Here is a 107,174-nt window from a genome sequence, read left to right as displayed (position 1 = left end):
GTTTTTTTGATATTGAGCTGCATGAGCTGCTTGTATATTTTGGAGATTAATCCTTTGTCAGTTGCTTTGTTTGCAAATATTTTCACCCATTCTAAGTGTTGTCTTTTCATCTTGTTTATGGTTTCCTTTGCTGTGCAAAAGCTTTGAAGTTTCATTAGGTCCCATTTGTTTATTTTTGTTTTTATTTCCATTTCTCTAGGAGCTGGGTCAAAAGGATCTTGCTGTGATTTATGTCATGGAGTGTTCTGCCTATGTTTTCCTCTAAGAGTTTTATAGTGTCTGGCCTTACATTTAGGTCTTTAATCCATGTTGAGTTTATTTTTGTGTATGGTGTTAGAGAGTGTTCTAATTTCATTCTTTTACATGTAACTGTCCAGTTTTCCCGGCACAACTTATCGAAGAGGCTGTCTTTTCTCCATTGTATATTCTTGCCTCCTTTGTCAAAGATAAGGTGACATATGTGCGTGGGTTTACCTCTGGGCTTTCTATCCTGTTCCGCTGATCTGTATTTCTGTTTTTGTGCCAGCACCATACTGTCTTGATTACTGTAGCTTTGTATTATAGTCTGAAGTCAGGGAGCCTGATTCCTCCAGCTCCGTTTTTCTTTCTCATGATTGCTTTGGCTATTTGGGGTCTTTTGTGTTTCCATACAACTGTGAAATTTTTTGTTCTAGTTCTGTGAAGAATGCCACTGGTAGTTTGATAGGGATTTCATTGAATCTGTAGATTGCTTTGGGTAGCATAGTCATTTTCACAATATTGATTCTTCCAATCCAAGAACATGGTATATGTCTCCATCTGTTGGTATCATGTTTAATTTCTTTCATCATTATCTTACAGTTTTCTGCATACAGGTCTTTCATCTCCCTAGATAGGTTTATTCCTAGGTATTTTATTCTTTTTTTGTTGCAATGGTAAATGGGTGTGTTACCATAATTTCTCTTTCAGATTTTTCATCATTAGTGTATAGGAATGCCAGAGATTTCTGTGCATTAATTTTGTATCCTGCTACTGTACCAAATTCATTGATTAGCTCTAGTAGTTTTCTGGTAGCATCTTTAGGATTCTCTGTGTATAGTATCATGTCATCTGCAAACAGTGACAGATTTACTTCTTCTTTTCTGATTTGGATTTCTTTTATTTCTTTTTCTTCTGTGACTGCTGTGGCTAAAACTTCCTAAACTATGTTGAATAATAGTGGTGAGAGTGGGCAACCTTGTCTTGTTCCTGATCTTAGTCGAAATGGTTTCAACTTTTCACCATTGAGAATGATGTTGGCTGTGGGTTTGTCATGTATGGCCTTTATTATGTTGAGGTAAGTTCCCTCTTTGCCTACTTTCTGGAGAGTTTTTATCACAAATGGGTGTTGAATTTTGTCAAAAGCTTTTTCTGCATCTATTGAGACGATCATATGTTTTTTCTCCTTCAATTTGTAAATATGGTGTATCACATTGATTGATTTGCATATATTGAAGAATCCTTGCATTCCTGGGATAAACCCCACTTGATCATAGTGTATGACCCTTTTAACGTGCTGTTGGATTCGGTATGCTAGTATTTTGTTGAGGAGTTTTGCATCGATGTTCATCAGTGATATTGGCCTGTAGTTTTCTTTCTTTTCGTGGCATCTTTGTCTGCTTTCAGTATCAGGGTGATGGTGGCCTCGTAGAATGAGTTTGGGGGTGTTCCTCTCTCTGCCATATTTTGGAAGAGTTTGAGAAGGATAGGTGTTAGCTCTTCTCTCAATGTTTGATAGAATTCACCTGTGAAGCCATCTGGTCCTGGGATTTTTTTTGTTGGAAGATTTTTAATCACGGTTTCAATTTCAGTGCTTGTGATTGGTCTGTTTATATTTTCTATTTCTTCTTGGTTCAGTCTCAGAAGGTTGTGCTTTTCTAAGAATTTGTCCATTTCTTCCAGGTTGTCCATTTTATTGGCATATAGTTGTTTGTAGTAATCTCTCATGATCCTTTATGTTTCTGCAGTGTCAGTTGTTACTTCTCCTTTTTATTTTTAATTCTATTGATCTGAGTCTTCTCCCTTTTTTTCTTGATGAGTCTGGCTAATGGTTTATCAATTTTGTTTACCTTCTCAAAGAACCAGCTTTTAGTTTTATTGACCTTTGCTATTGTTTCCTTCATTTCTTTTTCACTTATTTCTGGTCTGATCTTTATGATTTCTTTCCTTCTGCTAACTTTGGGGGATTTTTGTTCTTCTTCCTCTAATTGCTTTAGGCGTAAGGTTAGGTTGTTTATTTGAGATGTTTCTTGTTTCTTGAGGTAGGATTGTATTGCTATAAACTCCCCTCTTAGAACTGCTTTTGCTGCATCCCATAGATTTTAGATTGTCATGTTTTCATTTTCATTTGTTTTTAGGTATTTTTTGATTTCCTCTTTGATTTCTCCAATGATCTCTTGGTTATTTAGTAGTGTATTGCTTAGCCTCCATGTGTTTGTATTTTTTACAGATTTTTTCCTGTAATTGATATCTGGTCTCATAGTGTTGTCAGAAAAGATACTTGATATGATTTCAATTTTCTTAATTTTACCAAGGCTTGATTTGTGACCCAAGATATGATCTATCCTGGAGAATGTTCCTTGAGGACTTGAGAAGAAAGTGTAATCTGCTGTTTTTGGATAGAATGTCTTATAAATATCAATGAAGTCCATCTTGTTTAATATATCATTTAAAGTTTGTGTTTCCTTATTTATTTTCATTTTGGATGATCTTTCCATTGGTGAAAGTGGGGTGTTAAAGTCCCCTACTAGGACTGTGTTACTGTCAGTTTCCCCTTTTATGGCTGTTTGCATTTGCCTTATGTATTGAGGTGATCCTATGTTGGGTGTATAAATACTTAAAATTGCTATATCTTCTTATATTGATCGCTTGATCATTATATAGTATCCTTCTTTGTCTCTTGTAATAGTCTTTATTTTAAAGTTTATTTTGTCTGATATGAGAATTGCTACTCCAGCTTTCTTTTGATTTCCATTTGCATGGATTATCTTTTTCCATGTCCTCACTTTCAGTCTGTATGTGTCCCTAGGTCTGAAGTGGGTCTCTTGTAGACAGCATATGTACAGGTCTTGTTTTTGTATCCATTCAGCCAGTCTATGTCTTTTGCTTGGAGCATTTAATCCATTTACATTTATGGTAGTTATTGATATGTATGTTCCTATTACCATTTTCTTAATTGTTTTGGGTTTGTTATTGTAGAAGGTCTTTTCCTTCTCCTGTGTTTCCTGCCTAGAGAAGTTCCTTTAGCATTTGTCATAGAGCTGGTTTGGTGGTGCTGAATTCTCTTTTCTTTTGCTTGTCTGTAAAGGTTTTAATTTCTCCATCGAATCTGAATGAGATCCTTGCTGGGTACAATAATCTTGGTTGTAGGTTTTTCCCTTTCATCACTTTAAATATGTCCTGCCACTCCCTTCTGTGTTGCAGAGTTTCTGCTGAAAGATCAGCTGTTGACCTTATGGGGATTCCCTGTATGTTAATTGCTGCTTTTCCCTTGCTGCTTTTAATATTTTTTCTTTGTATTTCATTTTTGATAGTTTGATTAATATGGGCCTTGGTATGTTTCTCCTTGGATTTATCCTGTATGGGACTCTCTATGCTTCCTGTACTTGACTGACTATTTCCTTACCCATATTAGGGAAGTTTTCAACTATAATCTCTTCAAATATTTTATCAGTCCCTTTTTTGTTTGTCTTCTTCTTCTGGGACCCCTATAATTCGAATGTTGGTGCATTTTATGTTGTCCCAGATGTCTCTGAGATTGTCCTCAATTCTTTTCATCCTTTTTTCTTTATTCTGCTCTGCCGTAGTTATTTCCAATATTTTGTCTTCCAGGTTACTTATCTGTTCTTCTGCCTCAGTTATTCTGCTATTGATTCCTTCTAGAGAATTTTAAATTTCATTTATTGTGTTGTTCATCATTGTTTGTTTGCTCTTTAGTTCTTCTAGGTCCTTTTTAAACGTTTCTTGTATTTTCTCCATTCTATTTCCAAGATTTTGGATATCTTTACTATCATTACTCTGAATTCTTTTTCAGGTAGACTGCCTATTTCCTCTTCATTTGTTTGGTCTGGTGGGTTTTTACTTTGTTCCTTCATCTGCTGTGTATTTCTCTGTCTTCTTATTTTGCTTAACTTACTGTGTTTGGCGCCTCTGTTTAGCGGGTTGCATGTTCGTAGTTCCTGTTGTTTTTGGTGTCTGTTCCCAGTGGATAAAGTTGGTTCAGTGGGTTGTGTAGGCTTCCTGGTGGAGGAGACTAGTGCCTGTGTTCTGGTGGATGAGGCTGGATCTTGTCTTTCTGGTGGGCAGGTCTGCATCCAGTGATATGTTTTGGGGTGTCTGTGACCTTATTATGATTTTAGTCAGCTTCTCTGCTAATGGGTGGGTTTGTGTTCCTGTCTTGCTAGTTATTTGGCATAGGGTGTCCAGCACTGTAGATTGCTGGTCGTTGAGTGGAGCTGGGTCTTAGCGTTGAGATAGAGATCTCTGGGAGAGCTTTTGCCATTTGATATTACATGGGGCTGGGAGGTCTCTGGTGGACGAGTGGCCTGAACCTGGCTCTCCCACCTCAGAGGCTCAGGCCTGACACCTGGCCAGAGCACCAAGACCCTGTCATCCACATGACTCAGAAAAAAAGGGAGAAAAAGAAAGAAAGAAAAAATAAATAAAATAAAATAATTAAAGTAGAAAAAAATTATTAAAAAAAGTAGTAAGTAAAAAAAAAAAAGAGAAAGAAGAGAGCAAGCAAACCAAAAAACAAATCCACCAACGATAAAAGCACTAAAAATTATACTAACAAACGAACAAACAAACAAAACCAAAATAGACAATCAGAACCCTAGGACAAATGGCAAAAGCAAAGCTATACAGACATAATCACACAAAGAAGCATACACATACACGCTCACAAAAAGAGAAAAAGGAAAAAAAATATATATATGAAATTAGAAAAGAAAGAGAGCAACCAAATCGGTAAACAAATTTACCAATGATAATAAGCTCTAAATAGTAAACTAAGATAAGCATAAAACCAGAAACAAATTAGATGTAGAAAGAAAACCCCAAGTCTACAGTTGCTCCCAAAGTCCACTGCCTCAATTTTGGGATGATTCATTGTCTAATCAGGTATTCCTCAGATGCAGGGTACATCAAGTTGATTGTGGAGATTTAATCTGCTGTTCCTGAGGCTTCTGGGAGAGATTTCCTTTTCTCTTTATTGTTTGCACAGCTCCTGGGGTTCAGCTTTGGATTTGGCCCTGCCTCTACATGTAGGTCGCCTGAGGGCATCTGTTCCCTGCCTGGACAGGATGGGGTTAAAGGAGCGGCTGATTTGGGGGCTCTGGCTCACTCAGGCCGGGGGGAGGGAGGGGTATGGAATGCGGGATGAGCCTGTGGTGGCAAAGGCCGGCGTGACTTTGCACCAGCCTGAGGCACGCCATGTGTTCTCCTGGGGAAGTTGTCCCTGGATCCTGGGACCCTGGCAGTGGTGGGCTGCACAGGCTCCCAGGAGGGGAGGTGTGGATAGTGACCTGTGCCTGCACACAGGCTTCTTGGTGGCTGTAGCAACAGCCTTAGCATTTCATGCCTGTCTCAGGGGTCCATGCTGATAGCTGCGGCTTGTGCCCATCTCTGGAGCTTGTTTAGGTGGTGTTCTGAATCCCCTCTCCTCACGCACCCCAAAGCAATGGTTTCTTGCCTCTTAGGCAGGTCGAGACTTTTTCCCAGACTCCATCCCGGCTAGCTGTGGCACACTAGCCCCCTTCAGGCTGTGCTCACGCAACCAACCCCAGTCCTCTCCCTGGGATCCGACCGAAGCCCGAGCCTCAGCTCCCAGCCCCGCCCACTCCGACGGGTGAGCAGACAAGCCTCTCGGGCTGGTGAATGCTGGTCGGCACCAATCCTCTGTGCAGGAATCTCTCCGCTTTGCCCTCTGCACCCCTGTTGCTGTGCTCTCCTCCGTGCCTCTGAAGCTTCCCCTCCATGCACCCCTCTGTCTCCACCAGTGAAGGGGCTTCCTAGTGTGTGGAAACCTTTCCTCCTTCACAGCTCCCTCCCACTGGTGCGGGTCCCGTCCCTATTCTTTTGTCTGTGTTTTTCCTTTTTTCTTTTGCCCTACCCAGGTACGTGTGGACTTTCTTGCCTTTTGGGAAGTCTGAGGTCTTATGCCAGTGTTCAGTAGGTGTTCTGTAGGAGTTGTTCCACATGTAGATGTATTTCTGATGTATTTGTGGGGAGGCAGGTGATCTCCACGTCTTACTTCTCTGCCATCTTGAAGGCGCCCCCTGTCGTGTGCTTTTGGCTTTGCTTGGTTTCCTCTGGGCTCTGATTGCCTCTCCAGTATTTCCCTCCGAAGCCCTCCTGCCCCCTCTAGTCCTGCTTTCTGGTGGCAATCTAGTCCCGTGCCTGTTTTCTGACACACTGTCCTGGAGATGGGACAGTAAACAGCAAACTTTGCTTTTCAACTGTTCTGGGTCAATTATTAATTATTGTGACAAATCTTTTTATTTTTTTATTGTGACAAATCTTAACGAACAAGTATAATTGTTGGTAGTGTGCTTGCTAAGAATACACGTGACATATAAAATGTGGGTGGTTCTCACACTCAGTGCGGTAACTATGATAAAACAAAACAAAACAAGGGGCTTCTCTGGTGGCTCAGTGGTTGAGAGTCTGCCTGCCGATGCAGGGGACACAGGTTCGTGCCCTGGTCCGGGAGGATCCCACATGCCGCGGAGCGGGTGGGCCCGTGAGCCATGGCCGCTGGGCCTGCGCATCCGGAGCCTGTGCTCTGCAACGGGAGGCGCCACAACGGTGAGAGGCCCGCATAACGCAAAAAAACAAAATAAAACAAAACAAAACAAAAACAGAAAATAACAAGTGTTGACGAAGGTATGGAGAAATTGGAACCCTTCCTTGTGCACTGCTTGTGGGAATGTGAAATGGTGCAGCCTCTGAGGAAAACAGCTTAGCTGTTTTCCTGAAAAAGTTAAACACAGAATTAGCTTATGACCCAGTAATTCCACTCCTAGAATTATTGTTATTGTATACTCCAAAGAATTAAAAGCAGGGACTTGAACAGATACTTGTACACCAATGTTCATAGTAACATTATTCACAATGGCCAAAAGGTGGAAACAACTAAAATGTCCCTCAACTGATGAACAGATAAACAAAATGTGGTATATACATACAATGTAATATTATTCAGTCATAAAAAGGAATGAAATTCTGACACATGCTACAACATAGATAAACCTGGAAAACATTTGCTAAAGTGAAACAAGCTAGACACAAAAGGAAAAATATTGTATGATTCTACTTACTTGAGGTACCTAAAGTAGTTAAATTCATGGAGACAGAAAGTAAAAAAGAGGCTGCCAGGGGCTGGGGGTAAGGAGATATGAAGAGTTAGTGTTTAATGGGTAGAGAGTTTCAGTTTGGGATGATGAAAAGTTCTGGAAATGGATAGTGGTTTTGACTACACAACACTGCTAATGTACTTATCTGATGCCACTGAATTGTATACTTAAAAATGATTACAATGATAAATTTTATGTTATGTAAAAGACTAGTACTTTTTCCCCAATGAACCATCTTTGGGCTTTCTTTTTTTTTTTTTTGCGATACACGGGCCTCTCACTGTTGTGGCCTCTCCCGTTGCGGAACACAGGCTCCGGACGCGCAGGCTCAGCGGCCATGGCTCACGGGCCCAGCCGCTCTGTGGCATGTGGGATCTTCCCAGACCAGGCACGAACCCGTGTCCTCTACATCGGCAGGCGGACTCTCAACCACTGCGCCACTAGGGAAGCCCCATCTTTGGGCTTTCTGACCCAGCTCTGGATCTGCTCTGACTTGAAGGACCTAGAGGAGATTGAATCTGTCTTCTCCAACCTCTGCCTGGAGTCAAATTACCATCATTAAGTGGAGTACTTCCTAGAAAGCACTAATTAATAAGAATCAGAACTTTGGAAAAAGCCCAGAGCTGTGCATGATAACTGGCCTTGATATGGGACCTCTCTAGAGTTATATTGGAGAAGATTAAATTGAAAAAAAACAAAACCTCTTTCATTACCAAAATAACACCTACTTATTATAGAAAATTTTAAAAATAATGGTAACCAGGAAAAAAAAAATCACCTATAATCCCATCTTCCAAAGAGAGAAAACTGTAACATGTAGTATAATATATTTTTTCAGTTACTTGTATTTCATCTATATTATACATATAAAACTGTTTTACAATCTCCTTTTTTAAAAAATTTGACAATTAAAATATCTTTTGATGGGAAACATTTAGATAAAATATTTAATGGTTATTTAACTAAATTGGTTTTATTACGTTTTTTGTTTAACTTTAAAATAAGCTTTTATTTTGGAATAATTTTAGATTTACAGAAAAGTTGCAAAGTACAGGGAGTTCCTGTATACCCTTCATCCAGCTTCCATCTTCCATAACCTTGACACATTTTTAAACATAAATTTATTTATTTATTTATTTTTGGCTGCATTGGGTCTTCATTACCATGTGCGGGCTTTCTCTAGTTGCGGTGAGCATGGACTACTCTTCCTTGCCATGTGAGGGCTTCTCATTGCGGTGTCTTCTCTTGTTGCAGAGCACGGGCTCTAGGTGCATGGGCTTCAGTAGTCGTGGCACGCGGGCTCAGTAGTTGTGGCTGGAGGACTCTAGAGGGCAGGTTCAGTAGTTGCGGTGCACGGGCTTAGTTGCTCGGAAGCATGAGGGATCTTCCCAGATCAGGGCTCAAACATGTGTCCCCTGCATTTGCAGGCAGATTCTTAACCACTGTGCCACGGGAGGTCCCGACACATTTTAAGAAATATTTATTTATTTATTTATATATTTATTTCGCTGCGCCGGGTCTTAGTTGCTGCATGCAGGATCTTTGTTGCTGCGTGCGGGATCTTTAGTGGCAGCATGTGGGATCTTTTAGTTTCGGCATGCAGGATCTAGTTCCCAGACCAGGGACCGAACCCAGGCCCCCTGCACTGGGAGCATGGAGTCTTAATCCCTGGACCACCAGGGAAGTCCCACCTTGACATATTTGTCAGAAATAATGAATTCATCACCATTCATTCACATGGTGAATCCATGTCACCTTTTCTCAGGTCTGACCGTGAATCAAACTCATCTCTACAACTTTATAAAAATTTAGATATCTGAGCCCGATTGCCTCATCTATTGAACCTAAATTTAAGAAGGCAGTGCCAAACATTTTTTGTTTGTTTGAGTCCATGAGTGATTGGAGCGTTAGGAGAGAATCTAGAAGACATGGTTAAAATAATTCAATAATTCACTAAATTGAATTGACTCTATCAGTTTTTTGATAAATTTGAGCACATTCCTTTTAGTAAATTCATCAATAGAGATATAAATAGAGGCAATTTTTCATGAAATCTATTAGATGATCATTATAAAATGACCTGTCACATCTGCATCTCTACTTCTACCTGCTTGAATAAGTCCTGCTGCCTGTCAGTGATCAAATGACTGCAATATTGTCTAGAACTTCTTTACATGAAATTATGCTCCCAGTTCCTCTTCTGTGAAGTGGCAGGGAGCCCTCAGAATACATTGCACTTGTCATTTTATAGCTTAGTGTTGCTTTTAGCATGGCTAAAGCACTGTTACCCTTTCAGTATCCAGGGCCCCTCCCTTTTTTTTTCAGCCACTTTTGAGAGCTCAGTCTGAAGTGTAAAAGATGCACATATCTGTGTGAAAAGCTGAGTTCGCTTTGATTCTCTGCTACATGATCTACTGGGGCATGTCTGCACGCAATAGTGGTCAGAATTTTTATCCTCATGACCTCACTTTTGCTTACAAAGCTCACTTTGTCATAAGGGCCACTTAACCATTTTGGTGGAGCAGTAAACAAATAGGAAAGGCTTCCAGGAATTATATTATATGAGGAAAACAGGACTGAGCTGCTTTATGCAAGTTACTTCCCTAATTTATGTACATGTTTGGGTTGGAACAAGTCAAAGGCAAAGATTACGGCTAAAGAAAAATACTGCAGAAGCTCTGGAGATAAAAGAGCTTCAAAGGTTTTTTCTCCCCCTGGTGGCCATATGGAGTCAGTACAGCAACTTGCAGAATTAAACTCTGCCTTCCCTCCCTGGCCTTTGTTAAAGTTCCTTAAAATAGACATTCCCTACCAAAGAGTTCTTCATGACAAGAGACAATAGAGATTTTTAAAGCTTCTGTTTTTGAGTTTAAGAATTCTGTCCTAAAATGGGAATAATGTCAGCTACAAGGATATATTGTACAACACAGGGAATATAGCCAATATTTTATAATAACTATAAACAGAGTATAACTTTTTTTTTTTTTTTTTTGTGGTACGCGGGCCTCTCACTGTTGTGGCCTCTCCCGTTGCGGAGCACAGGCTCCAGACGCGCAGGCTCAGCGGCCATGGCTCACAGGCCCAGCCGCTCCGCAGCACGTGGAATCTTCCCGGACCGGGGCACGAACCCGTGTCCCCTGCATCGGCAGGCGGACTCTCAACCACTGCGCCACCAGGGAAGCCCTAGAGTATAACTTTTAAAAATTGTGAATCACTATATTGCACACCTGTAACTTATGTAATACTGTACATCAACTATACTTCAATTTAAAAAAGTTTAAAAAGTGGGAATAATATCAATACCTTAATTTGAAAACAGAAAGGACAATAATAAAAGACAAATTAGAGGTTCCAATGAATAAAACGTAGTTAACAGTAGGGGCATTTAGGAACAATGACAGTATTAATCAAACATGAAACATGAAGCAAGACGGAAACAGCAGTTCTGGAAGAAAGAACTACTACGACATTTTCAAATATTCAACAGATAGGTAAAACTGTACCTTTTTTATTCAGTTAAAGTGTATCTGTTTAACAGCGTCAATGTGTGTAACAGATTCGTGGGCAGAGAACATACTAGTTGCTCTTTTAAAATAAAAGCAGTACCTACTTGTCTAGAATGTTATATCCCTCTGAACTAATGCACAAGTCCAATTTCTCCCTCCTACACAGAAAAACAGACTGTTGAAAGACTCTGGCCAAACTCAAGTGCTGCAGCACGGCAAGCTGGACAGGTGAAGAATGAGAGCAAAGGTTATTTTCTAACAGCTTTCTTTGCTAGATGGCTCTAGTCAAAGGGTGTGGCTTGGGCTGTGGCCAGGTGGGGACGGAAGTTGGCCATAGGTGAATACGGCCTCACCATGGTAAGTCCTCTATGGGGAAATAAGTCAGCTTTATTCAGAGAATCTGTACCTCAAGGAAGCAATCTGGGGCTGCCATAGCATTCTCTCTCAGCACTGTCAGTGTTGGTTCCATGAAAGCATTTAGTCCAGCCTCAGAGCTTTCCCACACGGAGGTCCCTCACTGGTAACATCTTTCTCCACTCTTCACAGCACTGGTTCCCAATCCTTCAAGCCTCAGCTTGTTACCTTCTTACACATGGCTTCCCTGACCATCACACCTGCTCTCTATCAGGACCCTGTTTTTTCCCTTACTAGCACTCTTCTTACTATTTTATTGTATTTGTATTTATTGCTTAGTGCCTCTCTTCCCCCATAGACTTTGACCTCCACTAGGGCAGGGTCTACATCCATTTCCATCAACATTTGTCTAGCACAACACATAACTCATAGTAAGATCTTTATACATATATGTTGAATGATTGGACAAATTTAACATTGGCTAAAGATAGGAATATAGGTTTTTATCTCCTGTGCTGACTCAGACCTATTGCTATGAAGTGCTTGTGTTAGGAATCTGAGACCAAGTCTGTACTCAGTAAGAATTGAAAGATTGATCATTAGTGGTGGGCTGAATAATGGCTCCTCAAAAATATCTACAGCTGAATCCCCAGAACCTGTGAATATGTTACCTGACATGGCAAAATGAGGTTTGCAGATGTGATTAAGTTAAGGATTTAGAGATGGAAAGATTATTCTGGATTATCTAGGTGGGCTCCATGTCATCACAGGGAGGAGAAAGAGATATGCCAATAGAAGCAGAGGTCAGAAAAAGAGAGAGTAGAAGATGCTATGCTGCTGGCTTTGAAGATGGATGAAGGTAATTCCTACAGCCAAGGAAAGGAACAGGCAATCAAACAGATTTTCCCTTAGAGTTTCCAGAAGGAATGCAGCCCTGATGACCAATGTCAGACTTGTTACTTCTACAGCTATAAGGTAATAAATTTGGGATGCTTTAAAGCACTGAGTTTGTGGCAGTTTTTATACCAGATACAGGAAATTAATACACTCAGCATTGTCACAATATTTTCACAATATTCCTGAATAATTTACAATAAGCTTTCATGAGCAGGTACAAGCTGACTCCAACATACCACTGCAGCTAAGAATGACCAGTAACTTGGGACTTCCCTGGTGGTCCAGTGGTTAAGAATCCACCTGCCAATACAGGGGACAATGGCAGGGCCCCCTTTAGGTTTCCATATTGGGCAGTGCAGCCCTGCCTCTTGTTGGTCTTCAGATTGCTTCCAAATAGGAAGGATATTTAGAAGCTGGACAACCAAAACAAACAAATGTCCACTACAGAATTTGTCCATTTCTCCTTTGAAATAGTGGTCATATTATATTTATTAAATATATTTGTATTTATTATATGTGTGTCTATTTCTCCACTAAACCATCAATTCCTTGTGGACAGTGACCTTATCTTTTCACCTCTATATTCATAGCTCCTAGCACATTGGTTGGCACAAGATCTATATAAAAGAATATTTATTCAATTTCATAACTGTGGAAAATGTCCATATTTTGTTCTTTGTATGTCCCTCATATTTTCCCTAGTTATTAGTTAAAATTAATTAAATAGTATCAGACCAAAACCTCTGCCATTTGCCCATTTTGTAGGCGTCTATCCCTTGAATAAAACTTTAATATAACTAAAAAAAAAGAATATTTATTCAACAGATCACTTAACGGATATAAACTATACTCTTATTTGACAGTATGTTATATTACCTGCTCAGTGGAGTTTTAGATGTAGCTTTTCTTCTAAGCTAAAGTATATTTATATATTTTAAATATGCATATACTTTCAGTTTTTAAATACTTTGACTCACAAGAAGTTGCAAAAACAGTACTACTGAGAGTTCCTTTATGCATTCACCCAACTTCTCCCAATGATAATCAATGTAAGTTTTTACATCCGTGGTTGAATATTTCTTGACCCTGCTATCTCTTCAGTCACTTCTCATGTTGCCAACTGATGTGAATGCAGGGAACTCACGCTAGTAATCCGCGTTTCCTCCACCATTTATTCCCATCTTCTAATTTCCTCCTTTTTCTTTCTCTCTGCCTCTTTCTGTTTGCTTTCTACGGTTATTCCCTTTAATGCCTCCCCTTTCATTCTTCTTGTACTCACTTTAAACTATATTTAAAATGTCTTAATTCCAAAGATACCTGGAGGCATAATAAAATATGCATTAGTGTGCGTGCACGTGCGCGCGCACACACACACACACACACACACACAAACTGCTCATAAATTGGGGGTGAAAGGAAAGTTGGCGCTCAAGCACAGGAGTTTGTCTCATGTGTCCCTCTTCTCCCTGGAGTCCATCTACCAAGTCCACAGTCATCTCCAGTCTGGGCACTCTAAGGCCCCAAAAGTTCTTCCTCTGCTTGCCATGGATTAAATATCCTCCTTGATGACAGCCGCATCTTCGGCAACTCCTGTCAGAGCAAGGTGGAGTTCACTACATGGAGCAGTGTATTAGTCTGATTGGGTGTCATAACAAAATACCATAGTTGAGGGGCTTCCCTGGTGGCGCAGTGGTTAAGAATCCACCTGCCAATGCAGGGGACACGGGTTCGAGCCCTGGTCCGGGAAGATCCCACATGCCGCAGAGCAACTAAGCCTGTGCGCCACAACTTCTGAGCCTGTGAGCCACAACTACTGAAACCCATGTGCCACAACTACTGAAGCCCGCGTGCCTAGAGCCTGTGCTCCACAACAAGAGAAGCCACCACAATGAGAAGCCTGCGCCCCACAACAAAGAGTAGCCCCCGCTCACTGCAACTAGAGAAAGCCCGCATGCAGCAGCGAAGACCCAATGCAGCCAAAAATTAAATAAATGAATAAATAAATAAATTTTTAAAAATACCATAGTTGAGTGCCTTAAACAACAGAAATTCATTTCTCATAGAGAACTTACTCTTGAAATGAGTGCATATACATGATTCCATGTGTGACAGGAGACAACTATTTAACTGGAAATTCTCCCAATTCACTCCTGTCTGGGAAGCCCAAGATTAAGGTGCCTGCCAATTCGGTCTTGGTGAGACCTCTCTTCCTGGCTTGCAGATGGCTGTCTTGATATGTCCTCACATGGTCCTTCCTCGGTTTGTGCATGCAGAGGCGGGGGGTGGGGGGAGAGAGAGAGAGAGAGAATGTATCTTCCTCTTTTTTTTCTGGCCATGCCACATGGCTTGTGGGATCTCAGTTTCCGAACCTGGGATTGAACCCAGGCTCAGGCAGTGAAATCACCAAGTCTTAACCACTGGACCTTCAGGGAATTCCTTGTGTCTTCCTCTTCTAATAAAGCCACCAATCCTATTAAATTAGGACACCCACCCTTATGACCTCATTTAATCTTTTTTTTTCTTTTCATTTAATCTTAATTAGCTCCTAAAAGCCCTAGCTCCAAATACAGTTACATCGGGAATTAAGGCTTCAACATACAAATTTGTCAGAGGAACACATAGTTCAGCCCATAGCAGGCAGAGTATGAGCTGGATAGTTGTGTGCTGTGCACTCCAGAGATTTTGTAGATCACATTCTCTAGCTGTATTTACTCTTTATTTCCCAATTGTTGTTCTTAAATCTTTGGTAAAGACTTTGTAGTGAATAGCAAACAAGATAAGGATGTCCACTCTCACCGCTATTATTCAACATAGTTTTGGAACTCCTACCCTCGGCAATCAGAGAAGAAAAAGAAGTAAAAGGAATACAAATTGGAAAAGAAGAAGTAAAACTGTCACTGTTTGCAGACGACATGATACTATACATAGAGAACCCTAAAGATGCTACCAGAAACCTACTAGAGCTAATCAATGAATTTGGTAAAGTTGCAGAATACAAAATTAATGCACAGAAATCTCTGGCATTCCTATACACTAATGATGAAAAATCTGAAAGAGAAATTAAGGAAACATTCCCCTTTACCATTGCAACAAAAAGAATAAAATACCTAGGAATAAACCTACCTAGGGAGACAAAAGACCTGTATGCAGAAAACTATAAGACACTGATGAAAGAAATTAAAGATGATACCAACAGATGGAGAGATATACCATGTTCTTGGATTGGAAGAATCAATATTGTGAAAGTGACTATGCTACCCAAAGCAATCTACAGATTCAATGCAATCCCTATCAAATTACCAATGGCATTCTTTACAGAACTAGAACAAAAAATCTTAAAATTTGTATGGAGACACAAAAAGACCCTGAATAGCCACAGCAGTCTTGAGGGAAAAAAACACAGCTGCAACATCATTAACCATTAGAGAAATGCAAATCAAAACTACAATGAGATAACATCTCACACCAGTCAGAATGGCCATCATCAAAAAATCTAGAAACAATAAATGCTGGAGAGGGTGTGGAGAAAAGGGAACACTCTTGCACTGTTGGTGGGAATGTAAACTGATACAGCCACTATGGAGAACAGTATGGAGGTTCCTTAAAAAACTACAAATAGAACTACCATAGGACCCAGCAATCCCACTACTGGGCATATACCCTGAGAAAACCACAATTCAAAAAGACACATGCTCCCCAATGTTCATTGCAGCACTATTTACAATAGCCAGGTCATGGAAGTAACCTAAATGCCCATCGACAGATGAATGGATAAAGAAGATGTGGTACATATATACAGTGGAATATTACTCAGCCATAAAAAGGACCAAAATTGGGTCATTTGTTGAGACGTGGATGGATCTAGAGACTGTCATACAGAGTGAAGTAAGTCAGAAAGAGAAAAACAAATATCGTATATTAACGCATATATGTGGAATGTAGAAAAATGGTACAGATGAACCTGTTTGCAGGGCAGAAATTGAGACACAGATGTAGAGAACAAAAGTATGGACACCAAACAGGGAAAGCCGCGGGGTGGTGGTGGTGGTGGTGTGATGAATTGTGCAATTGGGATTGACATGTATACACTGATGTGTATAAAACTGATGACTAATAAGAACCTGCTGTATAAAAAAAAATAGAAAAAACCTGTTTATTAGGTTTATAGACGTGTGCAATTAAAAAAAAAACAAACACTACTGTTACCTTGGGGGAAAAAAAACCTGGTAGGTACTTTATTACTATAATTACATTATTATTTAATTAATTAATTAATTATTTTTTTAACTGACAGAGACACACATATAAAGTTCAGTAGAAGAAATTTTTCATTGTCTCTATTTCTCTTCTGGTCATTGCTATCATTCATTTAATTTCTTTCTTTGTTTTTTTTCCTTTTTTACTTACAGTAAATGCAGCAGTAAATCAGCAGTTGAATTCCATTACAATTGTTATGTTGGAAGAGGAAGAAGGGGGGAAAAAGTCACAGTTTCTTAGTAGAAAAACACACACATACACACACACACACACACGCCCCCCCCCCCCCAAAAAAAAAAAAAACTGAGCAGAAGGAAAAAAATGAAGAGCTGGGAAGTAAACACTAAGATTCCTCAAGCCCAACAGAGCTCACAGGAAAGCAGAAGAGCTGGTAGGGAGCAGAAGAAAGGCAGCAGATAGGTCCAGAAGCTAAGGCCAATCCTGTTCTTAAGGGGGGTGGGGGAGGGGAGACGAAGCCTGGAGAAATGGTTTCCCAGTCCCAAGGCAATGAAACATCTTCTCTCCTGCTCCACGGAGAAAGCAGCACAGAGAAAAACTTCATTTTTAAGAAACTTGAGGGCTTCCCTGGTGGCGCAGTGGTTAAGAATCTGCCTGCCAATGCGAGGGACACCGGTTCGAGCCGTAGTCTGGGAAGATCCCACATGCCGCGGAGCAACTAAGCCCGTGAGCCACAACTACTGAGCCTGAGCTCTAGAGCCCGCAAGCCACAACTATTGAGCTCACGTGCCACAACTACTGAAGCCTGTGCGCCTAGAACCCGTGCTCCGCAACAAGAGAAGCCACAACAATGAGAAGCCCACTCACTGCAATGAAGAGTAGCTCCCGCTTGCCGCAACTAGAGAAAGCCCGTGCACAGCAACGAAGACCCAACACAGCCAAAAATAAATAAATAAATAAATTTATTTAAAAAAAAAAAAGAAAAAAGAAATTTGAGAGCTATCCTAATTCTTCCACTTGTAAGGATGCACTGTGGGTGCCAGGAAAGGAAGGGGTAAATGTATGCGTGTTTCAGGGCCACGGGCACCAAGGCTGCCCCTGGAAAGGAAAGGAATTGAAGGCCTAAGTGGGGGAACCTAAGCTGGGTCCCTCAGAAGTTCAGCTTTATGGCTTTCTCAGCTGCTCTGGGACAGAAGGCAGTCTGTAGGCCAAGAAGGCAGAAAAGTTCCATCCTAAGTCATTGTGGTCTCTCCTATCTACTTCCCACAATTTTCTCAAAACTCTGGGCTAGAACAAAAGGAGTTCAGAGTTCTCTTTTGCCTTGATGGCTTCCCAAAGACATCCTAAAATACCTGATGAGGGATGTGAAGAGAGGCTAGAGATTTAGAAAGTCCTCTGCTGCTGTGAGACAGCTGTGGGGGACCTTCAGTGCCAGTTGTTCCCTGTCCACAGGAACACGTGTTATGATATAAGGGGCCACAGGTAGGCTTCTGTGGTGCCACCCCCATTGGTACAAGGATTAAACCACTGGTTGCATGGTGGGTGAGTTTGGGCATAAGCCTGGAGAGACCAAACTAAAATTACTAACAAAGGAGAAAAGAAATAGGGCTTATGGGAGGTGGGGGACAGAACAGACTGTACAGTGGAACTGAAGATCATACCTATTTAGAGGGAAGTAGAAAAAGCTTGGTAATCAGTGGATCAAACTGAATGTGAACCCTGGGAAAGGATAGAAAACCCCTCCCTCTTGCCTGACTCCTCTTCATTCCCCTACTGTGGTCTACACTATCCTGAGATCCTTCTCCAGTTTCTCAGTTAATTCCCCAGGAAAGGCAAACCTCTACCCAAGAGCTGGGTTGGCAAGAATATAGGTGAAGTAAGAATCAGAATTGGAGGAAGCTGACAGTGGAGACTGGGTTGGAGTAGCTGCCGCCCATACTGTTTTCTACAGCCCCTCCCCAAACCTCAAATACACCTTGGATTCCATTTAATTAAAAAGGTAAGAAGGCAGGTAAATCAATCAGAACCCTCATAAAACAACTATCACAACTGAACTACCATTAAAGAACAAAGTTGCAGGGGGATTTAGTGGCTGGGGCTAAGGCCATCTGCAGGCCAGAGCGGGAAAAACGCTTATGTATAAATCAGAGTATGGGTATCAGAAACTTGTCCCTCCTCCAATTAGATCACAGCAGCACCCAAGATTCAGGCGACCAGTGAAGATTCTTTGGAGGACTCTGGGGTCCAGAGTCTCCCCCACTATGGGGGAAAAGCTATCTAAGAGGTTGGGTGAGGGGAAACTAGGTCTTGGAAGAGATCCAGAGGCACAGATAACACTGCATCTCCACCTCTTTCACCTCTGCCCAGTTACTAACAACATGACTCCCACCTGGTGCCCAAGATTTTTCTTCCCATTCTCACCTCTACTTAGAAACACCCTCCACATGGCCAACTCATGAATACTGCAGTGTTTTCAAATATGAGAAACTCCAACCAAATAAAAACAAAAACTCCCTCTTGCTCTGAGCTTTACCTTCCCCTTCCTCAGTTCCTGGGTTCACCACCTTCTCCATCCTGGGGAGAGGAGGAAAAGGGGATGCAGATTGACCAAAAGCAGAATGGGAAGGGGCAGGAGACGAAGAATGTTTTCTGAAGACATGGCGAGGAGGAGGAAAGATAAGTAGTTCACTGTCTTGTACCTATAATGCAAAGTAAAGAAAGTTTGTTTTAGAAGGTGAGTCCTGGGGGATCTGACCCCTGACCCCCAAGCCCCAGGGTAGGGGCTGGAGGCCAGTGGCAACAACTGCCTGGTGTTGGTTGCTAGAGAGGTAAAAAGTGCCATGATGGAGCTGTTAGGAGGCAGCCCTTGGGAGCCAGGGCTCAGCGTGCTTCTACGGTAGGCGCTGTGTGCTGAGCGGTGCGGATGGAGGTTATTTCTTAGTTCTCACGCTAGCTCAAAACTTGTCTGCTGCTAGCCACCCGCTCAGTTGCTACAACACTGGCTCTTATTCTGCTGGGACTGTTCTTGGAGATCCATACCCAGGTTTTGGCCCAAGGCACCCCCAGATTCTAGGGTTCATTCTGCAGTTTCTTGGCTGTTGTCAGGAAGGAATAATTCATGTTCATAGCTGTCTTGGCTTAAGTCTCCATAAACAACAAGCTGTTTTCATCTTCATACACCTGGGCCTCTCCATATTCTACCCTGTGCTTGCCGCCTGGGTCAGCTTTGGTCCCTGACAGGGCAATAACCATGCTAGGACTGGCCTGTCACTGTAGTTCCTTTACTCATAGTCTAGTGAAATATAAAGGCAAACGTATGGAGCGGCACTCAATAATTCAGGGACAAATTTGTAATTTGTGGGTTTTATATGCTGGTAAGATAAAAATTTCAGTCTTAGGGAATTCCCTGGCAGTACAGTGGTTAGAACACAACACTTGCACTGCTGGGACCCAGGTTCAATCCCTGGTTGGGGAATTAAGATCCTGCAAGCTGTGTGATGCGACCAAAAACAAAAAACAAAACAAACAAAAAATATACATATATATATTTCAGTCTTAATAACCTTCTCAATTTTAAGACCATTTGTATAGAGATAAATAGTCTGTGAACTTTTCTAGTCAAAATAGCCTGTTATCCTGGTGAAGACACAGCCATATCAGAAAAAAAAAGTAATAATTTAATTTTTTAAAAGTCATGTTCTGGTTTTACTTGTAAATCAAAAAGAAAAAAGACTAGGACATGTTAATACATGTTTTGGAAGATATAGCTACTTTCATTCAGTTTGATAATTTGATCAGTCACTAAAAAATTCTTTAAAATTTATAGTTTTAATCTTTCTTTGGATTTTCTGGGTTTTTTTAAAAACAGTCGGTGAATTTTTTAATTAACCAGAATTAATTATAGTTATTATATAAATGTATGCTTATGACACAAATGATAGTGATTGAGATGTATGCTAAGAGATTGTGTGCTTAAAAAAAACTAAATGAATTAAATAATCAAAATTTTAGTATCTGAAATTGTTCACTAACTGATAAATAAGCCAGTGTTTTTCAAGCCTTTATATGTGTTCAAAATGTCAAATAGGTGGCAGGACTTTCCAAGCGTGTTAAACTTGTGACTGAAGTTATAAAATATTGTTAAAGGTGTTTTGTTTACAGTTATAAAATGTTGCAGTTTGTTCACAGTTATAAAGTATAGAAGATTGGTTGTGTTTATAGTTGTAAAATGTTACATAAAGTTGTTTTGCTTACAGTTATAAAATGCTTTAGAATGTTGTTATGGCTATTAAGTGTAGAAGGTTGGTTGTGTGTACAGTGATAAAATGTTGTAGAAGGTTGTTTTGCTGACTATATCGTTATTAGAAATAGTCTACTTTAAAAATACTCTAGGTTATTATATCAGACAAAACTCTTTGTTGCAAGCCATAGCAACTCAGTTTGATAGCCATTGACCTTCTTAGTTTCATGTGCTTACAGCTTCTCTGTATTACAGGAGTGGGTAGTCATGGGAAGGGCTGTGGCTCTCCCAGGTTGAGTTGTGGACTCAGCTCTGAAGCAGTCACTTTGCCATGTGGACAGGCTAATCCAAAGGTATCCTTTAGGGCCTGGGGTTCTATGATCGCACTCCCACCTGGACCATAAGGAGTGAGGAATTGGTGGTTCCCGAAGGAAGGCATATTGGGCAGATAAGTCACATTTGTCCACTCAAGTTTCCTTTCAAAATGATTGTTATCTGTGAACAGCCTTGTGGGGCCTAAGTTTGGATTGTCCTCATTTGGAAAATGGCAATACTGCTGGATTTACCCATTATTTTTATGAAATCATAAAAAGAATAAAGTTGTAATTTGCATCATTATAGATCTCAGGGTTTGTGGTGAAACTGAAGAGACTTTCTTACAGGATAACATTTATGTTTGGTAGGAAAGGTACCTCCGAAATTAATTATGTTCATTATCTTATTATTTAGAAATAGCATATCTGACTTTTTATTTTTTATTTTATTTTTGGCTGTGTCAGGTCTTAGTTGCGGCATGCAGGATCTTCATTGTGGCATGTGGGATCTTTCATTGTGGCACTCGGCTCAGTAGTTGTGGTGCATGGGCTCCAGAGCATGTGCACTCTGTAGTTGCAGCATGTGGGCTACGTTTCCCCACGGCATGTGGGATCTTAGTTGCCTGACAGGGATCAAACCTGCGTCCCCTGCACCGGAAGGTGGATTCTTAACCATTGGACCACCAGGGAAGCCCCTTAACAGAAGAAAACCATAGTGAATTTATATAATGCTCCACTATTTAAAAATTCTTCTCTAGAGTTTGGTAGGTTGTGTTAGTTTCTATAAAAACTTGCTTGCAAAATTTAATTTCATTTAGCAAATGTAAAATTTAAGATGATCAATTCAGTTCTATTTTATTCAATAAACAATAACTGAGGGTAAACTACAGGCCAGGGACTGTGCTGAAAGCTGGGAGTACAAAGATGAACCAGGGCACAGGGCAGAGCCAGGGCACAGTCTCTGCCATCAAGGAGCCAATTGTGAGAGGGAAGAAACATACACATAATTTTAATATGATATGCAGGATACCATGTTAGAAGATTGCCCAGACATAGGGGAGAACTTAGAGTACCCAGCACATTCAGGAAAGGCTTCATGGAGGAAATGAGCTGAACCTTGAAGAAAGAACAAAATTGAGCTGGAAGAAGACGCTGAGAAACGCAAGGCTGGCAGAGGCTCAGGCCTTGAGCCACAGCTCAGAGGTGTAAATTAATATGGCACATGCACGGAAAGCTCAAGGAGCTGGATACAGTTAGAACATAAATGTCAAGGTGAAGAGTGACGGGAGACAGAGAGAGGAGTGTCTTGACATTCTTGGCTATGATGCTAAAGAATTTGCCCTTAATGCAGGTTAGAGTTACATTTCAGATGGGCCGCTGTGCTGCAGTGTAGCCGATGGCTTAAAGAGGGGTAAGACGGGAGGGAGGGAGTCTAGTCAAAATACTAATGCGACAGTCCGGTGGAAAGATGATGAGGGTTTGAACTGGGTGAGACAAAAAATATTTTTTATTCATCTTTGAATCTCTAGTGCCTGGTATAATTCCTGGTACGTGGAAAGAACTCAAAGAATATTTACAAATTTAGCTACATTTATTTTTTTCTCTTCTGCATTCCAATGAAATCTCCACCTTTGGGCTTTAGAACCACATTTCTAGTGACTATCATAATACAAACTGGAGTTCTAGAAGCTAACTCTACAAATACATCATGCAAGATATAGCAAGAATATATATGCTGCTGAAGAAAATCTGCTTAACGTGACCGTAATTCATTCCACAAACATCACACTTCCCTTTGATTTTCCTGGACCACAGGGTTGTGGATAAGAATATAGATTTAAAAGGATTGTTTAAATGATCATTGCAATAAAAAAAACTAAAGCCAAATGGCCTATCAACTAAGCAATGATTTGTGCAGAAATCAGCAAATTTGCGGCTGTGTTGCCCATAAAAGACCATATACCTTGCTGGGCACTTGATTGATTTGTTGGAATATGTTTTAAAAAGTCTCTGAAACCAGAGTTTAGTCTGAAATTGGGCATTTCATATAAATACATTACCGAAGACTGAGGTATCAAGATGAGGAGAACTAAACAAAGCTAGTGGGTGAGGGCAGGAAAGGAGTAAAGAATCATATGAGGCCCCAAGCAGGTTAGATTATTAACCACTGGGAATCTGACACCATTCAAGCCCTTCACTGGATATCAAAGGGAATTTCATCTGTGCCCACATTTCTTTTACTTTTTGATAAAGAATCACAGTTTTCACATTTCTTTTACATTACTCACTTTTGGACTTTTTTTCTACAATGCCCTCTAAATCCATGAGATATTTTGGGAGAAAATTTACTAATGGTAATGGCATATTTAGCACTGACCTTTTTTTTTTTTAATAAAGGGAACAGTCTCACAAGATGTTTTGCCAAGACATGTGTGAGATCTCTTCACTTTGTGAAATAGGGATGGGAGTAGAGCAAGGACAGTTTTGTTTTTTTAACATCTTTGTGTGTTAGTTTCTGCTTTATAACAAAGTGAATCAGTTACACATATACATATGTTCCCATATCTCTTCCCTCTTGCGTCTCCCTCCCTCCCACCCTCCCTATCCCACCCCTCTAGGTGGTCACAAAGCACAGAGCTGATCTCCCTGTGCTATGCGGCTGCTTCCCACTAGCTATCTATTTTACGTTTGGTAGTGTATATATGTCCATGCCACTCTCTCACTTTGTCACAGCTTACCATTCCCCCTCCCCGTATCCTCAAGTCCATTCTCTAGTAGGTCTGTGTCTTTATTCCCATCTTGCCCCTAGGTTCTTCATGACCATTAAGGGCAGTTTTTAACAGGGAACATTTTCTGGGAATATTGGAAAGTCTGGGTGTCATTTTCCTGTAAAGCTCTTGTGATTTTAGAGTCTACAATTTACCCTGTGACAGTGTCCTTAACAGTCTGCCATTCCCAGAGATAACTATTTAATACTGTTTCATTTCTTTCTAACCATGGTGTCACAAACGAGATAGAAAAGATTAAGCATGGCAACTACTGGCAGACAAAAGGCTCGTGAAATTGACACAATAATCTCATATTGCTAAAAAACTGTAAAACAGCATTAAATCTTCTGGTTGCAAAACCACTCCTGGTTCTGTAATTGTTTGTTTTTATAAATTTATTTACTTTTGGCTGCGTTGGGTCTTTGTTGCTGTGTGCGGGCTTTCTCTAGTTGTGGTGAGCGGGGGCTGCTCTTCGCTGTCATGCATGGGCTTTGCATTGCAGTGCTTGTTGCAGAGCACGGGCTCTAGGTGCACAGGCTTCAGTAGTTGTGGCACACGGGCTCAGTAGTTGTGGCTCACAGGCTCTAGAGCACAGGCTCAGTAATTATGGCGTGTGGGCTTAGTTGCTCCACGGCCTGTGGGATCTTCCCGGACCAGGGCTCGAACCCATGTCCCCTGCATTGGCAGGAGGATTCTTAACCACTGCGCCACCAGGGAAGCCCTCTGTAATTGTTGAGTTGGTGACTAAGTAGAAAGAAGTTGCTGCCACCAAAGACAGAGCCTAGTCTGAAGACGTCAGACTTTTGCAATGACACAGTCTTTTTCAAAACATGTTCCATTGTTCCATGGCTGTTAATAGGTGTTACTCAAAAAGAGGTTTCTTCAGTCAAAGAAGCTTGTGAAACAGTTGACTAAACAAAGTTCATCGGCCTCTCCGCCAAAGCATTCCTCAAAGCCTTCGCTAAACTAGTGAGCAAAGGGAACCTCTAAGAGGGTGTAACAGTATATATGATTTGCCAGTTTTTTCAATCAGAGGACTTTTTCTTTGAGGAGCATCCCACTGGACTAATATTAAGTATAACTGAGTTTGGGCTTTAGACCATAAACGTGAGGTGGATTTTAAAATGTGGCTTTAAGATAGTTTATGTAGCGGACTTTTGTCAGTTGCCTTCCCAGCAATATTCTCATCCTCTCCTTTCCTCCAATCCTCAGTTTCCTTTTTGGAATCCCAAGGTTCTGGGGAGACTGATTCTATCCTGAATCCAGGGATGAAGCATATGACCTAGGCTAAGCCTGGGAGTGTTCCATCCAAAAGGCTACAGTGCTTGGTTGGGGGTAGGCAGTTGACAGAACCAGTCCAATCAGAATTTTTCCTGAAAATGCTGATGGGAGAACTGTGTTGGCTTCCTCCTGCTGGATGTGAGAAAGCAAGCTATCCCAGGAACTTTACAAAAAAGGCAGTGTACAAACAGCAAGAAACTGGTCCTCAGGGTTAGGCTTGGAGTTAGCCCTACCTTTGGGCATTTTGTATATAAATTCCCTTCACTATTAAACCAATTGAGTTTGGTTTTCTATTATTTGTGACAAAATTCCGGCTTCCTGGTAGAGTTTGCTTACCATAGTAAGACATGTACTATAAGGGGTTACCACCTCTTTTAAGAAACCAAATATTGATTTAACCATAAAAAATTTACTCCTTTGTCCCTCCAGTTGAATTTCAGTCTCGCTTTCCTTCGTGATCTGTAATTGTTTACTGTTGCTATGACAAGGATGTCCCAAAAAAAGTGTATTGTTCCCATTTTTACACTCCTACACAAGTGTAATCAAAACCTCCTGCTCTAATTTCATCAAATCAGCATTTCTAGAACCCACTATGTACCAGGCAAAAAGGGTTCAAAGATATGACAGAAACTCACAGCCTAAGATAGTTTTCCAAACTTTACAAATAAATTTACTTGAAATTGTGGGAAATAAATATAGAAACTGGAAGCATTATAAACAGTCTGGTTTACAAAGAAGTTTCCACATTTAGCACAGCTAATCTGTTCCCATTCTGCTTGCCCTTTCGAGATATTTTCAATCCAGCTCCAAAGAGTTGGCCTAAAGTAGACTGCTTTTCTCTCCCTGGAAGAAGCTATCTTCATTTAATACCCAGAAGTAGCTTCCTAGGCATCTTGGTTTTATTTATTTTATTACTTTATTTTTTTGAGGTAAAATTCAAATAACATAAAATTAATCATTTTAAAGTGAACAATTCAGTGACTTTTAGTTCATTTACAATGTTGTACAACCACTACATTTTCATCACCCCAAAACATTTTCATCATCCCCTATCTAGTTCCAAAACATTTTCATCACACCTCAAAAAACTCTGTACCTGGGAATTCCCTGGTGGTCCAGTGGTTAGGACCCCTTTCTTCCACTGCAGGGGGCACAGGTTCGATCCCTGTTCGGGGAACTAAGATCCCACAAGCCACGTGGTGTGGCCAAAAAAAGCAAAAAATCCAGAAAACACTCTGTACCCATTAAGCGGTCATTCCCCTTCCCCCCTCCCCTCAGTCCTTGGCAACTACCAGTCTGCTTTCTAACTCAGTGGATTTACCTACTCTGGATAGTTAATATAAATGCAATCATGTGAGGTCTTTTGTATGTGGCTTCTTTCATTTAGCATAAGGTAGTCAAGATTCATTCATATTGTGGCATATAGTAGTATTTCATTCCTTTTTATGACTGAGTCATATTCCCTTGTATATATATACCATAATATTTTTTTTGGCCATTCTGCGCAGCTTGTGGGATCTCAGTTCCCTGACCAGGGATTGAACCCAGGCCATGGCAGTGAAAGCACTGAATCCTAACCACTAGACCACCAGGGAACTCCCCATAATTTGTTTATCAATACATCAATTGATAGACATTTGGATTGTTTCCACTTTTGAGCTATTGTAAACAGGGCTGCTATGATCATGTGTACACAAGTATTTGAGTCTCTGTTTTCATTTCTTTGGGTATATACCTAGGAGTGGAATTTCTGGGTCATATGGTAATTCAGTGTTTAACTTTTCGAGGAATTGCCAAACTGTTTTCCACAGCAGATGCACCATTTTATATTCTTCCCAGCAAAATATAAAGGTTCTAATTTCTCCACATCCTCACTTCATCTTACACTTATTTTTTTTTGATTATAGACATATTATTGAGTACGAAGTGGTATTTCGTTGTCGTTTTATTTGCATTTCTTAAGAATCAGTGACGTTGAGTATGTTTTCATGTGCCTGTTGACCACTTGCAGATCTCCAAAGAGATGTCTTTGAAGGCTTTTGCTCACATTTTAATTGAACTGTTTGTTTTTTTTTTGTTGTTGAGCTTTAACAGTTCTTTATATATTCTGGATAGTAGACTCATATCAGATATATGATTTGCAAATTACTTTCTCCCATTCTGTAGGCTGCCCTTTCACTTTCTTGATGGTGTCCTTTGGTTTCTAGGCATTTGACCCTTCATTCAGCAAAACCACATCAACTATTTATCTTGGCCTGCCCTCTTTGCTTCAAGCTTCTGACTGAAAAACAGACTTCTTCCTTCAGTATCTGACATCAGAAATGACCTCACCCTTCCTGGGAGACCTGCAAGAATGTAGCTTCAGCCCTACAGTGTAATACTATCTTAATATAAGAGAGCACAATGATCACAACATTCACATAACGGAATTGCACATATATGGTAACAGAGAGGTACTTTTTTTTCTTGCAGACATCCTCAGGGAATAGCCATAGAGGGCTGCGGGAAACTATTGACCTGGAATTCTGTCACCTTAAAGCTAGAAATCTTGTAGTGGGTCATGAGGTGATATTGTAGTAATATAAGTTTTTAATACTTCATGAAGGTTTTAGATAAGGAAAGTTAGAGAAAAATTGGTCATTGTGGACCTAGCCCTGCCTGGGGAATATGGTGTGCTAACCGACTGACAACAATGTTATTACATGTTAAGATGTTTCAGTTTCAAAGAACAGAAAACCTAACTCAGAAGGACTTAAACAAAAAGGATACTGTAGTGTCTTACAAAACAGGAAGTCTGGAAGAATAGCTGTACCAAGGATCATTAATTCAGGGACTTAATCCTATCATCAAGAGCCCAGTTTCTGTCTTTATGCTCTGCTCCCCTCGGAGTATTGTGTAGGCCCCTCATGGTTGCAAGATGGTTACTGAAACTCCAGCAGCTCCAGGCATCACTCCACATTAAAAACTGGAGTTAGAAAAGGAACTGTTTCATTCTTGAGTCTCTCTCTTTTTAAAAATTGTGGCAAAATATATATAACATAAAATTCACCATCTTAACCACTTTTCTGAAGTACACTCACATTTTGTGAAACCATCATTACCATTCAACTCCAGAACTTTTTCATCTTGCAAAACTGAAACTCTGTACCCATTAAACAGTAACTCCTCGCTCCCCACTCCCCCGAGACCCTGGCAACCACCATTCTACTTTCTGTCTCTGTGAATTTTACTATTCTAGGTACCACATGTAAGTGTAATCATACACTACTTGTACTTTTGTAATGGGCTTAGTATAATGTCCTCAGGATTCATCCACATTGTAGCATGTGTCAGAATTTCCTTCTTTTTTTAAGGCTGAATAGTATTCTACTGCATGGATATTTGTTTATCCAGTCATCTATCTGTTAACGAACATTTATGTTGCTTCTACGTTTTGGCTATTGTAATAATCCTGCTGTGAACATGAGTGTATACATTTATATTCGAGTCCCTGCTTTCAGCCTTTTTGGAAGTGGATTTGCTGGATCATATAGTAGTTCTATATTTAATGTTTTGAATTAAATAGGACCCACAATACTGTTTTCCATAGCCTCCGCACCATTTTCATTCCTACAGTGTACAATGGTTCCAGATTTTCTACATCCTTACCAACTCCGTTCTTTCTTCTTTTTTACACTATCCATCCTAATGAATGTGAGGTGATGTCTCACTGTGATTTCAATTTGCATTTCTGTGATGATTAGTGGTATTGAGCATCTTTTGCATGTGCTTATTGGCCATATTGTCTTCGGAGAAATGTCTAAAGCCCTTTCCCCATTTTTTGTTTTGTTTTGTTATTTTTAAAATTGAGATATAGCTGCTGTACAATATTATATAAGTTTCAGGAGGCTTTCCTGGTGGCGCAGTGGTTAAGAACCCGCCTGCCAATGCAGGGGACACGGGTTCAAGCCCTGGTCCAGGAGGATCCCACATGTGGCGGAGCAACTAAGCCTGTGCACCACAACTACAGAGCCTGCGCTCTAGAGCCCGCGAGCCACAACTACTAAAGCCCGTGCGCCTAGAACCCGTACTCCGCAACAAGAGAAGGCACCGCAATAAGTCCGCACTCCGCAACAAAGAGTAGCCCCCGCTCTCCGCAACTGGAGAAAGCCCGCGTGCAGGAACAAAGACCCAACACAGCATAAATAAATAAATAAATTTACAAACAACAACAAAAAAGTTTCAGGTATACAACAGTTATAATTTTTACAGGCTATACTCCATTTAGTTATTATAAAATATTGGCTATATTCCCTGTACTGTACAATATATCCTTGTAGCTTATTTATTTTATACGTAGTAGTTTGGACTTCTTGATCCCCTACCCCTATATTGCCCTTCCCCTCTTCCCACTAGATTATTCTCCTATATGTGTATCCTTTTTGTTGTTGTTATACTCACTAGTTTATTTTTATTTTTTATATATAAATTTATTTATTTATTTGTTTGTTTATTTAATTTTGGCTGCGTTGGGTCTTCGTTGCTGCGCGTGGACTTTCTCTAGTTGTGGCAAGACGGGGCTACTCTTCGTTAGGGTGCGCAGGCTTCTCACTGTCGTGGCTTCTCTTGTTGTGGAGCATGGGCTCTAGGTGCACGGGCTTCACTAGTTGTGGCATGTGGGCTCAGTAGTTGTGGCTCGTGGGCTCAAGAGCGCAGGCTCAGCAGTTGTGGCGCACGGGCTTAGTTGCTCCGCAGCACGTGGAATCTTCCCGGACCAGGGTTCGAACCCGTGTCCCCTGAATTTGCAGGCGGATTCTTAACCACTTTGCCACCAGGGAAGCCCATGGTGAGCATCTTTTCATGTGCCTTTTGCCAATTTTTTTAAAAATTTATTTATTTTAGTTATTTATTTTTCGCTGCATTGGGTCTTCGTTGCTGCTCGCGGGCTTTCTCTAGTTGTGGCGAGCGTGGGCTACTCTTCGTTGCAGTGTGCAGGCTTCTCATTGCGGTGGCTTCTCTTGTTGTGGAGCATGGGCTCTAGGCGTGAGGGCTTCAATAGTTGTGGCTCGTGGGCTCTAGAGCACAGACTCAGTAGTTGTGGTGCACGGGCTTAGTTGCTCCACAGCATGTGGGATCTTCCCAGACCAGGGCTCAAACACCTGTCCCCTGCATTGGCAGGCGGATTCTTAACCACTGTGCCACCAGGGAAGCCCTGCCTATTTTTAAATTGTGGTTTTGGTGTTGTTGTTGTTGTTCTTGAATTATATGTAGCTCCTTGTATATTCTGGATATTAACTCCCTATCAGATATATTGATACACAGAAATTTTAAATTTTGATAGTCCAATTTATCTGGTTTTTTTCTTTTGTTGCTTCTGCTTTGGTGTTTTACCTAGAAATTATTGCCAAATTCAACATCATGAAGCTTTCCCCCATGTCTTCTTCTAAGAGTTTTATAATTTTAGATTTAATCTCTCAGGCTAGAACTGATGCCAGCTTTCCTAAAATTCATGGTTTTAGGGGAATGAGGAATGTGTATCCTAAACAAATTAGGATTCTCGGCGTAAGAAGAAGCAATCATGGGAATTCCCTGGCGGTCCAGTGGTTAGGACTCTGTGATTCCACTGCACAGGTCATGGGTTCGATCCCTGATTGAGGAACTAAGATCCCGAAAGCCACAAAGCATGATCAAAAAGAAAAAAAAAGAAGAAGCAATCATCTATTTCTACTACAGTTGTCATCTCCCTTATTAGATATATCCCAACAGAGGGAAAGGGCATTTGGAGCTAGCTCATTCTTACTGGACTTTGGAGTTTCCTGAGTCCATTAATCACCCCTACAACTGTGATTCCATAAGGTCTATCACAGTGAGTTAACATATGTTCTGGGATTTCAATGAAAATTAAAAAATTGAAATTTGTTTATAAGTTTATTTGTGTGATTTTTTTTAACTTAAATTAAAAATTTTTTTTTAATTTATTTTTTTGTCTGCGTTGGGTCTTCGTTGCTGCACGAGGGCTTTCTCTAGTTGCGGCAAGCAGGGGCTACTCTTTGTTGCAGTGCGTGGGCTTCTCATTGCTGTGGCCTTCTCTTGTTGCAGAGCTCAGGCTCTAGGTGCGCAGGCTTCAGTAGTTGCAGCACGCGGGCTCAGTAGTTGTGGCTCTCAGGCTCTAGAGCACAGGCTCAGTAGTTGTGGTGCACAGGCTTAGTTGCTCCATGGCATGTGGGGTTGAACCCATGTCCCCTGCATTGGCAGGAGGATTCTTAACCACTGGGCCACCAGGGAAGTCCCCTGTGAGTGTGATTAAAATGGCTCTATTCTGATCACTCCTGAGGAAACCAGTTAACAAGAGTTTCTAATCCTATGGGGTCAAAGACAACCTCCTAACTGCAGATCAAGTACCTAGACAATGATCATGCTAAGATGCTGCACCTCACCATGACTCTTGCCTCAGTCCGTCAGCCACACCTATTTACATTCTTATGGATTCATGGCTAATATTCTGACACAGATTCAGAATACGTGGTCTCATTTGGGAATATAAAATAATGAAAAGATGAAAAGATTCCATAAATTAGTAAGAATAAAAATGTAAAGCAATACACGTAATCTCTCGCCATTCCCAGGAGTGCTTAGGTAGAAGAAAGAAATGAATACTTATTGAATACATAATATTTGTTAGGCACGCATATGGGATTTTAGTAATTCACCACGGAGAATGGTGGATTAGAATATAATAATAATTTTTTTAATGTTACGTGTATTTTGAGACTTCCCTGGTGGTCCAGTGGTAAAGAATCTGCATTACAATGCAGGGGACAAGGGTTCCATCCCTGGTAGGAGAACTAAGATCCCACATGCCTCGGGGCAGCGTGCCACAACTACTGAGCTCATGTGCCTCAAAGAGAGCCCACGTGCAGCAACAACAGAGCCCCCGTGCCCTGGAGCCCTCGCACCACAACTAGAGAGGGAAAACCCACATGCCACAGCTAGAGAGAAAGCTGAGCACTGCAACGAAAGATCCCACACGCCTCAACAACCTGACGCTGCCAAAAAAAAAAAGTTATGTGTATTTTAACACAATAAAAAAAAGAAAAGAAAATGATATTCATAGTCAAATAACTCTGACCCTTAGTATATTGCTTTCTAGTTTTTTATATGCATGAATTCTTAAAATTTTATTTTGTTTTATATACAATATTTGCAATCATAACACTTATGCATTTTTCCAAATAAAATAATTTTCCCATGTAATTCTAATTTTTTTATGAGTATCATTTTGATGGCTGTAAAATATTTTGTTTTATGATTATAGCACTGTTTACAGTTACTATTTTATTAAACATTTACATTATTTCCAATTTCTTTTTATTACAAATGATGCAGTACAAATTTTGTAAATAAAGCTATTTCACCGTTTTGTGATTACTTTTTTTTTTTTTTTTTTTCAGTACGCAGGCCTCTCACTGTTGTGGCCTCTCCCGTTGCAGAACACAGGCTCCAGATGTGCAGGTCCAGCGGCCACGGCTAACGGGCCCAACCGCTCCATGGCATGTGGGATCCTCCCGGACCGGGGCACGAACCCGTGTCCCCTGCATCGGCAGGCAGACTCTCAACCACTGCGCCACCAGGGAAGCCCTGTGATAACTTTCTTAAGTTTCCAAAATGAAAAGTATTGGATCGAAGGGCATGACAATTTTAAGGATACGTGTATGGGTCCAGCATTATCAACACTAACTTACCAATATTCATTTAAATGTAGTATCACTCTACTAGATTTTAAAACATATTACTACAACATGGCGAAAATAAAAATGTTATGGTATTGAACAAAAATTTTTTAAAAATCAATTTGTAGAACAAAACTGATGCCTGGTACAAACAAGAGTATCTTTACCTTTCAATCTGTTTTTTCTCCATTCTTTCTTTTAATAACCTTGTAAAAGCAACCAGAAAAGCTTCACCATTTCAAATCTTAGAAGTGAGGAAACTGTAAACCTAAGTAAATCCTAAACACAACATTGTAAATCAACTATACTCCAATAAAAATTAATTAAAAAAAAAACAACTAAGGAAATCCTACAACCACTCGGTAATAGGGGTAAAATTAAAATGGGATAAGACACCAAGCTTGATCAGCCACTAGCAGCTTCCCAGGGTCCCTTGATCTGGTAGTGATACAGCAATTAGAGTATACAATAAAGAATAGAAACCCCTATTACCATCTAGCTGCTTGACATTCCGAGGACTGTATAACGTTAACCGTGGCTTAAGTTTGTAGGTTTGCAATTAGGAGATTATAGTCACTTCTCCTCTGCCAGCAGGTAGCAGTAGATATTGTAACAGGGACTTGGAGTCCAAAATGTAAAACCTTTGCCTGAAATTTAAATTTTCGACATGGCTTTTTAAGTTTAATAAACTTTATTAAAACAGCTGAATTTATTAACTCATTGTTTTGTACCCTCTTTATTTCTGTTGTTAGTACTGACCAGAATTTTAGTGTCGAATAATCAGTAAACATTGAGTTCCGTGCATTTATGCTACTCATTAAGGACCATTATTTTAACAAATTTTTATAATTATTTATTTATTTATGTTTTGGCTGCGTCGCGTCCTAGTTGAGGCACGTGGGATTTTTGTTGCAGCGTGAGGCTCTTCTTTGCGGTGCGCAGGCTCCAGAGCTCATGGGCTCTGTAGCTGTGGCACGCGGGCTTAGTTACCCCGCGACATATGGCATCTTAGTTCCCTGACCAGGGATCAAAGCCCCGTCCCCTGCATTGCAGGATCAATTCTTAACCACTGGACCACCATGGAAGTCCCTATAACTTCTTTCTTTTTAATGTCTCTTCTCATTCGTTTCCTTTCCATATCCACTGCAAACAATCCAAATCCAGACTTTTAACCCCCTCACATGAATTATTTTAAGAATTTTCTTAATGACCATTTTGCTTCTAGTCTTTTATTTCAATTCATTGTAAACATCCCAGGAAGAGTAATCTTCCTGACACATTATTATATAATTTCATTCTTCTTTCAAAAACGTCAAGGCTCAACCTCAACTCCTCAGTTCACTCCCAGTTTACAAAACAAATTCCAGTGTGGAATTCACGGCAATCCTCCATTGGACCTCAGCTGACCTCTCCCATCTTTAGCTCCTACATTCAAACTCATCTACTCACTAATCACACGGGTCTTTCTGCCTCTGCTCAATTTGTTAAACCAACCAGAAACTGTCTCCCCTCCTCTTTGGCCATCTCAATTTTATCTATCCTTCAGAGACCATTTGGCTCAAATTCCATTTCCATAAAGACTTAGCTGACCATCCCAATTCTCATTTATTCAACAACTCATTCAACTATATATAGAGGGTATATATATATATGTGTGTGTGTATATATGTATATATAGTACTAATTGTGTTCAGGTACTATTAGACAAGGAAATACAACCATAAAAATTGTGTAGTTCCTTCCTTCACGGGGTTTGCAGTTTCTAAAAGGAAGTTTAATTACAATTGCAGCAATAAGTGATGTAATAAAGTGTACAGCAAGAGCATTTAGGAGCCCCCTGCTTGTAGTGGGTGTGGTGGTCAGACAAATTTCCCCAAGTTCTAAAAAGTGAGTAGGGAGTTAACTGGCAGAGAAGGGGCATGGGCACTTCAAACAGAGGAAAAGAGCATGATTAGAAGCATAAGAAAACATTTATAACCTGAGGACCAAAACCAAAACAAAACGAAAGCACTCGAGCATTGTAAACACTTAAGTAGTTTTAAATGCTCACTCTCAAATTCTGTACTTAAGCTAGGAACTTAGTTGGCCAAATCTGTATTTTAAAAAATCCCTCAGGGGACTTCTCTGGCGGTCCAGTGCTTAAGACTTCGCCTTCCAATACAGGGGGTGTGGGTTCATTCCCTGTTCGGGTAGCTAAGATCCCACATGCCTTAGGGGGCCAAAAAACCAAAACGTAAAAAAAAAAGCAATATTGTAACAAATTCAATAGAGACTTTAAAAATGGTCCACATCAAAAAAAAAAATCTTAAAAAAAAAAAAGATCCCTCAGGTGTCATTCTGGAGGACGCATTGGAGGAGAGCAAGACCAAGTCAGAAGGCTGCTGCAGTCCAACACACAAAGGCAGAGGAGCTCAGCTCAGGGAGGGCAGTAAGGACGGAGAGGAGGGGCCACGTGTGAATGTCATTATGGAGGTGAGATGCTCAGGACTGACTGGATGAGACCTGAATGACTGCCAGGTCTCTGGCTTAAGCAAGTTAATGAAGAGTGATGGAATAAGTGGATGGTGGTCTAAGGATCCCCATTTTATGGGATGAGGGTAACTGAAGATCACTGAGACTAAGTAACTGTCCCAAGATCACACAGCGAATAAGTGTCACAGCCAAGAGCACAGCTAATTCTCTGTTTGCTCCACCAGATCCATTTCCTGTCCTTCTCTGTCCTGCTCCATGACCTGGTTGACTGTACACTGTATCACCTGGGCCTTTCTGCTGTCTGGCTTCTAAGTGGGTTTGGCCCAAAGGAGAAACAGAGGTCAGAGTGTGGGAGGAAAGAGAGACTGAGGAATGCATTTTCCCTCGCTCTCTCCTGAAGCGAGGTAAAGCTGAAGTTTTATCAGAGGTTAGATTCCTCCAGACCGGTGTTTCTGAAACTATCAGTTGTGAATGATCTTTTTTAAAAATTACCACCCACTCGGTGGTTAAGAATCCGCCTGCCAATGCAGGGAACACGGGTTCGAGCCCTGGTCTGAGAAGATCCCACATGCCACAGAGCAACTAAGCCCGTGCACCACAACTACGGAGCCTGTGCTCTAGAGCCCGCAAGCCACAACTACTGAGCCTGCACACCACAACTACTAAAGCCCGCGCGCTTAAAGCCTGTGCTCTGCAACAAGAAAAGCCACCGCATTGAGAAGCCCGTGCACCACAACAAAGAGTAGTCCCCGCTCGCTGCAACTAGAGAAAGCCTGCTCAGAGCAACGAAGACCCAACACAGCCAAATAAATAAAATAAAATAGACAGGATCCCAGAGTGTTATGCCTTTATGAGGTTGGAAAAGAGTTGGAAAATAGCTAGGGTCATTGAAACTTTCTGATCAACTGGCACTGATGGGTGTGCTTATTTCGAGATAGTTTGTGTAGATAATAGTTTACAATCTATGCTTCTCAAATCTTTGGGTAATCTCCAGACTACATTCTGAAGAATGATGTGGAAGTTTCACAGCAAGCCCTTGGCTTGTAGGGAATTATCATAATAAAGTCTCATGGATAAAGGGGACAGCTGTTACTTTTAATCAGTGTGCTCAGAGAGAGAGGAAAATGAAGGCCCTTTGTGTTCCCACTGGTGGATGGGTGTCGTGCAGTTGGCAGTTTGCCAGACTCCCAACTCAGTTGTTCTTGATGTACTTGCTCTCTGGAGAGGCTGAAATGCTTGGCAGTTCACTCCAACCCTCCTCCCGCTCTGTGTACTGATGTGCATGTCAGTCACCTTGGAAAAGAGGTCATCTGTTATCAAACGAATGCAGCATGGACTTATTGTGGGCTGCTTAGCTCTCTCCCACCATCTCTGCCTTTTTGTCACATGCAGCATGGACTTATTGTGGGCTGCTTAGCTCTCTCCCACCATCTCTGCCTTTTTGTCACGTTGCCCCTGGCAAGTGTTCAGATTTGCGTAAGTTGCTTTTCACATTAGAGGCAATTCTTGTTTTTCTTCAAATGGCTCTTTTCACTGCAGGGTGGTGAAAATCAAAGAAGGAAAGACACTGTAGCTGGTAAAACAGCAACAGCTACTATGGGCTGTTTACAGAGCACTGTTCCGGGGGAGTTTCTAATCTGATGAGCAAAAGAGACAGAAATGAAAGAAAAAGAATAGTACAATCCAAGCATTTGATATATAAAACATGCATAATACATAATTTGATATCTGATTTGAAATAGTGAAAAAGAAATCAATTCATTCAATAAACATTTTTGAGTATTTAGTGTGTGCCAGGAACAGGGTATTATCACTAGTTTGGAAGAAGCTCATAGGCTAGAAGGGGGACACTAACCTATGAAGAAATGGCAAAAGCTAGTTGGAAAAAAAAGAAAAAAAAAAAAAAGCTAGTTGGGCACTAGACCTTAATCTGTTGAATATACTCCAAAGTACAGATAAAAAAATATCAAATCTGAGGAGTCAGGGAACTGTGTGGTGCAGGAAGTATGTATACACCACATTTTGTTTATCCATTTATTCATGGATGGATATTTGGCTTCTTTCCACTTTTTGGCCATTGTGAATAGTGCTGCTATGAGCATTCATGTGCAAGTATTTGAGTACTTTTTTCAGATCTTTTGGACTATGCCTAGCAGTGGTAATATGGTAATTCTCTGTCATATGGTAATTCTATATTTTTTTCCAGAAACTGCCACACTGCTTTCCACAGTGACTGTACCAGTATATATTCCTAATGTACAAGGGTTCCAATTTCTCTACATCCTCACCAACTCTGATTTAAAAACAAAAAAACTGTAGCCATTCTAATAGGTGTGAAGTATCTTACTGTGGTTTTGAGTTGTCTTTCCCTAATGACTTAAGACGTTGAGCAACTTTTCATGTATGTATTGGTCATTTGAACTTCTTTGGAGAAATGTCTATTCAAGTTCTCTGCCCATTTTTTCATTGGGTGGTTTGTCTTTTTGTTGTTGAGTTGCAGAGTTTGTTATATATTCTGGAGAATAGACCATTATTATACATATAATTTGCAAATATTTTCTCACATTTCATAGATTGTCTTTTCAGTCTCTTGATAGTGTCATTTGATGCACAAAAGTTTTTAATTTTGATTAAGTCCTATTTATTTTTTCTTCTGCTCAAGTTTTTTGTGTCCTAAGAACCCATTGTCAAATCCCAGGTAATACAGATTTACTGATACGTTTTCTTCTAAGACTTTTATTCTTTTTTTTTTTTTTTTTTTTTGGTACGCGGGCCTCTCACTGTTGTGGCCTCTCCCATTGTGGAGAACAGGCTCCGGACGCACAGGCTCAGCGGCCATGGCTCATGGGCCCAGCCTCTCCGCGGCATGTGGGATCTTCCCGGATCGCGGCACGAACCCGTGTCCCCTGCATCGGCAGGCGGACTCTCAACCACTGCGCCACCAGGGAAGCCCTCTTCTAAGACTTTTATGGTTTCAGTTTTTATATTCAGGTTCTTGATCCATTTTGAGTTCATTTTTGTATACGGTATGAGTTAAGGGTCCAATTTCATTTTTTTTCATATAGACATCCAGTTATCCCAGCACCATTTATTGCAGAGATTATTCTTTCCTCCATTGAATGGCCTTGGTACCCTTGTTGAAAATCAATTTACCATATATGTAAAGGTTTATTTCTGACTCATTTAAAAAATTTTATTGAAGTATAGCTGATTAACAATGTTGTGTTCATTTCTGCTGCACAACAAAGCAACTCAGTTATACATACTTACATTCTTTTTCATATTCTTTTCCATTATGGTTTGTCACAGCATATTGAATATAGTTCCTCGTGCTATAGAGTAGGACCTTGTTGTTTATCCATACTATATATAAAAGTTTGGGAATTCCCTCGTGGTCTAGTGGTTAGGACTCCGCAATCTCACTGCCGATGGCCCGGGTTCAATCCCTAGTTGGGGAACTAAGATCCCACAAGCTGCATGGCGTGGCCAAAAAAAAGTACATTATTTAAAAAAATACAAGTTTGCCTCTGGTAATCCCAAACTCCCAATCCTTTCCTCCCCTACCTCCTCCTTGGCAACCACAAGTCTTTTCTCTATATCAGTGAGTATGTTTTTGTTTTGTAGATATGTTGATTTGTGTTGTATTTTAGATTCCACATATAAGTGATATCATATGATATTTTTCTCTTTCTGACTTACCTCACTTAGTATGATAATCTCTAAGTCCATCCATGTTGCTGCAAATGGCATAATTCATTCCTTTTTATGGCTGAGTAATATTCCATTGTATATATGTACCACATCTTCTTTATCCATTTATTTGTCGATGGACATTCAGGTTGTTTCCATGTCTTGGCTATTGTAAATAGTGCTGCTATGAACATAGGGGTGCATGCATCTTTTTGCATTATAGTTTTGTCTGGGTATATGCCCAGGAGTGGGATTGCTGGATCATATGGCAACTCTATTTTTACTTTTTTGAGGAACCTCCATACTGTTTTCTATAGCGGCTGCACCAATTTACATTCCCACAAACAGTGTAAGAGGGTTACCTTATCTCCACACCCTCTCCAACATTTGTTATTTGTAGACTTTTTTTTTAAGCATCTTGATTGGGGTATAATTGCTTTACAATGGTGTGTTAGTTTCTGCTTTATAACAAAGTGAATCAGTTATACATATACATATGTTCCCTGTAGACTTTTTAATCATGGCCATTCTGACCAGTGTGAGGTGGTACCTCATAGTAGTTTTGATTTGCATTTCTTTAATAATTAGTGATGTTGAGAATCTTTTTATTTCTGACTCACTTCTATTCCATTGGTCTATATGTTTATCCTTATGCCATTACCACAGTTTTAATTAATGTAGTTTTGTAGTAAGTTTTGAAATAAGGAAGTGTGTATCCTCCAAATTTGTTCTTTTTTCAAGACTGTTTTGGCTATTTGTGGCCCCTTGCCCATATGTGGCCCATATGAATTTGAGGAGCAGATTTTCCATTTCAGGAAAAAACTAAAGGCTGTTAGACTTTTGATAGGGATTGCATTGAATTAGTAGATTGCTTTGGATAATACTGTCATCTTAACAATATTAAGTCTTCCAATTCATGAACATGGAATGTCTTCCCATTTATTTAAGACTTCTTTAACTTTTTTTAGCAATATTTTGTAGTTTTCCGTGTATAAGCTATTCACCTCATTGGTTAAGCTCATTCTTTAGGTATTTCATTCTTTTGGATACTATTGTAACTGTATGTAGGTTTTTGAAAGCCATACTGAGGGAGTCATATTCAAAGTAGAGGAAAACATGTAAGCAAGGGCACAGAGATGTGAAATACCTCTGGATTAAGGGAGCCATATCTAGATGGGAATCGCTGAATCATCAGAGTGGGACGAGGTGAAAGAGTGAGCAAGGAGAAGTGAATTTGGGGCCCTACACACTGTGAGAGGTGATGGGTAGCCAATCAGGGATTCTGAGCTCTCCCAGAAGTCTGGCTAATACATCACTCTTTCTTGACCTCCTCTACATCTTTCTGCCCTCTCAATCATAGCTGATGATTGCACGGAGACAATAGAAACCATCAAAAAGGAACTCCCTTATTTCCACATACTAAATCATTACTCCCATCTGCTGTGTATCCATGGACTCCTTCTTGCCCCTGGTTACCAGGCAGCAGGTGTTCTTTTTAGCAAAGGTCACTTTCTACTTGTCTACCAGATACCATCCCTCCCTCCACTCAATACATTGCTTCTTGAAATATCCCCCCTCTTTATTCATCATCACTGTTTCTCCATTGCTTTATTCCCAGCAGTCTACATGCTCTATTATCTTCCATCTTAAAAATACTCTTTGATTCCATTTCCCCTCCAACAATTACCTCATTTCTTTCTTTTTTTAAAAAACATCTTTATTGGAGTATAATTGTTTTACAATGGTGTGTTAGTTTCTGCTTTATAACAAAGTGAATCAGTTATACATATGTCCCCATATCTCTTTCCTCTTGCGTCTCCCTCCCTCCCACCCTCCCTCTCCCACCCCTCTAGGTGGTCACAAAGTACCGAGCTGATCTCCCTGTGCTATGCAGCTGCTTCCCACTAGCTATTTTACGTTTGGTAGTGTATATATGTCCATGCCACTCTCTCACTTTGTCACAGCTTACCATTCCCCCTCCCCATATCCTCAAGTCCATTCTCTAGTAGGCCTGTGTCTTTATTCCCGTCTTGCCCCTAGGTTCTTCATGACCATTTTTTTTTTTTTTTAGATTCCACATATATGTGTTAGCATACGGTATTCGTTTTTATCTTTCTGACTTACTTCACTCTGTATGACAGATTCTAGGTCCATCCACCTAACTACAAATAACTCAATTTCGTTTCTTTTTATGGCTGAGTAATATTCCGTTGTATATATGTGCCATGTCTTCTTTATCTGTTCATCTGTTGATGGACACTTAAGTTGCTTCCATGTCCTGGCTATTGTAAATAGAGCTGCAATGAACATTTTGGTACATGACTCTTTTTGAATTATAGTTTTCTCAGGGTATATGCTCAGTAGTGGGATTGCTGGGTCGTATGGTAGCTCTATTTTTAGTTTTTTAAGGAACCTCCATACTATTCTCCATAGTGGCTGTATCAATTTACATTCCACCAACAGTGCAAGAGGGTTCCCTTTTCTCCACACCCTCTCCAGCATTTATTGTTTGTAGATTTTTTGATGATGGCCATTCTGACTGATGTGATGTGATAACTCATCGTAGTTTTTTTTTTTTTTTTTTTTTTTTGCTGTACGCGGGCCTCTCACCGTTGTGGCCTCTCCCGTTGTGGAGCGCAGGCTCCGGATGCGCAGGCTCAGCGGCCATGGCTCACGGGCCCAGCTGCTTCGCGGCATGTGGGATCTTCCCGAACCGGGGCACGAACCCGCGTCCCCTGCATCAGCAGGCGGACTCTCAACCACTGCGCCACCAGGGAAGCCCTCATCGTAGTTTTGATTTGCATTTCTCTAATGATTAATGATGTTGAGCATTCTTTCAAGACTCCCTAACACCATACACAAAAATAAACTCAAAATGGATTAAAGACCTAAATGTAAGGCCAGAAACTATCAAACTCTTAGAGGAAAACATAGGCAGAACACTCTATGACATAAATCACAGCAAGATCCTTTTGACCCACCTCCTAGAGAAATGGAAATAAAAACAAAAACAAACAAATGGGACCTAATGAAACTTCAAAGCTTTTGCACAGCAAAGGAAACCATAAACAAGATGAGAAGACAACCCTCAGAATGGGAGAAAATATTTGCAAATGAAGCAACTGACAAAGGATTAATCTCCAAAATATACAAGCAGCTCATGCAGCTCAAAAAAAAAAAACAACACAACCCAATCCACAAATGGGCAGAAGACCTATATAGACATTTCTCCAAAGAAGATATACAGATTGCCAACAAACACATGAAAGAATACTTCATTTCTTTGTTCTATGCAAGAAAGGTTCTCGAAAGAGTTTACACACGTTTTTTATACTCAATTCTTATTCATCTTAAAAAGTTTTATTTTTTATTAGGTAATACATGTACATGGAAATAAATTCTATTTCTGTACCTTAGCCATCAAGCTCCCGTCCCTGGAGGCAAAAATAACGATCAGTTTCTTGCATAATTATTTTAGAGATAGTCTATAAATTCAAATACACACATGGTACGTATGTGCAACACAAAGAGTGAAGCCTAATGTAATATATGGACTTTAATTAATAATAATGTATCGGGGCTTCCCTGGTGGCGCAGTGGTTGAGCGTCTGCCTGGCGATGCAGGGGACACAGGTTCGTGCCGCGACCCGGGAAGATCCCACATGCCGCGGAGAGGCTGGGCCCGTGAGCCATGGCCACTGAGCGTGCGCGTCCGGAGCCTGTGCTTTGCAACGGGAGAGGCCACAACAGTGAGAGGCCCGCGTACAGAAAAAAAAAAAAAAAAATACTGGCTCATCAATTGTAATAAATGTACCATCCTGGGAATTCCCTGGCAGTCCAGTGGTTAGGAATTGGCACTTTCACTGCTGTGGCAGCCCAAGTTCAACCCCTGGTCGGAAAACTAAGAGCAGCACAGTGCAGCCAAAAAATAAATAAATAAATAGATAAAATAAATGTGCCCCCCTAAATAACGCAAAATAATAGGGGAATCCTTGATAGAAAAAATGGGATATATAGATAGGAACTCTGTACTATCTGCTCAATTTCCCATAAAACTAAAGCTGCTCTAAATAATAGTTTATTATTACTATTATTAGGCCATGCCTCTTGTGGGATCTTAGTTGCCCCACCAGGGATTGAACCCGCACCTTCATCAGTGAAAGCCTGGAGTCCTAATCACTGGACTGCCAGGGAATTCCCCCAATATTATTAGTTTTTAAAATCTACCTCACACTACACTTAGGCCAAAAAGAAAATCAAAGATAAGAAAATGAGACTATGTAAAAAAATACCAATAATAAACGCACTACATGGTATACTAGTTACAGTTAAGCAGAGCTTATGGAAGAGTTGGTAGACATAAATATACAGTAATAAATAAGAATATAAGTAACTTAAGTATCACCATAGAAATTAAAGAACAGCATATAAGCCTAGAGAGCAGAAGGAATTAGCAAATACAAAAGCAGAAACTAAAGAATCAAAAAACAGAAAAATGATACAAATAATAAATATAAATGCAAGAAGTGGTTCTCTGAAAAAAACAAATAGTAAAAGAGATAAACTGTTAGCTAAAAAGAGGAAAGTGGATGGCTGAGGAAGGAGGTGGATGGGAGATTTACTTTAAAAATTAATTTATTATTAAATATTTCAGACATATCAAAAGGTACAAACAATAATGTTAGGCACACCTGTGAAACAACCACCAACCTAAAAAATAAAACATTAACAAAGCATTTGAAGCCCATGTGCACTTCTCAATTACATCTCCCTCTGGTTCACCAGTATCTTGAAATTTCAGTGTTTATCATTCCAGTGCATTTTAAAATTTTATAACATATATGCTCCTAAAAATTTGTTATTTTATATCTTTTGAACTATTTAAATTCTATATACTCTTCAATGTGTGAAGAATAAGTGTTTGCTTAACCATTTGTTAGATTATCCATGTTAGTAGATATAGCACTGGTTCATTCTTTCTACGTGTTTTATACTAGTGCATTGCATAAATATACCAGAGTTTACTGATTATTTCTTATTAATGACAATTAAGTTTACAGCTTTTTAAAACTATAAAGTTTTGCCATGAGTATTCTTGTATCTGTAGGTATTTCTTTGGGCACACGTTCAAGAATTTTCCTAGAAGTGGGATAGGCACATGTAATTTTACTAGATAATTCCTAATTGCTCTCCCAAGCACTTGTGCCAATGTAGACTACTAAATAATTCCAGTTGCTGCAATGTTCATCAACAGGGAGCCAGGGAGGCTTACTTTTCACTCGACATTTTAACTGTTCATGGCATTTCACGTTTTACAATTTTTTTGAATTTTATTTAAATAAATTTTCACAATAAGCCTGTGGATTAAGTATTATTATTGACAATGCAGTTTCCAGATGAGGAAAAAAAAAAACCTCTTCGTTTTGAGTCAGCTTCCTATCTTTTTTTAAAAGAAGTCTTACTTTCCAACCTCGCTGACTGCACCTTTTTCCCGCCAGCCCTGTAAAGATTTCTTGCTGGCTGGTTCACTGGGCCAGGAGTCCTGGGTTGGCTGCGTTCCCCACCCCTCCTCCGCCTCTCCTAAGCCAGCTTCACACTCCGCCCCCGTCCCGAAGCTCTCGTGGCTCTAAAACGCGGTAGTACGACGCGGTTTGGACCACTGGAGACGCCGTAGTCCCTCCCCTTCTGCCTCTTCCCCTCTCGGCGCTCTGAGGGCGCCCTCCCGCCGCGCTGGAGAAGGCGACTTCCGGAAGCGCGACGCGTCGCGATAGGTTCAGGCTTGCGGCGCCAGCGCTTTGGTCACAGGAAGTACCGACGTCTCTCCCTCTCCTGAGCCGCTGTCGCCGAGCTTGGAGGGCTGCCCCGGAAGTCCTCCCCTTTCCCCCGCCCGCGGCAAACATGGCGGTGGACTCGGCGATGGAGCTGCTATTTTTAGACACTTTTAAACACCCGAGCGCTGAGGTAAGCCTTCGCGGCTTGATTCCGACCCTGTTTCTCGAATTGGGGACTCTTACAAAAAATCGTTAGGTGTGTCTCGACTGTTCCTCGTGCCGATTGCCGCTTTAATTCCTCACACACATCTTTCCTCCTCCTAGCTTGGGTGTGGGCGCCGCGTCTCGGGGGTGGGTGGGGGTGGCGGTAGCCACCTCCACCCCCTACATTTCCTTGCGGTAGTTTCGGCCCCGCGTCGTCTTTGGTTGAGTTGGCTGCTCTACTTGCTTTGGTCCCCCACCCACCTCCTCAACCCCCTGGGTCCGCTTTGGGCCTTGAAGAGGATCATGGTTCTCAGGTTTACCTCAGGTGATGTTTTAGAAGGGGTCTCGGACACCTTGTGTTTGACAGTAGTGTTAGTGACCGAGCGGGTCACGTTGGCTTCCTGGTTCCCAAATCCCTTTTGCTAGGTCTCTTTTCTAACGGGAGTTATGCCACCCAGATGTGACACTCATTCGGTTTAGGATTGCGGTGTTCTCCAGTTTGTCCTGAAACTTTAATACAACTTATCTCTTGGAAAGATTTCACACATTAGGACAAGAAGAACTTACACAGAACGTCCTTTGTCTGCAGCATACTTGTGAAGAGAGAATTGTAGTCAAACTGTAAAGGACAATTGTGTTGTCGTTTTGAGGGGGAGAGTGGGCTCTTGTAGGGTAATCGTTCTGTATGAACTTGAGCGCCCCTGAATGCATGACTGTTTCTGCCACATGTAAATTGAATATTCAACCGGCCAAGAACGTACAGAAATGAAGTTCATAGAGAAATTCAAAGAAACCCCAGAGCTCACATTTCTCTTTCAGTGTAAAGTTAATTTAGAGAACTTTTTTTTAATTTGGCTGCCCCGAGTCCGGGATCTTCGTTGCCGCGTGCAGGGTCCGTTTTCAGTTGCGGCATGCGGGATCTAGTTCCCTGACCGGGGATCGAACCTGGGCCCCCCGCACTGGGAGCGCAGAGCCTCAACCACTGTACCACCAGGGAAGTCCTCTAGAGAACTTTTTTTAAAAAATTGAGGTATAGTTGATTTACAGTATTAGTTTCAAGTGTACAACATGGTGATTCACAACTTTTATAGATTATACTCCATTTTAGGTTATTATAAAGTATTGGCTGCATTCCCTGTGCTGTACGATATATCCTTGTAGCTTATTTGTTCTATACATACAGTAGTTTGTACCTTAAGAGAGAACTTTTCTGTCTTCAGAGGTAGGGATGATAGTGGGTAGCAGTTGTACTTTGGTACTTGTTAAATAAAAAGTTTGACAACCTTGGTCTTCTGATTATTTTAATGAATGGTTTATAGGTCTATAAAAATCAAATATTTGGAAACTTTAGCATATCTTACTAACAATGAATTTTCTTGTGGTCTCTCATTTCATGTGGTTCAATTAGCTCTGTTCAATGACCATACTTTTCTGACTGCAGTTCCAGCTAGGCTTTAGAAAACTCACAGTGGAGGCAGTAGTTGGATAAGAACAAACCTATCATGCGTACAGAAATAGGGAACAGTTAAAAATGAAAGAAAAGCATATGATGAATTAGTTTAGTAGTTTACTAGTTTAGGAAAGTTAGCATTCATTCACTTACCATATATTTAGAAATCTAGTATTCATTCATTCTTAAGCAAGCATTGAGGACCATGGAGAGGATAGGACCGGTAGTAAATACCTTCTGGCATTGATTGAGGAAGGCTTAGTAGAGATCTTATTTGAACTGAGTCTTGAAGTAGGAGTCGGGGTTTTTTGGGGATATGGAATATTGGGATGTTTGTTCTCAAGGAGTTTATAACTAGTATTGGACATGAGGTCCACAGAATTATGATTCAAGTTAGATTATGATGAGTGCATAGAGACAGAGTAGAAATTTCTTGAGGTTTGTCTCCTTTATTTCCAAAATGCTTATCAGTGTCTGATATATTAGGACCCCAGTCAATATTTATTTAGCTACCTTTGGTGGTACAAAAAAAGGCTCCGTGATTTCAGAGGAGGGACAGATCACTTTTCATTTGAGAGTATCAGGGAAGACTTCATCAAGGCAGGTAACATATGAACTTGGTCTTTGGTGGAAAGAATATGTTCCACAGTTATATATAGGAAAGGAGGGCATTCTCCTGGAGTAGTCAGTCCTTTGGAAGGTATGCTGAAGCAGTGGTTTGAAGTGGTACCTGATAGGCAGTTTGAAGCCAAATCACAGAGTTCCATAAATGGTCAGCAAAGGAGTGTGGGCTTTATTTTGTAAGAAATAAGTAGTTTTTGAGCAGGCAAATGATATGATTAGTAAAATTAAGGTAGGTTAGTACACCAGTACATTGGTGCATCAGTAATGCCTAAAATGGTTCAGAATAATTAGAGGTGGCAAATTGAGAAGAAAAGGTGAGACATAATGAAAACTTGAGTTAGCAGATGGGCAGTAATCATTGATAGCGTTTATTGAATGCTTATTTTGTGCAAGACGCAGTGCTTTGGTAATTTAAATACATTATCTCTAATTCATGAATCAATTTTGAAAGTTAGTTATCCCCATTTGATAGATAAGGAACTGAGCATGAGAAGTTAGGTGACTTTCCTAAAGTGGCATAGCTGAATTAAGACATACCAATGCACATTTCCTGGCTCTAAAGCTGTGCAGTGCTGTGTCCCAGTGGGATTAAGGAGGAGGGAATAGGTACAATATAAATTTTGGTTGTAGAATTGACCAGTTGCAACCAGGATGGCAACTGATAGTGTGAGAGTAGTTGAAAATGATAGAATTCTAATTATAGAGAACTGGTGGAACTAGAGAACTGGTGGGGCCATTGTTAGTCATAGAAGAGTCTGGAAGTGGGTTTGAAGTGACTTTGACGGGAACAAGATATTTTAGTTTTTGATTTGTTTAGTCAGACACCAGATAGATTCGCACAGTAGGAAGTTGGGAATCTGTTTAACAATTATTTATGAAAAACACTTTTGAAGGTGAGGCATAGCTCTAGGAGGGACAATACAGGTAGAAAACCAAAAAACCAAAATTTACTGCACTTGTTTTCAAAGGAATTTGTAACCTGGTAGGGAAAACAGGCATTTATTCAAGTTTCACAAGGGGAATATGTGAAGGGGTTTGAGTAGTGCTAAATGAATTACAAATTGTGTTGTGGTTTGTATGCCACTTTTTAAAAAATAAAAAAATGTTATTTTAGTAAATTTTAATTTTATTATAGAATAATTAGAAGTTACAGAAAAGCAAAGGCTTTCATAGTTCCACCTTTCGTAGTCTCATCTATCATTAACAACTTTCTTAAATTTTTCACAAGTCCTCTAGTAATTAAAAAAATATATATACATAAACAAATACACATAAATGTATACACCCACCACACACATTAAGGTACTGATAACTATAATACTGTTTTCTGGTTTCTTTTCTCACCTAACAATGTGTCGTGCATCATTATAAATGAAGAAGTACACCTATACAACATTTTAAAAGTAAGCTTCATTTTCAAACATTCTCTCTCTTTTTTGACTAGGTAACACACGTACGAGGTACCAATTCAAAAGTGTGTACAGTAAAAAGTAAATCTTTTATCCCTGTCCCAAGCCATCCTGTATAACAGCATTTTTATTGGTTGTGTAATAGTTCTTTAAGTGGTAATGCTATTATTTATATATTAAATTCTCATACATCTAGGCTTCTGACTTTTTACAGTGATACGATATTCTTGAGGCTAAATTGTTTTATATGTTTTATATTTAATTAGTTAATATAATTAACATTATATTTATATGTTTTATATTTAATTAGTTCTTTATTACTTTCCAGAGTGGAATTGCTGGCTTAAAATTCAGTCTTACGAGGGTGATTGATGTTAGAAAGTCCTACTTCATTTTAGAGTTTAGGAAGTCAATTTGGAACTCATGCAAGCAGCAGTGATAATGGAAGTGGCAGGAATAGATGACATAGCCTTAGTTTACCCTTAGGAGAGGATAGGGAAGAGAAGATAGTTGCAGGAATAGGAAAGTATAGGAGACAGCTATACTGTGACCTTTAAACACACAATGACTTCTTCCTTAGATGTGGCTGAGTCATGGAACCTGACCAGTCTGTTCTTCACTTTTCAGGTACCTCTCTAATCATAAAACTTCCATTCCATGATTTCCCACTGTCAACCTGTCTTCCTAGGTTTAGGTACTCCTCTAGATATTTTAAGCCCCTACTTCATTGTAATATTTTTAACTTTGAAAACACAATTCAGTCAACTCTTATCAAGCACCTGTTAAAAGTCTTTCATTCATTAAATGAATATGCTCAGCACTATGAATACAACAGTAAACTGAGACTTGGTTCTTGTCTTCTTGAAATACCACTCCAACAGGAGAGTTAAAAGAAGCAATTAGAATTTAGTTTGATAAGCACTCATCTAGACTTGATCTGGCTTAGCTTTTAAGAGAAAGTTGACATCTGAAAGGAGTTGGGAGAGGAGCGTGGAAGGGTTCTAAGCAGAGACAGTAGCATGAGTGATGGCATAAAGATGAGGAAAACCAGGGTATGTTGGGGCTATAAATTTGGATTGGTGAGACGAGACCATACTTGTTTATAAGACTGAGGAATTTGGCCTAGTCTCTAGAACTAGAGGAGTGACAGCAGAAATGGAGGGAAATGCACAGATTTGAGAGCTGTTTAGAGGTTTAATCAATAGGACTTGATGTTTGGATGAAGGAATTATTTAGGTGAGAGAGAATGAGAAAGAATCCAAGGATGATAATGTTTTCTGTCTTGGCCATTGTCTGGATGGTGGTGCCATCACTGATGTAGGACACTTTAGTTTTGGACTTGTTGAGTTTTTGGTGCCAGAGGGACATTCAAATGGAGATGTCCAGTTGACAGTTGGATATAGTGGTCTGGGGCTCAGGAGAGAGGTCCTAAATGGTGATACAGATTTTTGGAGTTGACTTCTGGCAGTGAATGAAAAACTTATTTCTTGTAATTCTATTGATTGTGTTTAGCTACTCTGCCCTATTTTCCTCCCACATTTTGCCCTCTAGCCTTGGTGAACTATGCTTGTAATTTGTTGAACCTTCCAAGTTCTTGTTTGCATTCCTTTTGCACATGCCTCTCCCTTTGCCTAGAAAGCTCTTTATCCCTCTGCTACACTGATTCATGTTTTCCTTAAACACTTACTTAGATCAGGTGCTACTTCTTTTGGGAAGCCTTCCCTGACACTCTTCTTTTCCCCCCACAAATGTTTGCCCACAGTCTGATTTAGGTAAGTACGCTTCTGAGTTTTCATAGTTTCCTGTGTGTGTCTGTATCATAGCAATTTATTTATTCATTTACTACCGTAGATTGTACCTTAATGGCAGGGATTATGTCTTGTCTTTATATTCTCAGGACCTAGCATACCTTGGAACATTATAGACATTTAGTAAATGTTTCAAAATAAATATTGAATAAAAGTGGTAGCAACTAATATAGAAACTCTTCTACTTACAAACAAAATAGATTTTGAAAGGCTATTTGTAAAACCTCAAGTTGATCTTTTTAGGTCCACAGTGACGACACCCTAACTACTACTAATACCATTCATTAATTAGCAGGGGGCAGGGTGGAAGGAGGTTAGAATAAATAAAGTTTTGTTCTAAGTTTCCTTTGTAAATATTAATGAGAATTTTTAACCATATAAGCAAAGGAGCTTCTGTATAGTAGACTTTTTAAGTAGAGGAGCTCTTTACAGGACAGAAACATAGAGCCAAAGTTTGAGGCAGAATGCTTTTTCTTTTATATAAATCTACTGTAGTACTTATTGAATACCTACAGTATATTTGTAATAATTAGGATATAATTTCAGCTGCTCTCATAAAGTCAGGATAACGGTGGGTTAGATAAAATAAGATTTTCTCTTTCAATCTGGTTTTAAGTATTCTAGGGCTAATGTGACAGCTCTGCATTGTCAGAGACAGGTTCCTCTCCCATTCTTAGGGAATTGCCTGCATTTTCCAAGAGAGCTTACCATAACATGTGTTCTAGAAAGGCAGCAGAGTATAGAAGAAGAGGTGGCAGGAGTTTCTGAAGTCTGAATTTTCCCTTTAAGGACATGACCCAGAGTTGCCTACGTCATTTCCATTTACATCCCATTGATCAGAATCTAGCAACCACATGTTCACACTGGCTTCCCAGGACATGGGAAATTCAGTTTTTAGTTCGCTTTTGCCCAACTCAGTCTTCTCTAGAAGAAGAGTTGTATTGGAAAACAACCAGCAATCAGCCACACTTTGCATTCATCCTGCTTCTTTTATATCTTTGAGAGTATAAAGTACACTTGAATAGTTAACATTATGTTAAGATTTCTATACCTATATATTTAATTATATTTAATCTCTGAGCTTAAAATGCAAAATTGGAAAGTCATCCTCTGTCACATTTTAGGAAAGACTCATTTGACTAGTCTTTTGGTCTGTTGATAGGCACAGTATTCTTTGCAGCTTCAAGAGGCACTTAGGACTCAGTCTTTCTGGATGCAAATAATATGAACCATTCTTATTATAAGCTTTGACCACTAGGTAATGATGTTTGGCTGAACTGCTAGGAAAAGTTGATGTAAAACAATCGTCCAGGGCTTCCCTGGTGGCGCACTGGTTGAGAGTCCGCCTGCCGATGCAGGGGACACGGGTTCGTGCCCCGGTCCGGGAGGATCCTACATGCCGCGGAGCGGCTGGGCCTGTGAGCCATGGCCGCTGAGCCTGTGCATCCGGAGCCTCCGCTCCGCAACGGGAGAGGCCACAATAGTGAGAGGCCTGCGTACCACAAAAAACCAAAAACAAACAAACAAAAACACAATCGTCCAAAAACAATGTGAAAAATTTCTTTTTAAATTATTGATCTCAAGAGCTACATTTGTCTGGTCTTGTGTCAAATGATACATAGAAATAAATGTACACTAAATTATGCTATCGATTTATGTTATTATAATAAATTCTTAGTTTGTGGATTTTTTTCCTTTTTTAAATTTGAGAGGGTTTACCTTAACTGTTTGGTGCCTAAATGGCTTCCTTGGATCTCTTGATACTAGTATGTAAGTTTGGTAAATTAAGCTAATTTAAATAGAGATTCACCATCTCTCATCTATAATTCAGAAATTCAAAAATGGCAGAAAAATCTGCCCTAAATACATGTGGCCACGTGCTCTGATTTGAACTGATATGATGCTAGTTATAATCTTTATTTAGTGTGACTGTTTATACATGTTGCTGCAGAAGTATTAATGTTTTGGTTACAAGGTACTGCCCCAGAAGCCACTGGGGGTGTTAAGTAATATGTAGTGTTTGTATCATTTGCTTTCTAAAAATCTAAAAAGTCAGGATTCTGTTTTGTCTTTGGCCGGCACTGCCTGGTGTGCGGGATCTTAGTGCCCTGACCAGGGATCAAGCCCGTGCCCCCTGCAGTGGAAGCGTGTAGTACTAATCACTGGACCGCCAAGGAATTCCAAAAGTCAGGATTCTGAAGGGTGTCTGGCTCCAGAGGTTTCCAGTAAAGGATTGTAGGTCTCTATTGGCCTAAGCAAAACATCAGCAGGGAAGCAGATGCAGGAAATGTTGTTATACAAATGGAGAGGTTTAACTAGGTACATTTTATCATCAGCTGTTTTTAAGAGTGGTTTTAATACCATTATAAAAAATGTAATAGCACTGTTTTAATGATGTGGTGTTTATTTTAAAATTGTTTGTGGTATTCTGAATGAAACAAATTGAAGTGAATAAATTTTGAATAGACAAAGTGTTTTGCTTACAGTATATTCCTCTCACCCCTTTTCTTAAAGCAAAGTTCTCATATAGACGTCGTTCGTTTTCCATGTGTGGTTTATATCAATGAAGTCCGAGTCATACCCCCCGGAGTAAGAGCCCATAGCAGCTTGCCTGACAGTAGAGCATATGGGTAAGTCAGTTTTCTTTTTTAAAAGTACTTTTGACTAAAGTTGATCTAGAAACATACTCTTAAATGCAAAAATTTAAGGTAATATTTTGTAAGTAAAAAACAAAAAACCTAAAACTTTATTCAGTTATGGTTATGTTATGTTGCATTGTAATTGACTCTAGGTTTTCTCTATAATCTATATATTATTATAAACTTGAAAAGAGTCATTATTTGACCTGAGTACTAGATTAAGTTTTTCTTTCTTCATTTCTTTTTTTTAATTGGTGGAAATAGGTTTATATTTTCCGAACGATTCTAGGGTGACACAGTATAGTAGATGAAGTATTTTTAATGTGACTTTTTCCTTGAAAATAAGAATGAGTCTGAATATTTAGAAATATATCTTTTATTATGTTGCTACATTTTTTATTATATTATTTTATAGTATCAGTTTTCATGACTTATTGGTGATCTCCTTAGCCTGATACATGTGTCTTTTTATAAATATGTAGCTTCACATTACCATTAGTTGTACTGAGCAAGTAGTTATTTGAGCATCATTTCTCTTTCTTAGGCTCTTTGTGAAATAAACCAAATATAAGACATGGTTCCTGATGTAGAGTTTTGGTTTTTTTAAATCTTTTTATAATTTTTATTTTTTGGCCATGCAGTGCGGCTTGTGGGATCTTAGTTCCCAGGATTGAACCTGGGCCATGGCAGAGAAAGCACCAAGTCCTAACCACTGGACCTCCAGGGAATTTGCTGCTGTGGAGTTGTTCATAATTTTAACAACTGACATAAAACAGAGGAATTTGATCTTTGTTGTAACATGAATAATCATCTTCTTCTGATTTTAATTACATGAACTGGAGATGAAAGCTAAATTTTGGTTATAGAAACATGAATATGTATAATAAATATATCTGTGGGTTTTTAGCTTATAGCCTAGGTGTTACTCTTACGTATCAATGCCACATTTTGTTATGTCCATGCTGTGATAGCTCAGTTTCTATTACCTGAAAGAGTTAAGCCAGCTACAGGGGTGACTGTTAATGGTACAGATTCAAAGTTAAGGGCTCATTTCTTCATAATTGTGAAAAGTAGTTGGTTATTCCTAGAGGTAGATATAAAAATCTTCAAATGTTTTCAGGTCATTTAAAGGTAAAACAAATACAAAACAAAACAGTAAGAATGATTAGTATTTATAATGACAAATCATTGTAATTGACTTCATATCTTTTTTGCCATGTGTAAGGAAATAAAATCTCCTGTTTTCCTGTATTTCTTTCTACTTTTCCTATGTGTGTAGAATGAGAAAGATGGAGTAATGATAGTGTATCCAGCAGTCTTCTCTAATTGTACTGCTTTTGGTCAAGAAAGGTCTATTAGTTATCTGTTGCTGTATAACAAACTGTAGAAAATTTAGCAACCTAATCCCCTACTATTTCTGAGGGTCAGGAGCCTGGGAGCTGCTTGATTGGCTCAAGTTCCCTCATAAGGTTATAACTAAGATATAGGCTTTGGGTTGCAGTCTCAGAAGATTTGACTGAGGCTAGGGAATTTTAGAAGCCTGTTCACATGACTGTTGGCAGATCTTCAGTTCTTTGCCAGGAGATCCTTTCTATGGGTTGCTTATGTCACAGCATGTATTTTTGCAGGGTGAGTGATCCAAGAATGAAAGTGAGAGAGCATGCCCGAGAAGGAAGCCACAGTCGCTGTATTTTATAACTTAATATCAGAAATGGCATACTGTGACATACTTCAATATACTGCTTTTACTATATTCTGTTGATTACATATTCTACTGGTACAGTGTGGGAGGGAACTACACAGGGGTGTGAATACCAGGAAGCAGGGGTCTTTGGGGGCCATTTTGGAGGCTGGCTACCACAGCAGGCAATATGAATCTCTGCCATTAGCTGCAGTGGGTAAGAGTATTTGTTACATTTCCCCCTTCTTATCTCTCTCCTTTTTCTTAGCTGGGCGTGAATGGCTGTTCATGTTTTAATAGTTCCAAATATGAAATTATTATCAGAAACAACTTTATGCACAGTATGTTATAGAACAGTAAAATAAAGTATTGATTCAGTAATACAAATATGTAAGATGTTGGGAAGCCTGAAATCTCAAGGTTGAAAGTAATGTTAGAGATGATATATTTGTGCAGCACACTTTATGATAGTATTTTTTCTCATTATGAAATTCAGAACTATGTCAGGTAAAATTAAAACCCCTGTTATCCCTCCATTCTGAGAGAATCTTAACATTTGAGGCCATGTGTTTTTAAATTTATATGTGTGCGTTTATATATATATACTGTTTTTTGTTTTTTGTAAATGTGGTATCTTATGTGAGGTTAGGTTTTAGAGTCAACAAGTTTTAAGATGAAAGTCTAGTGGAGTCAAATTACCATTGATTCTTTAAATCGCTTTTCGGTGCCCAGGACCTGAGTCTTTGGTGCCTCCAGAGGAAAGAATTTGCATTTCAGTCCTTTTTCCTTTCCTTGAGATATTGGAGGCCAGGGTCTGGTTTGAAGAGGAAGGCTAGGAGAGAGAGACTAGAGTTGTTGAGCACATATAGTTGAATTTGGGTAAGATAAAATGTATGATGCTGCTCTGATCCCACTGCGTGCTATTCTGTGTATTCCTTTATTTCATTTAACATTATGTCAGGAGTACTTCACATCATTTAAATTTATTTGAAAATATGATTTCTAATGACTGCATAATCTAACAAATCAATGTACTCTTATTTATTCGGCTAGTTCTTAAAGTGGAGACCATTAGATGGTTTTTAGTTTTCACATTATTAGTATAATGCACCTCCTCTTGAAAAAAGTCTTTGTATATTAGTGTTTCCATAGAAACACTTTGTAGAGAAAAGTATTTCTGGAACAAATGGTGTGAACATTTTCTCAGTCTCCTGAATTTTATTGCCATATTGTCTTTCAGAATGATTGTACCTGTTTGTACTTCTACCAGAAATACATAAAGGAATCTCTTTCAGAGTACTCCGGGCATTACACTTTTTACCATATGGATTTTTTGTAAATAAACAACAAAGCATGCATTGTTTAAAAATCAAGATTTTAGTTGAGCCGAAGGAATTTCAGCAAGGGTGTAGCAGGGTTTCATTCTAGTGCAAATTAAATAGGCTTTAATCTTGATTATAGAAGTCTATAGAAAAATCAAAATATTTATGTAAATTAGTGCTATACAAATTTCAATCTGGGCTTTAAGTCACAATTTAGGGCTCTGATGCTCAAAGTATTATTACAGTCCTGTATGAATGTGGGTTAAATTGAAATTAAATGGTAATTATTATTTACAACTTAAAGTTAGTTAACTCCTGATTCTTTTTGCTAATAGAATAATGATATAAGGAATTATAAAACTAGATACCATGATTAATTAGCATTTGCCATTAAAATACATTAAAAAATTTAAATATCTGTGTGTTTTAAAATGGTCCAAGTAGCAGGCGAAAGTTATTTGATGGCTAAAAATTTTTCAGTAGTACTCAAAGTGAATACTTGACTTCTTGAGAATTGGATATGAATAAAATTACAGGAAATATTGCAGTTAACTCCGTGTTTTTGTTATTTACATATTAGGAATAATTTATCTTAATTCTAGAATTGCTCTTAAATTTGTACTTACTTTGTTTTTTGTTTTAATTTAGGAACTGATTATTGTAAAGGCTGACCTTTCAACTTTGTTTCATTCACAGGGAGACATCACCGCACACATTTCAATTAGACTTATTCTTTAACAATGTAAGCAAACCAAGTGCCCCAGTTTTCGATAGGTTGGGAAGGTATGTACTTACTAGGTAATTTCACCAGCAACTCATAAGTTAGTAAGCAAAACCTTTTTATTCTTTAGATAGAAGAAAAGGCTGTGTATGGTGGTAGATCCAAGAACTCAGGGTTTAATTTTCTCAATTGACAATATTAAGGAAATGTCAAGCTCCTAAGAACATGTTGAGTTTATTTATAAAATAAAATTTTAAATGTGTGAAACATTAACCATCTTTTGTTTGCTTTTTATTGGTGTATGCATTATACATATCACATGATTTGATAGTAACCTAATTTGGAAAAGATTACTTTTTGATTCTTAAAAGAACCTATATAAACACATTGAGATTTTGTCTATGTTTTTTACGTCACACTACTACATAATTTAAAATTCCATAGTCACATTTTTGTAAAATGAGAATTTTGTTATAGTTACTCCTATTTTGAATTATATAATACATGCTAGGTATGACTAACACTAGTTGTTTTGATGTCTGCAAATTAATTAACCGTTAGATGGGTTTACTCATTTATGAAAATTCATTTATAAAATAACAATTTTTTAAAGGCAGCTTAAAAATGGAAAATTTTCTGTCCCTGTCAGGAATTAAGTTTTGCTTATTCTTTTATTGATTCTCCACTCATTTATTATTAAATTATATTGGTAATTTAACTTCTTTTTAAATGAAGGGAACCTAGGTAATCTGAAACAGCTAATTTTTTATATTATAGAATGTTATTCTTATGTCAGTACCTGATGAAAATAGGTGCTTTTTAAAAATTTTGGTCCCAGTATACATTTTTTTTGAAGACTATAATGCTATGGATCTCTCCTCTGGCTGTACATTAGAATTACCTGGGGTGCTTTTAAACAAACATTGATTCTCACACACACCTCAAAGCAATTGAACCAGAATCTCAGGGGGGTTTGTTTTATACTTTTTCTTGATATCATTTTGTGGAGCGTAAATTAAACCCAAACTTTGTAGTTCATTAAAACACAAATCTAGCACTTGATTGAAATATATGAATCTAGAAAAACTTCTTCATGAACTGTGATGTTCAGTGTTTGAGCCTATATATTTATTCCTACTCTTTTGGCAGCCTGGAATATGATGAGAATACTTCTATCATCTTTAGACCCAACTCAAAGGTAATTGTAGAAGTCAGTTTTCAACTTGTTACTACTGTTGTTCTCACCTCCATTCAGAGTTTTTGATCCAGATAAACCAGTGATGCAGAATGTCAACTTACTTGGTTCTAGTTCTGCAGAATATCGTCATTTCTTGTCTGATTCCTCTTGTATTCCAGAAGCTATTTTAAAATGGAGCAAAGACACTGTAATGCTATTATCTACCCATATAGCTCTTTATTCTAATTTTATACTTGGGTCAGGAAGAAGCCAGCATCTGTGCTTTTCCTTCTTTTCATTTAGGTGGGCAAATTCAGAAGATGACAGGCAGGTAAATTATTATTAAACACCATTGTACCTTAATTAAGTTTTCTTTAAAAATTCATATTTCATACTTCTTCCTTGTGTATCAGAAGTGTCTTTTTCTTGATACCAAATGCCATTCTGAAAGCATCTAAAAGATCTGAATCATGGAAGAGCCGAAATCCAAAAATAATGGTGATCTAATATGGGACTACTCAGCCTGCTGTTTGTTTTTGGTGGGGGATGGGTATTTAATCCTCTGCACCTTGTTTAGACTAAAAATTGTATTCTTTATCTATTTATCTTCCTTCCAGTGGTATTTCTGTTTAGAGTCTATTAATCTGTGGGCATAGTCTTTGAGCCTTTCTTCTGGTCCCTGATTTCCCTTTGCTAGAGTTTGCTAAGGTTAGCAAGGAGAATAATAATTTTTTTCTTCCTCTAGAACCCTTTCTCTAGGGTTCCATTACCACTTATTATTTCATCTTTATCCAACACTGTAGAGTGGGAGGAGAACTCAGAAGTCAGGGGCTTTGGTTTCTAGCCAAATTTTTCTACTGACACTCTCATTTTCTTATTTGTTGATAATATTTGCTCTGATTACCTCTCATAGTTATTGTGAAGATAGAGTGATTAATAGATAAGCTCTGAAAAACGTAAAGTTATTTTATAAGGAAATATTGAGGGTTAATGGCATTGATAAAGTCTTTGATCTTTTTAGGATAAAGTTTCTTTGCAAAAACAATTTGTTTAATGCCTCTGGTTACCCTTACTTTTTAAGTACAGTATAGATACACTGAATATACCTGCATGTCATGTAAAAAGAATGCTGTATAATTTTATAGGCTTTATAATTCTTGAGACTGGGCACAATTTGTACTCTTGTGTATCTCCATGACCCCTGTAACTATTTGGGTTTAATTTATGAATTGGCAGTAGCTCCCCCTTAATTTCCTTCTCATTTCTCTTCTCTTGGTTGGGAATCTGGTTATGCTTTTTGAATAGGATTGGCCTAAAGTATAGAACTGGGGAGATGTAGTCCTGAGACAGTTTTAGGTATGGTAACTCTGGAGGGCCATGCAAAAGTTGTGCCTCTGGGTGAATTTCCACCAATATTGACCTTTGCATTTTCAGCATACTTTTATACTTTAGTTGACCCACAAAGTAATTTGATACCAGTTTACTTCTGACATAGTAAAACATTCATTTGAAAGATATCTCTTCCCCTCCCCCTCCCCCCAAATCAGGTGAATACTGATGGTTTGGTGCTAAGAGGCTGGTACAACTGTCTGACACTGGCAATATATGGATCAGTGGATAGAGTCATAAGTCATGACAGAGACTCTCCACCACCTCCACCTCCACCTCCACCACCTCCCCAGCCACAGCCAAGTTTGAAAAGGAATCCAAAACATGGTGAGAATTTAATTTAATTTAATTTTATTTTATTACTTACTTTTGGCTGTTTTGGGTCTTCATTGCTGCGCACGGGCTTTCTTTAGTTGTGGCGAGCAGGGGCTACTCTTCGTTGCAGTGTGTGGGCTTCTCATTGCGATGGCTTCTCTTGTTGCAGAGCATGGGCTCTAGGCACGTGGGCTTCAGTAGTTGTGGTGCATGGGCTCTAGGGCACGTGGGTTTCGGTAGTTGTGGCTCATGGGCTTAGTTGCTCCACGGCATGTGGGATCTTCCAGGACTGGGGATCGAACCCATGTCCCCTGCCTTGGCAGGTGGACTCTTAACCACTGCGCCACCAGGGATGTCCCCATGGTGAGAATTTTAAATTTGCTTTTATCAGTGACACTTATGTTCATTATAGTAGGAAAAGGTAACTCAAAGAACTCTTCTACTTTTTGAACCTTGTTTAAGGTTTGACAAGTTATCTGCCAATCTCCCATTCTTTCCTATAAGAGTGTCTTTTATGTTGAAGTGGTTGCATTTTATTTTCCTCCACTACTTTGCAAAAATGCTTTTTTAATTGACGCAAGGTTTTTTTTTTTTCATTTAAAATATGTATATGATAATATAATCCATGGTTATTCATGGTTTACTATGAAAATTGTCTTTCAAAGAATTGAAGAATAGGCAGTAAATATGGTATGTGTTTTTGGAATACTTGTGTTAATGGCATTTGTTTTATCAGGACTGCATTTCAGATTTCCTTAGATGTCCAAATCTTAGCTAAGGCAGATTTTCCTGCTTTTGAGAACCTTTTGCTTATTAATTCAAGACAAGAAAAATAAAAACTCTAGGGACTTCCCTGGCGGTCCAGTGGTTAAGACTCCCCGCTTCCAATGCAGGGGGCGTGGGTTCAATCCCTGGTCGGTGAACTAAGATCCCACGTGCCTCATGACAGGGCGAAAAAAAATAAAACAAACAGGGACTTCCCTGGTGGTTCAGGGGTAAGACTCTGCGCTCCAATGCAGGGGGCCTGGGTTCAATCCCTGGTCGGGAAACTGATCCCTCATGCATGCTGCAACTGAGGGTTCGTGTGCTGCAACTGAGAGTCTGCATGCCACAACTAAGTGTCCACGTACTGCAGCTAAGACCTGGTGCAGCCCAAATAAATAAATAAATATAAAAAAAATAAAAATAAATCACAAGCAACTTTATAAAAAAACAAACAAAAAACCTCTAATGAACTTTAGTGACTTTCATTTTATAGAGCAGACAGCTGGACTCATGTTTTCCAGGGTCTCTTTTCCTCACTCTAGTATTACTCATAAGCTGTTGAGCTAAGGAGATTTGGGAATAAATTTTGAAATTATAATTGAGGTCATAGGGAAAAATATTTTGCTTTACAATTAGCATTTTATGAGCACAAATAAAATGACCATTGTTTCTCTTAAATCCTTATATAATAGTGTGGTGTGAGATCTTTGCTCTGATGGTGGTCACACACTGTAGTTTAATCTTTTTTCTTTTATAGTACCTGCTAAGCACAGGTAAATTAATTGACCATATATGCATGGATTTATTTCTGGGCTCTCTGTTCTGTTCCATTGACCTTTGTGTCTCTTTTTATGTCAATACCATACTGTTTAAAATACTATTGCTCTGTAACATTGTAACGTTGTGTGATACCTCCAGCTTTATTCTTTCTCAAGATTGCTTTGGCTTTTTGGGGTCTTTGATGGTTCTATACAAGTTTTAGGATTGTTGTTCTATTTCTGTGAAAAATGCCATTGGAATTTTGGTAGGGATTGCATTGAATTTGTATATTGCTTTAGGGGAGTGTGGGCTTTTTTTTTTTTGGCCATGCTGTGCGGCTTGTGGGATCTTGGTTCCCTGACCAGGGATTGAACCCAGGCCCCCTGCAGTGGAAGTGTGGAATTCTAACCACTGGACCGCCAGGGAATTCCCCCTAGTATGGACATTTTAACAGTATTAATTCTTCCCGTCCATGGGCACAGAATATCTTTTCATTTATTTGTGTCCCCTTCAGTCTCTTTCATCAATGTCTTGTAGTTTTCAACATACATGTATTTCATGTCCTTGTTTAAATTTATTCCTAAGTGTTTTATACTTTTGGATACAATTGTAAATGGGATTTTCTTAATTTCTCTTTCTCGTAGTTCATTATTAGTGTATAGAAACGCAACCTATTTTTGGGTATTGATCTTGTGTCCTACAGATTTACTGTATTTGTTTATTCTAATAGGTTTAAAAAAAATTTTTATCTATTTTTATTTTTGGCTGCATCGGGTCTTTGTTTTGGCATGCGGGATCTTCATTGCAGCATGAGGGATCTTTCGTTGCAGCATGTGGGCTCTTTGTTGCAGTGCGTGGGCTTCTCTCTAGTTGTGGCAGGTGGGTTTTCTCTCTCTAGTTGTGGTGCGTGGGCTCCACAGCACGTGGGTTCTGTAGTTTGTAGCACGTGGCTCTCTAGTTGAGGCGCACAGGCTCAGTAGTTGTGGTGCGTGGGCCTAGTTGCCCCGTGGCATGTGGGATCTTAGTTCACCAACCAGGGAATCAAACCCACGTCCCCTGCGTTAGAAGGTGGATTCTTTACCACTGGACCACCAGGGAAGTCCCTCTAATAGGTTTTTAATGGAGTCTTTAGGGTTTTCTTTATATTATACAGGTTTCCCCTGCTGTCTGAAATAGAGTGTTCCTATGAAACCTTTCATACACCAAAATGGTATAAAACGAAGAAACAATTACCTTAGGACACATCTTGCTAATGGACGCACAAAATAAATTGAGATAAAGCCCAGATGCTCACAGACATAGTTCAAAGCTATGGTGGCTAAATGCTGAGATGCTGAGTGTAGTTGCCAGAGAAGGAGCTTGGCAGTGCCACTCTCACTCTTTGGGGTTATGTTGCCTCTGTAACAGCTCAGTGCAAAACAAATGCTTAACACTTACTTTCTCTTTTCACATTTTTTTGTAGAAGTGAAAATCCACTTTGGATTTCTTTTGGTTAGTGAAAACACGTACTAAGATAGGTCTTTTGTAAAAGTGAAGTGGCATAAAATGAACTTCCAAAAAGCAGGGTATACCTGTATCAGGTTATCTGCAAAGAGCTACGGTTTTACTTCTTCCTTTCCAATTTGGATGCCTTTTATTTCTTTTTCTTGCCTAACTGCACTGGCTAGGACTTCCAACACTGTGTTGAATAAAAGTGGCAAGAGGTGGGTATCCTTGTTCTGTTCTTGATCTTAGAGGAAAAGCTTTCAGCTTTTTACCATTGAGAATGATGTTAAAGCTATGGGCTTGTCACATATGGCCTGTTATGGTGTGGTACATTCCCTCTATACCTGTTTTGTTGAGAGTGTTTATCATAAATGAATTTGAATTTTGAAAAATGATTTTACTGTATCTGTCGAGATGATCATATGATTTTTAGCCTTCATTTTGTTAATGTATCACATTGACTAATGTGCAGATGCAGAGCCACCCTTGCATCCCTGGAATACATCCCACTTGATCATGATGTATGATCCTTTTAATGTATTATAGAATTCGGCTTGCTAATATTTTGTTGAGGATTTTTGCATGTATGTTCATCAGAGATATTGGCCTGTAACGTTCTTTTCTTGAGGCATCCTTGTCTAGTTTTGGTATTAGGGTAATGCTGGCCTTGTAAACGAGTTTGGAAGACTTTGAGAAGGACTGGTATTAATTCTTGGAATATTTGGTAGAATTCAGCAGTAAAGACGTATCGTCCTGGACTTTTGTTTTTGGGAGGTTTTTGATTACTGATTCAATCTCCTTACAGTAATTGGTCTGTTCAGATAGTCTATTTAATCATGATTCAGTCTTGGTAGGTTGTATGTTTCTAGGGCTGTATCCATTTCTTCTAGGTTGTCCAATATGTTGGTGTATAATTGTTCATAGTAGCTTGGTGTGATCCTTTGTATTTTGGTGGTATCAGTGGTAGTACCTCCTCTTTCATTTCTGATTTTGAGTCCTCTTTTTTTCTCGGTGAGTCTAGCTAAAGGTTTGTTAATTTTATCTTTTCTAAGCTTGTAGTTTCATTGATCTTTCCTATTGTCTGTAGCCTTATCACAGCATCTGACATAAGTAAGTAGTTACTCTAAAATTTTGTTAAATATATTGACTTGTCGGAAAGAGAAAGACAAATACTGTTGTGATATCACTCATATGTGGAATCAAACTATGGCACAAATGAACCTATCTACAAAGCAGAAGCAGACTCACAGACATAGAGGACAGATTTGTGGTTGCCAGGGGGGAGGCAAGGTTGGTGAGGGGTGGATGGGGAGTTTGGGCTTAGTAGATGCAAAGTTTTACATATAGAATGGATAAACAACAAGGTTCTACTGTATAGCACAAGGAACTATATTCAATATGGGATAAACCATAATGGGAAAGAATATAAAAACGTATATGTGTATAACTGAGTCACTTTGCTGTACAGCAGAAATTGATACAATATTGTAAATCAACTATGCTTCAATAAAAAAATAAAAAAAGACAAGTGGATAAAAAATTTACTGACTTCTAAAAAAACTTTTATTGGAGTATAATTTTTATTTACAGTGTTGTGTTAGTTTCAGGTACACAGCAAAGTGAATCAGTCATACGTGCACATATATCCACTCTTTTTTAGATTCTTTTCCCTATTACAGAGTATAGGGTATTGAGTAGTGTTCCCTGTGCTGTACAGTAGGTCCTTGTAAGTTACCCGTTTTATATTTAGTAGTGTGCATATGTCAATCCCAATCTCCCAGTTTATCCCCTACCCCCTTTCCCCCCTGGTAACCGTAATTTTGTTTTCTACATCTGTGACTCTATTTCTGTTTTGTACCATTTTTTTAGATTCCACATATAAGCAATAGCATATGATATTTGTCTTTCTCTGACTTCACTCTCGCTGACTTGTTTTAAAATGGACACTTAAGCTCATATATTGCATATACATACACATATATATGTATGTGTGTATGTTTTTAACTTTTTATTTTGAAATAATTATAGATTTATAGGAAGTTGCAAAGAAATGTATAGGGAAGTCCTGTGTACTCATCCCCAGATTCCCCTAGTTAACATCTTTTACAACTCTAGTACAATATCAAAATAAAATTGGCCTTGTTACAATCTGTAGAGCTTGTTCACCTTTCACCAGTTATACATGTATACGTGTGTGTGTGTGTGTGTGTGTGTAATTTTATGTCATGTCTAGCTTTGCATAACCACCACCAAAATTAAGAGACTTGATTGTACTATCACAGTATTCCCTGGTGTTATGCCTTTACAGGCAAACCCATCCCACCTGTCCCTAACTTTTGGCAATCACTAATCTGTTCTCTGTCTCTGTAATTATATTATTTCATGAATGTTACAAAATGGAATCATGAAGTTGGGATCTTTTTGAGATGGGCTATTTTCATTCAGCATAATTTCTTTGAAGTTTATCTACTTTCTGTGTGCATTAGATCATTCTTTATTGTTGCTGAGTAGTAATACATAGTATGGATGTATCATAATTTATTTAACTTCAATCATTGAAGGACATTTAGGTAGTTTCCAGTTTTTGACTTTTGCAAATAAAGCTATTATGAGCATTCATGTACATCTTCCTGCAGGAAAATAAGTCTCCATTTTTCTGGGATAATGCCCAAGAGTTACATACATTATATTTTGGTATATGGGACATCAGAAATTCTAACTTTCCCATTATAAACTAATTAGCAAAATTTCTGTTACACGTCAGGAAGGAAAAAGTTAATAAATTCTGAAGATGAAAACTCAAATGATGAATAGCATTTTTGTCATGCATTTATTTCACTATACTTCTTCATTTGAAAGTTCTTTTTCTTTTTCTAATAAAATTAGCTGATGGGGAGAAAGAAGATCAGTTTAATGGAAGCCCTCCAAGACCACAGCCAAGGGGACCAAGAACTCCACCAGGACCCCCTCCACCTGATGATGATGAGGATGATCCCATGCCATTGCCAGGTAGAAATATATCAGTGATAGTTTATTTTCCCCCTCTTGATTAATGTTAATAGTACTTTTTGATTAAAGAAAAAAAATTAGATGCTGGTAATCAAATCTTGATGAATATCCTCTGCCCCCATTCTGCACAGTGTTTTCTTGTGTTTTTTTTGTTGGCAAGTGAATTTGTTAAAAGAAAAAAAAATCAGTTAATTAATTCGAAGCTGAAGCAACATTACTTTGAAAATAAAATGTTAATGTGCTATAGTGGTATGTACAGAACAGCACCAGTAAAAATAAACAGTAGGTATTGGAAGAGAGAAAAATCTGTATAGTTACTTAATAGCTAAAAAAGAAGAGGATTATTGTATTAGAATATAACATAGCATACTTTATTAATTATGAGCTGTGTTTATTTAATACTTTGTTTAAAGTATGTTTATTTAATACTATTAATATTTATTAATAATTAATAAAGCATACTTTATTAATTATGAGCTAAATCATCCAAAATGTCATTAAGTAGTTGCAGTATCCAATCCTTCTGCCTCATGTTATTTAAACAGTTAAAATGATCTGTGCCTTAAACCTCAATTTTTCAGTGTCTGGTGACAAGGAAGAGGATGCTCCTCATAGAGAAGATTACTTTGAGCCCATTTCTCCTGATCGGAATTCTGTTCCTCAGGAAGGTCAATATTCTGATGAAGGAGAAGTAGAAGAAGAACAACAAGAAGAAGGAGAAGATGATGAAGATGATGTGGATGTCGAGGAAGAAGAGGATGAGGATGAGGATGATCGCCATACAGTAGATAGTATCCCTGAGGAGGAAGAGGAAGATGAAGAGGAAGAAGGTGAAGAAGATGAAGAAGGTGAAGGTGGGTTGAATTAGCTAGGACTTCTGGTTTTAAGTGCTAGAAACTAGCTCGATGTAGCTTGTAGTAATGCAGAAGAATTTGTAGCAGAGATAAATGGCTTTCAAGAAACCTGAGACAGATTGTAGCTGGGCCTTAAGACTTGACTAGAGCTGGGATTTCCGTCTCTTCTTTGTTTTGTGTTTCTAATTTATATTCTGTTAACTAATTGTTATATCTCTGTTCACCCCACATCTTTAATCTCTCTTTAACCAGCCAGTCTAAACTACCTGGCTGTGTCTCAGATCCAGATCCAGTTTTCTGGGAGAGAGAGTCTCTTTGGCTTGCTATGGTATCACTGCCCCTTGATACCATCAGCTTTGTCCAGGGAAGCAGGGATATGCAGCAAATATATGGTGATTAGGGATTTGGTGATCTGTTTCGAGAGTAAAGGAGTGGTGTTTTTTTTTTTTTTTTTTTTTTGCGGTATGTGGGCCTCTCACTGTTGTGGCCTCTCCTGCTGCGGAGCACAGGCTCTGGACGCACAGGCTCAGCGGCCATGGCTCACGGGCCCAGCCGCTCCGCGGCACGTGGGATCTTCCCGGACTGGGGCACGAACCCGTGTCCCCTGCATCGGCAGACGGACTCCCAACCACTGCACCACCAGGGAAGCCCAGGAGTGGTGCTTTAAGCTGGGTGGAATTGCTAAAAATGTCTGCCACCTAGATATTTTGGCAAAATGCTTCATTATTTTTAGAAATTCAGAAGGAAAAATCTCAATTACACAGGGACATATGGCAGCATTATGCAGTCCTTTAGTTAGGCTTTACTTTTCCTTTGAAAGCAAAAAGAGATACTTAAGCTAATTGGCTCTTAATTTCTCCAATAAATGGAATGTAGTGTTAAAGTATTTATGTAAAATGACAGATTATCTGCCTTTTTCTTTTATAAGATAGTACAGGTGAGCGTCATTCTACGTGAGAGAGAGGACCATTCTAGTATCACAGTGGCCCTTTTACAAAATATAAATAATTGGGTTATTGAGTGATAACCTTTTTAGCTTACCCCATTTCCAGATTACCACAAAATCCTTTTTGGATTTATTGTGTTTGACTGGCAAGTAGTAGTTAGATTTCATGCAGGCTTTGTTAATCAGAGGACATTTTAATAGAGAAGGTGAGAGAATGAGGCTGGTTAATTTGATTTTTACCAGAAGACATCTGGTGGTTATTCCACAGTCAAGTCTCTATAGGCCCTTCCTTTTCAAATATGAGTGTATTGCTATGGCTAAATTGTTTTGAGCTAAAGAATGTCACAAGAGGGCTGTTACTTGAGGAATACTGTGGAACCATTTCCTTTTCTTTCTTAGGCTGTAATTGCACATCTCTGTTTTACCACGGCCAGGTAATAGTAGTGTTAAAAAGTAAAACCAACAAGTTTTCCATCTCTGGTCCTGTATTACTTCTAGTCCTGTATCAATAAATAGAGGAAAAAGCTGCATGTGTCATAATATGAAAACTCTTTGTTTTGGCAAAGCTGAGCACTTTATATGAACAGATTTTCCCTAAAAACATAATACAGAACTGGGGAAACTGTGTGACAGGTAAATACAGAGAAGTGAAAGTGAAGGAATATGAAATTCATGTTATAAAAAGAACATAGAATGTTTTTTTCTGAAAATATTTGATGTAGCTTGGTATTTATGGTACTAATTCTTAGTTAATTTAATAATTTTGGCCCATCAATTTATTTTTTCCATCTTAAAAATACTCTCTTATGAGGGCAAGCTTAATTTCTTTCCTCCTGAAAGAGGTATTTTTGGTTTGTTTTTTGAGGCATTTCTAATTTAATTTTGTGAGGAAAAGATCTGTAGCAGAGTTAGTTGTAAAGCTGAACAGATATAATAGAAAACTTCACTTATGAAGTTTCTCCATAATTATTCTATTAGAAACTATAAAATGTTAGTAATTGTTGATAAGATGTTGGGGCAGAAATTAATTTTGTTGAGGAAATCATTAATTTTTATTTTTTGCCACACTATTAAATGATTTTTTTGACAAACCAGATTGGTCTGCATTAAACAACAATGATGTAACAACTAAATATTATTCAAACTGATTTTCAGGGGATGATGGTTATGAACAAATTTCCAGTGATGAAGATGGAATTGCTGACTTGGAACGTGAAACATTTAAGTATCCAAACTTTGATGTTGAATACACTGCTGAAGACTTAGCTTCAGTTCCTCCTATGACGTATGATCCATATGACAGGGAGCTTGTACCACTCTTATACTTCAGCTGTCCATACAAGACTACTTTTGAAATTGAAATCAGTAGAATGAAGGATCAAGGTCCAGATAAAGAAAATTCAGGGGCAGTAGAAGCCTCAGTGAAGTTAACTGAACTGTTGGATTTGTATCAAGAAGATAGAGGTGCAAAATGGGTAACAGCTTTAGAAGAAATTCCAAGTTTAATAATAAAAGGATTAAGTTATTTGCAATTGAAAAACACAAAACAAGACACCCTTGGCCAGTTGATAGACTGGACCATGCAAGCTTTAAATTTACAAGTAGCCCTTCGCCAACCCATTGCCTTAAATGTCCGACAGCTCAAAGCTGGGACCAAATTAGTGTCCTCACTGGCAGAATGTGGGGCCCAAGGAGTCATGGGACTGCTACAAGCAGGAGTGATCAGTGGATTATTTGAGCTCCTGTTTGCTGATCATGTCTCATCTTCCCTTAAGTTAAATGCATTTAAAGCTTTGGACAGTGTCATTAGTATGACAGAAGGAATGGAAGCATTTTTAAGAAGTAGGCAGAGTGAAAAAAGTGGGTATCAAAAACTGCTGGAGCTCATACTTTTAGATCAGACTGTGAGGGTTGTCACTGCTGGTTCAGCTATTCTTCAGAAATGCCATTTCTATGAAATTCTGTCAGAGATTAAAAGACTTGGTGACCATTTAGCAGAGAAGACTTCTTCTGTTCCTAACCACAGTGAAGCTGATCATGATACAGACACTGGACTTGAGAGAACAAACCCAGAATATGAAAATGAAGTAGAGGCTTCAATGGATATGGATCTTTTGGAATCCTCAAATATAAGTGAAGGGGAAATAGAAAAGCTTATTAACCTCTTAGAGGAAGTTTTTCATTTAATGGAAACTGCACCTCATACAATGATCCAACCTCCTGTTAAGTCTTTCCCAACAATGGCACGTATTACTGGACCACCAGAGAGGGATGATCCATACCCTGTTCTCTTTAGGTAAGACATTTTTGGCTTTGGGAAATATATTTTACCAGTCATTAGAGGCAATTTTATGTGGTTGGTTTCTTTTTTTTTTTTTTTTAACTCTGTCTGTAGGTCAAGGATACTTGATATTTTAAAATAAGTGGAACTGAGAAATATATTACTGTGGGTGAGCTATATTTAGTTAATACTTAAAGTTGTAGTAGCAACTTAAGTTAAAGATAGTAATAATCAACAACAGTGCTTATATAAGCATGTCTGTGAGCAAGAATAAATGAGAAACCGCTGAGTGGCTTCTGGGAAGGTGGTACAAAGAGGATGGAAGAGGAAGGAAAGAGCTTTTCAGTGTAAACCTTTTTGTACCTTATCACTGTAATACATTGCAGATTAAACTGATACTTTACTAAATTAATTTTACAGTCCTGGTTAAAGATATATTAAAGGTTTAATTGCCATTTCTTTCTGCCATCTAACTCTCTAGTTATCTGTTGGTACAGTTTTGCCATTATTAGGTACCCACGGTAGATTTTTAAAATTTTGTTTTAATTTTTGAGAGTTTCTTTTTTGGCATTTTGCCTGTAAATAATTTTTCAACTAAATGCAAAAGTTGCATTTTTATTATTTTATTCCTTATTTCTGTGATTATTTTTTGCCTTGCTTTGGAACACAGTGCATTAACAGAAAATCAGTACTTGTCCATTCTAAAATCTGTACCTATCCATTCCTGTTTTTAGCTGAAACTATCAGATCTTGCCTTAGTTTGAGTTCTTACAGGAGTGTAAGATGATAATTGTTAAAGCAAGGTCTGGTAGGAGATGAGGTCAAGAGTACAAAGTAGGAGTTTGGCTTTGAACAAGAGAAAGGAAACCTTATATGTATACAAATACAGATATCTTTGTAGTGTGGAGACAGTAGAGGAGACGAGGCACTTCTCACTGATCCTTTTTTTTTTTTTTTTTTTTTTTTTGTGGTACGAGGGCCTCTCACTGTTGTGGCCTCTCCCGTCGCAGAGCACAGGCTCTGGATGCGCAGGCTCAGCAGCCATGGCTCACGGGCCCAGCCGCTCCGCGGCATGTGGGATCTTCCCGGACCGGGGCACGAACCCGTGTCCCCTGCATCAGCAGGCGGACTGTCAGCCACTGTGCCACCAGGGAAGCCCATTGATCCTATTTTTGATAAAGTAGGAATTGAAGTCATGCACTGAGGATGACTGAGTATAAGAAAAGGGTGAAGCTCTCAAATAGTCAGTGAGGGGAAACGAGTAATTAATGGCCTACTAGGTCTTGTTTTTCCCCCATAATTGGAGGAGGTATGTTTGGGTATCAGACTTTAGGAAATAAAGGGCTTTGAATGCTGTGCACTAAGGAATTTGGATTTTTGTTTTTGTTTTTGTTTTGGCTGCACTGCATAGATTGTGGGATCTTAGTTCCCTGACCAGGGATCAAACCCGGGCCCCTGGCAGTGAGAGCACTGAGTCCTAACCACTGGACTGCCAGGGAATTCCCAGGGATTTTGTTTTTAGAATGTGGGAAGATCTCGAATATTTTGGAGTAGCAGATCTGGTATGATCAAAGTAGTGTTCTAAGATTATATTATAGTTACAAGATGTATTGCAATGGAAGAGAAATTGGAGTTATTAGGTAGATAAGCCTGTCTGAAGATTCTAGGTGGTAGGTGTTGTGCTAAGTACTTGGCCTGATATAGTGGCATTTACAGAAAATGGGAAGACAAATACTGTGCTAATATTGAGAGTTTGTGAAAAAGCATTACTAGGACTTGGCAACTGAACCTAGTAAGAGAAAGTAAGAAGGAGCTTTGATGTTTCTAGCCAAGGTAACTATTGGAACTGTGGTTTTATGGACAGAAACTGGTAAATTAGGAGGGAGAGTGAATTTTGAAAGAAATAATTACATTTTGGAAGGATTAGTTTGAAGTGACGCCAAGGTTCATTAATGTACCATGTTGGGGTCTTCAAGATAACCCCCGAGATTTGCTAGATGGAGTCACAGGACTGTGTTGTAATCATGACCACGATTTATTATATCAAAAGGATACAAAACATGATCAGCAAAGAGAAGGGGTACATGGGACGAAGCCTGGGGAAACGAGTCATAAACTTCCAGAGTCCTTTCCTCATTTAGACACAAAGGACCCGCTTAAGTCCTCCAACAACAAATTGTGACATGTGTGAAATGTTGCGTACTGAGCAAGCTCATTGGAATCTCAGCATCCAAGCTTATTATTGGGGGATAGCCATGTAGGCACCCAGTACCTAGCATGTATCAGAATTCCAGACTCCCAAAAGGAAAGCAGGTGTTCAGCGTAAACCATATTATTTGCATAAACAGTTTAGGTGCAGTGAGTATTATTACCAGTTGATAGGCGGAAACCCTCCCAAAATCCAAGTCCCCAGAGGCCAGCCAAGGGCCAACCTTGCAAGCAGGCCTTTCTAAGAATAAACATTCTGAGGCCTGCCATGTTAACTATTTTCTGAACGTTCCATGAGGTGGTTAAGGATGCTCTTAGAGCATAATAATGTTCACCTTTGTGGTAAGAAGTTAGTGGAGGTGTTTTTATCATGACAGAAGCCTGAGTTTAAGCAGAAATTGATTGAAGAGGCAATTTTATGCTATGTGATTACAACTATATGACATTCTGGCAAAGGCAAAACTGTGGAGACAGTGACTGCCAGGGATTGGGAGGGAGGGAGGGATGAATAGATGGAGCACAGAGTATTTTTAGGACAGTGAAAGTACTCTGTCAGTAGCAGTTGGGTCTATTTAGGGGTGTTAGGTAAATTCAGACTTTTTCTACTAAAACTATGGGTACTAAAAAAATGGTTCTTGGATTTGATAAAAGAGTCTATTGTATTAAATACTGAAAATGGATAATTTGAGGTTTTTTCCCCCTAGAGGTACTAATTCAGATATACTACCTATAGTAAATCTGAATATACTATAAGTTTTTTTATGGTATATGTACTATATTCTCCCTAGATATACTAATTCAGGTATACTAATATGCCATGGGTCGAGTAGGACCATGGTTAAAAGGAAGGAGCATTTGATAAGTGGCCTGGAAGGAAGTCCCAGATTTTAAAGTCATGGTTGATTCTGGAAAGAGAAAACTTGTCACAGTTACTTATTAAACATCCTTTGAATGCTAGGAAAAAGCCTTACAGAACTTTCACTTTTGTTTGGCCTAGTGGATAGAAGACTTGCTACTTAGAGTACTATTTTAGTTAAAGCAGTATATTGCTGAAGATAAGGATTATTGCCATTAAATTTTTTACCTCTCTCCTGTCTAATGAATATTGAATAAATGAAGAATGTTTTACACTGACTTAACATATATTTTATTACTTCTTCTACAGGTATCTTCACAGTCATCACTTCTTGGAGTTGGTTACCTTGCTTTTGTCAATCCCAGTAACAAGTGCACACCCTGGTGTGCTGCAAGCCACAAAAGATGTTTTAAAGTTTCTTGCACAGTCACAAAAGGGTCTTCTTTTTTTTATGTCAGAATATGAAGCAACAAATTTGTTGATCCGAGCTCTGTGTCACCTTTATGATCAAGATGAAGAAGAAGGTCTCCAATCTGATGGTGTTATTGATGATGCATTTGCCTTGTGGCTACAGGACTCAACACAGACTTTGCAGTGTATTACAGAACTGTTCAGCCATTTTCAGCGTTGTACAGCCAGTGAAGAAACTGACCATTCAGATCTCTTGGGAACTCTTCACAATCTTTACTTGATTACTTTTAATCCTGTGGGAAGATCAGCTGTTGGCCATGTTTTCAGTCTTGAGAAAAATCTCCAAAGTCTTATTACTCTAATGGAGTACTATTCCAAAGAAGCCTTAGGGTAATTTTATGCTTAATCCTTAAATTTTCTATTTTATTGGAAAACCACATCACTAATGGGGTAGTTTCTTGAAAGAATGTGTTTTGAAAATAAAAACTATAATTTTTTGACATAACACGTAACTTCTTAATTAAGGATTAGAATGGTGAAATCTCTAAGATGTGGCTGTAAAGAAATGAAATAGCAGCTTCTTCCAGTTTCCCCACGGTGTTAACAAAGATTGCAGCTGTAGTACTCCTGCTAATTTTTGTGGAGGGGAATCCTAAGGTACAGGAACATACGTATACCATAAGAGTCATGAGGGCTATCTTGCTGTCTTCTGCCCCTCTAAGCTATTCTAAGCTATTCTAAGCTATTCTAAGCTAATACCTTCTAAGCTATTCATGGTGCTCGGATTTCAGAAGTGTTTTGACTGGATGAGGGGGATTGAGAATGACAGTAGTTTTCAAGAACTTGCCCTATAGGGCAGAGGGTTTTAGTGTATAAGAAGAGAAACATGTTCTTCCTGGTTCATGCCATGCAAAGCAGTGGCATCCTTTGCATCGGGGTCTTGATATGACTCCTTGAGTGATGGATCTTTTGGGGGGACCTGTAAAAGGCAAACAACAGTGACTTCTATGCCTAGCTGTATATTAACAGTTCTGTAGTGGAAGTCTGAATAATCATGGTGGTAGGTTGATTCATCACACTTGTTCCTATTTATCCAGAGTGAACAACCATTTTAAAGGAGACCGATGAAGTGTACTTCCTAATCTTTTATTGCTAATGAAGTACACTTATTAATATTTCATTGTTCTGATCTTATTTCTTAATAGAAGTTCACTTTCCATTTTGATGCATGTGCTTTGTTATTACATACTTTTAAGTAGTGGTTTCAGGTGAATTGAAGGTGAAACTTTAAAGTGCGATTTCCTGTTTTCAGGAAGTCAGTCATGTTTCATTGTGAAATTCCTTGATCCCTTTAAAACCAAGTAGAAAACAATGTTAAAAATTGTTCCTAAAAATTTATTTTCATATCAAAAACTTTAAAACCTTATTTTGTTTCAGTGATTCCAAGTCTAAGAAGTCAGTAGCTTATAATTATGCATGCATACTTATTTTGGTGGTGGTTCAGTCTTCCAGTGATGTCCAAATGCTAGAACAGCATGCAGCATCTCTCTTGAAGCTTTGTAAAGCAGATGAAAATAATGCTAAATTGCAAGGTATGGTACTTGAAGTTATTTTAAGCATTTATGATATGTGAAGAAAAAAAGCCTTTGAATATCTGTAGTTAGTACTTTATCATGTTTTGATAATATACCTGGTAATACCCTGTTTTTAACTTTCTGAAAGTTAAGATACCTTTTATGGAGGTATTTTATATGGTGTTCTTAAAAAGATTTTTAGGAAATCGTTCAAAGTACCTTTTTCTGAAAAGCCATGGAAATTTCTGGGTGGTTGAAGTTCCTAATCAAAGTAGAATTAAAGATGAACTCAGAAGTTCAGTTTTGTTTATAGTTTGCATGTGTGTGTGTTTTCTATATATGTATTTCTAAGTACAACACTGTTGTAAGTACAACTTAGAAATCCATTTGTGGTTAACATGTGCTATTCTCAAGTGAAGAATGATGAATATGAACATTATTTTCTAAATGTATGTTGAATGAAGTTTATGGCAAACCTTATTATGTGGGCAGTCTTGAAAAGTTTAAGGTATTTAATTACAAGTTTTTATTATTTTATTTTGGTTCTTGGCTTTCTGACCTTGCCAAGTAGAAAATTTGATAACATTGAGTAAATGTTATGATAGCATGTGGCCTCTTTTCTTCCTTTTTTTTTTTTTTGTTTTGGCTGCACTGCACGGCATGCGGGATCTTAGTTCCCCAACCAGGGATCAAACCCGTTCCCCCTACAGTAGAAGTGCAGAGTTTTAACCACTGGCCCTGGACCACCAGGGAAGTCCCAGGCCTCTTTTCTTTTTAATCCTAAATTTTATGTGCGATACCACCAGTAAAAGTTGGATACTGCACTCAATTTTCTATATTGAAAATAGATTTTTTTCCCCCTGAAGTATGCCTTTATAAAAGAAGGGTATGCAGTGTCTTCAAAGGTAGTATTAATGCCTTACTACATTTTCTGTGTGATGGGTACACTAGTATTTGTTTTATTATTCCTTATATCTTTCATTTGAACACTATATATTCTACATATATGAAAGAGTTAATTTAAAAATGCGTAGGAAAATACTCAGATGCAAACAGTTGTAATCCTCAGGATTGTAGTACCAAGGAAGGGTGACTACTATTTGCACTTCCCTTCATTCATTCCTATAAAGTGTCTAGAACTTATTATGTGAGAATGCTTTTCTAAAAACATTTTTGGTGATAAAGTATAGGTTTTACGGCATAGCTTCTAGGAGAGTTTTGAGTTTGGTTGCAGTAAATGGTATATTTCATGTGTTTCTTTTATAAACAAAGCTTGCTGTTATTAGTTTTGGGGTGATAGTGATTACTTTTAACTTCGTAAAGGCAAATTAGGAAATTGATAACATTTAAAATTCATGATAAGGGAAAAGGCACTCAGCAGATGTCCCCCCATGGGTTTGATCCTGTTAGAAATGAATACATTTTGTGTATGCTTTTTTGGGGGTGTGGGAATCAGTGGCAGCATTAGGTGAATAAACATTATGTTATTATATTGGTTTATGAGCAGTCAATTTTATAATTCTTTTTTAATGTTGTAAGTTGATTGCTGCAAAAATATTCAGTATAGTTAGATGTAACCATGTAAATGTTTTAAGTTTTCAGAAACCAAAAATCTAAGGGCGGTAACCTCTTTTTTTTAAATATATATATACATATTTTTTTAACATCTTTATTGGAGTATAATTGCTTTAAAATGGTGTGTTAGTTTCTGCTTTATAATAAAGTGAATCAGTTATACATATACATATGTCCTCATATCTCTTCCCTCTTGCGTCTCCCTCCCTCACCCTCCCTATCCCACCCCTCTAGGTGGTCACAAAGCACTGAGCTCATCTCCCTGTGCTATGCGGCTGCTTCCCACTAGCTATCTGTTCTACGTTTGGTAGTGTATATATGTCCATGCCACTCTCTCACTTTGTCCCAGCTTACCCTTCCCCCTCCCTGTATCATCAAGTCCATTCTCTAGTAAGTCTGTGTCTTTATTCCCATCTTGCCCCTAGGTTCTTCATGACCATTTTTTTTTTTTTAGATTCCATATATATGTGTTAGCATACGGTATTTGTTTTTCTCTTTCTGACTTACTTCACTCTGTATGACAGACTGTAGGTCCATCCACCTCACTACAAATAACTCAATTTCGTTTCTTTTTATGGCTGAGTAATATTCATTCATTGTATATACGTGCCACATCTTCTTTACCCATTCATCTGTTGATGGACACTTAGGTTGCTTCCATATCCTGGCTGTTGTAAGTAGAGCTGCAATGAACATTTTGGTACATGACTCTTTTTGAATTACGGTTTTCTCAGGGTATATGCCCAGTAGTGGGATTGCTGGGTCATATGGTAGTTCTGTTTTTAGGTTTTTAAGGAACGTCCATACTGTTCTCTATAGTGGCTGTATCAGTTTACATTCCCACCAACAGTGCAAGAGGATTCCCTTTTCTCCACACCCTCTCCAGCGTTTATTGTTTGTAGATTTTTTGATGATGGCCATTCTGACTGGTGTGAGGTGATACCTCATTGTAGTTTTGATTTGCATTTCTCTAATGATTAGTGATGTTGAGCATCCTTTCATGTGTTTGTTGGCAATCTGTGTATCTTCTTTGGAGAAATGTCTATTTAGGTCTCCTGCCCATTTTTGGATTGGGTTGTTTTATTTCTAAGCCAGTATAGTAGGACATTACATTTCATTTTAAAGCTTGTTTAAATAATTAGACATAAGTTCATTCCTGTATAAAATTTAGTTTATTGAAATGAACATGGATCTGATAATCTAAAACCATGGTTTTTCTCAGGAAAAGAATACCTTTACTTCCCTTGTTTTAAAGGCTTTGTTTTAAAGGCTTTTGTTTTAAAATATTATATTATGAATTACTGTTTTTGTTTTTAAGAACTTGGCAAGTGGCTTGAACCTCTGAAAAACCTTAGATTTGAGATTAACTGCATCCCAAACCTAATTGAATATGTTAAACAGGTAAGTAAAACTTAAAAGTGCCTTGATTTTACAGAACTGTGCGGTAGTATATAGTAATACTGTTTTAACTCACTTGTATAGGTAATGCAGTTAAGTGTACTTGATTGATTTACTAGTCTTGTGGGTATAGACTGGTACTGGGTATAGATGGTTATGTAATTGTGTGTATAATGAACACAGATGCACACAACCTTATTGCTTTCTATTACCAGCTTCTGTCCTACTTTTTTCCCTCTCAAATAGGAATATTATCACCTACCATTTTGATGACATTTACAAAAGTGTTTTAAAGTTAAATGCTATGATAATGTAGCATATAATTATAGTTAAACTTTGGTGGAAAAGAATTTCCCTCAAAATTTGTACTTGAAAATTGGTAGAGTCAGTTCCAGATAATTGCAATGGGGACTAGTTCTGTTAATTTGGGATGGTTAAATCTGTAATTGAAGTAATTAATGAGAGTTGAAAATCATATAATTCATAATATTACAGTTGAAAAATGCATATACACTTCAAGTAATTCATAATGAAAAAATTCATTAAAATCATTGCATTGTTAGTTTTGGAAGTTTGAAATGTTTTCTTTGCTCCTTAGCTGATCCAATGTGTATCATAGGAAGAAGGACTAAAAGTGCCCATAGATGCATAAAAAGTTTTAAACTAGCGGGGCAGAATGGACCTTGAATTATCTCCTTTTTCATTTAACAGATGAGCTATATGTGTTGTGTATGTGTCTGTGTGTCTGTGTGTGTAAACCACCTTGGTCTTGGAGCTGCAGTGTGTTATTGAAGTAATGTATGTATATTATCTAATCTGTTGCTGTTTTGACCCACTAACAAAGAGCTATTTGGGTTTTATCTGCTTCAAATTTTTCTTCACTAACTTGTCTCCCTTCTCATTTTTCCTCCTTCTCCCCTAAGAGTACTTTTTCCTCCTATAATGCCATCATATTCTTCTGTTCTTTATACCTCAAGTGATATCTAGAGTTTTTCATTATGTTCGGTCTTTTATTTGGCAGAAGTACAGTAGTGTCCTGTAAATTTAGATGGTCAGGTATTTAGGGTACTTGTGCATGGTTAGGAGAATATATAAAGTATCCAATAAATATCAGATGGTTTCACTTAAAGTACTTAACCAATAAAAAGTTCAGTAGTAGAAATTTGAATACATGCTGTAATTAAGAGTTTTTAATTTTTGTGTAAATCCTTGTCCCATTAATTATGGTTATTATAAATGACTGTCATTCTAAGATGTACTAAAGACAGTTGATCTAAGACTGAAACTTCACTCTGTGGCTCTCTGCTGCCTTATGTAATTTGTGAATTATTGAAAGGCAGCAAGGAAGAAATTAGAGGAAAAGATAGCCTAAGGTGGGAAACATATGAGGAAAAGGATTTTCTTATTTTTAGGTTTCTCCTCTGAGGTTTAGAAGCTGAATTAGTAACATTTTAAAGTGCTATTTCTTTTAAGTTTTTTTTAACCATCTATATGCTGCTCCTTGGAAACTACAAAAATAAAGCAACTTAAACAACTATTTGTTGCCAGGAAGCATAGCGTGTGCAGGTACTAAGGACATAGGCAACTGTATTTCTTTTTCCTCTAGCCATGCCCCAAATGGCCATCATAACTAGATTCTTGTGGTATCTGCATTTTTCAAAATGTATGTTATGTAGTGTTAAAACATTCCATCATGCTTCCTCAATTTTCAAAGAGCTTTAGTACCCACAGGGCTTTGTAAAATCAGTCGTTTCTTCCTTTTTGGGAAAGAGGATGTATAGTAAGAGTATCCAAAAAGGAGCTATTTTAAATTCTTAATCCAGAGAGTTTCATACATAATCTGTATGTAGCCTTTGTTTTAGTCAGTACTTTTTAATATACTTGTGTTTGCAATTACTCATTTTATGTTCAAAATGTCATATATGGTACAACATATGCCAAAGATTATATAACCTTTATAAACTTCATTAGCCTTATTCATGTTTTAAATTTAGTTAAGAAGTTTAAAATGGTGTAAGTACTTAACTTGAAACTCATATTTTTAACTAATAACTTCTCTGGCCCTGATAGGTACCAAGAAATTAAACTTTCTATTCATTTTTATTTTTGAAGAATATTGATAACTTGATGACCCCAGAAGGAGTTGGCCTTACTACTGCCTTGCGTGTTCTCTGTAATGTGGCATGTCCACCACCTCCTGTTGAAGGTAATGTGGCTACTGTACTTAAAAACTACTATTTTTTAGGCCTAGTATAAATATCATTTATTAAATAAAATATTCAAAATCTTAACCAGTGATTAATATGTAAGTAATTAGAGTTTTTTTTTTTCTCCCTTATTTATATAAAGGTCAACAGAAAGACCTGAAATGGAATCTTGCTGTCATTCAGCTTTTTTCTGCTGAAGGAATGGACACCTTTATTCGGGTGCTGCAAAAATTGAACAGTATTCTGACTCAGCCTTGGAGACTCCATGTCAACATGGGGACTACCCTTCACAGAGTTACTACTATTTCAATGGCTCGCTGCACACTTACTCTTCTTAAAACTATGTTAACGGAACTCCTGAGAGGTGGATCCTTTGAGTTTAAGGACATGCGTGTCCCTTCAGCACTTGTGACTTTACACATGCTCCTGTGCTCTATCCCTCTCTCAGGTCGTTTGGATAGTGATGAACAGAAAATTCAGAATGATATCATTGATATATTACTGACTTTTACACAAGGAGTTAATGAAAAGCTCACAATCTCAGAAGAGACTCTGGCCAACAATACTTGGTCTTTAATGTTAAAAGAAGTTCTTTCTTCGATCTTGAAGGTTCCTGAAGGATTTTTTTCTGGACTCATACTCCTTTCAGAGCTGCTGCCTCTACCATTGCCCATGCAAACAACTCAGGTATCACTTCCATATAACATGCATCTTATAAATGACTGCAATAACACTTTTTAAAAAGCCAGTGATTTTGTTTAAAAAAAAAACAAACCCTCATCTCTTTCCCCTAAGAAAGACATAAAATAACTGGATGAGGGTGAGATAAAACTGAAGCAAGTTGGTCATTAAGGAAATATGGGAGTAACATTTTAAATAAATTTTTGTTAATGTGAATTTTATTATGCTGTTATGTGTACTTGTACTTTTGTTATTTTTAAATCCTTTTCCCCCACCTTTATCGTGTGTTAGAATTTGCCATTAACTAGGTTGCTTCACCAATGGACTCTGCTCTACTGACTGCTAACCTGAGAACAATAAGATTTTTTTAGATGCATTGAATTCAAGCACATGTTTAATTGTATAACAGAAAATTAAATGTTTTAAGCATGCAGTAAAGATGTTCTTTTCGTAACAGTTCTTCCTGAACAGTTTTTGTGACTATAAATAAATATTTTTAAAAATCTACGTACACATTATACTTTTTTAACAGGTTATTGAGTCACATGATATATCAGTGGCACTCAACACCCGAAAATTGTGGAGCATGCACCTTCATGTTCAAGCAAAGTTGCTCCAAGAAATAGTTCGCTCTTTCTCTGGCACAACCTGCCAGCCCATTCAACATATGTTACGGCGTATTTGTGTTCAATTGTGTGACCTTGCCTCACCAACTGCACTTCTGATTATGAGAACTGTGTTGGATTTGATTGTAGAAGACTTGCAAAGGTATTTTGATTTTGCATTAAAAATTTTTTTCCTCAAGTTATTTTTGACACAGATTCATTTTTTTTAACTTAGAATTTGGAAACCAGGGTTTAGTGTGCTCAGGTAATATGTGTACATATAAATATACACATATACATCTATACAGACACACAGACACATGAATAAAGATTAATTTTAATTAGGAAACTTTATGTCATTATTTCATGTGCAAGATATCTTGACGTGTTTCAAGATTGGGGTGTTTGAAAGGTGAGCTATGAAGTACTCTGATTTAAGAAAATACATTATTAACAACCTGAATTTACAAAATTTTATAGTAATTGTAAAATGCCAGAGAAGTTGTCATACCCAAGGAATGAAATGTTTTATATAAGATTTGTGTAAGTTGATATGTGTTGAAAAACAAATTATTAAGTAATGCCTTAAAATCAAGAATTTTGTTCACTAAATGTGTTGATTTTATTTCAGCACTTCAGAAGATAAAGAAAAACAGTATACTAGCCAAACCACCAGGTTGCTTGCTCTTCTTGATGCTCTGGCTTCACACAAAGCTTGTAAATTAGCTATTTTGCATCTAATTAATGGAACTATTAAAGGTGATGAAAGATATGCAGAGATATTCCAGGATCTGTTGGCTTTGGTGCGGTCTCCTGGAGACAGTGTTATTCGCCAACAGTGTGTTGAATTTATCACATCCATTTTGCAGTCTCTCTGTGATCAGGTATTTATAGTTATTTTTATAAATTTTTTTTGTGTGTATGTGTTTCTTAAAAGCTGCTCTTGATGTAAATCTTGGCTGTTAACAAAGAGATCGCATCTGTTTCATTACTCTTACTGTTGTTTAGGGAGATAAATTTGACCAGTGAGCCAACAATAAAATGATTTGATGCTATATAACTTTCTTTGACTTTGTACTTCACAGGTTTCTCTGAATAGCTTTTTTCATTTTCTTTATGAGACACTGTCTTTGGATATTTACTTTACATGCCATTGTATTCTTTGGGGTTGGTTATGTCTAGTATGTTCATTTTCCTTCTAATTATATTATACACGAATTCACTCTTGAATATTATAGTTTTGTGATTGGTTGAATTAATACCATGGTTTCTTGTTTGGACAATTTTTAAAAAAATCTTTTTTGGCTGTGCCCCACGGCATGTGGGATCTTAGTTCCCTGACCAGGGAGCAAACCCGCGCCCCCTGCATTGGAAGCATGGAGTCTTAACCACTGGACCACCAGGGAAGTCCCTGGACAACTTTTGAAGGCGTCACAGGCTACTACATTTTAGTGTGTTTCAGACTACTGTGCTATAAACATCTATAAAGACGTTGACTAAAAGTAGTAGTATTTCTTCCTGCTGTTTAAATTATTGACTTCTAGTTTATAGTTCCATGAATTAATGAGAATTGTTTTAACTTTTAGAGCCCATTGTTATTGCGATATTTGGAGATTTCTATGCCTAATGGCATTTTAGCTTGTCAGAATGCTCCTACTATCTAAATCAATCAAATATGATTTTTCCAGGCAGAATATTTTTAATAGGATCCCATCATGGAAGATTACCTTTTTCTAGCTAACCAAAACCCAGTTTGGTTACATTTAACATTCAAGAAGGAACATTTTTGGTGTGACTTGTTTTCACAAAAAGGGGATCTGGTAGAAAATAGTTTTGGACCAGGTAAAAAGGCTTATTTTAAGTCTTTATACCTCAGAAGGTGCAGTCAACTGGTGTTTGTTAATGTAATTCACGTTGGGTTGTATGACTGTGATGAGTTACACTTTAGCATCCTAGCTGCCCTGATCACTTAAACCTCTTTCTTGGCTGGCCTCACCTTATTATATTTCCGTTCTATTCAAGCTTTGTTTTATAGTTCTAACCCAAGTTGAATACTTGCTTCCAGTGTGTTGAGTTGATTAAAGGCGATAACATATACTTAAAAATGTTTCTGTAATGTCTGCTTTAGTTCTATAAAAAGAGTAGTGTGAGTTTTTAGTTATTTTTAGGTAAACTTGCTGACATTGAAAAACTTGAATTTTAAACATATATAAAAACTACAGGAAAATATTGGAAGACTGTGCCTAAATGTTTTTTTTGCTCCATCCATTTCTTTTTGTGTTGTTTTTAATTCAAATATGGATATATTTATTAAAATTTATTTCTCTGATGCTTTCTTTATAAATTAAGTATATTCAAATGAATGAATAATACAGTAATTTAAAATATTTTAGTACCAAAAGTACTAACCTAACCATCTGAAGATAGAAATTACAACTTAGTGTAATCCAGAAGGAAAAATTTTTCAGAGAGATGTTCTTTTAAAATAAGAATACTGTGAGTCAGGCACAGTTGCCAAGTGGAAATGCACTGGTCTCATAAAGTAAAAATACTGTGAAACAACATATTTGTCTTTATTTCTTTAGGTGTGTATCCTTGTATTAACCTTTATAGAAGGACAAAACAACTCCTTTGTTCTTACTGTGTTTGAATCTATGTTTGGGATGACAGTAACCATAGTATTTTGATAATTACTAATTGCTGTGTATTTCAGAAATAAAAACGCTAAGTGATAGTGACAATCATTTAAAAAAATTGTTTTTTCCCAACTCCCCTCCTCCCTCACAGGACATTGCACTAATTTTGCCAAACTCTTCTGAAGGTTCTATTTCTGAACTGGAGCAGCTCTCCAATTCTCTACCAAACAAAGAATTGATGGCCTCAATCTGTGACTGTCTCCTGGCTGTGCTAGCCAACTCTGAGAGTAGTTACAGCTGTTTACTGACATGTGTCAGAACAATGATGTTTCTTGCAGAGCATGATTATGGATTATTTCATTTAAAAAGGTAATGCTTTATCTAATTTAATATACTCTTGTATTTAAATCCCCCCATATTAATTAATTCATAGCTGTTGTAGAAGGTTGAAGGTATGATTTCTTTCATGTGGAGAAATTTCGTGTTTATGGAAAAGATTCATTAGCAATGAAAAGTGCTAGTAATAAAATCTTTAGGATTAAAAATATAAATTGAATAGATAGACATATTAATATGGGCATCTTGCAATACTTAACAAGGAAATCTTATTGTTCCAGGGTCATTAATTCATGCTCTAAGATATTTGTTTTGTTGGTATATTCACTTGGAGTTCTTCAAAGATGACGGTAGTGTGATTATGGACCCTAAAGCTGAAAGTGCTGATTCTGTGTTTTTTCTCTAGAGGAATGGCTGAGATGAAATTTGTTTGAAATGATGTAAATCTCATGCTGCGCAGTCTCTCAAGTGTAATTTCTGCTCCCGTCTCTCTGTCCATGCCCTCATCTTTTTCTTCACTAGGGAGATAGTGGCTACTACATAGTTTTCGTTGGAATTTGTAGAAGTATGTAGAATTACGAGATAGAAAGGATTAGGAAACATGTATTTGTACCTCTCATTAATTCTTATAACATTGGTTGAAAACTTATGTTCCAGCTACTGTGCTTGGTGCTGGCTGCTACCTTTTCCACCTGCTTAGTCTGTCTATTCTCCTGTATTCTCTCTCAGTTGATGGCAACTGCTGAACATCCGAGTTCTCCCCCACCCCCCACCTCCCAGTCTTTCACCAAAGTCTTTAAATTTTACTTCTTGAATGTCCTTTTTCCTATTGCCTGGATATTTACTCTATATCCTTTAAGACTCATACATTACACATACAAGAAAACCAAAAAGCTTTCCTTGATTCCTCCATTCCTAGCTGGGTTAGGTGCTTTCACAAATACCCTTTGCATACCTCTGCCATAGCACGATATGTGATGTCGTTGGCTCTGCTAGATTCATGTAAGTCATCATAACCTATTCCCTTTTCTTTCTTTAGCTCTGATCTTTCTGCTAAGCTCCAAGTAACCCATGTATCTGTTTGACATCTCTACTTGGCTATCTAATGGGCATCCAAACTGAACTAAAGCAGAGCTCTTGATATTCTTGCTTCAAACATGTTTCTGTCCTGCTTGTCCTGGTAAATGTTAAACTTCAAGATTCTTGATTCTTCTCTTTTCCTCACTCCCTACATCCAGTCCATCAGTAAGTCCAGTTCATTATGTTTCCAGAATACCTCCTGAATCTGATGACCCTTCTCCAACTCCATAGTTACCACCCCTATCCAGTCCACTCTTTTCTTTCATGACCCATTGCAGTAGCCTCCAATCTTCTCTTCTTACTTCAACTATTGTCCCCCTAAAATACATTTTCTTAGCACTCAGACTGATCTTTTTAAACTTAAAACAAGATACGTGTCACTGTTTTGCTTAAATCCTTCTGGTGGCTTCCTGTTGCACTGCAAATAAAATTCAAACTCTATAATGATCTTTAAGCCTTTATACAGTCTGACCCTTGCTTATCTCTTTGACTTATCTCATAGCTCTTTTATCCTCAGTTTTGCTCCCTGTCAGGCTCATTCCTACCTCCAGACTTTTTTTTTTCCTAAATGCTTTTCCCCTAGATTCTTATCGGACTTATTTCCTCACTTCACTCAGGTATCTGTATCAATATATTTCCTGTCTAAATGTCTGTCTAAAATAGCCTATCCTTTGTGTCCCCATTCCTTATTCCCCTTTATATTTTTCACTGTATTTATACTGTTTGACATTACATTATATAGACTTATTGCTTATTTGGTTGTCTCCCTCACTAGAATATAAGCTGCACAAGGACAGGGACTATTTGCTTGACTGTACTCCCACCAGCAGCTAGAAACCTGGTTCATAGTAGACATTATGAAGGAATACAAGTCATTTTGTCCACAAATATTTATTGAATGCCCTCTTCTCTGGGCCAGACACTGTTCTAGGTGCTGGGGATTTAATTAATAAAAAAAAAAAATCCCTGTCTTCTTGATGCTTTCATTCTATTAGAGGTAGACAGATGCTAAACATGTAAATAAAATACATAGTATGTTACAGAAAAACATAAAGTAGGGCAGAGGGATAGTGAGTGCCAAAGTGAGGGTGAGAGTTGTCGTTTAAATGAAGTATGGGGAGGTGATCAGGGAAGCCCTCACAGAGAAGGTAGCCCTTGATCAAAGAACTGAGGGAGGTGAGTGAAACTTTAATATCCTGGGGGAGAGCCATTGCAAATAGCATTCCTAACTTGTCTGAGAAAAAGCCTTGAGGCCATGGTGGTTGCTCCTAAAGTGAGTAAGCAAGGAGAAAAATGATAGGGCCTAGGGTCAGAGAAGTAATGGGTGGGTATGGGGAGGGCAGATCATCAAGGGCCTCTAGGTTTGTTTATAAGGGCCATTGTAAGGTTTTGAGCAGAGGTGTAGTATGATCTGGCTTTTTAAATAAACAGATCACTATATACTTTTCATCTAGTCCTGAAGCAGGCCCCACTCAAGAAAAAAAAATTTTGAGATAATTTTAGACTTTAAGAAGAATTACAAAAATAATAGTACAGAGTTCAGATATACCCTTCATCCAACTTACCCTTGTGTTGATGTCTTATATAGCCATTGAATATTTACCAAAACTAAGAAACTAAGCTTGGCATAATACTATTAACTAAAATACAGAATTTATTTAAGTTTTACCAGTTTTTCTAGTAATGTTCTTTTTCTGTTTCAGGATCCAAGATAGGATCCTACCTTGCTTTTAGTTTTAATGTATCCTTTGTCTCCTGTATCCTCATTTTTCATGACCTTGACATTTTTGGAGAGCATTTGTAGAATGTCCCTCAATTTAATTTTGTCTTATGTTTTCTCATAATTAGATTGAGATTATGCTTTATTGAGAAGGATACTACAGAGGCAATGTACCTTTCTGAGTACATGATATCAGGAAATACATAATGTATTAGTGATGATATTAACCTCGGTCACTTGACTGAGGTGCTGTCTGCCAGGATTCTGCACAGCAAACTTACTAATTTTCCGTTTTTAAGTACTAAACATTTTGAAGAATATACTTTGAGACTATGTAAATGTCCTGTTTCTACTTAGAACTTTCATCCACTCATTTTACTATCCATCCGTGAATCTTGGCATGTGGCAGTTATTACTGTGGTGTTCTAATAGTGATTTCCTATTTTTCTCATTCCTTTCTCATTTAATTGTCCTTCTGTAAGAAAGAATTCATCACTTTTCCCTCATTTATTTACTTATTTGGGTATATCAATATGGATTCATGGACTTTTTTTTCTTGTATAGTAATTGAACACTATTGTTGTTTATTTTGTTGTTAACTTATGTTACTGATTTTGGTTCTTCTTATTGGCTAGAGCTGGGAGATATATGTGTCCTAAATCATGCATATACACAAATCTACGTTTATTTTTTCATCTACTTATTTTATGTATGTACTTAAAAAAATATCTTTCCATTTATCTATCTATCTGTCTGTCTGTCTGTCTTTCTGCCTGCCTGCCTGCGCTGGATCTTAGTTGCAGCATCTTTAGTTGTGGGATCTTTAGTTGCGGCATGTGGAATCTTTTAGTTGAGGCATGTGGAGTCTAGTTGCGGGATTCAGGGTCTTTAGTTGTGGCATGTGAACTCTTATTTGTGGTGTGTGGGATCTAGTTCCCTGACCAGGGATCGAACCTGGGCCCCCTGCATTGGGAGCATGGAATCTTAGCCACTGGACCACCAGGGAAGTCCCTGTATGTATGTATTTTTTAAAATGAGTCCATACAGCTACTTTGATTCTAATACAATATCAGAAGGTTGATTCTAGCTTTCCCCCTTTCTTTGTAACCTCACCCATGTTTTATAATACACGGTTCTGTGGATTTTGACAAATGAGTAGAGTCATGTGTCTAGCATCTCATTTCCATGCAGAGCTATCTCCATCACCCCAGCAGTCCAGTGTGCTACCCTTTTATAGACAACTTCTCTACAAGTTTACCAGCAAAATGCCAGATTTTGGTATTGCTAGGTTTTTTTTTTATTGTAGACATTCTGAAAGGTGTGTAGTGGACCCCAGTTTTTGATAGACCGTCTAAGTAAGGTTCACTTTCTTAAGGTTATAAGTAGAGGCTAGTAATTGGTATAGTCCAATTTTGAACCTTTGCTTTTTCCATTAATTGTATTATCTCTGTATTTAATATCATTCCTGTTCGTTGTGCCTTGTCCATTTCATTATTTTATAAAGTTCTCAAGAGCACGAGTCTTCTTTCTCTCTTTTGTATTGCTTTACCCAAATCTTGAAATTTTCTTTTGATAAACTATGAACTGTGTAAATGCATAGGATAATTTTAGCAGGGCTGTATATTGTCATGATTTTGAATACATATCGTGATTGTTTCTTATGCTGAAATCTCTTTATATTAGGGTTTGGTAAATTGTGGGCCAGAGGCCAAATCCAGCCTGTCTTGGAACATAGCCAGTATTTATGTGTTGTCTGCAGCTGCTTTCCCACTGTATCAGCAGTTGAGTAGTTGTGACTGAGACAGATGTTTTGTATAGAGAGAAACAGATTGAGTTATGTATAACCCCATAAAGCCTAGAATATTTATCATCAGGCTCTTTACATAAACAGTTTGCTGATGCCTACTCTGTACCCTTAATTTCTTTCTGTCAGATTACAATGTCATAAAGTTAATCATTCTTTGTAGTTACATAAGTCAGGCTTTCTGGTCAGGCTTTTGAGACAGCTATAACCTCACGTTAGAGAAATCCTCAGGTTATAAAAAGTGTAAAAAAGGGAACCTGCAAGTTTATTTTGCTAAGTTTTATAGCGTTATTATTGGGGGAAAATTTTTTCTTTCAGTGTTTTTGAAGATTATCTTTAAAAGGAGATATCAACTATAAAAAATGCTTTGTTAAATGGTTTGTGTGACAGGAACACCAAAGTACTTTTTTACGTTTTTTGAAATGTAAAATTTTAATTTTACTAAATTTTAGGCTGTCTGAACTGATATAGTTCATTTTTTTAAATTAATTAATTTATTTATTGTTTATTTTTGGCTGCGTTGGGTCTTTGTTGCTGTGCGCGGACTTTCTCTAGTTGCGGCAAGTGGTGGCTACTCTTTGTTGCAGTGCACGAGCTTCTCATTGTAGTGGCTTCTCTTGTTGCAGAGCATGGGCCCTAGGTGTGTGGGCTTCAGTAGTTGTGGCACACGGGCTCAGTAGTTGTGGGTCACGGACTCTAGAGTGCAGACTCAGTAGTTGTGGCACACGGGCTCAGCTGCTCGACGGCATGTGGGATCTTCCCAGACCAAGGCTCAAACCCGCATTCCCTGCACTGGCAGGTGGATTCTTAACCACTGTACCACCAGGGAAGTCCTGAGATAGTTCATTTCTTATACTAGATTTATATGCTCAAATTTTAAGAAATTGCCTATTTTCTTTATTTACAGTTCTTTAAGGAAAAACAGTAATGCTCTGCATAGTTTACTGAAACGAGTGGTCAGCACATTTAGTAAAGACACGGGTGAACTTGCATCTTCATTTTTGGAATTTATGAGACAAATTCTTAATTCTGATACAATGGTAAGTATATATATGTATTTGGTATTTCTTATATTTATAAACTTTTACATATGTTAAAAAAAATCGCTTGGGTTCAAAAATATCTTGGAATAACGTTTTTTGGAACTTGGAACTAACAGTACTGTTTTTTTTCTGTGTCCTCACCCCACTATAAGTACGGGGTTTTGATTTATCAAAAAAGTAGATGTTTAAGAGTAGAATTTATTGAACTCTAATTTATTAGGCATCATTATTAATTTGTGAATACTCTATGATTTGCATTTTCTTAAAAGAGAGAACAATACTACCTATAGTGCATTTATTCTTTTACCTCATTCTTTACATTGAGTTACCTTGCTAGAGTCAGTCCTTATAGTCAAATTTTATCGGTCTCTTAATCAAATATTTACTTACTGTCACTTAATTGTACATTTACTGGCTCTGTTTTGGATGTTGTGATTTTTGGGGTGAATGTAAAGCTTATTATACTGGAATATTTTGGATCCATCATAGATATGAATTAAAGATTATTTCCCCAGCTTTAAAATCTTATTGTTAAAAAATCTAATTAAAAATTTCTCTCATTAGTATTTATCAAAATTGTGGTATATATTGTGGACACAATTCTAGAAGCCACTAATAGGCCTGCCTTTAAAAAGTGTCAAATAAGTTTGGAAATGTCTCCCAGATGGAGCTCAGCTGCACATTAGTATATTAAAAGCTCTGAAAGGCCCTGGATGAATAGAAACTTGCTTTACTGCAATTTAATCCAGTTTTGTCCAAATGTATTGCCTGCAGAATACTTGTGCGTCTGTGTGTATGTGTATGTGTATGTGTATGGCTGTTAACATCCTATGGGTTTGATATTCTGTCAACATTGATTTAAGAAATGCAGCTCATATTTAAGATTTCTGTTTAGAAAGAGTTATCGAGGACCTGTATAGTACAGTATTAACAAAATAAATGTATGTGATGATTTCATAAGAAAAAATTAAATTTACTGTTTAGTATATTTCTCTTAGGCATACAATTTATATTGAGAATATTTCCTCCAGTAAGCCCTTCTTGGCTGCCTGTTGGGTTTGTAGTTATTGTTGTGCCAGTTTTATTGGCAAATTATTGTTTGTTCTGTGTCATATGTAGTTTATTAAAGTGATTAAATTTACCAGATGCTTTGATTCTGAAAGATTGGTATATTTAACAGTAGGACTGTAGCTACCTACTCTAAAGAGATTTTAGTGTCTTACTTGATGGAAGACCACTTATTAGTTTTACCAGATGCTAAGTGACATGTTGTTAATATCAGTTTGACAGATTTTTTTTTTTCATCCAACAAGAAGCCATAACTTTATTAATGATAAAAACAGTACAGATTTCTAACCCAGCTGCAGTTACTCTTTTGAAACACCAAAAAAGGCCCTCTTTTCAGATGGTAACATTGTTAATTTCGTAATAGCATTTACAGTATCATTACTGTTGTTCTTCAGGGCTCGGACTGCCTTTGCTCTTGACACATTTGCTTGTGACATGACCAATTCTGTGTCCTTAACTTCCGCACCTGTTTCATCAGTCTCTTCCTCTTCACTCTCCTCTTGTACAGTTGGAGTCTGTGTGTTTTCTTGAATGTTTGAGACAGCTTCACCTTGAACTTTGAATTTCTCAGCAGCTGCTAACTGTGCTTGCTGAGATAAATCCTCTATCTTGGCTTCCCCCCAAACTATTTAGGTATCTGAAGCTAGGCTCTTGTATACTTCTGGTTTTGTGATGACAAAAAGGATATTCTTAGATTTCCAGATAGTGACTGTAGTAACCCCTGTAACCTGTCGAAGATCCAGTTTGGACATATCCTTCTGTGCCTTCTTTTCACTCTGGCTCTGTTTTGCTTTACTGACTGGTTCTTCATTGATTTCAGCTGCTGCTGCCAGCTGGGCTTGTTGTGTGGTTGCCTGTGTAGAATCCTGTTCCTCAAGCTCTGGTACTGATTCATCACTATCAGATTCTGTTCGAGACCCTGTCTCACCCTGGGACTGTGGCAACTCCTGCTCTGTAGCAGGGACGGTTTCTGTGGCTTCACCAGGCATTTTGTGCGGGGAACGTGGAACTAAGATGGTGGCAGAAAGAGAGCAAGTGAGAGCGTGACCCATGCCTGTTGCAGGACAGTTTTCTTAAACGTGTCATCAGTTAAACAGTTTCTAATCAGAAACCACTAACCAGTGTTCATTCATGCTGTCCAGGTTCTTCTGGGCCCTCAGGACTGCTGATTAATGCTTTTATTCATCCCTCATCAATACATTTGCTTTTCTTACTTCCTTCATTGAGAAGGTCAGTACCACCCTGTTTAATTTCTAATTCTTTCCCTCTCCCTTAGATTCTTTCCCTGTTCTTTCTACTCTGTTGTATTCTTCCTTAATCAGAGGAAAATGTACCCCTGTATCACTTCATTTCTATCTATGAGGTACATCTTACCACTTTTAATAACCTGCCCGATACCTTTTCCATCTTCTGTGTTTCCCTCTCCCGTCTACCCTTGCGTTCTAGTGGATAGAATCTCTGAATATCAAAAATCAAATTTGTTATCTTTCCCCATACACTTGGTTCATCTTTTATGTGCCCTGCTTTTATACCATTGATCTTTCCTGACCATTAAGTTAGAAACCATGAATACTGGCTAACTTTCCCCTTTTGTTCACCATCTTCAGCAGCTGCTCATTCTTGTCAGTTTCATTCACAAAACCTTTCATACTTCATTCCTTATTTTGTATTTCACTGCTGTTACCTTGGTTTCTCCTTTTTGCTCCTTTTTGCATAACATCCCATAAAATTCACCCTTTTAAACAATTTGGTGGGGTTTAGTATACTCATAGAATTGTGCAACCATCACCACTATCTAATTTCAGAATGTTTTCATAACTCCACAAAGAAGCTCTGTGTGCCCATTAACAGAAACTCTCCATTCCTTCTTTCCCCTAGCTCCTGGCAACCACCAATTTCCTTTTCTGTCTCTATGTCAATTTCTGCAAAGAGACTGCTGGGATTTTGATAGGGATTGTATTGAATTTGTAGGTCAATTTTGGAAATATAACTGTCTTAGTACTATTAAGTTTTCATATTCATGGACATGGCATGGCTTTCCATTTATTTAGGTTGTCTGTATTTCTATGATGTTTCGTAGTTTTCAATGTGTAAGTCTTGTACCTCTTTTGTTAAGTTTATGCCTCTAATTAAATTGGGAATTTAAAAAATGCTGTTGTAAATGGAATTGTTCCTTAATTTCATTTCTGAATGTTCTTTGCTAGTGTTTAGGAATGCAGTTGATTTCCATATATTGATATTGTGTCCTGAAACTTTGCTGAACTTGTTTATCAGTTCTGAAAGTGTTTTTAGTGGTTTCCTTAGACTTTTCTAAATGCGAGTGGTATCCTTTCCAATTTGGATACCTTTTATTTCTTTTTCTTGCTTTATTGTCCTCGCAAGAACCTCCATTGCATGTTGAATAAAAGTGGCAAGAGTTGACATCTTTGTCTTGTTCCTAATCTTAGGGGGAAGGCTTTCAGTCTTTCACCATTAAATATGATGTTAGCTATGGTTACTCATAGATACCCTTAATCAGGTCAAAGAAATTCCCTTCTATTCCTAGTTCACTGAGTGTTTTTATCATGAAAAAGGGTGTTGGATATTGTTAAATACTTTCTCTGTGTCTATTGAAATAAATGATCATGTTGTTTTTCTCTCTATTATATTTTACATTGATTGCTTTTTACATGCTGAACTGACCTTGTATTGCTGGAATAAATACCACTTGTTCGTTGTGTACTATCTTTTTGATATGCTGCTAGATTCAGTTTGCTTTACTTTATTGAGGAATTTGGGGTCTGTATTCAATAGGGATATTGGTATGTAGCTTTCTTGTGATATCTCTGGCCTCATAGAGTGAGCTAGGACGTATCCTCTCCTCTTTTATTTTTTGGAAGTTTGTGAAGGATTGTTGTTAATTCTTTAAACATTTGGTAGAATTCGTCAGTAAAGCCACCTGAGCTTTTCTTTGTGGGAAGTGTTTTTGATACTAATTAAATAGCTTTACTTATAAATCTGTTCAGATTTTCTGTATCTTCTTGAGTCAGTTTCAGTAGTTTGTGTCTTTTTAAGAATTTGTTTCTCTTCATTCAACTACATTACTAACTTGATGGCACACAAATGTTTATATTTCCTTATAAACTTTTTTTATGTCTGTAAGGTTGTTAATGATGGCGCTTTTTTCATTCTTGATTTTAATAATTTAAGTCTTCTCTCCTTTTTTCTCCCCTTTTGTTAGTCTAGCTGAAGGTTTGTCACTTTTGTTGATCTTTCTAAATAACCACATTTTGGTTTCTTTGATTTTTCTTCTATTTTCTAGTCTCTATTTTATTTATTTCTGCTTTAATCTTTACTGTTTCCTTCCTTTTACTTGCTTTGGGGTTAATTTACTCTTCTTTTGCTAGTTTCTTAACTTGGAAGGTTAGGTTATTGATTTGAGATCTTTCTTCATTATTAATATAAGTATTTACAGCTATAAATTTCCCTCTGTGTGCTGCCTTTGGTATGTCATGTTTTTGGTTTTGTTCATATCCAAATATTTTCTAATTTTTCTTTTTCTTTGGCCCCTTGGTTATTAGGAGTGTGTTTAATTTCCACATAATTGTGAATTTCCCAAATTTCCTTCTGTAACTGACTTCTAGTTTTATTCCGTTGTGGCCAAAGACCATACTTTGTATGATTTCAATCCATTTAAATTTATTGAGGCTACTTTTACAGCCTAGGGGTATTTTCTATCCTGGAGAATGTTTCATGTGCAGTTGAGAGGAAGGTGTCTTCTGCTGCCATTTGGAGGAATGTTGTATACAGGTCTGTTAGGAGTGTTGGTTTATAGTTGTTTAAGCCTTCTGTTTCCTTGTTGATTTTCTGTCTAGTTGTTCTATCCACTGCTGCAAGTGGGATGCTGAAGTCTCCAACTATTGTTGAATTGTCTCTTTCTCCTTTTACTTCTGTCAGTTTTTGTTTCATGCATCTCCGGGCTCTATTGTCAGGTGCATATATGTTCATAATTGTTATATCTTCCTGATGGATCAACCCTTTTGTTGTTATAAAATGTCCTTCTTTGTCTCTAGTAATAGCTTTTGTCTAAACTTTTATTTTGTATTATTGGTATAGCCACTCTAGCTTTATTTTGGTTATTGTTTGTATGGTATATTTTTTCCTACCCTTTTATGTAGAGCCTATTTGTATTTTATAATCTAAAGTGTGTCTGTTATAGACAGCATAGTTGGATCATGTTTTGTTTTGTTTTTTACATTCTGCCAATTTTCCCCTTTTGATTGGTATATTCAAACCATTAATGTTTAATTATTGATAGGTAGGATTTATGTCTGCTGTTTTGCTCTTTACTTCCTACATATCTTTTTGTTTTTCTTTATCTCCTTTTTTTTTTTGCTTTAAACAGATGCTTTCTACTGTGCTGTTTTAATTTCCTTTTTCTCTCTTTTACCTTTTTTTAAAAAGTTATTTTCTTAGTGGTTGCCCTGGATACTACATTTAACACCTTAATTTAATAGTCTCTTTCTGATTAATCCCAACATAATTTCAGTAGTATACAAAAACTGCTACAATATAGCTTTGTTCCTGTGCTGTTATCATACTAATTACATTTTTATACATTGTGAATCCATCTTCACAGTTTTATTATTATTGCTTTATTCTGTTGTCTTTTAATTCAGGTAGGAGAAGAAAAGAGTTACAAAAATATGTTTATACTGCCTTTTACCTAATACTGTTTCTTCATGTGGGTTCAGGTTACTGTCTAATATCCTTTCATGTCACCCAGCAGGACTCCCTTTAGTAGTTTTTGTAGAGTAGGTTTGCTAGTGACAGATTCTCTCTCACTTAAAACAAAGAATTCAGAATGTCTTTATTTCTCCCTCATTTTTGAAGGATAGTTTTGTCAGTTATAGAATTCTTTGTTGATAGTGTTTTTCTTTCAGCACTTTGAATATGTTTTCCTACTGCATTCTGCCTTCTGTGGTTTCTGACAGTAAATCAGTTGTTAATATTTTATTAGTTGAGTCACCTCTCTCTTAACTGCTTTCAAGAGTCTCTCTTTTTTTTTGGCTTTTGACAGTTTGATCATGATGTAGCTAAGAGTGGATCTCTTTGAGTTCATTCTACTTGGAGTTTGTTGATCCTCTTGAAAGTGTAATGTTTTCATCATATTTGGGTAGTTTTCAGTCATTATTTCTTTAGATATTTTTTCCTGACTCTTTCTTTCTTCTTCTGAGACTCTATTATGTGTGTGTTGGTGTTCTTGATGGTACCTCACAAGTCTCTGAGGCTATGCTTGTTCTTCATTCTTTTTTCTTTCTGTTCATTAAAATGGATAATCTTAGTTGACCCTCTTCAAGTTCACTGTTCCTTTTTTCTTGCCAGCTCAAATCTGCTGTTGAGCCCCTCTAGTGGATTTTTTTTTTTTTTTTAAGTTTTTTTTGGGGAGGGCACTTCCCTGGTGGTCCAGTGGCTAAGACCCTATGCTCCCAATGCAGGGGGCCAGAGTCTGATCCCTAGTCAGGGAACTAGATTCCACATGCTGCAACTAAGAGTTTGCATGCCGCAGGCTAAAGATCTCGACACAGCCAAATAAATAAATATTTCTTTTAAAAGATTTTTTTTTGATGTGGACCATTTTTCAAGTCTTTATTGAATTTGTTACAATAATGCTTCTGTTTTATGTTTTGGTTGTTTGGCCGAGAGGCATGTGGGATCTTAGCTCCCTAACTAGGGATTGAACCCACAACCTCTGCATTGGAAGGTGAAGTCTTAACCACTGAACTGCCAGGGAAGTCCCTCTAGTGAATTTTTTGTTCCACTCATTGTACTTTTCCCACTCCAGAATTTATATTCAGTTTTTGTATAACTCTTAGCTGTTTATTGATATTTTCTTGCAGAGTACTGTATCAGCCTTCTCTCCACTTTCCTTCCAAACATTTACTTCTTTGGTACATTCTAAATAGTTCTTTGTGAGTTCATAACTTCCTAAAGCAGACGTCGGATCATATCACTCTACCCTACAATACCTTTTCATATCTGTAGAATAAATTCCAAACTTTTTAGCATGACATTCAAGACTATTCACTGTATGGCCAAAAAGCTACCTTTGCAAACACTTCTCCCTTACTGGGAGCCATCATCCATAAGTCTCATCTACTATATGTATCTCCTTGGCCATGCTTCTCTTAGTTTGTTGTCCTCTCCCTCTCCCTCTCCCCCTCTCCCTCTCCCCCTCTCCCTCTCCCCCTCTCCCTCTCCCCCTCTCCCTCTCCCCCTCTCCCTCTCCCCCTCCCCCTCCCTCTCCCTCTCCCCCTCTCCCCCTCCCCCTCCCCCTCCCTCTCCCTCTCCCCCTCTCCTCTCCCTCTCCCCCTCTCCTCTCCCTCTCCCCCTCTCCCCCTCCCCTCCCCTCCCCTCCCCTCCCCTCCCCCTCTCCCTCTCCCTCTCTCTCCCCTCCCCTCCCCTCCCCTCCCCTCCCCTCCCCTCCCCTCCCCTCCCCTCCCCTCCCCCTCCCCTCCCCCTCCCCTCCCCTCCCCTCCTCTCCCCTCCCCTCCCTTCCCCCTCCCCTCCCCTCCCCTCCTCTCCCCTCCCCTCCCTTCCTCTCCCCCTCCTCTCCCCTCCCCTCCTCTCCCCCTCCTCTCCCCTCCCCCTCCCCTCCCCTCCCCTCCCCTCCCCTCCCCTCCCATCCCCTCCCCCTCCCCCTCTCCCCCTCCCCCTCCCCTCCCCACCCCCATCCCACCCCTGCCCTGGTCAAACTATGCCTATTTATAGTGCCTATTTTAATGCATCCCAATTTGTGAAGCCTTTTGATATTACTTTTCTTTCTGTACACTTCACAGCATGTTATTGAGTGATTTCTTTTTATAGATCATTTATATGCCTATTTCCCATTTCCTATTCCACTATCTGACTGTTAGGTCACTTAGGTCAGAGACCATGTCTTGCTAGCTTTTTCCCAGTGTAATTGTACAGTGTCTTGTATAATTTAATAGTTGAAGTGTTTGACAAATGATTAAGGAGATTTGAAATGGTATCACAAATTTGATAGAATTTTCATTTTTCTGAAATAACTGTGTAGCTTAAAAAATCTCCTTAAAAATTCTTTTATTACTTCTCGCAGTAATGTATATATAGAAAACATCAAATTGTGATAAATTTGACCTTAGATTTTCTAAGACTACTTTTAATAACAAGTAGAATAGAATTTAAAATGCGTTTTATGTTGTTTAAAACTGTTTCTGTTTATAATAATGAAAAAGCAAGATAGTAGAGAGAGATGAAAATTTTACATCGTTCCAAATATTTTAATTAGTTCATAGTTTTTCCCCTCTCTTTTAAAAAACTGATTTTCTTCTGTTTTCCCTGACCTTTAAAAATAATAATCATTATAGTACTTTCTGATTCAGCTATACTGAACTTACCACCTCTGGTTAAAGTGGTATGAATAACTAAGAGTGAGGAAAGAAGTCAGATAGATGCCTTGATAATTTGTATTCTGGTTAATATACTTATTTCTATAAAATAAATTTAGTCTGTAATTCATACATTTTAACAACATGTAGGGGACAGTTCCTTTAAAGATAACTTCACAGTCTGTTAGTGCATTTTGATTGCTTTTAACTCATTTAGTTTAATTTTTTAAAAATAAAACATGAACTAGACCATCGTCAACCTAGTCTTCATTGCTACCTCCAAACAGAGCAGTTAAAACCCTTGTAGACATAATGGTTTATTGAATTTCTTATTAAAACCGTATGTCCTCTTCCATAGTACAATGTAAATGACTTCCTCAGTCTAGTGTTTTCTGAAAGGAACAAGTGTGCTTCAAGCACAGTATCAGTTTGAGTGGGAATCTGTGAAGAATAATTTTCATTTAGTTTTCACCGAAATGTGTCCAGTTATAGGACGAATGGTAGGAGCTACAAACAAATTTTAATTGTTACTGTTAATTTAAAAATACTGACTCTTACATTTGGATTGGTAGGACTAATATTCATGTTGAACCATTTAAAACAGGACTGTGTTCTGAAGATTTGAAACTACTTAAGTGTTTTTTCATATGTGACAATATGGATGGATTTATTGTCATGAACTGAGATTTGTTTTGCCTGGTGAATTTTTTTCACATTCCCATATTCATTTTATTATGTGGCATACTTTTTTTTTTTTTTTTTGCGGTACGCGGGCCTCTCACTGTTGTGGCCTTTCCCGTCGCAGAGCACAGGCTCCGGACGCGCAGGCTTAGCGGCCATGGCTCACGGGCCCAGCCGCTCTGCAGCATGTGGGATCCTCCTGGACCGGGGCACGAACCCATGTCCCCTGCATTGGCAGGCGGACTCTCAACCACTGTGCCACCAGGGAAGCCCTATGTGGCATACTTTTTAAAGCAGAAAATGTTAACTTTCTGTATGACCGCACATAGTCTTAAATATGATAGTTACTGTTTTCTTTAGTTGTTTGCCTTATCTCCAGAAAAACAAATACAGCTTTCATTAGTTCTCTGTTATAGCAGGCATTTTATTAACTTGAGTATCAATTAATGTATTATGTTTCCTGCAAGTGCCACTGTATTTGTCATTGGATATTTTTGTTGAGAAATCTTGGTGCCAGTAATTTGAATACAAGTGTTTACCTATTTATTTTGTGAGTCTTAACTCAAAGAAAACTTGTTTCAGCTTTGAGCTAATTCTTAAAACCAGCCATTCATACTGATGTAAAAACAAAAACATTGAGGGGAAGATTGCAGCAATCTTAAATATCTGAGTAAGTTTGGAAGCATTTTTTGCAAATTTCTCTGCTCTCAAATTTAACTTGTGTGTGACATTTACAGGGATGTTGTGGAGATGATAGTGGTCTCATGGAAGTAGAGGGAGCTCATCCATCACGGACGATGAGTATTAATGCTGCAGAGTTAAAACAGCTTCTACAAAGCAAAGAAGAAAGTCCAGAAAATTTGTTCCTTGAACTAGAGAAGCTTGTTTTGGTAAAAAAACAAAACAACACAAAATAAGAAGAGCTCATTCCCAAGACATATTTTCTTCTCAGTTTGACTTGTACAAGTTTTCTTAGTGACTTTTTAAAACAGTGAACTCTCAGTCGGGTATTTATACTCTGAGTTAATAATTTGGAGTGAAGTCTTCCATACTATTATGAATTTTTAAAAAAATTTTGTTATGTTTTATTTTTGGCTGCATTGGGTCTTTGTTGCTGTGTGCGGGCTTTCTCTAGTTGAGGCGAGCGGGGGCTACTCTCCGTTGTGGCGCGCGGGCTTCTCATTGTGGTGGTTTCTCTTGTTGCGGAGCACGGGCTCTAGGCACGTGGGCTTCAGTAGTTGTGACGCATGGACTCAGTAGTTGTGGCACGTGGGCTTAGTTGCTCCGCGGCATGTGGGATCTTCCCAGACCAGGGATTGAATCCGTGTTCCTTGCATTGGCAGGCGGATTCTTAACCACTGTGCCACCAGGGAAGTCCCCATACTATTATGGATTTTAAGGAGTACATGAAGGCAGTACTTTTTGAATTATCTATTGTTTGAATGCAGGGTGCCCCCTGCTACCACTCTTTAGAAGTAACAACAATCGTTTTTGGTGTTTGTTTTATTTTAATATGTTTAATGTTAAGTTGATAATTTCTTGATGGTGTTCCAAATTTCTTAGTAGTGAAATAATACCACCTTTTCTACTAAAGAGTCAGTAGATGATGGGCATAAATGTTCAGGTTTTACCTGCACCTTCTTATTCTGCTTTTGTTTGTATCTAGGAGCATTCAAAAGATGATGACAATCTGGATTCTTTGTTGGACAATGTGGTTGGACTTAAGCAGATGCTGGAGTCATCGGGTGATCCTTTACCTCTTGGTGACCAGGATGTAGAACCAGTACTTTCAGCTCCAGAATCTCTCCAGAATCTGTTTAACAATAGGTAAAACAAGCAATGTTTTGTGGTTGAATAGATATTGTATATTTAATGGATGGGATCTAGAGAGGGCCAGCAACTTATTTTTCTCTAAGGGCTAGATAATAAAAAATCTGGACTTTGCAGGCCACATTCAGTCTCTGTTGCATATACTTCTATAGCTTTTTGCTTGTTTCTTTTGTTTTTTTTAAAAAAGCTTTAAAAATGTGCAAACCATTCCTAGCTTGCAGGCTGTACAAAAACAGGCTGGCAGAATGGGGGTCATAGTTTACTGATCCCTGGTCTAGAGGATATGCCTCTTGATCTTTGGAGCACTGTCCTTTTAGAGCATAATGAATATTTAATATGATGAAATTATTCTCTAAATTTAGAAAAATTACACATTGGTACAGTGTTATAAACTTGGCTTTTTGGGAATAAAGCCAGGGTTCTGTTTTATTTTATTGAAAGATCAAAATTTGTCATAACAGGATTAATTTCCAAGTTACTGGTTTTTAAGGATACTTAATTCTTAAATAGCTTCTTGAAGGAGTCTTTTTAAGTGCTAATACTTTTAGAGGGTAATATTTTTAATTGTGCTGTTCACATGTTTTACTTAGGAGTTAAGCTAAAATATTTAATTTTGGAATTCTGCTTTTTAACAAATACTTTCTGTATTCTAGAACTGCATATGTGCTAGCTGATGTCATGGATGATCAGTTGAAATCTATGTGGTTCACTCCATTTCAGGCTGAAGAGATTGATACAGATCTGGATTTGGTATAAGTAATTTTATTACTAAATATTTAGAAAAAAATTCTGTTTGTTTTTTTGCATATTGTTAGAACTAAAATAGATTACATATTATATGGCTGTTAAAAGTCTGTCTTGGGACTAGTACTGCATCATTTTTATGTCAGTTGCCCACTTAATGGTGTCCAGGACTCTTCGTTTTTTTATGCTACCTGTTTTGCCTCTTTCTAGTTAGTGATCTGTACATTTGAGAATGAGTGGAAAATCACATTTTTGCGTATGTACTCTGAAGCACTTTGGTTTCTTATATTTGTAGGGTATAGAATAGTATCCCACAAAATTATAATTAATTCCTATATTTGGGTTTAAATGGAGGAATCTGCTCTGTTGTGGTATCTGCTCTTAATTTGGGGAAATGTAAAAAATATATTTGTTAAAATAATATAGTATGAATCCAAATTGACATTCTTTAACGTAATACTGAATAGGTAAAAGTATAGTTAAAGATTTTAATGCAGTCTGTTTAATGATTCTCATAGGGAGGATGATTTCAGTCACATCTTATTGTACCATATATTGTTTTTTCTTGATTTAAAAAAAATATATATTTTTTCGATAACATCAGATTTATTTGTAAATCAAGAGGAAGGGTACTCCAGAAGAAGAGTGGATACTCAAAGAAAGAAATATATTTGGATATTCCCTGGTCCAAAAAATGCTAGTATTCATTATGGACAATAAAACTAAAAGAATGATTTGCTTCACATTTAAGGTGTATTTGGTGTATTGAGAACTCCTTTTCCTTCTTTAAAATATCACATGCAATTGAATTAAGATTGCATTAAACAATTTTTTTTCTTTAGTGTAAGTTGTTTAGTGATTCTTTAGAACTGTAGTGACAGAAATGTTCTATAATCTGCCCTGTCCAGTTAGCCACTAGTCCCATGTGACTTTTGAGCAATGAAATGTTGCTAGTATGACTAAGGAATTGAATTTTATTTTGATTTAATTAATTTAAATTTAAGTAGGCACTCGTAATTAGTGGCTACCATATTTGGCATCACAGGTTGAAAATATTTGTTCTAACTATGTTGAATCACAGCTGTCTTGAGATGATGGTTATGACCTTATGGGGTTTAGGGAAATTTTTGGTCTTTTAGGTTTGATTAATTTGAATAAAACTTAAACATAATTTTCATTCTTCTGAAAGTTGACTTAGGTTGCAACCTCATTAAACTCATAGAACTAGGAGATCTGTGGCACAGAGTCCTTTTATAATATGTAGTGACTATACAAGGCTTGTGGAGTATTTTATTTTCAGATTATTTTGGAAAAGTTCTGGAGATACTCCATTGTTACTTTATATAGAGAAATACTGAGATCCTTGTCAGGCAGCAGAGGTTTCCCAGACTAATAGCCCTTCTGTGAGTAGGAATGCCACCCACCCCACCCCCAAATGAAAGCAGCTGAATTCCTAAGGTATTTTTTTTTTACAACTACCAATGGTGTTGGGTTTTGAAACGATGAAGGACCTATCATTGATTTATTATGAGACTCAAATATAGTTTATAGGAGATAAGAATTCCTGTAATCAAATGTTATGTTAATAGTACATTTAAAATGTAATGTCACATTAATAGTTACATTTAAGATATATCTTTGGTTTTATTTCATTTTTGTGACTGCAGGTAAAGGTTGACTTGATTGAGCTCTCTGAAAAATGTTGTAGTGACTTTGACTTGCACTCGGAATTAGAGCGCTCGTTTTTGTCGGAACCATCATCTCCAGGAAGAACCAAGACTACTAAAGGGTTCAAACTTGGGAAGCACAAGCATGAGACCTTTATAACTTCAAGGTAAAATTTCTTTTAATAAAGATCTTGGTTGGGGTCAAGTAAGCTTATTTATTTAAATATGTTTTGATAGACACATGACTATTAAAGGAGAAAGGAAGTTGGCATAATACTTCAGTCATGAATATTGTTTTGAATTTTTTTTTTTTTTTTTTTTTCGGTACGCGGGCCTCTCACTGTTGTGGCCTCTCCCGTAGCGGAGCATAGGCTCCGGACGCACAGGCTCAGCGGCCATGGCTCACGGGCCCAGCCGCTCCGCGGCATGTGGGATCCTCCCAGACCGGGGCACGAACCCGTGTCCCCTGCATCGGCAGGCAGACTCTTAACCACTGCGCCACCAGGGAAGCCCTTGAATTTTTTAAAAGATAGTAATTTGACCAGGACATACCTGGTACACTTATTATATTGTTTTACTTAATGAGAGTTCAGAAGGTTTGAAAAAGAGCAAACTGGATTATTTTAAAAAATTGTTATTCATATCAATAAAATGTGAGTACCATTCTTAGCTAGTTTTGTTGTATTTCCCTGGCAAGTCATAGAGATATTTGCAGTAAAAAAATTGGGATAAGAAATAGTTGATATATAGTTTTCAGTATTGCAAAGATTGACTTATATTTTCACTGGAAATGTGTAAAGGAGAAAGTTTTCATGGAGTATTTTTGTTTTCATAGTGGAAAATCTGAATACATTGAACCTGCCAAACGAGCTCATGTTGTGCCACCACCAAGAGGAAGGGGCAGGGGAGGATTTGGACAGGGTATACGACCCCATGATATTTTTCGTCAGAGAAAACAGAACACAAGCAGACCACCGTCTATGCATGTGGATGACTTTGTTGCAGCCGAAAGTAAAGAAGTGGTCCCTCAAGATGGAATACCCCCACCAAAGCGGCCACTCAAAGTATCTCAGAAGATTTCTTCTCGTGGTGGATTTTCAGGCAATCGGGGAGGACGGGGTGCTTTTCACAGTCAGAATAGGTTTTTTACACCACCTGCTTCAAAAGGTAATGAATTATGTATGTTTTCTAATGAGTTATTCTAATATTAGAATATTGAATAGAAGTGATTTGAATAGAAGCAATTCAGATAAAGTATTTTCCTGTTACTAGTGTTAATCTGGCTCTAGGCCAACGGTACTATTTGAAAAGTCCTTTATTGTATAGGAAAAATCATTTTTTAATTTAATTTTTGATTAATTGCATATTTAGTGATGATTTTAAAAGAAGTATTGGCTAATTATTTTCCTTTCCACGTTGAGAATTGTGTTTATCTTTCTGAATAATATCCATACATAATTTTCACAGTTGTATTTATCAACAGTTCCCTTAGGATTGTTCTGTGTAGTTCACCATTGATTCTCTTATCTACTTGCTTCCTAATGTTATATTTAATCTGTTTTAAATTTTTCAAGATTTTAGAATCTGAGTTCTAAAATATAAACATATAGACATTATATTTTACTAGTGGATTGATGACATATTTTCATGCTTCTGAGTTAAGAGGGTGGGAGCAAAAGAGCATAGGTGTTTACATTAATAATAAACCCATAACTTTGTTAGGAACTGTTTTAAACACTTTGCATGTAATACTCTTATCAACCTGATGAGATAGGTTCTTTTAGTAGCCCCACTTAATAGAAGAGAAAACTTGTCAGTTAGCTGACCAGGATACATAAAATATAAGTGGCAGAACCAGTATTTGAACCCCGGCAGTCTGGCTCCAGAGCCTCTGCTTCTGACTACATATGATGCTGCCACTCTACCTTTATTCCGTGTACAAAATTTCATAGTTTCTCTTCCATTGCTTTTGAAAATTAAGAAAAACATGTCATATCTTCCTTAATCCAGTTGAAGTTGTGGAAAAAGTAGATTTTGATCATGTTGCCTATGTTTAGGAAACTACAGTCGTCGGGAGGGAACAAGAGGTTCCAGTTGGAGTGCTCAGAATACTCCTCGAGGAACTTACAATGAAAGTCGTGGAGGCCAGAGCAATTTTAACAGGGGCCCTCTCCCACCATTACGACCACTTAGTTCTACAGGTACACTTTCTTCTTACTTGATACTTCTGAGAGAGAGGGAGGTGAATCCTTTTCAGATTGTTGAATGTCATATATTCTCATTCTGGGAGAGAATATTTTAGAATGTAGACATATAATTTTAAAGTCAATTTAATTTTATTTCTGTGAGTGAGTGCCCAGTGTACATCTTCTGTATAAATACTCAGAATTTTAGATTCTGAACTATGTGTGTATAATGAGTAGTTCCGTGTTGGTGTGCTGTTTTTTAATAGTTCAATAAAGAAGGAAAATCAATCCTTAAGGTACCTTTTTGACCAAAGTAAACCGAGATGTCTTCGTAGAGTATATAAGTTGACTCTTGAACAATGAAGGTATGAACTGCAAGGGTTGTCTACTTATATGTGGATATTTTTAACAATAAATAGGATCCACGGTTGGTTGAAATCGAGGTTGCAGAGGAGGCTCTGGATATGAGGGCCAACTATAAATTATACTTGGATTAACCCTTGAGTTGTTCAAGGGTCAACTGTATCCTGTTTCTGTTTACAGTATTGTCTTGTGTATGTAAGCATATAACCTCTTTTCCCCCCCTAAAACATTCCTATGTCAAGTCCAAAATTCTGGTCAGATGTAGCTTTTGGTTTCAAATGCAAATTTTTTGTTTTTTTGGCTGCACCACACACCATGCGGGATCTTAGTTCCCCTACCAGGGATCACACCTGTGCCCCTGCAGTGAAAGCGCGGATTCTTAACCATTGGACTACCAGGGAAGTCCCAAATGGACATTTTTTAAATAACAGCTTTATTTGAGATGTAATTCTTATGTTTAGACAATTTACCTATTTAAAGTGGACAACTCAGTGGTCTTCAACACATTCACAGAACTTACACTTGGGTTTTAAAGGAGCAAACAGTAATCCCTGTCTTGGTTTGAGCTCGGTGGTATAGATTAGTATTTATGTCATGGGAAAGGAAAGGATGTTGCAACTAAAAATTATATTCTTTTCTTTTATAGGCTATCGCCCAAGTCCTCGTGACCGTGCTTCCAGAGGTCGTGGGGGACTAGGGCCTTCCTGGGCAAGTGCAAATAGCGGCAGTGGAGGCTCAAGAGGAAAGTTTGTTAGTGGAGGCAGTGGTAGAGGTCGTCACGTACGGTCCTTTACGCGATAAAAATTTTTTTTGGAACATCCTAAGTGTATATGAACATTTCATGAGGACAGTAAAAATAAAACAAGACATTGGAGGACCAATTTAGACTTAGCAGTTATCTGGATACATCTGAGAGAATATTTTTATCGGAAGAAAGCAAATTTTGTTTGATACCTAACACAAGATTTCAATAAAAATCAAAACTTTGTATGTTTGTATATATTTTTTCCCCTTCTTATATGACTATTTAGAAAATCTCTTAGGTAGAAAATGAACAGTGAAATAACGTTTTTGTTTTAGTGTATTTCTTGCATATACCACAGACGTCCCCAATACTTTCTCAGCTCATGTTGCCCTTTACTGTTTCTATAGTTTTTTCACAATACACCAGGCCAAAAGAAATGCCTAATGATTCCATTTATTAAGCAGTTAGGTGCAAACAACTTAATAAGAATTTAACAAGTAATGGTGGTTGCTGCACAACTTCTCAAACCTTGGAATCAGCTTGAGCACTGCCAGTATTCCTGTTCCACTGTGCTTTTTGCGTAGTACTTCAACTGCTGAAAATCCAGTTTTGCAAAGATGCACTGCCATGGGAAGGAATATAATGTTATCTAACACGGAAAATGTAAACTACCTCGAGCTAGCGTTTTGTGTTGTGTCCAACAGATGTGTTCTCAAAAATTTAAAATGTCATGTGGTACTCGTGTTAATTTACTAGTGCAATTTTGGGAAACTCTTAGCTGTTCAGAAAGAAACATGACACTCTTCTCCTTTACGCTAGAAAGAAATACATATGTGCTTTGTGTTTTAGCTTTATACCTACTTACACTATTTTATTATGCAGTTTTTTAAAGCCTAAAATGAGGCATATCCTAATACTGTTATTTTGGAAATCAGAA

General features: G+C 38.1%; 2 protein-coding genes across 3 annotated transcripts; one reads left to right on the top strand and one right to left on the bottom strand.

The window, feature by feature from the left end:
- The first annotated feature begins 44,664 nt into the window (after window positions 1-44,664).
- VIRMA (vir like m6A methyltransferase associated) lies at window positions 44,665-106,485 on the top strand. 2 transcript variants are annotated; one of them, XM_032609817.1, is made up of 24 exons: window positions 44,665-44,780; window positions 52,600-52,715; window positions 56,424-56,510; window positions 57,598-57,646; window positions 59,173-59,341; window positions 65,225-65,347; window positions 65,929-66,201; window positions 68,303-69,443; window positions 72,802-73,293; window positions 74,341-74,495; window positions 77,371-77,453; window positions 79,563-79,656; window positions 79,800-80,344; window positions 80,871-81,106; window positions 81,575-81,827; window positions 83,731-83,948; window positions 89,427-89,559; window positions 99,440-99,592; window positions 100,369-100,529; window positions 101,186-101,282; window positions 102,944-103,110; window positions 103,779-104,110; window positions 105,001-105,144; window positions 106,139-106,485. In XM_032609817.1, exons 1-24 carry the CDS (start codon window positions 44,718-44,720, stop codon window positions 106,291-106,293), a joined length of 5,439 nt encoding a protein of 1,812 aa, XP_032465708.1. In that variant the 5' UTR covers window positions 44,665-44,717; the 3' UTR covers window positions 106,294-106,485. The 2 variants fall into 2 exon arrangements, with proteins under 2 accessions (XP_032465708.1, XP_032465709.1); XM_032609818.1 differs by lacking the exon at window positions 99,440-99,592 and having other exon boundaries at window positions 106,139-106,482.
- On the bottom strand, window positions 90,910-91,855 carry LOC116742339 (nascent polypeptide-associated complex subunit alpha-like). The gene is given in 1 exon segment (XM_032609820.1): window positions 90,910-91,855. A coding segment is annotated over 1 exon segment (753 nt). The 5' UTR covers window positions 91,683-91,855; the 3' UTR covers window positions 90,910-90,929.
- Window positions 106,486-107,174: the final 689 nt, after the last annotated feature.

The sequence above is a fragment of the Phocoena sinus genome, chromosome 17 (genome assembly GCF_008692025.1).
Source record: "Phocoena sinus isolate mPhoSin1 chromosome 17, mPhoSin1.pri, whole genome shotgun sequence".
NCBI classification, from domain to species: domain Eukaryota; kingdom Metazoa; phylum Chordata; class Mammalia; order Artiodactyla; family Phocoenidae; genus Phocoena; species Phocoena sinus.
Note: the sequence above shows the minus strand (reverse complement) of the source record. Positions and strands in the feature narration are given on the sequence as shown.

Bases quoted from the DNA above. Each gene is read 5' to 3' on its own strand.
- VIRMA (XM_032609817.1), top strand. From the start codon at position 44,718: ATGGCGGTGGACTCGGCGATGGAGCTGCTATTTTTAGACACTTTTAAA. The intron at 83,949-89,426 runs GTAATGCTTTAT...CTTTATTTACAG, and splicing joins GGATTATTTCATTTAAAAAG to TTCTTTAAGGAAAAACAGTA. The intron at 99,593-100,368 runs GTAAAAAAACAA...GTTTGTATCTAG, and splicing joins AACTAGAGAAGCTTGTTTTG to GAGCATTCAAAAGATGATGA.